The 144,179-nt window shown below is 43.8% G+C and overlaps 1 protein-coding gene across 1 annotated transcript; it reads left to right on the top strand.

Annotated features, from left to right (window-relative positions):
• Positions 1-10,926: 10,926 nt before the first annotated feature.
• Positions 10,927-116,937, top strand: LOC126235612 (splicing factor 3A subunit 2-like). Its single transcript, XM_049944324.1, has 3 exons — positions 10,927-10,980; positions 97,523-98,179; positions 116,716-116,937. Exons 1-3 carry the CDS (start codon positions 10,927-10,929, stop codon positions 116,935-116,937), a joined length of 933 nt encoding a protein of 310 aa, XP_049800281.1.
• Positions 116,938-144,179: the final 27,242 nt, after the last annotated feature.

The following is a 144,179-nucleotide window of genomic DNA, read 5'->3' on the forward strand; positions in this document are numbered from 1 at the left end:
TCGGTGTAAATAAAGGTGTGACCGGCAAGTCGAGCACGAAGTTCGACAAACCGTGAGCAATACACTGCAGCCGGAGTACCCTCCTTCGGGAGTGAGCTGAGGTCGAGATAAATATTAACCGGAGCCTGGAGCCAAGGTGGTGTCGGGCTCTCACCCTCTCTGAAGGTGGTAGGGAGGGCAAAATCCAATGGTCGAAGCAGGCGACGGAAGCGGACTCCGGGGGGCAGCAGGGCAGACACATACAACCCGTACTGACGGTCGAGAGAATCGGCGAAGAAGGACTTTTAAGAGGGGTAGTCGGGCATAGACAACAGCCAGCAGGCATACCGACACAGCAGTATGTCGCGCCGGTAGGTCAATGGTAACTCGGCAGCTTCAGCATAAAGAATCTTGACAGGACTAGTGTAGAAGGCTCCGGTCGCAAGACGTATCCCCCGATGGAGGATGGAGTTGAGCCGGCGTAAGAGGGATGGCCGAGCGAACGAGTAGACGAAGCTCCCATAATACAGCTTCGATCGGACTATGGACCGATACAAGCGAAGCAGGACAGTGCGATCCGCTCCCCAAGATGAACTGCTAAGAACTCTGAGGACATTAAGGGAATGTGTACAACGGGCTGCCAAATAAGAGACATGTGGAGACCAACACAGTTTCCTGTCCAACGTGAGCCCTAGAAACTTAGTTGTGTCCACGAATGGGAGAACAACGGGACCGAGATGTAAGGATGGCGGAAGGAACGCTTTATATCGCCAAAAGTTGATACAAACCGTCTTCTCTTCAGAGAACCGGAAGCCATTTGCCACGCTCCATGAGTAGAGGCTGTCTAGACAACGCTGAAGGCAGCGCTCCAGGAGGCATGGTCTCTGGGCACTGCAGTAGATCGCGAAGTCATCGACAAAGAGAGAGCCTGAAACATTAGGTGGAATGCAATCCATAATTGGATTGATCGCGATGGCAAAAAGGGCTACGCTCAAGACAGAGCCCTGAGGCACTCCGTTCTCCTGGAGGAAGACGTCGGACAATACGGAACCCACACGTACCCTAAACTTTCGATCCGTTAAAAAGGAATCAATAAAAAGGGGCAGGCGACCGCGTAGGCCCCACCTGTGCATAGTGCGGAGGATAGCTCCTCTCCAACAGGTAATATAAGCCTTCTCCAAGTCGAAGAACACGGCTACCGTTTGGCGCCTTCGCAAAAAGTTGTTCGTGATGAATGTCGACAAGGTCACAAGGTGGTCAACAGAGGAGCAGCGGCGACGAAAGCCGCATTGGACATTAGTAAGTAGCCGACGAAATTCAAGAATCCAGACTAACCGAGCATTAACCATGCGCTCCATCACCTTACAGACACAGCTCGTAAGAGAAATGGGGCGGTAACTAGAAGGAAGGTGTCTATTCTTCCCGGGTTTGGGTATAGGAACAACAACGGCGTCACGCCAACGCATGGGGACTTGACCTTCGGTCCAGACGTGATTGTAGGTATGAAGAAGGAAGCTTTTGCCTGCCGGAGAAAGGTGTGCCAGCATCTGAACGTGAATGGCATCTGGCCCCGGAGCAGAGGACCGGGACAGTACAAGCGCACGTTCGAGTTCCTGCATAGTAAAGGGGGCATTATAAGTTTCCAGATTCAGCGAGGGGAAGGAAGGTCGCCGAGCCTCTTCTGCCTCTTTCCTGGGAAGGAAGGCAGGATGGTAATGGGCGGAGCTGGAAACCTCCGCGTTAAAAGCGGCCAAAGGCGTTGGAGACAGCCACAGGATCAACAAGGACCTCATTACCTGAGGTCAGGCCAGGTACCGAGGAGTGGGCCTTAATGCCTGACAGCCGGCGCAGGCCACCCCAAACGACGGAAGAGGGAGTAAAACTGTTAAAGGAGCTGGTGAAAGAGGCCCAACAAGCTTTTTTGCTGTCTTGGATGACTCTACGGCATTGGGCTCGGAATCGTTTGTATCCAATACAATTCGCCAACGTAGGATGGCGGCGAAAGGTGCGTAAAGCACGTCGTCGAGCACAGATAGCGTCCCTACAAGCCTCGTTCCACCAGGGGACGGAAACGCGACGTGAAGAAGAAGTAGTACGAGGAATGGAACGTTCGGCAGCATTGATGATAACAGCCGTGAGGTATTCGACCTGACTGTCACAACTGGGAAAATCGTGGTCCGGAAAGGTCGCCAGGGAGGAGTAAAGTCCCCAGTCAGCTTTCAGTATGTTCCAGCTCAAATAATGAGCTGCTTTATTCTGGAGACAGGTGTTGACTTTCTTAGAAACAATAGCTGGTTACATGATAACAACTCAGTATATCTCATTCGACTGCCTGTTTTGGTAGTAAATTCTGATAATCATTATTAAATTCTGAAGTTTGCATGTATCACTTTCAGGGCCACTGCTTTGTGTGACCATGCGGATAAGTTTTCAATAGTATTTGTGAAAGTAAAGTAACATAACTGTTTAACTGCAACAATCTTAACAGTAATTGGTCGTGTTGCTTCTCCATGTCAAAGAAAGCCAGACAAATATTGGTTTTAGTAAAACATTAACAAATAACAGTCCTAAAGAAATGAAATTTAGTCGTGTTAAGTAATGGTTTTGGTCATATGAATGATAGCTATAAGTTTATATTTTTTTTATTTTTTTGTTGAAACATGTGTGTCTTCTTTAAATAATTACTGAAGTATAGTGATAAATTCCATAAGTAAGAGAAAGTGGGATTAATAATACTTACTGCCAAGTGACAGCAGTAAGTGAAAGTAGTTATTTATTCAGTGTCAAAAATTGACTTCATCTTTTGTGTAGACACTGTGCCCAATTTGGACTGCCGGCCATTTTACTAAGCAAAACAGTTCATTGTTATAACAGGCTTTGTGTGATAAAAGGTTTCCAGAAGTAATTATTCTCACTGCTTTTCCCCAAACTGTATGATTCGGAGAAAAATAGTTGATGGTTTGGAGTATTAGTGCTGCGTGATTTTTTGGTGGTGTTCCTGCCACTACTTACTGCACAGTTCTGACATTCCAAATCGGGGATCTTCCATATTTAAAGTGGTAGAACTTAAACGTTCTGGTACCGTACCGACGAGAACGTGAAAGTAACGTTGCAAAACCAACACAGTTGCTCTCTCAGCAGCATAATACGTAATACACATTTTAAGTTTATGCAGCTATGTGTAGGGACAATAACACTTTGTCTCAAAACATTAACAGCATCATGTAAGGCTGATGTTAACAGGGACATTATGCAACTAATGCAGAAGTCCACATCTTTCCAGTGTTGAAGATGATGCTGGGAGGATGGTTAAATGAACTTACATTGCAAACTCTGAGAATCATAATAACCCGGTAGGGAAGTATGAGGAGGCCACCCCACATATGATTAGCGAACCAGAGGTTCAATCAGCTATCTATTACTTTACTCAAGTGTCTTGCACCTGTATGTGATACTCTAGTGACAAATGGTCTACTGAATCTACAATGAAGGACCTGTCCCCACAGATTGTGGATCCTGCATTAACTCAATGGAATAACAGTGCTTGTTCGACACGGATGACTGGATAATTCTAATGTAATTTGAGTCTCATGTGAGGAATCCTTAGAGGAGCAAAGCATCTGCTTTCTGGATGAAAAGCCAATATTGGCTGAAGCTGGCAAAATTCCTTGGAAATCAGTGAAAGAACTATGCTAGAACAGTTTAGCCTGTTCAAAGAGAGTAAACCTCAAATTATGGCCTAATCAATGTAATTTTAGTTTCAGATTCACATAGTAAATGATAAGTAAAAAATGGCATTTGTCAGAAGAAAACTATCAGGTTTTGAAAATATAATGCAACTGAATAGATGAAAGATCTACTCACTAACACTCATATAGAGGGTATTACAGTTTGCAAGCTTTGGGAGCCAGTGGCTCCTCTCTCGGCAGAGGGGTTGAAGGGGAAGGAAGAAAGGTGATGGAGAAGGCCTGTTGAGGTGTACAAAAAGTGGTACAATTTGCAAAGTCGTCCAAAACAAGGGGGACCATTTGCGGCATTAAGAGTTCCAGCTTCTCCAAACTCCATCCCTTTTTTCTAAACCTCACCAGTTCTTTTCCTTGGCCTCACTTTCTTTCCCTTCAACCTTTCTTCCACAAGGAAGGCCCATTGGCTACCTAAGCTTGCCAACTTAAAGACTTTCTATATAGTAGATCTTTTTATGTATCCAATTGTATTATAAATTATTAGAAGAGTAAGTCAAATGAGGACAGAAAATCAAGATGGACATTCAACACAGTGAAGATGGGACATTCAATGCATTCTGAGCATCATACAACCAAGAAATACCTTGGCCCAATTGAATTATGGCTCCTCCTCTTGAACACCCTCCCCATTCTGTTGTTACCTTCTTATGAGACTATACAACCACGACCTTAATTTATCCTGTTTCTTCTCTGTTTAAGTCAGCTCAACTCATCACCATTCCCTTACTCCAAAACGTCCTGCTCTTTCACCAAAGTTCTACTCCAATTGCTCTCCTTACCTCGTTATGCAGAATTTAACATATTGGAATGCAGTTGCTCATAATTCATTTCAGACACTGATACCTTACTCCCAGAACAGTCTGGATTCCTCAACGAGTGTTTCACAGTCTACCAGCCCCTGCGATCAGCAGAGTGGATCTGCACAGCAAAACATCAGTGATAGAGCATCAGCAGAGTGTTCCTCAATACAGAGAGAGCATCCAACTGTATTTCTTGTGGGACCTTAAATATTTAACTTATTTGTCATATGCCAGTGAGGGTATTTGCTCATAATGACATTAGTTTCTCAAGATGAGGTGACTCTTTGGATGCCAAACATTGCAGCAGCATAAATCTGATTTACAGTTGTAATGGTGTAGGTTTCAGTTCAGGAACAAACTCACTGTAATATCTACAAAAAAAATCCCCAAATATGTGGGAAGGGATATTGCCTAGAGATACATGCCACAAAACTGGAAATAAATGCAATAAATGCTGTTCTTCAGAATGTACAAAATAAACTGCAACCCTTATGACAAGTTTTATAAGACACCAAAAGAGAAAAAAAAATCATGACACTGTTTATGGAGCACTGCTACAACTGGAGAGACAGTGCATAAAGATGCACTGGCAAGTCAAGAATCTTAAGCTGGGTCATCTGAGAGGAAGCACAGAAGTGTTTTCTAGAGCCCCAATAGGACATACCCTATACATACAGGAGCACCTAGAAATGTTTACCCACAAAAACACAGCTCCACAAACCAAGTCGAATGAAAATAATGAATTTAGCCCTAATGGGTTTTCCAACACACAGTCTGTGGCATGCTCTGCTGCTGTTCACTGGGCCACACCTCACCCCACACCTGCTGGAGGTCACACAGCCAATGACATACCTGGGAAAGCAAGTTGTTGCCTCTTCTGCACAATCGAGGGACTTCAAAAATATTTGAATTTAATACTAGAGTTGTTCTGGTTTTTTATAACATATTCTTACATGTCTGTATCTTTTAGTGTATTCTTTGCCGAAGTTTTAGTTCATGAGGCACAGTGGTTTTTTTCTACATGCCAAATTGTAGAGGCAAAAACTACTTTTACAATCAAACTTCCCATTAAAGTGAAAGGTATTTAATACCTAAGTTTCATGTGGGTACCATACAGGTATTATGGAATAGGCTAATAATATCTACAAAGCAATCTGCTAACAAGTTCTTGTTAAGTTTGGGTATACTGTACATCAAATAAATAAACCATCCAAGGAGTTGCTGCAATTAGTACGCAATTTTATTCATTTTAATTGTGCTTTATAACACAACTAAACATTTTTAATTTGAATTGTGTGTGTCTTTTTATAATTAGAAATAACAGGGGGAAAATATAACATTAATAATGACAAGTAAAATCTAAAGACAGTGTTCCCCACTGCAGTTCCAAGTGTCAACTAAACCTACATTTTTGTGTAATTCTTAAATCTGTTTTCAGTTAACACCTCAATAAGATGTAAATTTTAACATGGACATTGAACCTCACTTCACAAGTACAAATTTTTTGCTGAGTGATCCTCTCAAATTAGGTACTTTTTTTTTAAATTTTGGGAACTCTATTTATTAATAGAATGTATTATTTTCTTTGAAATTTTCATTGGAGTAGAAGCTCGATTGTTGTACCTTCATTTCTACTAAAATGTACTCTTTGTGGAATTTTCCATTACAAATGAGAAAATATGAAAATCCAATGCAAAAGAGAACAGTGTCAATATGAGCAATTTACTTACAATGCATTTAAATCTTGCAGTCCAAACACAGATTTCTGACCAGGAACAGAAAAATACGAGTACGCAGATCATGGGGTGAAACCAGATTGTGAATCATATGGAATTAAATCGTATATGAAGTCCATAGAAACCCAGGCATCACTACTGTAGTGGACTGACAAGGCAGCCAGTCCACAGAGACGGGTAGCCGAAAGGGCACACGTACACACACGCCGACTGGCGTGAAGTCTGGAACAGGATACGTGATGAATGTGATAAAGAAAAGAATGTAGCTACTAGAACACTTAACTTTTATATCGTCCTTTGGTATACAGCATTCTTGATGATACAACTGAGACTATCTTGAGATACATGCAATGGTACAAATGGCGCCTTGCTAGGTCGTAGCCATTAACTTAGCTGAAGGCTATTCTAACTGTCTCTCGGCAAATGAGAGAAAGGCTTCGTCAGTGTAGTTGCTAGCAAAGACGTCGTACAACTGGTGCGAGTGCTAGTACGTCTCTCGAGACCTGCCTTGTGGTGGCGCTCTGTCTGCGATCCTGACAGTGGCGACACGCGGGTCCGACATGTACTAATGGACCGCGGCCGATTTAAGCTACCACCTAGCAAGTGTGGTGTCTGGCGGTGACACCACAACTACACCTCCACCACCACTATCGTTCATTTGAGTAGTGCACTGTTCACCTGCTCTGGTTCCCAGACAGAGGCCACTGATCTCGAGCCTGCACCTCTATTGCCTGCAGCCAAAAGACAGCTCCCTCTGTTGGGCAAATGCTTCTCATACAGCCACCTACCTTGTACTTATGCTGACACATCCTTACTCAATAACTAGAATGTATCTAACAGCTGCGCCTTTTATTGTGTTCGGAGTTAGACAACACGTGGAAACAAGTAGAAATTTCAACCACAAAGTTTCTGTGACTGTTTCTTCTTGTATGTTACCTATGAATGTGGTACCTCTACCACTTGTCTGGCAGCAGCAATTTACTATAACCACCTCAGAAAAACTAGTGGCTACATTGATGGTTCTGGCTCCACCATCAAACGTGCACGAACCATGGTTTATGTCAGTCATACGATGACCCTGCTGAAGAAGCGAAATTTGTGAAAAATGGCTACACCAACACCTCATTGAATTCAGGATAATGGACAAAGAGTCTTAAGGGTTTGTTATTGTTGTGGATTCCTGCCATGTGTGCAACAATGGCTGTGCTTTAAATAAACTGGCCTCACACTTTTGATGAAATGGGTAGTTTGTCGTCATCTCATAGTCATGAGCGCATCCACTTCAGTGTTGCCTGTGTAGAGTTTTACCAGTAATGCAGGCAGTCACATCAGTCTTATCAGGATTAGATAGCAGAGCTGAAGGGTTTGAGGGCTGTAAATGTCACTTTGTTACTAAATGCTCCAAAGAATCTTATGCAGACTTTATAGTTCACAACGTGAATGTCTCGCTAATGCCTGATAAGGAAATTCATCAGAAAACCCTGCAATGTGAGGATTTGTCCTCAGAGAAAGTTTTACCATTGGTCACTCTCCTTAAGTAACGTCCAAAATCGAAGCGCCAGGCGACATCACCATCATATATAGTGAACTGCTTCAGCACATGGCACCAATTCACCAGATGATGTGGAAGTCACTGCCCCGCAAACCGAAAGCCTAGCTGAGATGGATAAACCTGTTGACGATGAGAAGGAGACCCTGTGCCACTATGGACAAATCCCTCTCACTTCGTGCAGCTTGAGGCGGCTCCATGCCCCAAATGGCGAGTTGTGGCATAACAAAATCCACATGGCTTCTATTTGTCACACACAGCCTTCCTTGATATAAATGGACATCGACATTCATTCTATTTCATTATTGTCTGCAGGTTAGAATGAATTTTTTTATTGAAGTTTTTGTGCTGCAGAAACCATTATCTCCAAAACTGAACACCAGATCAACCGTTTCGCTCCTCTGCTCTCAGACCCACACACAGATCGTCTCCCACCATCAGCAACCATCAAATGCCATGTGGTAAGCTACAAACAAATAGCATATTCCAATTCTCACTCAGTTTTTGTCCACCACAGCTTACGTGGTTGAACAGACTGCAGATGTGTATTTGGTTATTAATAATACTGACACAGAAAATTTGTTTGGGTTCCATGCTTTTGTTACTTTTGAATTTTCTATTAATGAAAATATGTATCTTTTGTCAGATCTGGTTCCTTATCAAGACCTAGATTAATTGTGTTCTGAATTTTTGGATTTGTTTTCTGTGGGATTACGGTGTGAACAACTTCACAGCACATATCAATCTAACAATTTGGCTTGGCTGCATATTTTCATGTCCTTACATGAATGAGCACAACTGAATCTGTTGAGTCACCAGGCATAATTCGACTGCTTTAGACAAATGAGGTGGCTATTCCATTAATGATCATCAAAAACACAGGTGTGTCACCTCCTGTTGTTGACACATACCTTCTGCTATGAGCTGATGAGTTACTTGCAAAAATTGCACTAATCCTATTCCCAAACTAACTGGGGTACGGTCTCCCTTGCAGGTTCCATTAAAAGACACAGTGAAACAATTTCACAAAGTAAGCACACAGTTTGGTCTTAGTTGATATGAACATTAAATGTTTAGAGTACCTAGCCCACAGCAAACTTTCAATGCTCACCAGAGCAACATATGGTCAATGTTGCTCACTGCATCATCTGTTCCCACAATATTGCAGTAACAGGCACTTCAACTAAAGAACAGTTACGTAAGCTTCATTCTCTCTAACATTTTTAAGAGCATCTGAAGTGTTATCCAACTGACCCACATTTTCCCCTTCCTCTGCTGTAAATCTTGGACACAAAATTTCCATAAACAGTGTCCAAGCCCCAAACAGCATGACACTGCTCTACAGTTCTGGCCAATTTGCGAGAACTACAGGCATTCCTCAGAAGGAAAGCATTCTATCACCAGTTCATTTCAGGTGCAGCCACTCTGGGACACCCTCTGCACCAGTTCCTTTATAAAGTTTTTCCTTTTAAGCAGTCTCTCACTTGTGAGCACACCTTTGTGGAACTTTGTAACATATTATGCTCTAATCATAACATGTAAGCTTTCACGACCAGCGTCTTCATTAATTAAAACTTCTGGGCTGAATTGCCGTGGTCGACATATAAAACTGCTTCTTCTTCCCGACATTTCGTTGCTTACTGCGGGCAACATCTTGTGAGATGAGTCACCTCAGAAGATGTTGCCCACAGTAGGCAATGAAACATTAGGAAGGAGAAGCAGTTTTATATATGGACCACAGAAATTCAGCCCGGAAGTTTTATTTAATGACAATATGCTCTGTTCCTCACCTTGCGACTTTCCATCCTGCTAAATCTATAGTCTTACTATGAGGTGGTGGCTGTTCTGCCCTATTGCCATGCAAACGGCTCTGAGCAACCCATCATTTAAGCATCCAAAACACTTAACATAGCACAGCATCACTATTCGCAACTCAAAAAAGATGCCCTTATAGTAGTTTATGCACAAAAAAAATTCACATATTCTAATATGGCAATGAAGTTCCACTTAGCCACATGTCAATCTTTCAGTTTCCTTGTTTAACCCATCATCTGCTTTATCTGACACATCCACTCATCGCCTTTCACTATCAGGGATTGCTTTTGTCAATAAGAAATTTCCACCTCACATCACAGGATGCAAATGCTGATACATTGCCTTGAGTGCCCATTAGGGCTCCATACATCCTTTGATTGGCAAGATTTGTTGGGTTTCCAGCTATAGACAGATGCATGATAGTTCCCGTGTACGAGCTCCAGGACTGCACCTGCAGTAGCTGCGGAGCCAGGGCTTAAACAAGTTGTGTGCACGTATGACAAGGGCAGATTGACTGTCTGCCAGGACACCTGTCTGGCCGTTTTTGGATCTTGTACAATTTCAATCATCATCTTTCTCTGTTAGATGGTGTCATTCTCTTCTTAATGGAAGAGGGTACTACCCTCGACATGATTCTTACAACGTTACTTAGGGAGGATCTCAACCTGTTACTTAGAGGTCATCAGAAAGGCCACCAAACTAAACACTTGGCACATCTGCACAAGTCCTGGACAGGTATCAATCATGAAGTAGAGTGCCCAGTCATGGCATGACAAAAGTGTTCAAATTGACAGGGGGCACCGTGAACTGGAGCCTCTCTGGATGCTGACTTACAATTAAGAATGTGTGTCAATGTCACAATGCCTGTCACAACAGATCAGGCCATTGGACAAATTACATCAAATGGTTGTAACATCAGCAGCTGCTGCCAAAAAAATACATTCCCTGTTTTTTTTTCTGATCACACTTCATATCACCTGAGGATTGGGTGGATAATGTAGAGGATCAAAGTTGGAGGGAGCACAGAATTGCTGTAAACAAGGTTCTCTACAGTGTCTTCCATGGCTGGTGTCAGTGAGATGCCTAGCAAAAAACTGTTTCCACTGCAAAGAATAAGTGAAGGAAAGAAGGTCTTTCAAAGGTCCAGCATGGTTAACATTAGTTTTGGAGCAAGATGAGGTCTTCAGAAAGTACTGAGACTTCTACAGAGATCAGAGCTGCAGCAGAAAGATTGACAAGAATGTTACAGACTGAGTGTTCAGGAGTAATGTGTTTCATGGAGGGTGAAGGAACTTTTTGTCGATATGGAAGATGGAGTAAGACAGCAAGGCACTGTTGAGGAGCTACAAGAAGTTGATGTGAGTCTCAGATCACATTTTAAAGCTTTTTATTGGCTTTAGGAAGTCACACAGAGGCCTAAGACAAATGGGGAATACTTTTCCAACAGTTTGAGTGAAAGAGTTTCTATTACACCGATGCCATTCTAGAAGTTGGGGTCACTGAGTAAAATGATGTTTTGAAAATAGTAGAGGGCTGTCAAGTATAGTTCAAGCTGTGCATCATTGCAAAGGACCTGACTGCTGAGGGTGAGGGACTGATGGAATTGGAAAAGGTGAAGGCTCTTACAGTAGGATGGGTAAAATCTTTAGGTATCAACTTTCATGGTTAGCCCATTAAGTGGGATACTATGTGCCAACACAATTTTAGAAAGCAAATGTGTGAATTGTAATTTCCAGGAATTTTCACTTCTAACCTGATGACACCTTCCTTTCCTAAATTGGTCTCAGCGAGTCCAACATCATTCCTCTGCAGCACACAGCAGTTCATAACTTGAAAACCAATCTGAACCTTATCATACTTCCCACAGACTAAGGATCAGAAATCTCAGTGACCCTAGCTCAGGGTCTCTGTCAGCTTTTTGAAATCTCAGTACACAAACCCAACAATCATGATCCTAGTCTAGAAGTCCTGCAAGACCTCCAGCAGGTTTTTGAGGCTTTAGTTTCATCCCAAAACCTGACACCTGAATCCACCTCCCTCCTTACACCAGTGACTCCACGAACACCACAAACACCACAAAAACAATCCCATAGATCTCCTTACTTGGCACCCATTGTGGCTGAGTGCAGTGCTACTATAGAATCAACTTGTTTCTCTGTTGGCTAACACCTCCACATTATATAAGCAACCTACTATCCTACATTCAAGACAATGATCACATCCTTCACTGCCACTCCACAGTTCCTGTCCCTTTATAACCAGACCCTTTGCTGGTCACTGTTGATGTAACTTTCTTTTACACTGACATCTCCCTGCCAATGGCCATTCAACCATGGAACACTATCATTCCCAATGTCTTCCTGACACAAAGCCTACTACTCTTTCCTATTCCTTTTAGACAACCACATCCTTACCCACAATTATTTCACTTTCAAAGGCCAAATCAACAAACAAATCCATACTACTGCCATAGGTACTCTGCATGGCACCATCATATGTTATCTTATCTCTGGGCATTCTGGAGGAATCTTTCTCATCCAGTCAACAGATAAAACCTCTTGTCTGGTTCAGATTCAGTAATGGCATTTTCATGATCGACTCACATCAGAGGACAATCTTTCCTCTTTCCTCCATGAACTTAACACCTATTCCCAGGCCAAAACAAAACAAATTCTAAAATACCTTCAGCCATCTATATTTCAGATTTTATTTTATTTATGTGACCAATTTCGCCATTTCAGTACACCAATTTCAAGCCTCCTGATCAACATGTAAGAAGAATCCAACCTCTGGTCCAATCAAAATAGGAGACACCATTCAGCAACTGGTATCCCCAGACTACCTTTTTAACATTTTGATTGTCTATCAATGTGTAATTGAGTATTGTGCATGAATCTGTGATTGACCAATGAAGGGATCACATTGTTAAAAAAGTAGTCTACAGATACTAATTACTGAATGCTGGCCTCTCTTTCGATTGCACATGAGGTCAGATTCTTCACACACGTCAGCCAGGCGGCATGTAGATGGTATAGTGAAATGCCGGAACTGATTGCATAATTAAAATATAATCTGAAATATAGACAGATGAAGGTGTTTTCAGTCCGACACTTTATACTGAAGAGGTACGGGGAGGTGGATTCTGGTGTCTGAATTTGGAATCTAAGGCCTTGAGGAGCTGCAGGAGTTCCTCAGCAATCCTGTATAAAGATGGACTTGAGACAGTTTGAAAGTTTGCTTCACACGGTCCACCTCAAATAACAGCCCCACTGTCCGAGATGTGGATCTCGACTTCTCACTCTGCTCCACAATTAAGTCCATCAGTATCGAGTGCACCAACCACTAACACTGCCTCCAATTTGACAGTTGCCAACCATTCAATGTCAAAAACCTCTTTTGTACAGCCCCACCATCTGTGGATGCCACATCAGTAATGGGACAGGGCCATGTGTGAAAGCAGCCACATACATGGGCACAACAGGTCTACTCACAACTGTCTACTTAGATAGATGGCTGTGGCTACCACCAAACTGTGGAATACTGCAAATTGATCATCCAGCTGCCAAATGTTCACATTGCGACACAAATGGCTTCAACAACTGCTTCATTATATGGGCTATTTGGATACTCCCTTACGGCACACATTTCTATGAACTATTCAGTTGTAGTCCAGTGAATGGGTGCTCAAAAGAAGGAGTGTAGAGTGTACAGAATATACAACAATTCTTGACTTATTGACTGTTAGGGACAGTTAGGAGGTAAGCATACAAGTTCCCACCCTTGGGAGGTGAGCTAGAAGTGAGAATTTTTTTCTTTTTTGTCTTGCAAACAGTGAATTGTAAAAAAAAGTGTTCAAACATGAAAGCTAATTAAATTTACTATGAGATATATGTGTTTGTCAGATTCCCAATGGTTTCTGACATGTGTTACTGCAAATCTATTTTCAAAAGAAATCATTTTTACCTCTTTCTTTTTGTCAATCATTTGTTTGTAGTGCCTCCCAAGATGGTTTCTCAGAAAGATTGTCATGGACAAAGTATTAGAGCATAAAATTTTATTCAATTTCATGTAAACATTTGCAATTTTGTCTTCAACAAAGCCAAATTACTGAAATTCCATGCTGTATGCTCAAGTTCGATGCCCCTCTGCAAGCGAGCATGTAGCATTTTAACTGCTCTAACTTGTGATCATGATGAATAATACCACTTTTAAAATGGACAAAATGTTATTCCACTTTAAACAACTTCTTTTAAATTTATAACTTTTACTATATCATTAGGAATCATATACTGAAAGTGACTTTTCATAGAATGACTATTTAAATGGACCAATAGTAATTCACAAATGGAAGAAAATATGTATTCAAGACGACATATTGGTTTTTTGAGGTGCAAGATTCGAGGCACATTGCTTTTCATCAACAATGGAGATGCTGTCAAAGTTGCCCATACCTCAAGCACGGGAATGCATTAACAATGGGGAGGCCCTTCAAGGAACAACAAATGCCAATCACATGGCTTCTTCTGAGAGACTGTGTGAAGCGGAGTGGGGTTCTCACTCACTCCATTTATCTTCAGTTCACTTCAAACATTCATTGTTGAGAGTTGAGAATTTTTGTTTTGTTTAATTGTCATACATCTGTTGTTCTATAAATATTTTAATTCACGCAAATGTTGACAGTGTAGAGCGTGTTACATTTACTAGGTTCTTTTTGTGTAATGAAACAATTTATGGAGCAGGTAATGGTGTTTCCACAGTGACAAAGAAGGAATATTATCACTCATTGAAGCTAGTAGAGTAAGAAGAGATGGAAATGCCCTTCTCATTCATACTCAATGTAAACAAATAAAAAAATTAAAAAGACCTCACACCAGATCATCAATGCCAATTTGAACAGACAGGATCTTTCAATGTCCTCTGAATCATCTTAGCCTGCAAGTTTGAGAGCCAAACAATTAAAATTCAGTTCCAAAACAATGTGTCTTTTGCGCAAAGGTGCTAATGGTGAGCAAAAGAATCTCAAAGAGAGGCATAAGAGATATTTTCGGTTACTAACATCACAAAAGGACACAACAAAGCCAACATTCAAGTAATGAATATGGATGCTGCTGAAGCTAGACACAGTCAATGGGGAGACAAAATGATGGATTGTCTTTTCTCCCTAAATTATTTAGTTGCAGAATGAGGCTGCATGTCATGATGAATGCTAGTCAGACTTTCTGAAGCCATTATACCAGAGACTTTTTTTTTTTTTTTTTTTTTTTTTTTTTTTTTTGTGGTTTTAGGGCATACAACTTCAACGGTCATTAGCGCCCAGACTACATTAGGAATGCACCGCGAGTCAAGTTTAAAACAGCAACGAAACGGAAAACATGATAAAAGACAGACTGACAGGCATATGATTAAAAAAGAAAACAGCATAATCAAATGTCCTTTGAGAGGGTTGTCAAATTGATAAAATGAAGAACGCGAGTAGCTGCTCATGGGTCATCTGCTAAAATGGCTTCTACAGTACAGGGCAGGCCAAGATTAAGACGCAGGGTGCTAAAATCTGGACAGGACGTTAAAATGTGGCGGACCGTCAGCAATTGCCCACATGGGCAGAACGGCGCCGGCGCAGCCGTCAGCAGATGGCGATGGCTGAACCGGCAGTGTCCAATTCGTAACCGGGCCAAAACTACCTCCTCCCGCCGAGAAGGGCGTGAGGAGGACGTCCAAGCCACGGCAAGAGGTTTTAAGGCCCGAAGCTTGTTGTCTGTAAGTGCAGCCCAATCGGCATGCCACAATGATAAAATGCGCCGACAAATGACCCTGCTACAATCTGACGAAGGGACACAACAAGCTGTCCGAGGCTGGAGGACCGCAGCCTTGGCCGCGGCATCTGCAGCTTCGTTCCCGGGGATACCGACATGGCCAGGAACCCACATACAGCTAACCAGAGAACCGACGTCCACCAGCTGCTGAAGAGAGCGTTGGATCCGGTGCACGAAAGGGTGAACCGGGTACGGATCACTGAGGCTCTGGATAGCACTCAGGGAATCGGAGCAGATGATATATCCAGAATGTCGGTGGCGGCAGATGTAAAGAACAGCCTGGTAGAGGGCAAAGAGCTCAGCTGTGAAGACCGAACAATGGCCATGGAGCCGGTATTTGAAACTTTGTGCCCCGACAATAAAAGAACAACCGACCCCGTCATTGGTCTTAGAGCCATCTGTATAAATGAAGGTCATATTAATGAACTTCGAACGAAGTTCGACAAAACAGGAGTGGTAGACCGAACCGGGGGTAACCTCCTTCGGGAGCGAGCAGAGGTCAAGGTGGATGCGAACCTGAGCCTGGAGCCAAGGTGGCGTGTGGCTCTCGCCCACTCGAAAGGTTGCAGGGAGTGAAAAATTAAGGTGTTGAAGGAGGCGACGAAAGCAAACTCCAGGGGGTAGCAGGGCAGAGACATACAACCCGTATTGACTGTCGAGAGAGTCATCAAAAAAGGAACGATAAGACGGGTGGTCGGGCATTGCCAGTAGCCGACAGGCATACCGACAAAGCAGTATATCGCGCCGGTAGATGAGTGGCAATTCGCCAGCGTCAGCATGAAGACTCTCGACGGGACTAGTATAAAACGCTCCGATCGCAAGTCGTAAACCCGGATGTTGTATGGAGTTGAGGTGGCGTAAGATGGATGGCCGTGCAGAGGAGTATACGAAGCTCCCATAATCCAGCTTGGAGCGGACGATCGACCGATATAGGCGAAGTAGGACGGTTCGATCCGCTCCCCACGACATACCACTGAGAACACGGAGGACATTTAGAGAACAGGTACAACGGGCAGCCAAATATGACACATGTGGAGACCAACTAAGTTTCCTGTCAAATGTAAGACCTAAAAATTTTGTTGTCTCCACGAATGAGAGAGCAACGGGACCGAGTCTTAAGGACGGTGGGAGAGACTCTTTGTAGCGCCAGAAGTTAATACAGACCGTCTTCTCGGCAGAAAAACGGAAGCCATTGGCGACACTCCAGGAGTAAAGACGGTCAAGAGAACGCTGAAGACAGCGCTCCAGGAGACACGTACGCTGCGCGCTGCAATAGATGGTAAAATCGTCCACGAAAAGGGAGCCTGATACATCAGCTGGGAGGCAATCCATTATTGGATTGATCACTATGTCGAAGAGAGCGACGCTCAAAACTGAGCCCTGTGGCACCCCATTCTCCTGGCGAAAGGTGTCTGACAGGACAGAACCCACACGTACCCTGAACTGTTGATCCATTAAAAAGGAACTAATAAAAAGAGGGAGGCGACCGCGAAGGCCCCATGTATGCATGGTGCGGAGAATGCCCGCCCTCCAACAGGTGTCGTAAGCCTTCTCCAAATCAAAGAACACAGCCGCGGTCGGGTGCTTCCGCAAGAAGTTATTCATAATGCAGGTCGACAAGGTAACCAGATGGTCAACAGCAGAGCGGCGCCTACGAAATCCACATTGTACATTGGTAAGAAGGCGTCGAGACTCGAGCAGCCAAACCAATCGAGAGTTAACCATTCGCTCCATCACTTTACAGACACAGCTGGTAAGCGAGATGGGTCGATAACTGGAAGGCAAGTGCTTGTCCTTCCCCGGCTTAGGAATCGGGACAACAATAGACTCGCGCCAGCATGCGGGAACATGTCCCTCAATCCAGATGCGATTGTAAGTACGAAGAGGAAAACCTTTACTCGCAGGAGAAAGGTTCTTCAGCATCTGAATATGAATAGAATCAGGCCCCGGAGCGGAGGACCGTGATAGGCCAAGTGCGTTTTCGAGTTCCCGCATGGTGAATGGGGCATTATAACTTTCACGATTTGAGGAGCGGAAGTTGGGTGGCCTAGCCTCCTCTGCCTGTTTGTGGGGGAGGAAGGCAGGGTGGTAATGAGCGGAGCTCGAAACCTCTGCGAAAAAGCGGCCAAAGGCATTGGAGACAGCCTCAGGGGCCACAAGGACGTCATTCGCGACCGTCAAGCCAGAAACTGGTGAGTGGACCTTAGTGCCAGATAGCCGGCGCAGGCTACCCCAGACAACAGAAGAAGGAGTAGTAAAACTGTTGAAGGTGCTTGTGAAAGCAGCCCAGCTGGCTTTCTTGCTTTCTTTAATAATACGACGACACTGTGCACGTAATCGCTTATAATTGATACAATTCGCCACTGTAGGCTGGCGTTTAAAGGTGCGTAAAGCACGACGACGAGCACGTAAAGCATCTCTACATGTCGCGGTCCACCAGGGGACCGGTACGCGACGTGGAGAAGAAGTAGGGTGAGGGATGGAATATTCAGCAGCAGTGAGAATGACTTCCGTGAGGTGTGCGACCTGACTATCGCAGCTTGTGAATGTTTGATCCTGAAAGGTCGCCCTGGAAGAGAAGAGCCCCCAGTCTGCTTTGGAGATGTTCCAACTAGATGAGCACAGAGAGGGGATATGCTGCAGGAGATGGATAACACACGGGAAGTGGTCCCTCGAATATGTATCAGAAAGTGCATACCACTCGAACCGGCATGCAAGTTGGGGAGTACATATAGAGAGGTCTAAATGGGAATAGGTGTGAGATGTGTCCGAAAGAAAAATAGGGGCGCCAGTATTGAGGCAGACAAGATTGAGCTGGTTGAAAAGGTCTGCTAACAGGGAGCCCCTCGGGCAGGATGCTGGAGAGCCCCAAAGGGGATGGTGGGCATTGAAGTCTCCAGTTAACAAAAATGGTGCAGGTAGCTGAGCATTAAGTTGCATCATGTGTGCCCTGGTAACGGCAGACGACGATGGAGTGTAAATGGTACAAATGGAAAATGTAAAAGTGGGGAGAGTAATGCGGATGGCAACTGCCTGCAGCCCGGTGTGCAACGTGATGGGATCATAGTAAATATCATCCCGGACCAGCAACATAACCCCTCCATGAGCCGGGATACCTACCACAGGGGGTAGGTCAAAACGCACAGAGGTGTAGTGTGCCAAGGCAATTTGATCGCAAGGGCGTAGCTTCGTTTCCTGGAGGGCGACAACGAGCGGACGGTGCAAGCGGAGCAGCAACTTCAAGTCCTCTTGGTTGGAGCGAATGCTGCGAATATTCCAGTGAATAAGTGCCATCGTAAGAAAAGAAAAAGGAAGATGAAAGAAGGGGTCACCTCGAAGGCCGCTGAGGGCCTGGCTTCGAGCGAGCACTGCCGCCGCTATCAGTAGGCGGACAGTCATCGTCCATTGGGTCTGTAGGTTCATCGGCCATCTTGGAAAGATGGCCGGGAGGGGGAGCTTCCTCCGCCAGTGAACGGCCAGATGTTCGGCTACCAGCGGTGCGGCCAGGCGAAATGGATGACGGCCTCGGGCGGCAACCGCTGGGTGGTGCAGGAGAAGAAATGCGCCGTGGTGGAGAAGGAGAACTGTGCTTCCTATTTGCCTTCTTGGAAGGCCGTTTTGTGGAAGTGCCGGTCGAAGGCTGGGAGGTCGAGGTACGTAGGAAGTCTGCACGGGACGGTTCCTTCTTGAAGGCCCGTGCATCTGACTTCTGGGTCTTCGTCTTAGCAGAAGCTGATGAAGGGGCTGGTGCCTGTGGGGTGATGGGAGGAAGAGGAGACGTCGACCGCGCGATCTTAGCACCGGCCGAACGGACGACCGTGGTGCTGAAGGTCAGATCGCATGTCTGGGTTGCCACCTCCCTGGTAGTCTGAGGAGAGGCGAGGACAGTACTGTATTTCCCCGCTGGGAGCAGCGTGGGCTTCCTACTAGCCAATAGCTTGCGAGCAGCCGAGGTAGACACTTTCTCTTTGACCCGAATTTCTTGGATACAGCATTCTTCCTTATAGACAGGACAGTCTCGGGAGGATGCGGCATGGTCACCCTGACAGTTCACACAAAGAGGAGACGGAGGTGGACAGTCACCCTCATGGGCATCCCTGCCACAAGTGACACATTTAGCCGCATTGGAACAAGACTGTCGAGTGTGATTGAAACACTGACACTGGTAGCAGCGCGTAGGTGTCGGGACATAGGGGCGAACATAAATAACCTCGTAGCCCGCCTTGATGCGCGATGGCAGCTTAACACTATCAAAGGTCAAGAAAAGTGTCCAGGTCGGTACAAGGTCATTGTTGATCTTTTTCATGACCCTATGGACAGCCGTCACGCCCTGCTCAGCGAGGAAAGATTGAATCTCCTCGTCAGTCAAGCCATCGAGGAATCTAGTAGAGACCACACCACGAGACGAATTCAAAGTTCGGTGAGCCTCCACCCGTACAGGGAACGTGTACAGGAGTGTGGCCCGAAGCAGTTTTTGTGCCTGAAAGGCGCTCTCAGTTTCTAGTAATAAGCTACCGTTACGCAACCTGGTACAAGATTTAACAGATCCGGCTATGGCATCTACGCCCTTCTGGATAACGAAAGGGTTGACAGAGGAAAAATGCTTTCCGACCTCAGATCAAGAAACGACGAGGAACTGTGGGGCAGGTGGTAGTACTTTTGTCACTGGTATCTGGTCACGTTTCCGTTTTTGGGCAGAAGTCGAGAGAGATGGAGTGGAATCCATTGCGGAGGAATCCCCCATGATTGCCAGCGTCTCCGATGGCGCGCACCTTCCTTGTAGGGACCCTCTCAGAGGGCACTCCCACCTTAGGTGAATGTTTACACCTCAGGTCACACCTCCCGAGAAACAGACGGAGGGACCAATCGGCATGGTCAGAAGGTATCAGCTCAGGCAATCACCCCTCCCCAGGCCTGGCCTTTACCAGGGAGTACGCGCGTGCCTTACATGTCTACCCAGGGCAGGGAATTACGCGTTACCCCGTCACCGGCTACGCGTGCGAACGCGTGGGTCGGCCTTCAGGCGCGCACAGGGAGGAAGGAAGTAGAGGAAAAAGGAGGAAAAAGGAGAGGGAGAGAGAGAGGGAGAGAGAGAGAGAGAGAGAGAGAGAGAGAGAGAGAGAGAGAGGACAGACTGTCTCAAACGCCGAGGCGGAGACCAGAGAAGGCAAGGAGAAGAAGGCAATGAGAAGGCAAGGAGAAGAAGGCAATGAGAAGGCAAGGAGAAGAAGGCAATGAGAGGGCAAGGAGATTTTGCAGGGGAAAGTATAAGGAAGACAGTGAGGTGGAGAAGAGCAAAGAAAGGAACCAACCAAAGGAAGGAAGAAACGAGAAGTGAAAAAGCAAAATGACCGCAAAGAGAGGTCGTGGAACCGTCCGTCTCCGGACGCAGGCGCTAACTACCCCCTTGAGGGGGAGGGACTCCTGTTAGTCGCCTCTTACGACAGGCAGGAATACCTCGGGCCTATTCTAATCCCCGGACCCGCAGGGGGGACCAGAGGCTGTAAACATCCACAAATGAAGATTCTGTTTCAAATGCAATAGAAATGGTTGGTTAGTTACTGGAGGGGAATACTGACACTCAGTTTATAGTAAACAAAATTATGTGCACCATTACTGATGTGAGTGGAGAAATATCATAACTGAACTGTTGAGGAGATATGAGGATCACACTCACTATCACAGGGTTCAACAGATTCAAGGTAGCAATGATTTGATGTAGAAACACTGGGTACATATTGTTAACCAACATTTTATATGATAATGAAAATGATGAAGCAGAGCATGTCAAGATCAACTGAAAAGCTTCCAAGACAATAAGGCAGGGTATTCAGAATGAGGAGTCGAATTACAACACTTAGCCACCAAGAGAACTTCTTGAAGGATGTAGATTCTCTCCCCCAATCCCTCCAAAACTTTCTCAAGGCGATTACATTGGGGCAGGGGGTGGGGACTTAGTGATCAAGGAAGAAGTCTTGTTTTGTGTATATACTTGGGTAAGAAGAAAAATTTCCTGGATTTCCAAGGTGAAAATACACTACTTCCAGTGTGAAAATACACTTTCTGTGTTAAATGACAGTACATTTTCCCCAGAGATGTAAAACTCGCCAATCCTTTCAATGATGGACAATTTATACACTGTCAAAGAACTTCCTGGCACTTTAGGAAATGAAACAGAGAAAAAACGAGTTTTAGGAAAATCTTTGATGCACAGCATCATGTACATTGTGTATTTTCTTATTGGCTCTGAGCACTATGGGACTTCTGAGGTAATCAGTCCCCTGATTTTCTTTTTATGAAAGGATAAATACACATTCTGCCACATACAGCACATTAGTTTGCGAATCACTGAAATTGAGATTGCAATGTGCTTTCATCAGCCAATCATAGCTCATGTTATGTGATCCCACCAGCCTATGTCAGCAGATATGAAGAGCATAGGTTATGTGATGTAGTTAGCCAGTAGCAACATCATTGTTAGGTAACACTAACACACAAAAAGTTAAAACTAATTGTTTAAATTAATACACATACAGCATAGCTGAAAGCATAGCTAAGCTTTTCCATAGAATATGGGCCCTTTTTCATGTGTGTTACCCTTTAAAATGTATCGAACATAAATGTGCCAGTAAAATATTAAATAATGACAGAAATGGTTGGCACTCTGGGCCTCAAATTTTCCTAAGTGATAGGTCCTCAAAGTGAATAAGATGCAAATGAGATTTAAGAAATTCATCCCACATTCTCACATGTAACATGGTTCATCTTGCATAAAAGGAAATTTACTTTGAAAGTAATGCTCCTCAAATCACAATTAGCAATATTTTGCCACAACCTGTTAGAAATAGGTCCATCTGAACAGTTGCCAGAGTGTACTAGAAGACAAGCATTACTATGCATGCGCAGTCATTGTCATGTATGGAGGCCTGCTTGGTGTGCACCTTTCATCGCATTTCGTCATATGATTTGGCCATACTGTTATCTATCACTTCCAATCAAGTATGCATTCACACAGCACAGTAAAAAGCTAATTAGAAGGAATTCAAATTTCTTTGGGGGGTGGCGGTGGGTAGGGGCATGGGGGGTAGGGACAGTTTATATTCTACTCCAGGAGTAAAAATAAAGCCTTGTGGGAAATTACAATGATAAAACATGATGGTGTGCTGCCAGTCTATAAGCCTAGAGGTGGTACTAGACAAGTGTTGAAACATTTGTGGTCTAAAAACAGTGTGCTCACAGAAGGCTCATTTCTAAAATTCTGCTAAAGCTGTCAATATATTTAAAACCTAAAATTTTATTCAATACTACTGACCAATTCCACCTGCTTAGTGATCTTCACATGAACATTCATGTATGTTTGTATGTAACAGATCTTACAGTATTTCATAACGGAATAAGGACATCAGAAAACTCCAAAAGCATCAGAATTTTGTAAACCATACTGAAGTGCATAATTTGGCTTAAAGTGCAAATTTGTATGTCCAGTTTCATCTGAAGTAGGCCCCAACCTTGCATTTACGTTCTCAGTGCAGTTGTAGGGATGCGTATTTTTGGAGTACCAGTACTGTATTTCCTAAGGGTTGGACCTTTATGAAGGCATTATGCCATACTTGCCAGTAAATGGAAACATGCACATGAAATTCAACAAACAGTTCAAACTAGGCTATAGTGATGGATGAAACACTACATTACAAATAAATTGATTGCCTCTGCAGAAAGGTTCATGAAAGCTACATTTCTTTATCAAATAAACAAAAAGGTTCGTTGTCCTGCAAGATAATGGTCAACCCAAAAAAAAAAATCAGGAAACTGAAAATAACAACATATTTTAGTCTTCCATGACTACATGAATGTGTTTTAATTTACATGCTATCTACAAGCCAATGTGAGAGCTGCAAACAAAAAGCAAACAGCAAAAATGATGAAAAATAAACAGAAGTCATGTTGAGACTATGTAGCCCCCCCCCCCTCCCTCCACAAACACCAGCCCTTCACCCACCCATAACAACTCTGACTGTGTTGTAACCGAGACCATTCCAGTTGCCGTGTTGCTATGAATGGAAGCATGGTGGGACTGAATGGGAGTGGCCCACAAACAAACAAGATGGACAAATGGGAAAGTGATGTGTGCACATCATCCTAGCGGTTATTGATCCAATCTGTCATAAAGTTTGCCTATATAACATGTGCCTCAGGTGAGGAACGAAGAGAGAGTTAACGTGGAGGTGCTAGGAGGCATGAGTCTTGCATCCACTGTGTCTGGAAGCACACTGGGTGGCAGTATAAGCTGGCAACGCATAGAACTGAGACTGTTGGTACTGGTGTTGGTGATTCTGACATTCATTGGTGGATGGGACTGAGTGGACAGCCTTGTTTCTGCTCATGATGGTGTTGGAACCATGGTTTTTTTTTTTTTTTTTTTTTTTTAATTTGGAAACAATGTGATTTATGTAATGCTTCCTCTTGTTGTCTTGTTGCCTCATTTGAAATTCTCGTCAGCTACTTCACTCCCTCCTACGGATAGTTGCCAACTGCCAGTCCTGAATGATTTCCTTAGTACTGAAATGCCATGTTTTGATGGTTTATCAAGTGTGATTAATTTTTTTTTATTTTATTTACTGTACCAATTGGTTGCTTGAAGTTTTCCAGGCCATTCTCATTATTGTCTGGCCTGTATTCCCTGAAGCACATACGGACATGTTTTTGAGGCTTGTTGAATTAACACCATCTGTTTGTGTGTTTTATAAGTTTGTCTGTTTTCTCTCCCATGTATACAATGACCTGCCTCATGAGACGGGAGAGGTGGGCCTGTTGATTGTTGTAGAGTAAAAGGGCTCATACCTAGATTGGCAGTCATGTGTAATGAAGGGAAAGATGTGTAACCCTGCTTCGAGTGCACGCCTCCAATTATAATCACTATCTCTTGATGCTTTTGTGGTTGCACGAGTGGTGGCTTAATTTTAAAACCTGCAATTTGCTTAATGTTATTTAATGAACCTGTGTTTAACTATTCCAGAAGTTAACTCTTACGTCATTTACTTGTCATCTTTAATTTCTTTTAGAGATTTCTGTATTTAACTACAGTAACGTTTTTATGAGAATCACTTAAACTTTTTCTGCTCTGTGTTTTATTTTTCTTTTCAATTGTGAGCTCATTGATAGATGCTGCATTGGAGTAAGACCAAAATTTATATTCTGGCCCAGTTATTTTTCTAGTTGAAGTATCAGGCTTATTGGAGTCTGATTGCTTTGGTAGTGGTTGTTTAAATATTTAAGCTTGGTAAAATATATTTTAGTCTTATTATTTTAATGGCTTACCTAAAATTTGGGAATGTACTGAAGTGCATAAGGGCTCACTTGTGCAAACTAAAACAGACATTGGGATCCCAGAAGCCTAGTGACAGTAAGACCCTTGGAGGAAGCAATTGATAGATTGCAGAGGTATTATGGGTGTGCAATTAGGCAAAATACAAGAAGCATTGAGAATATGAGGAGAGCAGTATAGGCATAATTTTTCATACTGCATCAACAAATGAGCACCCACAACATGCACTGTGCTTCACAGGTGATGGCTCATGGTGTAAGTACCAATCAGAAAAGGAATATGCCCACAAAAACTGTTTGCCAAATGCTGTAATTGATTTAATTAAGCCCATATTTAGAGATTTATCACAACCAAGTTTATTGTAAGTGTGTTTACATGGGAAAACACAAAATCCAAATGAAAGTGTAAATAATTTAATTTGGATTACGATTCCCAAAGAATGTTTGCACAAATACAAACATTGCATTTTGGAGTGTATGATGCAGTGGCAACATACAATGAAGCAAACATTATCAAACGTGATGTGCTGAAACTTTTAGGTTTCCAACCACGACACAACACCATTTCCACAAAGCACCTATTTGATGAAGAAAGACTAAGAGGTGCAAGAAGAAGAGACAAAAGCCTACAACATGCAGCCAAAGGGAAGAAAAGACCAGTGAAAAGAAAACACTGGAAAAGGAAGAGGATGCTGATAATCCATCATATAAGACAGGAATTAATTAAAAAACTTTGGAAGCCATTTCCCATAAATTTAAAATTTTCATCTTTGAGGAACATTTCCTCAGAAACTGCTAACAGTATATCAATGAAATTTATACACAATATTGTTTACTTCTTTTCCTTCATTTTTATAACAAATTGTAAAAAAATTGTATAATTGAAAAGTTAAGGAAGACAAAGTGCAAAATCTTAGTGAAAAAAAATCAGCATCTGTTTAAAAAACTGTAAAACGAAAACCAATAAATATGTCGTAACATGGCATTATAACTTTCTAGATAAATATTCACTGAAGATGTAGTCCAAATTTAAGAGCAATATGTTTAATGTTTTCAGAAAAAAATGTACCTTATATTTGCTAAAATTAACATGGAGGAGATGGATCCTTCTGGCTCCCCTTAAGAAGTTAAAATTAAGTGATTATTGGTCCAGAGATACACTTTTGAACACACCAGTTTTCAGCAAATTATGTCCCAGGACTGTTTTTGTCTACTTCTGAGAATGTTACACTTCAGCGATAACTCTGAGTACTAGAGGTGACAGTCTATATAAAATTAAAACGACTGTTGACAAAGTTCGTAAGACGTTTCATAATTCATTTCACCCACATCACAAACTTTGTAGAGATGAAGGTCTGATAAAGAAATTTGTACTGTATGACTGTCAGATACAGTATATTTCAGATTTTATTGTATATGCAGGCACGACAACAGAAATTGGGTTCCACAATTTGGGAAAAACTGGCGACGTAGTGGCAACTCTTATGGGACCATGTTTGGAACAGGGTCATACCCTATATGTCAATAACTCGTTCTGCAGCCCAGACTTGTTCCTCTGACTTCACAACCATGGAATAGCCACATGTGGCACTGTTCGCAAGAATAGGGTCAACATGCCAAAACTGAAGAAGAGATTAAAACGAGGAGAAACCGAGTTTAGGTCCACTGAAAGATTCTTTCAACCAAGTGGTGTGATAAGAGAGAGGTGTACATGTTGACCACAAGTCACACAACACAAATGGTTGAAACAGAGAAGACTGGCAAAGAAATAAAGAAACCGATATGTATTGTGGATTACAATTCGAGTAGGTGCAGTTGACCGTTGTGACATGTTACTGAGCTCAGTGGGATTTGTGGATTTGTATCAGAAATATTTTTTTTCACATTCTGGATTTGTGCATCCTAAATGCTCATGCTCTCCACCAGTCAATAACAGAGCAAAAATGGCACTCTCAGAGTTTCACCTATCTCTCGTAAGGGAGACTGTAGAAAAATATAATACAGAACGGACAAAAGATGGTAGGCAAAGGCACTACAATGACAAGAATCCTCTGTGATTCACAGGGAGACATTTTCTGGCTGTTATTGTGAGTAAACATTCACAGAATAGTACGCTAATGCACAGATGCACAGTTTGCACGAAACAGAAAGCGCGCCGGGAAACTAGATACCGATGTAAAACTTGCAATGTTCCATTATGTGTTGCACCCTGCTTTGAGACCTATCATACAAATAAGCATTGCTAATCACTAGGAACTAAATCTGAGAAAATTTATTGACCCTTCTGAATGAATTACTAAAAAAAGGCAAATATGTAAAAAATAGTATATAAATCTATTTTTAACTTCACCAGTGTCTTTCCAATGCCCAGATCAAAGAGGTGGATGGGAAATAGATGCAACAGATGTAAAATTATATGAACAAAGCCTGACTTCTTCATATGTAGCAGTTTACTGGCAAATGAATGGATTGGTGATTGAGATGGCACAATATCTGTACAGTGTGGCAAAAGTAATTACGCTAAGCACATTGCTCCAGTATAACGAAACCCATACATTAATCTGCATATGATACATTTAAATTATTAACACATAACATGGACAGTTATATTCTTTTATCCTTAGTAGCACAATTGTAGACCACACTATCTAATTGTATGAAACATGTTTTCCATAACTGATTTAAACGCCTTTGATCAATGAGAAACAACATGCCAAAGTTAAAACTCTCTTCTCCTTGTGACTTTTCTTGCTACTTTGCCTCTGTTGTTAGCCAATATTGAAAATTGAACTCATTGTTGTGGTGAGGGTGGAAGGGGGGGCTGAAAATCTGTTGTTCGAATGAGACTGGCTTTGAAGCATTAATAGAAAACGTTATTTGAAAAAGAAGTATTGAATACACCATGGTTTCATCTTTTCTTAAAAATCAACATATTTTGAACCAATTTGTAGATTATTGAAAAATAGTAGGGGCATAAAAATTTTTATTCCTTATAGTTATGCAGTCAATCTAATGCACTCTAAATTTTAATTTGCATCATGCGTACACACTATTACACGTGCTAACCCAAAGTTTACATTGTTTTCAGGCCTGATTTCTGTGCCCAACTTCCATTCCAGTTGTACAGCTTGGTACGTTCCATGAATCATAGTTTTTTAGCAAAATGTGAACAAAAATACTGCGTTTTTATGTTTTTACAAAATCTTCAATTTTGTGCTTAATCCATTCAATACTGGAAAGTGCTATGGAAAGAAACATTATATTTAAGAATCTTGTGTTGTTAGGTTACTACACGCCAATTTTTACATTTGTCATAGCATTAATTCAGGAGATGGAACAAGCCGAAGTTCAAAAATGTTTTTGGGCGCCTATTTTTTGGCTGATTTACCTACAATTTTCTGGATCAATATGGCCCGTAAAATTATTTTCACATTATTATTCTTAAGGAAACACATAAAGTTGTACAATTTTATTTCTTTACGAAAGCTATTGCCCAAGATATTACAGCTCAAAGCTGCCAAAAGTTTATGCTTGCTCTGCGCGAGTCGTATTCAGCCAAGAAATATTCAGCACAGGGTGGGTTGAGCAACGTGGGCCAATCCAGTCCCAGTGGTGGCTCCAAGAGACAGGCATGCAGCGCAGGTTGATGGAATATGCCGCAGTCCATGGCGACTCAGCGAGATAAGCAGTCAAAAGATTAAATATGCGGACAAGCCACTCTGCCGCGCCAGACGAGGAAGGGTGGAAAGGCGGGCTACAGATATGTTTGATACCGTTGACCCAACAGAAGTTGTGGAAGGAGGATGCCTTGAATTGAGGGCGATTATCAGAGACCAATGTGTGAAGTAGGCCCTCAATTGTGAGAAACTGTGCCAGATCCGTGAGTGTAGCCTCCATGGTGGTGGACACCATGTGGATGACATATGAGTGTTTGGAATAGGCATCAACAATAAGTAGCCACATCGACCCCAAAAACAGGCCTGCAAAATTGAGATGGATGCAATCCCAGGGCCGCGAGGCATGAGCCAAGGTGCAAACAACTGAGGGGATCTTGCCTGGTGACACACTCACATGTTGCACCCACAGACCAGGCAGTCAAAATCGCAATTCGTGCTGGGCAATACACATGCCAATCAGCCAAAACCTTCATGTTGGGCATACCCCAGTGCCCGTAATGTAACAAACTGAGCACTTGATGCCTCAAATACAGAGGGATGACCACCTGATGGGCATCTGACTCCATGGCCAACAGGAGGGCGCCATCGACCACAGAGAGCCTGTGGGACAGGTGGTGCCAGGGGCTGAAGTCAGTCCACATCCACCAAGTAATATAAGAGGCAGACCCGTGGACCCTGTAGCGGAGAACCTGCTGCAAGACAGGTTCTCGGTGGGAGGCCACGACAATGTGAGCAGCCATAAGAAACAGACCATCCAGCACATCCCAGCGGGCAGAGTCAATGTGAGAACGGAGGCCCTCCTGCTGGTCAAATGCAGGATCAGAGCCTGCTGGGAGATGTGACAGAGTGTCCGTGTCAGCATGGTGGTTGGTGAGCTAATACCGGATGGTGTAAGCTTATTCCGTAAGAATAATGCCCGTGCTGGAGACATTGAACCGTCTGCTCTGGAAGGTGAGAGTCGGGTCCAAAAAGTGTAACTAAGAATTTATGGTCTGTCAGAAGGGTGAACATTGCCCCAAAGAGATAGGTGTGAAATTACAGCACAACAAGTGCAGAGGCCTCTAGTGGTAATCGAGGTCCATGCCATCTGGTGTGGATTCGAAACCCGTGGTGCTTGGTACCAGAGACTGCTCTGTGCATACACAAATCTGGCAGCCTGAACACACTACAGAATTTTTTTCAGATATCATCTGACTGCTTGCTGCTACTGCTTATAAATTAACAGCCACACTTAAAACTAATGTTAACAATTGTGACGTCACACTCATCAGAAGCAATTTGTTGTTATTAAGTTACATTGGAGAGCCAGGGATATTGGTGCAGCTGCCACAAATACATCACTCTCTGAGCTGCCTAATTGTGTTACATGTCTCAGCAGATTTCATCTGCTATTGTCAATTCTGGGTTGTGTGGGGTACCTAATGATTTGAGCTGATTTGAATGATGCTCTATGTGCTATATATGCTCCATTATCAGTGGACAATTTCTGAAAGGGCACATCTTTCGCAGAGCAGTGTGGGGTTATTTTCTTCTTGAAAATATCTTCTCAAACACGCTATTAGACAATGCGAAACTCTGAGGAAGAGCAAATATGCATCACAAACTTCACATCACATATTCTCTCCGTGCTTCACTCACTAAATTCTTTGAACAAAAACAAACTACTTGAATAAGTTGCTTCCAAATTTGGAAAAGTTATGTACATGTTCAGGAACATGGACCTACTGCAATGTTATGAATCCAATACTTCAGAATGGTGAATTTGATAAAGGAGTACATCCATGCAGAGTTCCTTGCTCATCTGAACTACTGTAAGTGAATGATAACCTATTTTCATGCTGCTGGAGGTTTCCTGTGTATCAAGTCTTCACATTTGTATGTACAGGACACAGAAAGACTTTGTGCTCTACTTACAACCGAGGAGTATGAGAAGTTTGTGAACAAATGCTACTTCGCTATGAGAAATAATGACCAGCTCTGGTCAGGCATGTGGCCAGACATGACATTGAGACAATTTTGGTCTGGCCATTCTCAAGCCATGGTGGCATGACCCATGGTAGTGGTATGACAGATAGTGCTCCCAGTAAATGGATAATTTGGGTGTCTGCAATTCATGACTTATGTGCTTCACATTAAGAATATTGTAGTGTATTGTTTTCATGAAGTGGGCAGCACAATAATTTTTGAGAATCTCACCAAAGTTAAGATGAAAAGGACATTGGCAAGCTTACACATTACTTTCATAATCACCCTCATTTTCTGAGTACCAAGAAAATTGTGATAATAGTGACAGGAATAATGAGAGATTATACAATCTTATGCCATGATGCACTTACAATTGTCAAAACAAGCAATGACAAAAATGGAAAACCAGCCATTCACAAGTATCAAACTGTCACAGAAGACTCTCACACTTCAGCTCTCCCAAGCAAATTCAACAATAGAGATTGACAATGAAACTTATCATCAATTCTTGCTGTTTCAGCAAATCTCCATTATCAAGAAATCAGATGAGTATTTGAAGAATTACATGCAATATGAACTGGCTCCCTAGCCCCAGCTTTCTTCAACGAAACTGGAATGAGGAAGTTCAAAAACTCAGCACTACACGCATGGGTTAAGCAAACTGATGAGGATATTCCATTGACTTTATTGTTTATTAAGCATTACTAGTCCACAAAGAGAGAACTGTATCAACCTTTTGTGATGCTTATATTAGGTTTTTGAAGACTTGTTATTAAGGGAGAGGTGAGAGGTTGTACAGCAGTTTTTGATGGGTACACTGGCAGTTCAGTAAGCACAAAGGCACCAGAACAATGTTAACATTGGTCCCAGAGAGGAGATGGAGGTTGTCCCGCATGATGCACGAGGGAGTGAAACTGTTGAAAGAGGGAAATCCTGTTAGCTCTTTTGCTATCCTGAAGAATGCAACAAAACTGTGCATGCACTCTTTACAAAGAATGCAGTTCGCCATCATAGAATGGAGGTTAAAAACGTGAAAAGCACATCTCGATGCAAGACTCGTGTCGTGGCATGCCTCAGCCCATTACAGGACTGGAATATGTTGCAATAAAGAAGTAGTGAAAGACATTGATATTCTGTGGCAGAAGGATAACATTCATAAGGAACTCTACCCAGTCACCACAGCTGGAAAAAATAATGTTCACTGGAGGTCACCAGGGAGGAGTGAAGCCTCCCGTCAGCCTTAGGAAGTCCTCACCTGCATTTACACGTAGGTGGGTAGGAGTCAGCAAACTGATAGTGCATGGGATATGGTCTCCTGAGTACATGTCAGAGAGAACAGAAAACTTGAGACTAAGAGCAAACTGGGCAGTGCAGAATGAGAGGTCCAAATGGAATCACGCACATGTAGAGTCTGAAAGGAACATGGGTGCTCCAGCATTACGACGATGAGACTGAGAACTAAAACCACACAGAGTGTGACAGTGGTTGGCCGACCATAGAAATAAAAAAAGGAAAAGCCAACCACTTAGAAACACGTTAAAAAAACCAGTTTAAAAACATAGGCCAAAGGCCAGAATCAACAAAACAATAACATAAAACAGAAACACTCAAATTAAATAATAAATGCCCCTTGCCCGAATAAAACATAAAACTAAGTCAACCATAGCCGAGTCATCTGTTAAAAGGGCAGGGAGCGTGTCAGGGAGTGCGAACGACTGCCTGAGCACAGCTAAAAGTGGACAGTCCAATAAAATGTGGACCGCCGTCAAAATGGAGCCGCAGTGACATAAAGGGGGGTCCTCTCGTCGCAATAAGTGGCCGTGCGTCAGCCACGTGTGCCCAATGCGCAGCCGGCAGAGGACCACAGACTCCTTGCAAGAGACCCGCAAGGAGGAGCGCCACACACCGGTAGCCCCCTTGATGGCCCGAAGTTTGTTGCGTGAAGGCAGGGCGCGCCATTCAGTGTCCCAAAGGTCCAGAATTTTGCGGCGTAGGAACGCTCGCAAATCTGTCTCCGGGAGGCCAACGTCCAGAGATGGTGCACTAATCGCCTCTTTCGCCAGCCGGTCAACATTTTCGTTGCCGGGGATCCCAACATGGCCTGGGGTCCACACGAAGACCGCGGAGCGGCCGCAACGCGCAAGAGTATGCAGGGACTCATGGATAGCCATCACCAGACGGGAACGAGGAAAACACTGGTTGAGAGCTCGTAAACTGCTCAGGGAATCGCTACAGATAACGAAGGACTCACCTGAGCAGGAGCGGATATACTCTAGGGCTCGAAAAATGGCGACCAGCTCAGCAGTGTAAATGCTGCAGCCAGCCGGCAAGGAACGTTGTTCGGAATGTTCCCCTAGAGTGAGCGCATAACCGACTCGACCAGCAACCATCGAGCCGTCGGTGTAAACAATGCCGGAGCCCTGATACGTGGCCAGGATGGAAGAAAAGCGGCGGCGGAAGGCCTCTGGAGGGACTGAGTCCTTCGAGCCCTGTACCAAGTCTAGCCGAAGGCAAGGGCGAGGAACGCACCACGGGGGTGTACGCAGAGGTGCCCGGAAAGGAGGTGGAACAGGGACAAGCCCAAGCCCGGAAAGAAGCTCCTTGACGCGTACGGCGACCGGACAACCCGACCGGGGCCGACGTTCTGGCAGATGGACGACTGACTGCGGGAACAGGACACGGTAATTCGGATGCCCGGGCGAGCTAAAAACATGGGCAGCATAAGCAGCCAGTAATTGTTGGCGTCGGAACCGCAGTGGAGGGACACCTGCCTCCACTAGGACGCTGTCCACAGGGCTGGTGCGGAAAGCACCAGTGGCAAGGCGTATCCCGCTGTGGAGAATGGGGTCCAGCACCCACAACGCAGATGGGGATGCTGAGCCATAAGCCAGGCTCCCATAATCCAGACGGGACTGGATTAACGCCTGGTAGAGCCGCAACAGGGTAGAGCGGTCGGCGCCCCAGCGGGTGTGGCTCAAACATCGCAGAGCATTGAGATGCCGCCAACACGCCTGTTTGAGCTGCCGGATATGAGGCAGCCAAGTCAACCGGGCATCGAAAACCACCCCCAAAAACCTGTGGGTCCCAACCACAGCAAGCAGTTCGTCGGCAAGATAAAGCCGCGGCTCAGGATGGACTGTTCGGCGCCGGCAGAAATGCATTACGCAGGCCTTGGCTGCCGAAAACTGAAACCCATGCGCTACAGCCCAAGACTGCGCCTTACGGATAGCGCCCTGTAGCTGACGTTCAACAGCTGCAATGCCAGTAGAGCTGTAGTAAAGGTAAAAGTCGTCAGCATACAGGGAAGCGGAGACAGAATATCCCACGGCCGCAGCAAGCCCGTTAATGGCTATTAAAAACAGACAGACACTTAAAACAGAACCCTGTGGCACACCGTTCTCCTGGACGTGGGAGGAACTATACGAGGCCGCGATTTGCACGCGGAAGGTACGACACGACAGAAAATTGCGGATAAAAATCGGCAGAGGACCCCGAAGACCCCATCCATGAAGCGTAGAAAGGATGTGATGACGCCATGTCGTATCGTACGCCTTCCGCATATCGAAAAAGACAGCGACCAGGTGCTGACGGCGGGCAAAGGCAGTACGGATGGCCGACTCCAGGCTCACCGGACTGTCGGTGGCGGAGCGGCCTTTATGGAACCCACCCTGAGACGGAGCCAGAAGGCCCCGAGACTCCAGTACCCAATTCAAGCGCTGGCTCACCATCCGTTCAAGCAACTTGCAAAGAACGTTGGTGAGGCTAATGGGACGGTAGCTGTCCACCTCCAGAGGGTTCTTTCCAGGTTTCAAAACGGGGATGACAATGCCTTCCCGCCATTGCGACGGAAACTCCCCCTCGACCCAAAGACGGTTGTAAAGATCGAGAAGGCGCCGCTGGCAGTCCACTGAAAGGTGTTTCAGCATCTGACAGTGGATGCCATCTGGCCCAGGAGCGGTATCAGGGCAAGCAGCTAGGGCACTGCGAAATTCCCACTCACTAAATGGAGCATTGTAAGATTCTAGGTGGTTGGTGCGAAACGAAAGGCTCCGACGTTCCATCCGCTCTTTAATGGAGCGGAAGGCCTGGGGGTAATTCGCAGAAGCGGAACTCATAGCAAAATGCTCTGCTAAGCGATTTGCAATGACGTCGGAGTCAGTACAAACTGCTCCATTCAGTGAGAGCGCAGGGACGCTGACAGGTGGCCGATAGCCATAGACGCGTCGAATCTTGGCCCAGACCTGCGATGGAGTGACATGGAGGCCAATGGTGGACACATACCGCTCCCAGCACTCCTTCTTGCCTTGGCGGATAAGGAGGCGGGCCCGCGCACGCAGCCGTTTGAAGGCGATAAGGTGGTCTATGGAGGGATGTCGCTTGTGACGCTGGAGCGCCCGCCGGCGATCTTTAATCGCTTCAGCGATCTCAGGCGACCACCAAGGCACAGTCTGCCGCCGAGGGGACCCAGAAGAACGGGGAATGGCAGATTCGGCGGCAGTAACGATGCCGGTGGTGACCGATTGAACCACCGCATCAATGTCATCAGTAGAGAGAGGCTCAAAAGCGGCAGTGGAGGAGAACAAGTCCCATTCAGCCTTATTCATAGCCCATCTGCTAGGGCGCCCAGAAGAGTGGCGCTGTGGTAGTGACAAAAAGATTGGAAAGTGGTCACTACCACACAGGTCGTCATGCACACTCCATTGGACAGACGGTAAGAGGCTATGGCTACAGATTGAAAGGTCAATGGCGGAGTAGGTGCCATGCGCCACACTGAAGTGTGTGAAGGCACCATCATTTAACAGCGAGAGATCGAGCTGCGACAAGAAACACTCAACGATGGCGCCTCGACCTGTTGCCACTGACCCACCCCACAGAGGGTTATGGGCGTTGAAGTCGCCCAATAGCAAGAAAGGTGGCGGCAATTGGGCGACCAGTGCAGCCAGGACATGCTGCGAGACATCACCATCCAGTGGAATGTAAACACTGCAGACGGTAACAGCCTGTGGCGTCCACACGCGTACAGCGACAGCCTCTAAAGGCGTCTGGAGAGGGACAGACTCGCTGTGCAGAGTGTGAAGGACATATATGCAGACGCCACGAGACACCCTTTCATAAGCTGCTCGGTTCTTATAACAACCCCGATAGCCACGGAGGGCGGGGGTTCGCATTGCTGGAAACCAAGTTTCCTGGAGAGCAATGCAGAAGAAAGGGTGAAGGCTGATAAGTTGGCGGAGCTCAGCTAGATGGTGAAAGAAACCGCTGCAGTTCCACTGGAGGATGGTATTGGCCATTGCGGAGAAAGGCGTGACGGGACTGGGAAGGCAGATTACGCCGCTGGGTCACCTGTCACATCCGATGGAGCACCCATGCAAGTGCTATCCATTGCTTCTGAGGGATCGGCGAGATCGAGGTCCTCAGCGGACGCAAGGATCTCCATCTCATCCTCAGATGCAGAGCTTTTATGTAGCGGTGGAGTAGGTGCCACCGTAGGTGTCTTGGACTTACGGGTCTTCAGAGTCGTTTTCTCTCACTGTTCCTTTGGTTGCCGTTGGTGAGAGGGTTTATTGGAGTCAGTCTCTGGGACCGAAGAGGGACGCGAAGCCCGTCGACCAGCGACCTGTGGCTGCTTCAGCCACTGGCTGGTGTCTGCTGTGCCGCTGGTAGGAACCTGGGAAGGGAGTGACCCAAGGGATCCCTTCCGAGCGAGAGAAGCCGAAGAAGACTTACACTTCTCTGGCTGAGAAGGGGGGACTGGTGTCCCCGATGGTTTAGTGGGTGCTGCTCCCGAGGTAGATGGTGTGGGAGCAACAGCAATTGAAGGGGCCCCCATTGTCAAGGGGGCAGGTGAGGTCCTCTGATTCTGAGAGCTGACTGTATATCTTGCAGCTGAAGGAGCTGGAGCAGGAGTGACAGTGGAGGCATAAGATGACATCATGCGCACGGGATGTAGCCATTCAAATTTCCGCTTAGTCTCAGTGTAAGTCAGTCAGTCCAGGGTCTTATATTCCATGATTTTACGTTCTTTCTGTAAGACACTACAGTCCGGCGAGCAAGGGGAATGAGGCTCTCCACAGTTGACACAGACGGGAGGCGGAGCACATGGAGTATCGGGATGAGATGGGCGTCCACAATCTCGACATGTGAGGCTAGATGTACAGCGAGAGGACATGTGACCGAACTTCCAGCACTTAAAGCACCGCATCGGGGGAGGGATATAGGGTTTGACGTCACACCGGTAGACCATCACCTTGACCTTCTCTGGTAAGATATCACCTTCGAAGGCCAAGATGAAGGCACCGGTAGCTACCTGATTCTCCCTCGGACCCCGATGAACACGCCGGACGAAATGTACACCTCGTCACTCTAAGTTGGCGCGCAGCTCGTCATCGGACTGTAAAAGGAGATCCCTGTGGAAGATAATGCCCTGGACCATGTTCAGACTTTTATGGGGCATGATAGTGACGGAGACATCCCCCAGCTTAGTACAAGCGAGCAAGGCCCGCGACTGGGCGGAGGATGCCGTTTTTATCAACACCGATCCGGACCGCATCTTTGACAAGCCCTCCACCTCCCCAAACTTGTCCTCTAAATGCTCGACAAAGAACTGAGGCTTCACGGATATAAAAGATTCCCCATCAGCTCTGGTACAGACAAGATATCTGGGCGAATACATTTCACTTTCATTCAACGCCTTTCGTTCCTCCCATGGTGTGGCCAGGGATGGGAACGATTTGGGGTCATAAACATTACCCTTAAAATGAGCCCTCGAACGCTTAGAGACTGCTGACGGCTGGCCGCCAGCGAGAGATGATGTACCACGCTTCATTGCGGGTCATCCGCCCTGATGCCACCTACTCCGACCAAGGGCCCTCCCCACGGGCGCCACCCAGCCACAGCAATAGCCACCTGGCAGGATGGCCATTGCCGGGAGTCCCGATGCCCCAGGGAGATGGGCATCTACTCCTTGGCATACGTGGGGAGGTTACGGCGCAGGCATCAGTAGAGCGATCCCTGTGTTGTCAGGGGGCTACAACCAAGAGGGTACATGGCGGCCCCACCACAACGGACTGGCTACCGTGCTGGATCTTAGGTGCAAAACTGTCCTAGGTCGTCGTCGCAGAGAAAAGAAACACTGCAGAGTGCGGCGTGGTAATCGCCCAAGGGATCTAAAACGAGCGGGACACCATTGCAACGACGAGAAAGCCGGCTAAAGGTCTAATTGCACGACGGATACAGTGCACCATGTAAGGCGCCCTTCCCCAATTGGCTCGCTCTTCGGAATAATTTAGAAAGATGGAGGTCAAACCCGAGAGGGGACCATCATATAAGGCCGAAACATTTGAGACTCCTTTTAGTCGCCTCTTACGACAGGCAGGAATACCGCGGGCCTATTCTAACCCCCGAACCCGCAGGGGAGGGGGGGGGGGGGGGGGGTGAGGTGAGGGAGCTAGCCAACCAACTGGAGTAAGTCTGCCCTGGTGACAACATTGATGCTGGGGTGTAGAAATTACAAAGAGAAAAGGTGAAAATAGGAAAGAAAATGGGGACTACAACAGCTTGCAGCCTATGTGCAACACGAGTCTTCTGGGGCAAGGTCAAAGTGGACTGAAAGGAAACACAAGAGCTCAAAGTGGGCTGGAGGATGCAATTTCATTTGCCGGAGGCGGAGAACAACTGTATGCTGCGATTCCAAGTGCCAGACGATTAAACGCCAGGCCTTTGACTAGCAAACAACTTGCGAGGAACAGAGTAGGGTACTTTCTCCTTCACATGGTGCCCTGGTCAGCCTGCTCATCATGATACATTGGGCACTCACAGGGTGAGGTGGCAAGGTCACCATTACAGATGGTACAGTGGGGAGAGGGAGGTAGGCAGGCAATCAGCCTGATGAGCATCCCTGCAAGTAACACATTTGGTGGTGTTTTGACAGAACATGATATCATTGTTATAACGTTGACACTGGTAGAAATGCATTGAGTCTAGAATGTACAGCTGGGCTGTGATGATTTCATAGCCTGCCTTTATCTGCAATGGAAGCACTATTCGAACAAATGTGAGGAAAAGAGTGCTTGTAGGCATGAGAGTTTGCCTCAATCTTTTTCATTACCTGATGGATAACAGTGATGGCCTGATCGGAGATAATTTTGGCTTTGTCCCTTGGTAAGACCATCAAGCAGGTGAATGTAAGTATCATTATGCAACATACTCAGCAAACTGTGTGGCAATTATTGAACTATATGAAATAAAATGATCATGATTTCTGAACAATTTGTGGTAGTACGTTCAAACTGCACAGTTGGCTGAAGTGCATGATGTGAATTATTATGAGCAGGGTTTGGTTTGGTTTTGAAGACCACTTTCACTTTGATGAGTTAGTCGCTCAGTGAAATTGAAGCATTTGGGAGACTTGATAATGGGCATTTCGCAAATGAGAAATCCCTTCACCCTCAACAGATGACTGGGGAGTGCAATGCCTAGTCACAAAATAATCTGTGTGATATTCCTTGATGGCACAGTGGCTATTGAATGATACATGAAGGTTTTGGAAGATCATTTCATCCCCATTATCCAAAATGACCTCGATTTTGAAAAGATGTGGTTCATTAAAGGCAAAGCTTGACCCCATCAAAGCAGATGAGTGCTTGATGTCCTTGAGGGGCACTTTAGGGGCAGCATTCTAGCTCTGGGAACCCAGAGGCCACAGGCATGGGCCTTAATTGGCTGCCATATTCTCCAGATCGGAACACATGCTACTCCTTTTTGTGGGACTACAATAAAGACAAGGTGTGCACGAATAAACCTGTCTGTTCACACACAGACAAACTACTACACAACCACCAACACTGAACATGCAACACTATATACACACACAATATGTTTCCGAGAGTAAGTCCGATATCTCAGTGTCTGGATGGACCAGAATCTTGCATGGGTTTACCACATCGAATATGTTGCCAACAGTGTGCACGTGAGGCTCAAACAACTTTACCCAATGCTCAAAAGGGACAGTACACTGAATAGGAGGGTGTTGAGGTCCATATATATATGACACTGGTTAGACCTCTGATGTTCGCAGCGCCTGTCTGGGGAAAAGTAGCTTCTACACACCTGCGCCGCCTGCAGATCATACAGAACAAAGTGCTACACATCATTAGCAACACTCCACACTACACACACACTGTGGATCTTTGCAATGAATACTGCTTTGAAACCCTCAAGGATGTATTCAAGAAACACATCACACAGCTATACAGTAACTGAAGACACACTAACAATCATTTCATCTTTATTCTGGGAAACTGTGATCACAACTGTAGGTGGAAGCACATACAGCCAAAGAAACTACTATGTAGGGCATATCCACCTAGGGCAAGCTAACGTACACCCACAAGTGGCAAATGTCAGCAAGACCCTGCATATAAGCAAGGTTGACTGGATATGACAGCTGCTATTAAAGCCAACCAACAAGCTACAGCATGGAGACCAACAAGCTCACTCACTGATTTGCAAACAAATCACCAACATTATCTTACACTCTGAATCTGATATATGACCTATCAGACACAAAATGATGATGAACCCAACTGTTAAAGGTATGCTGACGCTGACTAAGAAATCTACACTGACATCCAGCAGCAGCCTCCGAGTAACAGCACCACACAATGTCAAAGGTATAGATCTGAATGGTACCCACTAATAACAAAAGCCACCCTTGTATGACCTGCCTCAGTCTGGAAGGAAACTGCTACTGCTCTTACAACCCAACTCAACCCAACTATCACAGCAGTTTTTTCCCCTTGGCTCTTGCCTTGGCACATTTTTCCCCTCTGCCCTTCGAACCACTACCCTTCATTCAACTTTTGACTCAAACTATCTCCAGATTAGTGCCTATTAATGGTTAACATTAAACAGACATATGCAAACATTACAGCACCCACATCCTGTGAGACCTGACTCATGGCAATAGACCTTTTGTGTTGGCTATCAGGTTGGTGTGGGCATTCATGGGCTCCACCTATTGTGTAAAAATCATATTGCTCAGCTGAAGGCAGCAATTCAGGAGGTCATTGACAGCATCAATGTTCTGACACTTCAGCAGGTCATGCAGAATTTTGCTATTCATCTGTGCCAAGGATGGCAGGTGTATCAAACATGTCATAACCTAAATCCAAATATCCATAATGACGTTTAAGTGTTGAATAAAGTGTGAGAATACTGTAGCTCATAACTAATTAACATGTTTTTCATCTAGTTCAATAATGGTCACCCTATACGGAAGCCTCGACACAAACAGGATAGCCATGGAGGAACAAAGCCGTAAGCAGTTGTCAGGCTTGAAAATCACAACTGGTCTTGAGAAGACATTTCCCATTATGTAAGTAAGAGTAGAACTTCACAGGGCACAAAAAATCATTCACACCTTTCTGAATAATAAACAGATCAAATGAAGCAAAAGACTGACATCCTTTGGTATGCAAGACCACGAGGACCTGAGGTGTACCTTTGAGAGTCACAGAATCTTTAGCTGTACATCATTTACATTTAGTAGACCTAGACTGGTGTGAATATGATTGACTCATCAAAAAAACATCCACCACGATAGCCAGTGTCACCTAAGGTCACATCTCCCAAACTCCAGACAGAGGGACCAATTGGCTATTGGGAAGGTAACAGCTAAGCAAATCACCCCTCCCTGGGCCTGGCCTGTACCAAGGATATGTTTGAAACCTACCTGCTGACACGGAGCTCGGAGTTCAAAAATTTGTGGTTTCCAGTCTCCAGACATGTAGCCAATGCATGGGCTAACCTTCAGGAGCACACAGAGAGGAAGAAGGAACAACAAGAAATCTCTAACACAAGCAGAGAGAGGAGAAGAGATGGAGAAAGAAAGGAAGGCAAAGGACTGTACAGATGCCAGACTACTGCAACTTAAGAATGCATTCCCGAATATATGCAAAACATGTTCCTCCAGGAAGGGGAAAAATAATAGCAGGAGGATAGACATTCAGCACAGAAAGGGAAGAGGTACTCCCAAGACTGGGGCCCTGTGGTGGGCAAGCACGTATTCAGGAAAGAGATGTGAGCCCCACGGGAGGAGCTTTGAAGGTGGTGCAGTGATTGCCAATTTGCCTAAGTGTTCAAAAAGGTAACATTGTGCACTTCACAAAGTGATAAAACACAGTACACTATGAATATAGTACTAGTGAGACAGAGCTTGAATCTGTGAACTCATACAAATACGTGAGTGTGCTCAAGAAAGTTTACTGATAAAGTTTCAAGAAACAGCTTTATATCATTGCTATATGAATATACAACAAATCCCCACAAATCAATCCAATAGGGTTCCTGTCGATAAGATTAGAGCAATTACAGAACACACAGAGCCATTTAAACAATTATTTTTCCCACACTCCATATAGGAACAGAACAGATAAAAGCGCTAATAATAGGTACAGTTACATAACTGGTGCACTTCACAGTGGTTTCCAGAATGAAAATGCAGACTGTGCTGTGTCAAAAGCATGGGTTTTGTTCACCATAACAAATAATGTCCATCCAATCCAGTAAATGGCCAATAACACCTGGTGAATACAATAATCACATGTCTACAATGTATTAGAAGGTGATAAAATATGTTCTAGATGACCTGAGCATGCCACAGAGACAACAGGTGGTGAACGCGCACAATTTCAGCAATAAAACAACTCAGCATTGCTGATTCCAGAGATGCTGCATTAGTGACTTGATGCAGCCGGCCGCTATCCATGTTACTCGATGGCCAAAAGGAATAATAATTTCAGTGTCAAAATTTGGTGTGGTGTTACCTGTTTGTTCACGTAAATGCTTCCCATTGTATGACATCAAAAAATAGTGAGTTTCCCAGTAGACCTCTTACCGATAAAGTCGGAGAAAGGAAACAAATAATAATAATAATAATAATAATAATAATAATAATAATAATAGCAATAATAATAAATAGTAATAGTTACCGATTCACTGCTGCCACTGCTGTGTCGAAATCTTCCAGCTCTGTGGCATTCCAGCCCACAGATGTTCCAGTATGTCTGGTGGTACATCTGAAAATTAAGAAAAATAAAAAGATGTATTAAATATCTCCTCAAGGACTGCCAACTAACTGTGGCAAGGAAATCTGTGCACTCTGCTATGATGCAGATAGCTATATTGGAGGGAGTGCAAGCTACTGGCAGGGCCACCCTAGCGGGACAGGTCTTATGGTTATGAATCAGATGAAGACCGGTCCACAATGTAGGAGTGGTGGGAAGGGGGAGACAGGTTGTCTTAGGCATAGAGAAACAGACCCTCCTGGAGGGGTCAACCTTGATTAATAACAGGGAAGGAGTCCCTCCAAGACCTGGAGAGATGAATCCATAGCTGTAGTGAAGGCAGCCATCTAAGGAGAGAGAACCCTAGAGAAAAAGCAGGTGTACTAGGACACACAAATGTGGCAGCCCTGCCACCAGGCGACAGGTCTGTATCTTTTAATGGGGAATTACAACACTACTGACAAAAATCAAGTAGCAAAAAACACTTATGACAATGACGAGTGAGGAAAAAATAATATAGGGAGTGAAAAAAAAAAAATAAGGAAAATAACAATATGGAATGTTAGAGGAATAAGCAGAAACGAACAACATATAACGAGGGAATTAAACATTCCAAAAACTGATATAGTTGTAATATCAGAAACAAAGAAGGAACTACAAATCTCTAAAGAAATTAGTTGTTATATTATGAAATATACCAGAGTAAGTAGAACTGAACAGGCAAGAGCTGGAGTTGCAGTTACAATCAAATTGGTTAAATTCATATGTTTCCATAAATTAAGGATTGATATACTTAAGGTTTAAGACACTGGGATAAGTTGGTGAATATTATAGGTGAGAATACAGCCTACAAATGCATGTACGACAATGATTGATAGAATACCTAAAGCATATTTTTTAATAATTGCTGGAGATTACAATGCAAAGTAGATAAATCTGCCATTAAAGGCATAGTGGGGCCACATGGAGAACAAACTAAAAACAATAATGTATATCAGCTGAGAGATTTTTTCTGCCTTCAACCACTTAAGAATGACAATTAATACAACCCCTCTCCCCTTAAATAGAGATATTCATAAAATTACATGGAGTACTAGGGGTACTAGATCTATAACAGAGTATGTTATTGCACATGAGAAAGCCATCCCACTTATAGAAGACACCATAGTCTAAAGAGGATGTAATGTTAGAACTGATCATTGTTTTGTAATATAGAGGGGCATTCTTAGCTATGACAGTAATCAAAACACAATAAAAAGACAGACACAAGGAGAAATCTATACAATACATTTGCTACAAGATCAAAGCATTACATGGTTATAGAAAAAATGTTTCAATGAAGTACTGAAACATCTGCAAACAGCATTATCACATTATTAAATCGAAGGAGATCACAGAAAATGTGACAATTATTGAGATATTAGTCTTCTTAACTCTGGATACAAGATATACGCACAAACAGTAACAAACAGTAACAAACAGTAACAAACAGTAACAAACAGTAACAAACAGTAACAAACAGTAACAAACAGTAACAAACAGTAACAAACAGTAACAAACAGTAACAAACAGTAACAAACAGTAACAAACAGTAACAAACAGTAACAAACAGTAACAAACAGTAACAAACAGTAACAAACAGTAACAAACAGTAACAAACAGTAACAAACAGTAACAAACAGTAACAAACAGTAACAAACAGTAACAAACAGTAACAAACAGTAACAAACAGTAACAAACAGTAACAAACAGTAACAAACAGTAACAAACAGTAACAAACAGTAACAAACAGTAACAAACAGTAACAAACAGTAACAAACAGTAACAAACAGTAACAAACAGTAACAAACAGTAACAAACAGTAACAAACAGTAACAAACAGTAACAAACAGTAACAAACAGTAACAAACAGTAACAAACAGTAACAAACAGTAACAAACAGTAACAAACAGTAACAAACAGTAACAAACAGTAACAAAAAGTAACAAAAAGTAACAAAAAGTAACAAACAGTAACAAAAAGTAACAAACAGTAACAAAAAGTAACAAAAAGTAACAAACAGTAACAAACAGTAACAAACAGTAACAAACAGTACAAACAGTAACAAACAGTACAAACAGTAACAAACAGTAACAAACAGTAACAAACAGTAACAAACAGTAACAAACAGTAACAAACAGTAACAAACAGTAACAAACAGTAACAAACAGTAACAAACAGTAACAAACAGTAACAAACAGTAACAAACAGTAACAAACAGTAACAAACAGACTGAGGTACTGTTGGAAATACTTCTTACTGAAGAACAGAAGGGTATTAAAATGGGACAGTATTTTTCCCGTCTGCCAAATTACTGAGAAACACAAGAGAATATGTGGTGAAATAACATCTCTGACTGTGTAAATGAGGGTTGCTTCATATGAGGCAGCAGGAGTTGGTATGCTTTGTACACTCCTAACACTTACGCATGTTACATATATGTACTACTAATAAATAGGATGGAAATCTGGTCTACAACACCAGACCACTATTCTGCTATCATATTGCCGGCACCCCATCTCCCATAGATGTGACCCCAAACTCCCACAATGGGCCACTGTTTTGCTGTTAAGTTGTAAATATGCTGTGCTATTTATGCGATTGGGAATGCTACCATAACAAATGGTACAACTTCACTGTTCCTACAGTGAAGTCAACAACATCTCCAACAAGAGCTCATATATTCCATGAACATCCCGTGTACAAAATCGGTAACATCCACCAGGGCTTGGACGATAGTAGAGTGGCCAATGACATAGCAACATCGCCACCATTGTTTGACATGTCTTCAGACAAACTTCACATCACTGCCAATGCCAAACACAAACTGTGCCACAACAAGTATCGAATTTATCTAGTGACTCCATAATAAACATTCCAGATTTGATACAGAGTGAATCCATCCCTTGTATTTCATACAATACTGCAGCAGCGAGTCACAACAAACAATAGCCAGTTTCACCATAATGTATGTTAATCTAAGTGGCTTCAAATATCATGCAGGGCAAAACATCTATTGCTGCAGTACTAGTGATTACGAGCATTATGACACTCACATTGTTAACCTGAACCAGACTTCTCCCACAGTGCCATTACAAACAATGGCCCACGCCATACCACTACTTCATTCTGTTTCATCACCTATCTGCCAACAGACTGCAGGATCCAGGTTTACATCACATTTCAGTACCTAGGCATTCCAATTTTCCAAATCCTATGCCAATCATTGTGACTAAACATGAGTTCCACGAGAGATACTATAAAGTCACTCATATCCCAGCCACACTGGGCCTCACAAACATCTCACTTCTGGTCCAGCAGTGTGCTTTCCATTTGAACCACCCATAGCCAGCACTGAAAGCAATTACATCCTCCGAAAATACGTTTCTCGTGACCTTGTCTCGGCAAGGTCAGATAGCTCTGGCTCCCTGTTCGGGTTATGTCACACCCACAGCAGCCACACCATGAACGACTGCACACCAGCACAAATGCAAAAACTCCATGAGACACACACAGTGCTGCTGGATACTAAATGGGCTACACCAGGTTATCATGCACACTCTGACACACATTTCCCACCATCTCAGACACCAGACATTAGGAAAATCTTATCTACCAACTTAGCCCCAGAATTTCACTGACACGTGCAAATACTCTTCTAACAACCATGTGAGTTCCACAAACATTGCTTTGTGATGCTGACACTATCTGCACTGACACATGATCCACCTCATCATGCACAGTCCTATGTAAAGCCACATTTCTTGCCTGCCGCACACACCGACAATCCTCCAAACGCAGCATCGCGCCGTGCCCATCTCACTGTGGTGCCTTACACTGTAACCACTGACAACCATCATATCGTCCACCGCCATCCTAAATTATCGTTGTTCTCCTGCAAGGTGTATTGCCCCCCATGAGCATTTGATGTCAGCCAGTGTCATCATTGCAGATGATGAGAAGTTCACGACATGCCTTAACCACTTGGAACAATGTGCAGATCTTACTAGCGACTTGCTTTGGGACATTCTTGCCCCTCACACATACAAATCTGCTAAGACACTAGTTATATACAGACTAACACACACCCAAGTGCAGCTGCTACATTTCCTGATCAAAGAGACAACTTAGTCAATAGCACACTGTCTTTGTCCTCGCACCACATGCAAATTCGAAATAACCCAACACTCCTACCTGTTCATGTCTTATGGACACTTAGGCTCCTAAAACTCCCACAGAACATCCAAGCAGCAGTGGTAGTAGTGCATGATGAGGCACCACTGGAGCTTCAACTTCGACTGGCTGACAAAATGAGGGCACTATCACAACACTGCATTCTAATTTTTTTCTTCTTTTTTTTATTTGTTTTGGTTTTAGGGCGCAAAACTGTTATGATCATTAGCGCCCAGTCCGTGACTTAGGAAACAGTAGAAAACCGAAATTGAAAACCAGCAGCAATGGGAACAAAGTCATAAAATTGGAGAAACTAAAAGCAGAAGGAAGGCTTAAAAATCCACTACAGAAAGGGGATGGTTGTCCCCCAAAAAAAGTTTCAAATGACTGACGTCATTTCACTGGCACTAATAAACTTCAGAACGCGGACGGCTGAGTGCGTGTCATCTGCTAAAATCGACGATGTATCAGGCGATAGCTGTAGATGGGAGCGTAACGGATTAAAATAGGGGTACTCAATTAAAAGGTGTCTTACCGTCCACAGCTGAGAGCAATGGGGACAGAGTGGGGAAGGATCGCCACTTAAAAGATGTCGATGGCTAAAAAGACAGTGTCCTATCCGGAGTCGAGTTAAAATTACCTCCTCCCGACGACGCATTCGGGAGGAAGAGGTCCAAGCACAAGGAAGTGCTTTCACGTCCCGCAATTTATTATGGGGAAGTGTCGACCAATTCGCGTGCCATAAATGAACAACACGACGACATAAAACGCTCCGTAGATCGGCGAAGGGAATTGATTGAATAGCTGGCCGAAGAAGAGAGACTGCAGCCTTGGCTGCAATATTGGCCGCCTCATTTCCACAGATACCAACGTGTCCTGGGAGCCAGAGAAACGCAACCGAGACGCCCCCAGGTGGAGAAAGTGCAGACAGTCCTGAATCCGGTGGACCAGAGGGTGCACAGGATAAAGAGCTTGGAGACTGAGGAGAGTGCTGAGAGAATCTGAGCAGATAACGTACTGTATCCGCTGATGGCGGCGGATGTAGTGGACAGCCTGCAGAACAGCCTAAAGCTCCACAGTATACACCGAACACTGGTCGGGAAGCCGAAAGTGATTTGGGGTGTCACCAACAATATAGGCACTCCCTACACCTAACGATGTTTTCGAGCCGTCGGTGTAAATAAATGTGGCGTCTGAAATTTGTGCACATAGAGCAGCAAATGCCCGACAATAAACAAGTGAAGGGGTGACATCCTTGGGAAATCGACAAAGGTCACGGAGCAGGCAAATTCGGGGACGGAGCCAAGGCGGTGCTGTACCCCAAGTTGTCAAGAAGGTTTTAGGAAAGCGGAAGGTAAGAGAATGGAGCAGTTGACGGAAGCGGACTCCCAGTGGTAGTAGGGAGGAGGGGCGGCCTGCATACCCTACATCAAAGGAGGCGTCGAAAAAAATGTCATGAGCTGGATTGGCAGGCATGGAAGACAGATGGCCAGCATAACAACTCAGAAGGACTGCTCGCCGATTGGACAGCGGAGGCTCAGCAGTCTCAGCATAAAGGCTTTCCACACGGCTGGTGTAAAAAGCTCCAGACACCAAACGTAATCCACGGTGGTGGATAGAGTCGAGACGCCAAAGAATAGACGGCCGAGCAGAGGAGTAGACTATGCTTCCATAGTCCAATTTCAAGCGCACTAAGGCGTGATAGAGGCGGAGACGGACCACTCGGTCCGCTCCCCAGGAGGTACCATTCAGGACACGGAGGGTGTTAAGGGATCGCAGACAGTGAGCCGAAAGATAGGAAACGTGGGAGGACCAGCACAGTTTTCTGTCAAACATAAGACCCAAGAATTTAGTGACGTCTGAAAACGGAAGGTTGACAGGACCTAGATGTAAGGAGGGCGGAAAATCGTCCACAAAGAGGGAGCCCGAGACATCAGGAAGGAGACAATCCATAATTGGATTGATGGCAACGGCAAACAGTGCAACACTAAGCACGGAGCCCTGGGGTACCCCGTTTTCTTGGGAGGAAGTACAGGAGAGAGTAGTGTACACCCGCACCCCAAATGTGCGCTCTGCCATAAATTCGCGAAGAGAAAGGGGTAGCCGACCTCGAAAGCCCCGAGAGAACAGTGTGCGGAGGATGCCTGTCCTCCAACAGGTATCGTATGCTCTCTCCAGATCAAAAAATATTGCTACTGTTTGTCATTTCCGGAGAAAATTCTTCATGCTGTAAGTGGAGAGAGCAACAAGATGGTCAACTGCAGATCGATGCCTTCGGAATCCGCATTGGGCAGGTGTTAAAAAGACTGCGGGATTCCAGCCACCAAGCTAATCGGTAATTCACCATACGCTCCAAAACCTTACAGACACTACTCGTGAGAGAAATGGGGCGATAGCTAGAGTTGATAAATGCAGCAACATTTGGACATGGATACCATCCGGTCCTGGGGTGGAGGAGCGAGAAGAAGAGAGTGCATGGTGGAGTTCCCGCATGGAGAAAACAGTATTGTAGGTTTCGCGATTTTGAGAGGAGAAAGCAAGATGTCGCACTTCCGCTGCACGTTTCTTCGTGAGAAACGCTGGCGGGTAATTTGAAGAGCTCGAAATCTCAGCAAAGTGCTGACCCAATGAGTTAGAAATTGCGACGGGGTCCACTAATGTATCATGCGCGACAGTGAGCCCAGAGACCGGGGAGAAACTAGATGCGCCTGAGAACCGTCGAAGCCAACTCCAAACTTCCGAGGAGGGAGTGAAGGTGTTAAATGATCTAATAAAGAATTTCCAGCTTGCCTTTTTGCTATCGCGGATGACACGACGGCATTGCGCACGGAACTGCTTATAGCAGATACAGTTGGCCAAAGTAGGTTGGTGGCGGAAAACGCGAAGAGCACGTCGCCGCTCACGTATTGCGTCACGGCATGCTTCATTCCACCAAGGAACTGGGGGGCGCCGGGGCAATTCGGAGGTGCGTGGTATTGAACTGTCCACAGTTGTAAGAATAACGTCGGTAATATGTGTGACCTCATCATCGACGTTGGGAAAGTGACTGTCATCGAATGTCGCTAGAGACGAAAAAAGTGTCCAATCAGCTTGGGCAAACTTCCAGCCTCGCGGGCGCATGTATGGCAGTTGAGGCTGCAGTCTAAGGACACATGGAAGGTAGTCACTCGAGTGTGTATCATTAAGGGCGAACCATTCAAAGCGCCGAGCTAGCGGAACAGTACCGACCGCAAGGTCCAAATGAGATAAATTTGTCGTGGAGGCAGGCAAAAATGTAGGGACCCCAGTGTTGAGGCAAACTAGATCTGCTTGGTGAAAGACGTCTAGCAATAGTGAGCCATGTGGACAAGGATGTGCAGATCCCCAAAGCCGGTGGTGGGCATTGAAGTCCCCAACCAGCAAATAGGGGGGTGGAAGCTGACCAAGAAGATGAAGGAGATCAGCTCGTGCCACTGGTGTGGACGATGGAATGTATACAGTAGAAAGAGAGAACGTGTATCCGGAAAGGGAAAGATGGACGGCGACAGCTTGGAAGGAAGTGTTTAAATGGATTGGGTGATAATGGAGAGTTTCATGGAGAAGAATCATGAGTCCTCCATGTGCTGGAGTGCCTTCAACAGAGGGGAGATCATATCGGACGGACTGAAAATGAGGGAGAACAAAGCAGTCATGGGGACCCAGATTTGTTTCCTGAAGACAGAAGATGACCGGCGAGTAGGATCGCAAGAGGATCGACAATTCATCCCGATTGGCTCGAATACTATGGATATTCCAGTGGATAATGGACATTGGGTGAACAGAAAATGGAGGAATGTGACCAAGGTCACTGTCAACTCAACGACAGCTCAGAGCTTGCGACCGACAGCATGGAATGGCATTCAGCCGAAGGCAGAAGATCCTGATCCATAGGTTGTTCAGGACACAGAAGACGGCCGAGGGCGAGTCCCTTAGGTGGTGCTGTAGATGGGACACACCTTGGCAGAGAAGGAGAGGAACTGGGTTTCTTTGTAGCCTTCTTGGAAGTATGATGTTTAGATTAAGGAGGAACTGATGGTTGGGAGGTTGCGGTACATAAAATCTCTTCACGAGTATGCTCTTTTTTCGAAGTCTTGATGTCTGACTTTTGGGCTCGAGATTTAGCAGAACCCGACTAAGGGTGAGCCAGAGAGTGGGCAGGCAAAAGTGCTGAGGTGGAATCGGGCGATCTATGCACTGGCCGATCTGACGACCGTGGCACTGAAGGTGAGGTCGCAAGTCTGCGTGGGTGCCTCCTTTGTTTGCCGAGGAGAAGCAAGGACAGTGCTGTATTTTCCTGTCTGAGGCATGGTGGGCTGTCGACTGGTGAATAATTTTTGAGCAGCAAAGCTCGACACCTTTTCCTTTACTCTAATTTCCTGGATGAGCTTTTCGTCCTTAAAAACGGGGCAATCTCGAGAGAAAGCAGCGTGGTCACCCATACAGTTGATGCAGCAAGGGGATGGAGGTGGACAAGCACCCTCATGGGCATCCATGCCACACGTAACACATTTGGCCGGATTGGAACAGGACTGGCTGGTGTGATTGAACCGCTGACACCGATAGCAACGCGTAGGGTTTGGAACATAAGGGCGAACGGAAATTATCTCATAGCCTGCTGTGATTTTCGATGGGATTTGAACTTTGTCAAATGTCAAGAAGACAGTGCAGGTTGGAATGATGTTCGTGTAAACCCTTTTCATAACCCTATGAACAGCCGTTATGTCCTGGTCAGACAGGTAATGCTGAATTTTTTCGTCAGACAATCCATAGAGGGAGCGTGTATAAACGACTCCACACGAGGAATTTAAAGTACGGTGCGGTTCCACCCGGACAGGGAAGGTGTGTAGTAGTGAGGTACGCAGCAATTTTTGTGCCTGGAGGGCACTGACTGTTCCTAACAACAGGGTGCCATTCCGTAACCTGGAACAAGACTTTACAGGACCTGCAATTGCGTCGACACCTTTCTGAATAATGAAAGGGTTGACCGTGGAAGAGTCGTGACCTTCATCAGACCGAGAAACAACAAGGAACTGTGGCAACGATGGAAGAACTGTCTGTGGCTGAGACTCAGTGTACTTACGTTTGTGAGCAGACATAGTGGAAGGTGAGGAAATCATTGCGGAAGAATCCCCCATGATTACCGGCGTCTCCGATGGCGCACTCCTCCCTTGTGGGGGCCCTCTCTGAGGGCACTCCCGCCTTAGGTGATTGTTCACACCTCAGGTCACACCTCAGGTCACACCTCAGGTCACACCTCAGGTCACACCTCCCGACAAACGGACTGAGGGACCAATAAGCACTTTCGGAAGGTATCAGCTCGGGTAATCACCCCTCCCTGGGCCTGTCCATTACCAGGGGGGTATGTACGTGTCCTACCTGTCTACCCGGGGTGGGGAATTACGCGTTACCCATCACCGGCTACGCATGGAAGTGCATGGGTTGGCCTTCAGACATGCACAGGTACGAAAAAAAGAGAAAGGGAAAGGATAGAAGAGGAGTCTCAAACGCCGCAGCGGAGAAAAGTGCAAAGAGAAGAGGGAAGGAAAAGAGAAGGACACAGGAAGGACGAAGACTTGCAAGTATAGAAAGCAAGGAATTTGTAACAGTTTCGAGCAAAGGCACAAACCATACTCCCAGAGGGGGAGAAAGGGAAGGAAAGAGCCAGTGGTGAGGTGCTGTCCATTTCAGATATAGAATTTTATTATCTCATAACATACCGTAAATGTGAAACCATTGATTTACTATACAGGAGACCCTTCAAGCTTGTAAGTGTAATATGTTGTACATGGAATACAACATTTTCTAGAACTATAAAAATCTGAATACATATACTTTTAATTTTTATTCTGCTCGAATCGTCAGAGCATCACAAAAAAATTCATTAGTCGAGAAATAGCATTTTTATTTCAGAGCACTATATGATTTTCTTTGTACTAATCAGTTTCAGTCTTTTGAAAATTTGTCTTTTTAACCAATTGTGTATTTTCATCTTTAAATGTTTGTGGAGTCTGTGCAAAAAATTTGAGTCTATGTCCAGGAAGCATGAAACTAACTTTGTTTCTAGTTTCATATCCATACTGGAGCAAACAATTTCAGATTATTATTTGTGAAAATAAATATTTCATATAAATACAGTGATTGAACACTTAGCATGTTTAGGTCTCTTAACAATGGCTGACAAGATTCTCTTGACTTTGCACTGCCTATGTTCCATATAATCTTTTCCTTTAAAATTAATATCAAATTGCTAGCATCTCCCCAAAACAAAATGCCGTATCTCACCATTGCCTCAAAGCAGCTAAGGTACACTACATTTTTTGTGTCTACGACAGTGACACTGGCTAAGACTGACATAGCAAATGCCAGGCAGTTCAGTCTGTTTTTTTAAATAGTTTATCTGTAACCAACAATGACATATCTGTCCAACTGCATTCCTATGAATTTACCACACACTGCATCACTTAGCTCCAGACTTCCTTGCGTAATGTGAATTTATTTTCAACTGTTTTGTCTTAAACCACATAAGCTGTGTTTCTCAAAGATTCTGATTTGCCCATTTAGATGGAACCAAACATCAGGAATTTCTGGAGTTTTTCTGATATTTTCAGGAATTTCTCCTGTATTATCATTTTCTATCAGTACTGATGTGTCATGAGTGAATAAAACTGGATGATTATTTCTATTGAAAGGTAAGTCAACTATGTAAAAATGCAAAGTGTAGGACCTAGAATTGATCCTTGTGGTACACCCTGTGAGGTAGTTCTCTCTCTCTCTCTCTCTCTCTCTCTCTCTCTCTCTCTCTCTCGAGGTGTATTTTCCTTTCTCTGATGTTGTGACCTCCCTTTGCTGTTTTTCTGTGAAATATGACTCACACCACTATAAGGCACTGTCCGTAATTCCATATTTTTGCATTTTATGTGTAATAATAATAGTTCACACAGTCCAACACTATGCCTCAGTACCAAAAGATTCCTGGAGCTTTTTGAGATTTATTTAAGGTGGAGCTACCTTTATTTATGAATTTGTTAATTGCATAAATTATACTTTTGCCATTTTGGAAGCCAAATTAATTTTTTGAGATTAAATTAATCTTATGACAAAATTTTTGAATATTTAGTTAAACAATCAGTTCAAATAACTTAGAACACACAGGAAGAAGGGGAAATTGGATGGTAATTTCCCATATCTTCTGTACAACCTTTTTTAAATAATTGTTTCACTTCCACCCTCTTCAGGGCATCTGAAAAGTAATCGCCTTAATGTTATGTATTAATTATTTCAGACAGTGGGTGTGCTATTATATTTGAGGCTGCTTTGATAACTATGGCACAAATTTCATCTCATCCCACACAGTTTTTATTTTTTAGGTTTAATATAGTGTTTTCTACATATTTTATTGTTACTTTGTCAAATTTAATTAGACTGATTGTCACTCTAAGTTTATGCAAATAAATGTAGATTCTCTTGATACAAGTCTACAACTACAACATAAGACCTGCTACAGTTATAAAAATTTGTTACAATTTTCTAATATTTGAGTAGGATTTACAATCTTACATTGGTCGCCTTTTGTTACAAGAAGTAAATAAGATCTGTTTGTGCATATTAATAACTGTGGCGTCTCCTCTCATCAACCAGTGCCATGACATGCACGGGTGTTTGGAAGTACAGTGGTGCGAAACTTTCCCGGTGGGCCTCAGAGATGCTATACACAAGCAAAATTTGCTCTGTGTTTTATTCTTTTGTTGTTTATTTCTGTTTCCACATTCTACTCTGTGGTGGAAGCATGAATCCAAGTGTGTCAGATATAGAATAATTTACCGTACCGTACCGTACGGTACTCACGCATTTGCACGAGTTATAGGTTGCAGTGTGATATAGTCTGTTATGACCACAGGGTTTTGTAAAAAAAAATTATTCTATCAAGCTGAGATGAGTCTACTCTTATTCAGCCTACAAGCACACGCATATGTTAATCCGTCATTTGCGGTAATTCAGACCGGTACCGACAGGGTGGTGACCACGATGTGATCTCCTGCATGCATGCAGAATTTGCGACATGTCTTTGCAAGAAATTCAGATGGTGAATCCAACAGAGCTGACAAATACTTCCGTTTCACGTCTAGCGGTTCAACTACCACCCTTCTGGCTGCACAATCCATCCATGTGGTTTGCTGAACTCTAAGGGAATTTTCCCTATGCGTGTATCACGGTTGACGCCACAAAATTCACGCTGGTGGTCAGCCAACTAGATCACCAGTAAGCTGCTGAGGTTCAAGACATTATAATTAGCCCACTAGTAACAAACAGTACTACTGATTGAAGGCAGAACTAATTCGGTGTGTTTCCGCTTCACAAGAAAGACTAATCTGGCAGGTGCTTACCCAAGAGGACATCGGCAAAAAGAAACCTTCACAGTATCTAGGTCATCTGCAGAGTAAAGTAGATGCAGGTACAGTCCCAGATAGCTTGCTGCACATGATCTGGAGCAGCTGGTAACCACCACCAGTGAAGGCAATCATGGTGTCACAGACTGATTCATCTTTAGATGCAGTGGCCAATTTAGCTGATACGATCCAAGAGACAATGATGCCGTCATAGTTAGCTAGGCCACTGCAGAGTGCGCCTGCATGGCGACAACTGTCTTGCACACTGACTATGATGTTCTTGTTAAAGTGGACTTATTATCACGGCAAATCAGCAAGTTGTTACACTGCCACGAGATGGACAGCAGGAGCCGACATCAATTCTGTCATCGTTCACGCAGCCGTTCATCGGCAGCTTCATCTACGACAGGGACAGAAGAAAACAGCCTGTTGGTACCATCGCAACTTTGTCGAGCAAGCACATAAGTGTACCATGCCCTGCACCTACCCAAACGGCAGCGGCGATCGGAAGTGAGCACCTCCTCCAGTTGCTGTCAGACTTCCAGGTGCCTGTTCGTAAGAGGCTGACGTTCAACCTGCAAGTACTTAGTAGACACTGGTTCTGATTTGTCAATATTTCCTCGCACCATGCTACAACAAAAGGGACCGTCTATGCCCATATGCCTCACAGCTGCTAATAAATCCCGGATTATGGTATATGACATGATGTGCTTGGAACTCTACCTCTGGTTGCGGCGTGCTTTCGCATGGTACCTTACCGTCGCGGACGTTGCCGAACAAATCATCGGAACCGACTTCCTTGCCAACTACAACCTGCTGCCCGACATAAGGAACTCTTGTCTGGTAGACAATACCACCGGCCTAACAACTTCCGAATTCCATTGAGGTGTCACTGTCCACACCGCCAAGGTAATTCAGGTAGCGGATGGCGAGTACATGGAGCTGCTGCAAGGATTTCTAGCCCTGATGTGACCTACGGAGGTACAACATGATACTGTCCATTATATTGAGACTGCTGATGGACCCTCTACCTCTTGTAGGCTGCAACGTTTAGCCCCAGATCACCTCAAAATAGCAAAGGCAGAATTTAACTGCATGTTGCATGAAGGTGTAATCCGGCCTTCCAACAGCCCTTGGACATCACCATTACATCCAGTTCCATAGATGGAGGGTGCATGGAGACTGTGTGGCGATTATGGAGCCCTGAACACCCGGACAATACCAGATCGTTATCCCGCACCCTTGTTGCGCGATTACAATTACGCATTGAGTGGCTCAGTAGTGTTCATTGTGTTAGACTGTGCAAAGGCCTACACACAGATACCTATAGCCAAACGTGACATTCCAAAGACAGCCATTGTCACTCCTTTTGGTTTCTTCAAGAGCATGTTCATGACTTTAGACTGAGGAGTGCCGCACAGATATGGCAGTGCTTCATGGATTCTGCGCTACAGGGCTTACCTTTTGCTTTTACATACCTGGACGACATTTTGGTTTTTTCGTCATCACCTGAGGAACATCGCCACCATCTAAGTGAAGTATTGAAGCAATTGGAACACTACAGAATTGTGCTCAATACGTGAAAATGTGTGGTCAACCTGAAGTAGACTTTCCCAGACATAGAATTTCTGTGGCAGGATCGGTACCACTACCTGAGTAGATGAAAGCCATTTCGGCATTCCGAGAACCGCTAGAGCCAAAGAACTACAGCGTTTCCTCAGGATGTTAAATCTTTACCGCCGCCATTTGCCACACTCTTCTGAGCTACAGGAATCTTTAGTTGCAGCGCTAACCGGTCGAAAGCCAAGGGTAACGCGCCATAACTTGGACTCACGAAATGACTGTCGCATTTGAAGTGGCTAAGAAAAGCATCGCCAAAGCAGCCCTGCTGGCACATCCACATCCTACCACCACATTAACACTGGTAGTCGATGCTAGCCAGACTGCCGTCGGCGTTGTGTTGCAACAACAATGTAGTCACATGTGGCAACCACTCGCATTTTTTTTCACGCAAGTTGACAACCTCACAAAGACTTTCGAGTGCGTAAGACTGAGAACTTCTGGCCATTTACAAATCTGTCAAGTACTTCATACCGCAACTAGAAGCATGTGACTTCATTATCTTTACGGATCACAAGCCACTACAGGGACAAGAAAAAAAATTCCCAGATTATTCCCAGATTATTCCCGGATTTCTCCCGGATATTCCGTTTAAAAAATATGCTTTTTCCTATGTGAAAATACTCTTTTTCCATGCTAAATGACAGTAGGTTTTCCATAGATTTTCCTTCGGAACTGTAAAACTTATCAATCCTTTGAACGGTTAACATTTTATACAATCGCGTAGAACTTCCCCGAAATAGAAGAAATGATGGGTCAGAGAAGGTTTTGGAGAGACTTTTAATTTAAAAAAAATAAGGAGAGAAGTTTTGGAAAGACCTTTGATTTGCAGCAACATATACACTGCATACTTTCATATTACGAAAGTATAAATTCGAATTGTACCAAACACAGCATGTTAGTTTCCGGAGCGTTGAAACTGGGGTTGTGATGTCCTTTTGTAAGCGAGTCATATCTCAAGCCACGAGATCTCGCCAGCCAATGACAGCAGCTATTCAGAGCATAGTACATGTGCTATAGTCGGCCAATAGCAAGGTCACTTGTTACGTAGTGCGAACACACAAGAGGAAAATTTAACAGTTTACATTAATGTACACAGTACTGTGTATATACAAGAAAAGCTAAGCTTTCACGTATTATACTGGTCTGCAAGATTAACATTCTACAACAGAAGCTAAGCTTTCATATGTAATATTTATCTTATTTTGTGTGTGTTGTGCTTTAAGATAAATCACACAAATGTGCCAGTAAATTTAAAATTATGACAAATGTCTCAGCTCTAAATTCTATTAAGTGGCTGGTTCTCAAACTGTCCAGTTTCGAATGTGATTTAGATATCCATCCCACTTTCTCACACATAACATATTTCATCTTACATAAAAAGAAATTTACTTTTAAAGTAACACTTTTCTAACCAGCATTCGCAGTACTATTCGGAGACTGTTATAAATAGGTTCTATTTACCAGTTGCCAGAGAGCACCAGAAAACAGGCATTATTGTGCGTGTGCAACTGCAGTGGTGTATGAAGCCCGAATGTTCATTTGTATAAAGCACTAAGAGAGGTTACATTACCACCATAAAAGAAACAGGGCATCAGAGGATACTCCTAAGAGCATTGGAATTTCGTAAACCATACTAAAATGCATAATTCGGCTTGAAGTGCAAATTGGCTTTTCCAGATTCACAATGAAGTAGGTCCCATCTGATATTAAGCTTTTCAGTGTGGTTTTTGGGATGTAGATTTTCTTGGACTACCAGTACTCTATGATCTCATTTTTGGTTCTTTATTATGGCATAATGCCATACATGGCAGAAGATGATAACGTGCACTTGAAATTGCACTTTAAATTCAGCGAACAGTTGGAACTAGCCATTACTGTAGAATGAAACACTTCATTTCAAATAAAATGATTGCCTCAGCGGAAAGATTAATAAAGCCAAATTTATTTAGCAAACTTGCAACAATAACTTTATTGTTCTGCAAGGCAATTAGTGCTTGACTGCTACTAACTTGGAAATAAAATAAAATCAGAAAACTCAAATTAATAATATATTTTTGCCCTCTGTAATTATGTCAGTGTATTTTAATTCACTTGGTAGCTTCCGGCCACAGAAATATGTTTTGTTTTCATTTGACGTGGGAGCTGTACATGAAGAGAAGCAGTGAAATCGCTTAACATACACATGGGTCATGTGGAGACTAACCCCCTCCCCACTACAACTCAGACAGCTCTGTACAAGCACGAATCTGGCAGCTAGGGTGCACCAGTTTGCATCTGGCTGCTAACTGCCAAACTTCAAGTAGCGGGAAGCAAGAGAAGGTACTCCTTATACGTGAGTCAAATGCGCATGTGCAAAAGACCACTGGCAACTGGTCAAATGAACCAAATGTGAACAGTTGTGACGTCATGCTCATAGCAAGCAGTTTACTGTTACGAAGAGTTACAGTCTGTGCCCTATGGCCTTTGACACATTATTGATATTTGCAGACGCTTGTGTGTGCATGGTGTTTTATTGTTGCAAATTGCACATTTCCTTTGCCATTAAAGTTTTATTTTTTTCCCTCTCATTTGCATTTTATTGCTGCAGCATCATTCTCCAGTAGAAAGATACAACAACATTCTTTGCTAGAGAATCACTTCTGCAGTCAAAATTACAAAACGTTAACTGCACCCTGCACTAACATATGCATTCTGTCAGACAAAACAACCAGCTCATGCTTATTTCTCAGTTTACCACTGATATACGTCATGTGTCTGGGATCGACAATGTAGTGGCTGATTGATTGTCCAGAGTCAGCAGCATTGCAAATATGATCAATTACGCCAACCTCACTGCAGCACAGCAAGCTGATGTGGAATTACAAGCAGTTCTGCCAAATGGTGAATCAGTGACATAAAGGAATATTGTGATATGTATAAATCGAAGCTGAGACCCTTCCTACCTCTGGAATTTTGGAAGGACACTTTCCATTCGCTGCACAACTTATGTCATCCAGGCATATGAGCTACAACGCACTTAGTTAAAATGCGTTACATGTGGCCTGGAATGCAAATGGACTGCCGTGAATGGACGAGATGCTGCTTGAAATGCCAGCGTAGCAAAATAAATTGCCACGTCCACTCACCAGTAGGAAGTTTTCCAATCATGACAGCACGATTCACGCATGTCCACCTCGACATTGTTGGCCCACTTTCATCATCTGATGGTCACCGTTATGTACTTACAATGATTGAACGGTACACTCTATGGCCAGAAGCTGCACCAGTGGACAATGTTACAGCAGAAACTATCGCATTCACCTTCATCACACACAGTGTCGCGTTTTGGTTGCCCGCTGCAGACTACGACGGACAGGGGATGTCAATTCGAGTCCGATTTGTTTTGAGGGTTGGCAACATTTTGTGGCACACTTCACCACTGGATGGCCAGCTATCCACCCCGCCAGCTATCCACCCCGCCAGCTATCCACCCCACCAGCTATCCACCCCGCCAGCTATCACCCTCCAAAGCACATTCAAGCCAGACCTGGATGCTTCTTCAAGCGAATTGGTTTATAGTGAAGCATTGTGCCTGCCGGGAGAATTCGTAGCTACCGACATTCTGCCGAACCCTACGGGTGACCAGCTGGCATTTCTCTGCCAACTTGTGGCTCGCCTCCATCCGCAGCAACCTCACGAACATCGGACTCTTGCCATGTTTGTCCATCATGATCTGTCCTCCTGCACACATGTCAAGTTATGATGGGAAAGTATTAAACCCTCGCTGCAACCACCATATTCCGGCCCAGACCGTGTTTTAACTAGAGGAAGCAAGACTTTAGACATCTAGATCAATGGGAAACGGACTACAGTCTCCTTTGACCGCGTGAAACCAGCGTGCGTCTTTCAGGAAGCAACGAGGCCTTACCGACCACAACTTCCACCTCACTCAGCAATCACTCCATCAATGTCGTCGCCGATGCAGCCAGAGTTCATTGCAGACCAACCAACACGCACCTCAAGATACGGACGACATGTCAAATTTCCAGCACGCTATTTGGGATGATGCTCCACTTCCACCATGAAATCAGATGTGGCGTCTGCTGTCATCATCCAGTGCCATGACATGCATGGGTGTTTGGAAGTACAGTGCTGCAGAACTTTCCCGCTGGATGTCAGACATTATACACAAGCAATATTTGTTGTGTGTTTTATTCTTTGGTTGTTGATTTCTGTTTCCACGTTCTACTCCATGGTGAAAGTGTGAATTCAAGTGTGTCATATTGGATAATTTACCGTACTGAACTTTTCTCACACATTCACATGAGTTATCGGTTGCAGTATAATATTGTCTGTTCCGACTGCAGGGTTTCGTAAATAAATTATTCCATCAAGCTGAGATGAGCCTACTTCTCTTATTCATCCTACAATCACACAGAGATGTTAAACCATCGATCACAGTAATTCAAACCGGTACCGACAATAACCATTGATGAGAAGGGAATCTAACCCAGATACTATGTATACAGACCTACTGTTGACACATCAGACCACCAAACACCACACAGCCTGGCAATAATCATGTGGTAATGGAGTTACACCGTAATGGATGAGAGTTCTGACTCCCTGACTCATTGCAGTGGATTTATGGTTCATTTCCTTGTTTGATCAAATCACAGTTACCCAGCTGGCATAGCGATCCCATATGTAAATTTGACTATTTTGTAATAACTGAAATAATGTTACATAATGACCAGCTACACAAACTGCTGACATTGTAGAATGCAGAAACTTTTGCACAAATTATGCCTTCCACTTTATCTACTCTGCTGAACTATCTGCATCTGCTAAATGTTGGACACTACAGAAGTCTAGTTGTGTTACTACCCAATTTTTTCTGTGATTTAGTAAACCAAATCTCATCTGTCTCCAAACAGTATCAATCTATTGGAAGTTCAGATAAAATTTACTTAATTTTCTAACCTACCAGTAATAATAAAACTATGGAAAACATTTCTGAGAAAAAACTTATTGCACCTGTCCTGATGAGAATAATTTCTACGCCACTGGACACTCACTGGATTCAGCCCAGATGATCAAGCTGCATCATGCCTTGCAGCTATAATCTGGAGTGGACATTTCTGCACTCACATGGACAAGCATCATATTATTTAATATTTTCAGCATGGATCACCAAAAAATATCAAAAAGGATGTAATAGGATAATTCTCTGTCACTTCAGGGTTGACAGGCACATTCTACAGTGTTGCCATCTAACAATCAACATGCTGCTGGAGGAAATAAGTTTCCACAACCACTGCATTTCTTGAATAGCCTAACAATCTAGAAATGCAGATTTTATTTTGAAAATGCAGTGTAATAGTTGCCAAATTGACAGAAGCCTTAAATATAACAGGTGTAAGAAAATGTGAATAGGCCACCCTAAAACCACAAATTGAAAGCAGGGAAATTAACTGGATGGTCCTCCTCCTCTCATAGCTATCATTGTTTTACTTTTGTTTCAGTTTCTACATTATTAGCATATTCATATGAGACATATCAAGGAGTAGTTGCTAGAATCAACTGTTAGGCATAAATAAGAAAATAACTAATTGTTCTAATGCAGGGCTCAAAGACCTCAAGTTCCTATTTAAAAAGGAATTCAACCCCCTTACCATGAAATTGCAAGTTACCTCGTTTTTATAATTTTATCAGAAACTTCAACTGCTAGGTATACTTGGGAACTGAAGAAACTCACTCACTCACTATTCTTTGCCCCCTCCCCCCCAAAAAAAAACTAACCCCCCCCCCCCACACACACACATATACAGTTATTGTTGTTAATAGTAATAATAATAATAATAATAATATTAGTGATCTTCCTAATTTTGTAACTAATTATTTTGAGTATTTTGAGCTTTAAAAGCTATATAAATATGTGTGTCATGTCCTTTGTTATAGGAGGTTTTCACTAATAAAAATGTATACTGGAACGTAATTCAAAAATCAATGTGTTGTCAGCCACATTGCAATTAGAATTTAATTTCTGTCATTGAAAGAATTGCTCAACAGTGTGTGAACAGCATCAACATTGTACCCACCACACACAAAACAACTCCATCCCATTCTAATTAACCACAACAACACACCTAATGCTTCCATCTCTTTGCAGCCACTATGTGAATATGTTCATAGCAGACAGTCAACTCATTTTGGAAGTGATGAACAAGGGTACCCAACTATCACACCATCATACACCTAACACAGCAGCAGTACCCCATCCTTCCCCATCCTCCATAGTGGATTTCTCAAACTATAATACCACACACAGAAACATATGTGAATTCTTGTGGTCTATCCACTCTAAATAAGATCAAAATCTCTGTTTGAAGCTCCTTCATCCCTCTGAGTCCTAAGGCCTCTTTTCTATTCCCAGTGAGGTATAACCATCAACTCCTAGATTCCATAAGTTTAAAACAGCTCCTACATTTGTTTAGGATCTATGCATTATTGCCAATCAATCAATCCAGTGGGTATAATGTTATTGTCATCTTGTATCACCCAGAGACCTTTGCCCCTAGAAGCACTTCTCTGCAAACCTCAAATAACCTCCTCATTGTGGATATTAGAACAGTTCACTTGATATCATGGGAAACCCTCACATTAACTTCAGGACAGGTGACAAGTGTAGTGTTTTATGATTAACTGCTCTATACAAATGTAGGCAGGCAGCTTGTGTACCCTCTGCTCAAAGCTTGCTTAATTCATTGAAGCTCTCACAGCCTGTTCCACTGTTAAGAGCAGTCACTTATAATCTATGAACAATAAATTGATTAGGAAGCATTCCTTTTCCACCCACTCATTACTGTAGGCATGTAGACAAAATCTTAGGCAGTATCTTGATATTTAAACTTCTTGGCAGATTAAATATGAGTATTAGACTGAGATTTGAACTTAGGACATATGCCTGCCCTGGCAAAAATAAAGCTCGTGAGTCATGCTTGGCTAGCTCTGTCAGTAGAGCATTTGCTATGAAAGGCAAGTTCAAGCCTTTGTCCGGCACACAGTTTACATGTTCCAGGAAGTTTCATACCAGCACACACACTGATTTATTTTTTTGTTTGCTTTGGTTTTTTAGGGTGCAAAACTGCTATGGTCATTAGTGCCCAGCCCGTGACTTAGGAAACAGTAAAAAACCGAAATTGAAAACCAGCAACAATGGGAACAAAGTCATAAAATTGGAAAAACTAAAAGCAGAAGGAAGGCTTAAAAATCCACTACAGAAAGGGGTTGGTTGTCCCCAAAAAAAGCTTCAAATGACTGACGTCATTTCACTGGCACTAATAAACTGGAGAAAGCGGTCGGCTGAGCGCGTGTCATCTGCTAAAATCGACGATAGATCAGGCGATAGCTGTAGACGGGAGCGTAACGGATTAAAATAGGGGCACTCAATTAAAAGGTGTCTTACCGTCCACAGCTGAGAGCAGTGGCGACAGAGTGGGGGAGGATCGCCGCTTAAAAGATGTCGATGGCTAAAAAGACAGTGCCCTATGTGGAGTCTAGTTAAAATTACCTCCTCCCGACGACGCGTTCGGGAGGAAGAGGTCCAAGCGCAAGGAAGAGCTTTCACTTCCCGCAATTTATTATGGGGAAGAGTTGACTAATGCGCGTGCCATAAATGAGCAACACGACAACATAAAACGCTCCATAGATCACCGCAAGGAATCGATGGAATAGCTGGCCGAAGAAGAGAGACTGCAGCCTTGGCTGCAATATCGGCCACCTCATTTCCACAGATACCAACGTGTCCTGGGAGCCAGAGGAACGCCACCGAGATGCCTCCCAGGTGGAGCAAGCGCAGGCTGTCCTGAATCTGGTGGACCAGAGGGTGCACAGGATAAAGAGCTTGGAGACTGAGGAGAGAGTTGAGAGAATCTGAGCAGATAACATACTGTATCCGCTGATGGTGGCGGATGTAGTGGACAGACTGGAGAACAGCGTAAAGCTCCGCAGTATAAACCAAACACTGGTCGGGAAGCCGAAAGTGATTTGGGGTGTCGCCAACAATATAGGCACTCCCTACACCTAACAATGTTTTCGAGCTGTCGGTGTAAATAAATGTGGCAAACGTCATTTGTGCACATAGAGCAGCAAATGCCCGACGATAAACAAGGGAAGGGGTACCATCCTTGGGAAATCGACAAAGGTCACGGAGCAGGCAAATCCGGGGACGGAGCCAAGGCGGTGATGTACCCCAAGTTGTCAAGAAGGTTTTAGGAAAGCGGAAGGTAAGAGAATGGAGCAGTTGACGGAAGCGGACTCCCAGTGGTAGTAGGGAGGAGGGGCGGCCTGCATACCCTACATCAAAGGAGGCGTCGAAAAAAATGTCATGAGCTGGATTGGCAGGCATGGAAGACAGATGGCTAGCATAACAACTCAGAAGGACTGCTCGCCCATTGGACAGCGGAGGCTCAGCAGTCTCAGCATAAAGGCTTTCCACACGGCTGGTGTAAAAAGCTCCAGACACCAAACGTAATCCACGGTGGTGGATAGAGTCGAGACGCCAAAGAATAGACGGCCGAGCAGAGGAGTAGACTATGCTTCCATAATCCAATTTCGAGCGCACTAAGGCGCGATAGAAGCGGAGAAGGACCACTCGGTCCGCTCCCCAGGAGGTACCATTCAGGACACGGAGGGTGTTAAGGGATCGCAGACAGCGCGCCAAAAGATAGGAAACGTGGGAGGACCAGCACAGTTTTCTGTCAAACATAAGACCCAAGAATATAGCGACGTCTGAAAACGGAAGGTTGACAGGACCTAGATGTAAGGAGGGCGGATGAAACTCCTTACGTCGCCAAAAATTAACACAAACGGTCTTACTGGGAGAGAAACGGAAGCCGGTTTCGATGCTACAAGTGTGGAGGCGATCGAGACATCCTTGAAGACGTCGTTCAAGAAGGCTGGTCCATTGAGAGCTGTAGTAGATTGCAAAATCGTCCACAAAGAGGGAGCCCGAGACATCAGGAAGGAGACAATCCATAATTGGATTGATGGCAATGGCAAACAGTACAACACTCAGCACGGAGCCCTGGGGTACCCCGTTTTCTTGGGAGAAAGTACGGGAGAGAGTAGTGCTCACCCGCACCCTAAATGTGCGCTCTGCCATAAATTCGTAGAGAAAAAGGGGTAGCCGACCTCGAAACCCCAAGAGAACAGTGTGCGGAGGATGCCTGTCCTCCAACAGGTATTGTATGCTCTCTCCAGATCAAAAAATTTTGCTACCGTTTGGCGTTTCCGGAGAAAATTGTTCATGATATAAGTGGAGAGAGCAACAAGATGGTCAACTGCAGAACGATGCCTTCGGAATCCGCATTGGGCAGGTGTTAAAAGACTGCGGGATTCCAGCCACCAAGCTAATCGGTAATTCACCATACACTCCAAAACCTTACAGACACTACTCATGAGAGAAATGGGGCGATAGCTAGAGGGGAGATGTTTGTCCTTTCCAAGTTTCGGGACAGGAATGACGATAGATTACCGCCATCGTCTGGGAAAAGTACTGTCGGTCCAAATTCGATTATAAAGGCGATGGAGGTAATGCAGACTATGGGTTGATAAATGCAGTAACATTTGGACGTGGATACCATCCGGTTCTGGGGGCGGAGGAGCGCGAAGAAGACAGTGCATGTTGGAGTTCCCGCATGGAGAAAACAGTATTATAGCTTTCGCGATTTTGAGAGGAGAAAGCAAGAGGTCGCACTTCCGCTGCACGTTTCTTCGGGAGAAACGCTGGCGGGTAATTGGAAGAGCTCGAAATCTCAGCAAAGTGCTGACCCAACGAGTTAGAAATTGCGACGGGGTCCACAAATGTATCATGCGCGATAGTGAGCCCAGAGACAGGGGAGAAACTAGGCGCGCCTGAGAACCGTCGAAGCTGACTCCAAACTTCCGAGGAGGGAGTGAAGGTGTAAGATGAGCTAATAAAGAATTTCCAGCTTGCCTTCTTGCTATCGCGGATGACACGACGGCATCCCGCACGGAACTGCTTATAGCAGATACAGTTGGCCAATGTAGGATGGTGGCAGAAAACGCGGAGAGCACGGCGCCGCTCACGTATTGCATCACGGCATGCCTCGTTCCACCAAGGAACTGGGGGACGCCGGGGAAATTCGGAGGTGCGTGGTATTGAATGTTCCGCAGCTGTAAGAATAACGTCGGTAATATGTGTGACCCCATCGTCGACTCTGGGAAAGTGACGGTCATCGAATGTCGCTAGAGATGAAAAAAGTGTCCAATCAGCTTGGGAAAGCATCCAGCGTCGCAGGCGCATGTATGGCAGTTGAGGCTGCAGTCAAAGGACACATGGAAAGTGGTCACTCGAGTGTGTATCATCAAGGGCGAACCATTCGAAGCGCCGAGCTAGCGGAACAGTACCAACCGCAAGGTCCAAATGAGATAAATTTGTCGTGGAGACAGACAAAAATGTAGGGACCCCAGTGTTGAGGCAAACTAGATCCGCTTGGTGGAAGACGTCTAGCAATAGAGAGCCACGTGGACAAGGATGTGGAGATCCCCAAAGCAGGTGGTGGGCATTGAAGTCCCCAACCAGCAAATAGGGAGGGGGGGGGGGGGGGTGGAAGCTGACCAAGAAGATGGAGAACAGCTCGTGCCATTGGTGTGGACGATGGAATGTATAATACAGTACAAAGAGAGAATGTGTATCCTGACGGCGACAGCTTGGAAGCAAGTGTTTAAATGGATTGGGTAATAACGGAGAGTTTCATGGAGAAGAATCATGAGTCCTCCATGTGCTGGAGTGCCTTCAACAGAGGGGAGATCATATCGGACGGACTGAAAATGAGGGAGAACAAAGCAGTCATGGGGACGCAGCTTTGTTTCCTGAAGACAGAAGATGACCGGTGAGTAGGATCGTAAGAGGATCGACAATTCATCCCTATTGGCTCGAATGCCGCAGATATTCCAATGGATAATGGACATATGGTGAACAGAAAATGTAGGAATGTGACCAAAGTTGCTGTCAACTCAACGACTGCTCAGAGCTTGCGACCGACAGCATGGAATGGCATTCAGCCGAAGGCAGAAGATCCTGATCCATAGGTTGGTCAGGAGCAGTTCCTGCCACCAGCAACCGGCCGGTTGACCGGCCACTAGCTGTGTGCCTCGGCGACACAGTAGACTGCCGAGGGCGATTTCCGCCAGGTGGTGCTGTAGATGGGACACGCCTTGGCGGAGAAGGAGAGGAACTGGGTTTCTTTGTAGCATTCTTGGAAGTATGATGTTTAGATGAAGGAGGAACCGATGGTTGTGAAGTTGAAGTACGTAAAAACTCTTCACGAGTATGCTCTTTTTTTGGAAGTCTTGGTGTCTGACTTTTGGGCTCGAGATCAGAACCCGACGAAGGGTGAGCCATAGAGTGGGCAGGCGAAAGTGGTGAGGTTGAACGGGCGATCTTTGCGCTGGCCGATCTGACGACCATGGCACTAAAGGTGAGGTTGCAAGTCTGCGTGGGCGCCTCCTTTGTCGGCCGAGGAGAACCAGGGACAGTGCTGTATTTTCCTGTCTGAGACACGGTGAGCTGTCGACTGGCTAATAATTTTCGAGCAGCAAAGGTCAACACCTTTTCCTTCACTCTTATTTCTTGGATGAGCTTTTCGTCCTTAAAAACGGGGCAATCTCGAGAGGAAGCAGCGTGGTCACCCATACAGTTGATGCAGCGAGGGGATGGAGGTGGAAAAGCACCCTCATGGGCATCCTTGCCACACGTAACACATTTGCCCGGATTGGAACAGGACTGGCTGGTGTGATTGTACCACTGACATCGATAGCAACGCGTAGGGTTTGGAACATAAGGGCGAACGGAAATTATCTCATAGCCTGCTTTGATTTTCGATGGGAGTTGAACTTCGTCAAACGTCAAGAAGACAGTGCAGGTTGGAATGATGTTCGTGTCAACCCTTTTCATAGCCCTATGAACAGCCGTTACGCCCTGGTCAGACAGGTAGTGCTGAATTTCTTCGTCAGACAATCCATCGAGGGAGCGTGTATAAACAACTCCACCTGAGGAATTTAAGGTATGGTGCGGTTCCACCCGGACAGGGAAGGTGTGGAGCAGAGAAGTACGCAGCAATTTTTGTGCCTGGAGGTCACTGTTTGTTTCTAACAAGAGGGTGCCATTCCGTAATCTGGAACAAGACTTTACACGACCTGAATTTGCGTCGACATCTTTCTGAATAATGAAAGGGTTGATCGTGGAGAAGTCGTGACCTTCGTCAGACCGAGAAACAACAAGGAACTGTGGCAACGATGGAACTACTGTCTGTGGCTGAGACTCAGTGAACTTACGTTTGTGAGCAGACATAGTGGAAGGTGAGGAAAGCATTGCGGAAGAATCCCCCATGATTACCGGCGTCTCCGATGGCGCGCTCCTCCCTTGTGGGGGCCCTCTCTGAGGGCACTCCCGCCTTAGGTGATTGTTCACACCTCAGGTCACACCTCCCGACAAACGGACGGAGGGACCAATCGGCACTTTCGGAAGGTATCAGCTCAGGTTATCACCCCTCCCTGGGCCTGGCCGTTACCAGGGGGTGCGTACGTGTCCTACCTGTCTACCCGGGGTGGGGAATTACGCGTTACCCCGTCACCGGCTACACATGGAAGTGCGTGGGTCGGCCTTCAGACACGCACAGGGAGGAAAAAAGAGAAAGGGAAAGGAGAGAAGAGGGGTCTCAAACGCCGCAGCGGAGAAAAGGGCAAAGAGAAGAGGGAAGGAAAAGAGAAGGACAGAGGAATGACGAAGACTTGCAAGTGTAGAAAGCAAGGAATTTGTAACAGTTTCGAGCGTCCGTCTCCGGACGTAGGCACAAACCATACTCCCAGAGGGGGAGAAAGGGAAGGAAAGAGCCAGTGGAGAGGAGGGGGGGGGGGGCGAAGATGGAGGACGAGGAAGGATGCGGAAAGGGAAGGTAAGGTATGCAGCCCGGAAAGGAAGGAGGGCCACATTAGCCCGGGGTCCCGTGCTCGCTACGCACGTGTCCACTAAAGAGTTGTGGACCCCCTGGGGGGCCACACACATTGGTGTGGAGTGCAAATTTCGTTCTGGTAGCTCAATATTCCCAACAGAATCAACTACAGCTACTTACACAATACCCTACATCATGCTTTCCATGGGACTTGTGAACTGTTGTTAGTTTTATAGGTTACACAAGTAACTGTTAGTTGTAACACTGTAGTTTTGGCCCAAAAACAGTGCACACTCAATATTTCAACATTTTTTGACTCCATTCCAAATCCTTCAGAATTCCAGTGTCATGAAACTGTTCTGCCATTTACAGTTAATTCAGTGGGTATAAGATATGAAACAACAGAAAACCATTCTAGGCTACTTGGGACTGCACATTCATGGCTTCCTAGTAGCAGTTGCACATTTACTCATTCTATAGTTTTTTTACCTATTCTAGCATGTACTGCTTTATCATTAAAGTGATAAATCACCAGAAATGGTTGCAGATTTGTACTTAATGTTATCAGCTGTTCTAACATGTTCTCCTCCTCCTCTGAAAATTACATGAACAGCACATGACAAGAAATGCTTCCAGCCTACCAACTCACTGTTAAAGAAGGTGAAAATAATTGACAAAGAAGTCTCTGAGAACAAACAAACAACAATAACACCACTATTGTCATAGAAGTAACTACAGAATTTTGGTGCATTGCACCATTCACCTGTTCAGTATCAAAAGTTGCCTTGTTGGTCTCTACAAAACAGTCCAAACTGTCATATTTTCTTAAGATTGTGTTACCTAATTTCATTCTCGATCTTTTGATTTGCGCTAGCAAAGAGGAAAACAATTGGCATTACATATACCACTTTTGCAGATGTATGTGGCCTTATGGCAACAGTTGAATTCAAATTAACAAGCATGATATCACAGAGCTACTGAGGCATTAATGCTTGAAACATTTTCTCACTGTCATAGAAGCAGTTATGGTAGAAGAATAACAATTTGCTAATAAACTGAAAGATGAGGGAAATTCTTATAATTTAGGAGTAAAATGATATCCTTTCATGTGAAATAATAAATTTTCTCACTGTCACTTATTATGCAAAAATTGCTCAGAACATGTCACCAAGCTTACAAATGTAGCTAATTAATTTGGAAGAATGATTCACCTCCAGTCTCAAAAAGGAAGTCAACAATAACTGACTTGCCGAACAACTTAGAGGTGTTTCCAAAGTCTCAGCTCTTCCAATGGCAGGAATGTATTATTGTATGATTGTATGGTTAGGTGGTCAGTTGGTTGCTTAAAGGGACCAGCCTACTTGGTCATCAGGCCCATTTCCTCAAACAGGCACGACTTCAAGGCCAATGAACTCTAGGTAAGGAACAAAAAAGAAGAAAGGGAGGATAGAGCAAGAAAGGCAGGTGGGTTGCCCTATCCAGGGAGCAGCTGGAAGCTCCCCAAAACAGAATGCAAAGAAGGGACATACATCCAGGCAGGGCAAGAGAAGCATATACAGGGGGGGTCCATTGATAGTGATCAGGCCAAATATCTCACAAAATAAGCGTCAAATGAAAAAACTAGCTTGTCTAGCTTGATGGGGTAAACCAGATGGTGCTATGGTTGGCCCACTACATGGCACTGCCATAGGTCAAATCTATATCAACTGCATTTTTTAAAATAAGAACCCCCATTTTTATTACATATTCATGTAGTACATAAAGAAATATGAATGTCTTAGTTGAACCACTTTTTTTGCTTTGTGATAGATGGCGCTGTAATAGTCACAAATATATATGTACCTGATATTAAATAACATTCCACCAGTGCGGACAGTATTTGCTTTGTGATACACTACTTATGTTAAAATAGACCATTTACCAATTGCGGATAAGGTTGATATCGTGTTGATGTATGACTATTGTGCTTCAAATGCCCAACGGGCATGTGCTAAGTATGCTGCTCGGTATCCTGGATGACATCCTAGTGTCCGGACCGTTCGCCAGATAGCTACATTTTTTAAGGAAACAGGAAGTGTTCAGCCACATGTGAAATGTCAACCATGACCTGTAACAAATATTGATGCCCAATAAGGTGTTTTAGCTGCTGTCATGGCTAATCTGCACATCAGTGGCACACAAATTGCACGAGAATCAGCAATCTCAAAAACATTGGTGTTAAGAATGATACATCTACGTCAACTGTACCCATACCATATTTCTATCCACCAGGAATTGCATGGCAAGAACTTTGAATATCGTGTACAGTTCTGCCACTGGGCACAAGAGAAATTACAGGATGATGACAGATTTTTTTTTTTTTTTTGCACGTATTCTATTTAGTGACGAAGCGTCATTCACCAACAGTGGTAATGTAACCCAGCATAATATGCACTATTTGGCAACAGATAATCCACGATGGCTGTGACAAGTGGAACATCAGGGACCTTGGCGGGTTAATGTATGGTGCGGCATTATGGGAGGAAGGATAATTGGCCTCCATTTTATCGATGGCAACCTAAATGGTGCAATGTATGCTGATTTCCAATGTAATGTTCTACCAATGTTACTACAAGTAGTTTCACTGCATGACAGAATGGCAATGTACTTCCAACATGATGGATGTCTGGCACATAGCTCATGTGCGTTTGAAGCAGTATTGAATAGCATATATGGTGACAGGTGGATTGGTCATCGAAGCACCATAACATGGCCTGCACGTTCACTGGATCAGACCTCCCCAGATATCTTTATGTGGGGAGAGTTGAAGGATATTTGCTATTGTGATCTACCGAAAACTTCTGAGAATATGCGTCAGCGCATTGTCAATTCGTGTGCGAACATTAGAGAAGGTGAACTACTCGCTGTTGAGAGTAATGTCGTTGCACGTATTGCCAAATGCAATGAGGTTGATGGACATCATTTTGAGCATTTATTGCATTAATGTGCTATTTACAGGTAATCATGCTGGAACAGCATGCATTCTCAGAAATGATAAGTTCATAAAGGTACATGTATCACAGTGGAACAACCGAAATAAAATGTTCAAACTTACCTATTTTCTGTATTTTAATTTAAAAAACCTACCTGTTACTAACTGTTCATCTAAAATTGTGAGCCATATCTCAGAAATGATAAGTTCATAAAGGTACATGTATCACAGTGGAACAACCGAAATAAAATGTTCAAACTTACCTATTTTCTGTATTTTAATTTAAAAAACCTACCTGTTACTAACTGTTCATCTAAAATTGTGAGCCATATGTTTGTGACTATTACAGCACCATCTACCAGAAAGTGAAAAAAGTGGTCCAAATGAAACATTCATATTTCTTTATGTACTACACAAATATGTAATAAAAATGGAGGTTCCTATTTAAAAAACGCAGTTGATATCCGTTTGACCTATGTCCGTGCCATCTAGTGGGCAAACCATTGTGCCATACGGTTTCCCCCTTCAAGCTAGACAATTTCTGTTGTCTGTAGCTTTTTTATTTGACACTTATTTCATGAGATATTTGGCTCAGTCACGATCAATGGACCACCCTGCATATATGTAAGATAAACAAGGTGAATGGACCACCAGACAAATTTGGCTGGGTGTCAACAAGACATTCTAGTGTGGTTGAAACAATGACACTGGTAGCAGTGCATTGGGTTTGGAATTAATGGATGGGCGGTGATAATTTTATAGCCTGCTTTGAGCTTGGATGGAAGCACCACTCTATCAAATGTGGGAAAGAGTGCAGTTGGGCACTAAGGATAAATCTATCTTTTTCATTACACAATGGTCAGCCGTAACACCCTGATCACAGAGGTAAGGTTGGATTTTGGCCTCAGACTGTCTAGCAGCCTGGTGTTAATTACTCCACAGGAAGGGTTGATAGTTCTATGGGTCTCAATACGAGCAGGGTAACTGTGGAGAAGTGAGGCAGCAAGCAGTAGTTATGCTTGAGAATCAGCAGTGATCTCCAAAAGCAAAGTGCCATTCTGTAAATGAGAGGAGGGGTTCAGTGGGCCAGCAATTGCATCTACACCTTTCTGAATAATAAACAGATTTAGCATGGTGAAGTACTAAACGTCTTCAGTATGTGAGACCATGAGGAACTATGGTGCAGCAGGAAGGGTCTTTGAATCATTAGCCTTATTGCATTTACATTTCATAAACTTTGACTGGGAAGATGATTGACTCATCACGAGGAAATCCCCAAGATTGTCTGCCTCTCTGATGGCGCGCTCTTTCCATCTGTGGTCCCTCTTCACAACGGGATGCACGTGCATTAGGTGATTGTTCACACCTCAGGTCACACCTCCTTAACATCAGACAGAGGAACCAGTTGGCAATTTAGGAAGGTTACAGCTCAGGTAATCACCCCTCCCTGGGCCTGGCCTGTATCAGGTTATGTGCGAACCCTGTCATCCCGGGGCTGGGAATAACATGTTACCCAGTCATGTCCTACAAGTAAGACACAAAGGCCAGCCTTAAAGGAGCACGGAGTGAGGGAGGGAGGGAGGGAGGGAGGGAGGGAGGGAGGAGAAGGAGAAGATCCTCCAACACCGAATCGAAGGAAGGATAGTAGAAGGGGAATGAGGAAACAAACAAATGGAATGAAAAACAATTGAGAGACTGTTGTGTTATCTGCCGCCAAATATGCAGACATGAAACTTCCTGGCAGACAAAGTGTGTGCCGGACTGAGACTCAAACTCAGGACCTTTGTCTTTCGCAAGCAAGTGCTCTACCAACCGAGCTACCCAAGCACGATTCGCGACCCGTTCTCACAGCTTCAATTCTGCCAGTACTTCATCTCCTGCCTTCCAAACTTCATAGAAGCTCTTCTGCAAAGCTGTGAGGATGGGTCGTGAGTCGTGCTTGGGTAGCTCAGTTGGTAGAGCACTTGCCCAAGAAAGGCAAATGTCCTGAGTTCGAGTCTCAATCCAGCACATAGTTTTAAACTGCCAGGAAGTTTCATACCAGCACACACACTGCTGCACAGTGAAAATCTCATTCTGTAAACATCCCAGGCATGTTCCCCAAGGCAGGGGAAGAAGTATGGCGAGAGGATATACATGCAGCATATAAGGGAAAAGATGTTGCAAAGGCTGGGGCCCTATGGCAGCAAAGCATGAACTCACCGAAGAGCTGCAATCCCCCTGGGGTATCTCTAGGAAGTGACAGTAGTACCCATTACAGTTCCATTGAATAAGCACAACATGGGTATCCAAATGGGAGTGAATTATGTGGAGCCAATTACACCAGTGGGTCGCCATCCACCACCAAAGGCATCGGGGTGAGATCCATAAATAAGAGGCCCAATTCACAATGTGAGTGGGAAGATGACACCCTCAGGGGCACTAGGGACGTTTGTCCTGGGACTCCTCCTCCTCCTCCTCCTCCTCCTCCTCCTCCTCCTCCTCCTCCTCCTCCTCCTCCTCAAGATGAGGATGGTGGGGCATTGAGGTAGAGCAGGATTCTACAAGATCCACAATTGAAAGACACTGGTAGGATTTTGGGGCATACAGATTTGTGTCACATGGTTGTGTTGTGGCAGCAAGCCTCTTGCCTGAGACGCACTACAGGGGAGGGTTTCTGGGAGTGAGCCTCATTACCAGCAGTTGCCAAAGAAGGGGCCACTACTTCAGCTGGGGTTAGGAAGAGGAGAGAGTAAAGGGCGACAATTGGTGGGGCAAGGAAGAGGGAGGTGAGGAAAGGATGTAACTGTGTCAAAAGTAGATGTCATTGACACTGAATGATGGTGGTCAAATTTCTGATGAGCCTCAGTGTAAGGAACAGTCCACCAACTTATCTCCTTTTCTTTCTTGTACGCCGGGGAATCGGGTGGGTGTGAAGACTGATGGTCCTAACAACACACACAGCTGGTGGAATTCAGGCTCCCCTCATGAGGTGGGTGCCCTCTGTGACCACATGGACAATCTGCTATACATCAAGAAGACGTGTGCCCAGAAAGCAAGCACACAAAGGACTTCAGGGGTGGGGAATGTATGGCTTCACATCACACCAGTAACACATAACTTTGACCTGCTCTGGGAGGGTATCTCCCTCAAATGCCAGAAGAAAGGAGGTGATTGGTGTGATTGTCCTTATGACCTTCGTGCACAAAATGAATGCCCTGACATTCAAGATTGCCCCAGAGTTCCTTACCAGTCGGAAAGATAATGTCCATATGAGAAACAACTTTCTGAACCATATTCAGAGACTGCAGATGTGTAACGGACACTGTGATGTTGCCAAGATAATAACAAGCATGAAGAACTGCAGACTGAGCAGCAGCAGTAGTAGTAGTATTGATCGACTGTGAACTTAACTGTGCTGTACTGAGAAATTCCAGTTCGCCAATCTTGTCTCCAATATTACCTCAAATGATAATGGCTTTGTGGTGGTGGGTGCATCCTTGTCCTTCCTAATGCAGATCAGCCAGGGAAGTGAAGGCTGCAGAGTGTTATGAAGTAGTGGTCAATGATTTTTTACCTCTACAAGAGACAGCCACAGGAGAATGGCCAGATTTTTGGAGCTTGATATGTTTCATATGGATATCATCTGCCCTGATACCACCCTATGATCAGGGGCCCTCCCCATTGGCACCAACCAGGCACACAGTGGCCTTTGCTGGAAGTTCTGATGCACCAGAATGACAAGCAACCACTCCTATGCACACACAGAGAGGCAAAAGCTCTGATATCACAAGTGTAATCCCTGTGTACTCAGGTGAGTACATAACAGCCCTACCACACAGGCTGGCTGCCCATACTTGTGACCTAGGGAGTGGAGGGGTGCTGTGGCAAGGAAGGAAGAGGTGAAGGAAGGGTGGAGAGGAATCCAGACTATAGACTCAAGGGAGGGAGTTGTTCCAAATGGTTCACACTACAGACAGAAAATTTAGAAGTCAAGGTCAAACTCCCAAAGAGGGACCAAAAAGGGAGGATGAAAATGAAGGGGCAAGGGAAATAAAACAAGAAATACAAGAATCAATTGAACACCCAGATCAACATAACGAACAGCTCAGATGATAGGCAAAGGCACTGGTGAAGGAGCAAGGATAGGGGAGAGGGGGGCACTGTGAAGGAAATGCAGCCCAGGGCCCAATGGTCACCACCACCACAAACTCACAGAAGAACGTGAGACCCCCTGGAGAAAAGGGAGAATAACTTTTCCTATGATCCCAACATAAAGCATTTATTTAGGAGCAAGTCTGCTTCAGAAATTTATGATGTGATGTTTTCCCATCAGCTTTGCAGATGAAGGTGCTAGGTTAATATGCAGTGATCCCCTTTTGGCTATGACATAATGGTTGTCTATAATTCGTTTTCATCTTGACCGGAACTTCATGTCTAATATGATTAACATGTTATTTCTAGCATATGTTCATGGTCATATGCTACCAGTCACTGAGTTAGTATGTATCTCATTTTCTTTGACTAAAGTGGAAAATGTTCAGGGATCATCATCTTAACAATAAAATGTCATTTGACGAATCCATGGAGTAACCGATTTTGTTACCGAAATTAACTCGGCAATGGTGCAGTCAGTCATTTGTAATGTCTACATATTGGCCTACGCACTGAATTTGATAATTTTATTGAATCTGAATTTTGAAAATATAACTGCAAAGGTCGACAATTAACTTCAAAATTACACTTACATTTTATTGAAAGTGATTGGTTACACACTGCCTGAAAAACTTTTGCCTCATGACTAACGGAGCAGGAACATACACTGCAAAGTAGTTAACTTTCACTAACATTTTCCACATGCAGGGATTTTACTTTTAATGCTGTGTTCTCAAGACAGCCACTAAAAGTTTTAGCATTTCCCCATCTTGGAAAGTTTATTTTTGAAACTGAACAGAGTGTCACAGCAGCAGTTCTGTTACTACAGTAAAATTATTATCACAGGAATATTTGATACTACTAACAGTAGCACAATATATTTAAAAAATTCTAAAAATTGGGAAGTAGCTATCTGAATTTTCAGAACTGCCGAGGTTAAATTTTACAGAATTTTATGACTGTAATAGCGATGAGTGGCAGGTGTAATAGGTCAACCAATAGGAATACATGTGTGCAAAAGTTCTTAGCGGGAGGAATGAAAATCATGTAAAGTCATGAGTAAAGCAGGCAGTGAACTTCTGTTTATTTATGGAATACTGGGGAAATAAAATCCATCTACAATTTGTATGAGAGACATACCAAATAGGACTAACAGGGAACATCAAATACATACAGAACATGTTGACACAAATTGTCGCAAGTTTGACTCAAGGGAGAGAGCCAAAAAGATACTGAAGAAAGTCAACTGGCAGACACTAAGACACAGACTATCACCAGAAGGTCCACTAACAAAGTTTCTGTAAGTTTCTTTAAATCATGGCTCCAGAAGTGTTCTACAACCCTCTTCGTATTGCTGCTGTAGGAATTACAAGGAATGAGCATTGTTCTCGTACTCCATACATGAATGGAATGGGAAAAAAACACTAGTAACTGGTACAGTTGGATGTACCTACTGCCGTGCACATCACAAAGCTTTGCAGATTATGGATGTAGACATATTTATACATTCCAAAAAGTGAAATGAATGTACACTAACACAAACTTGGAAACAAAAGTGAATAGTTTTTCCTTTTGCTCTTTTTGGAAGAATGCAAATTAACAAGCTCGCAAATTTAAAAATATGGCAAATGGTGGTAATGTTAAAAAAAGGCAACTAAAAGTGAGAGGAGTGGCAAATTTCCCTTTTATGCCAGTACACCACTGCAAGATGAAGTTCCTGAAGAACAGAATAATGACTTGGGTGCTAACTGTGGACACAATATTGTTATTGATGCTGTCAGTGTCAACAGAGTAGGCACATTACACTGGCTTCAATGTCAACATTTCTGTGCATTGTGATTGCTGCTGTGATGGACATTAGACACAGACACTTGTCTTAGCCCACACCTAATATCTGTATAACTAAAAATCAAAGGAGACTGTGTTTTTTTGAGCATTTTTATATAATACATCATCTTGTATTATCTTTCGTGGATGCATTCTTTCAGGTAAACACACAGTTTACATACGACCCGTTAGATTTTTTTAAAATTTTGACACTAGCTAGTAAAATTTTTTGCTCAGTTTCACTTTAAAATTGATGAACTATGAAAATGTGATCAGTGGAGTTCAAGAACAAATGGTATTAATGCTGAGAGGGAGCAATTCCCTCAAAGTAAGTTTTTTATGAACCACGTGCATAAAAAATTTATCCCACTCGTCATGGAATGACAGGTGTCTAGCTCTATCTCTCAGCACACACAGATTAGCCTGTGTGGTAACAGCAATGTGAGCAGTGACAACTTTCCTGGCACTACGTCCCCCAGCTCTGGCACCATCTTGATACTGAGCCAAGTCCAGGCTCCTTACTGGCCAGCTGACAGATTTAACATTACTGGAGTAAAACCAATGTATAGTCATCCTAGTTACCCTATCAACAAGTTCTGCTGTTTAGTGGGCTGGGGAAATCTGATTCAGTCCATCTACCTCGTGTTGTCTGAGAGATCCGAATGAAGAACCATTAGTGTTATTTCAGCCAACCCTTTCCATTTTCAGGATGACAATATATTTAAAAGAATGGTTTGTGTGTGTTGCTGCTGCTGCTGCTGCTGCTGCAGACTTCAGTGCAAAGGCCAGTTCAATGCTGCTCCCCACACTATACTGTCCCTTGACAGTCCCCTTCATCTCTCTGACTCTCCTTACAGTAGTCTAGCATCTCACACCCTCTGTTTTTTTATCAGCCACACTTTCTTCCACTAATAAATTTACAATTCCTCTATGTCTCAGGGTGTATACAATCTATCTATTCCTCTTTTACATCACTACTCTGCAGTTCACAGTTAACTGATTGAAAGAGGGTACGCAGAACTATTTTTGGACTGTTTCCCAATCATTACACTATCAAACAGAATGGAAGAATAATGAACACTTAAATCTTTCTGGGCATCTTCACATTTATCTTATTTTATTATTATGATCTTTTGTCCCTACGTATGTGGGGGTTGGTTGGTAACCCAGTTTGTGTATCTTATCCATGAGACACAATTCTCAACAAGCTGTCCTTTTTACTTTTTCATTGGCCTCTGTCATTTCTGTCCTATAAAGATTCCCTATTACAAAGCAATATTCCAGTAGAGAATTGACAAGTGTGGTGTAGGTAGTATTTATAGTCAACCTGTTGCATCTTCTCAATGTTCTGCCAGTGAAACCCAGACTGCTTCACCTTCCCGCAACATTTCATGTTTAACATTTCCAATTTAATTTTGTTAGTAATTGTAATCCCTAAGTACCTTTTCTAAACTTTTTCTTGTTTTCATGCTCCACATCAACACACTGATTCAGTTACAAGTTATCAGAATATACAGTTTGACTGTGATAACTTCATAACCTGTTTTGATCTTTGATGGAAGCACCACTCTTCTCAAGGTGAGAAAATTACTGCATGTGGGCACTAAACAGGCATCTACTTTTCTCATCACCCAATGGACTGCAATGGCACCCTTATCAGAGGGGTGCATTTCGATTTCTGTCTCAGTCAGACCATTGAGCAACCAAGTGAAAATAATAACATGGGAGGAATTCATTGTTCAATGGACCTCGACATGAACAGCATAGCTATCGAGCAAAGCTGCAAGCAGTTCATGTGCTCGAGTATCAGAAGTAGTTTCCAAAGGCAAAGTGCCACTGAATAAATGAGAGCAGGATTTCACAGGGCCAGCAACTGCATCAACACCTTTCTGAATAACAAACATTTACTGTAGTGGGTGGCTGACAGTCTTCAGAACATGAGTCCACGAGGAACTGCAGTGTAGGTTGGAGGGTCTTGGAATTGTTAGCATCCTTCTATTTATGTTTCGTAGCCATTGACTGTGAAGATGATTGGCTCACTGCCAGAAAATCCACTGTGATTGCCAGCATCTCTGATGGTGTACTCTTCCTACTGGGAGCCCCCCTTGAGAAGGGGGTTCATACCTCAGGTCACACCTCCCGAACATCACACGGAGGGACCAATCTGCAATTTGGGAAGGTAGCAGCTCAGGCAGTCACCCTCCAAGGGCCTGGCCTGTTCTAGGGTTACGTGCAAACCCTACCTGGGGCTGTGAATTACGCATTACCCCATCATCTGTTATGCATCAGACGCATGGGACAACCTTCAGGAGCAACCAGGGAGGAGGAGGAGCAGGAGGAGGAGGAGGAGGAGGAGGAGGAGGAGGAGGAAGAAGAAGAAGAAGAAGAAGAAGTAGAAGAAGAAGAAGTAGAAGAAGAAGAAGTAGAAGAAGAAGTAGAATAATATCCTCAAACGCAGAAGCAGGGAAAAGATAGGAGGAGGTCAACAAAGAAAAGCAAAAGAACAAAAAACAGTGCAGAGTATTCTTATTATGACTGCTGAAAATGCATAATACATTTCCAAAACAGCCCAGACATGTTCCCCAAGAGACATAAATCAGAACTGCTAGAGGATAGGCATGATGCATGGAAGGGAAAAGATTCTGCAAAAGCTGGGGCCCTGTGGCAGTCAAGCACGAACCCACCTGTTATGGCTTTGCCGTATTGCTAAGATGGATAAACGTAAAATGCAGTCAACAGCTCATGAGTCAATTGCTAAAATGGCTGATAACTGAGATGGGAAATGTACATTAGAATTGAAGTGGTTAAAAGAAAGGGGATTCAGTCCAAAAATGGTGAACTGTCAATGGTTAATGACAATGAACACAATGTGGTGGGGGTTCTCCAGTTAACAAAAGGTGATGGCTAAATTGACAGTACCCTACATGCAACCTAGCTAAAATTATCTCTCAGAAAGGGCCAAGAGGTGGTCAGCCAAGAGGTGGTCAGCCAAGCTACCGGGAGAGGTGTTTTTCCCCAGAGCTTGTTGCCATAAAGGGAAGATGAGAGATGGTTCCAAAGTGACACCACGTGCTAATATATGCCGGCATGGAGACGATCAGTTTGGAAGAACTAGTGGGTCATGGTAGGCAGACTGCAGCCTTGGCAGCAGCATCAGCAGCCTTGTTTCCAGTCAGACTGACTTGACCAAGGACCCAGTTAATTGTCACAGTGCCTCCCTCAAGACTGAGCAACTGGACTCTTTCTTGGACCTGTTGAACTGTGTACAACATATGTAGGTTTGGAAGGGCACAGAGAGAATACGAACAGATGACAATTGAAAAGCCTGTGTTGCCGGATGTACAGCATGGCCTGATACAGGACCACGAGCACGGTTTCAAACACTAAGCATTGCTTTGGAAACCAATACCAAAAATCTTCAGTGCCAATGATGAAGGCACACCTGAACCACAGTCAGAGTCATCATGTACACATACGTACTTTCATTAAGTTCCCAGGGATGTTCAAGAGACTTACATCAATATATATAGAATTTGGATTAGTTTCTTTAGAAAGCCAATGAAGTCCAAGGTGAACTTGGACCACCACATGAAGTGAAGGTGGTGAATGGTTCACACCCATCAGAAAATTGGAGGACAGCATGAAGCTAAGCTGCCAGAGTGAAAGTGAACTGCAGAAGGTAACAGAAGAGAGATGCTCACCAAACTGGCCGTCAAAGGAGTCATTGAAGGAGGCATAGAAAGAGTGGCAGAGCATGGAAAACAAATGGCATGTGTGTCTGCTGACTAGAGCATCATGCCAGTATGACAGCAGTAGTTTGGCAGCTTCTTCATAGGTACTTTCAACCAGGCTAGTTTAAAATGCACCAATGACTGAATGGATTCCATGATGGTGGATTGTATTTAGATGACATAAGGTCACTAGTCTGCGAGGAATGGTAAGAATAGCACTGTAAGGGCCGTAAGGTAAAACACAGGGCTTTCAACTAGCCAACAACCTGTTAGCAACACGGTAAGGTACATTTTCCTTCATGTGGATTTCCTGGAGAGCCTGCTCATCAAGAGGCACAGGACATTCTTGTGACAAGGCGGCATCGTCTCCATTACAATTGATACAGTGGGGAGGAGGAGGTGGGCAATCATCCTCCTGAGCATCCCTGCAACAAGTAAAGCATTTTACAGGAGATTAGAGTGTGGTTTTAATGTTGACATTAGTAGCAAATCATCACGTTTCAAATGTATGATCAGACTGTGATAACTTCAAAACCTGCTTTGATCTTTGATGGAAGCACAACTTTATCAAAAGTGCATAGAAGTAATGTAGCATTAACCATTTATGTTACCTGATGCACTGCAGTGATGCCCTGATCAGAGGGGTAAGTATGGATTTCTCCCTTGGTCAGACCAAGTATTCGAGCGCAAAGAACAACTCAAGAAGAATTGTGTGTTTGGTGGTGCTCAACATGAACAGTATAACGATGGAGGAGAGAAGCTTTATGCAGTTGTTGGGCTTTAAAATCACTATTGGTTTCAAGAAACAAAATATCATTACGTAGACAAAAATCAAGTTTTCACAGGGTCAGCAATTACACCAAAACCTTTTTGAATAATGAATGGATTAACTGCAGCAAAAAAATGACCATATTCAGTACATGGTATCATGAGAAGCCAAATTGCAACTCAGAGTGCCTTATTCTTCAGCCTCATACCATTCATGTTACATAGAATGAAACTGAGATGAAGGTAAGTGGCCCATTGTGAAAAAATTGCCAATGGCTGCCAGCATCTCTGATGGCGAGCTCCTTCCAACCAAGCAGAACAACATTTTTGGTTCTGTGCTTGATGTCCACTTTTATGGAAGTTGCAACTAATGAATTTCGTCATTCAGATCTATTTTGAAGCTAGACAAATTTTCTCATAAATTCTGACCTTAGAATGGAGGGCAGTATAGGTAAATTAAGACAAGGCAGTATATGACTCAAATTTAGTCATAAATGACTCAATCCCTGCATCCAGTTTTTAAAAAATGTTGAATGAGCTGTCAGCATAAGGCAGCTAACACTTATGAATTTCGATAGTTACCATAGGTTCTGATTTTACCTACTGATGTTCCTACTTTCTTTACACATTATTAAACAGCCTTTAATATTTTCTGAGCCCAGACTCTCTCACCATTTTATTTTCCACACACCAAACAGTGTGAAACATCTGTGGAAAAACAGATGTGATTGTAATATTATTGAAATCAATAAGGCAGGACTGAATGTTTTTAAATAAATTATGTAAAGCTCTTACACACTAGTACAACTCGAGTCAGCATGCACTATATGTAAGCCCCATATCCCAAAGTCCTTAAACGCAGGACCCTCTGGATTACCCTAGACTGTGAGCTCCACGGACACCTAACACCTTTTCTTTTCCATTTTAGCTTAGACTAGCATGCATCTACCTCAAATCCAATATTCTTTTAGTGCAATTTTTTTCCAAAAACACTGAAGTAAGACAGCTGCTCTGGATCTCACCCAACACTAATCCAAAAATGGAAACAAAACTGTACAAATAGATCAAACTCAGTCACTACCATGTCACAGGTGCCAACATTATCTTACAGTTGTTTAGTTAAAAATGCCTTAGTCTGAACATGATACTGTAATTTATTTTTGACTTAAAGATGCATTTTGGAAGCAACATTACTGTCTGGGAACACACTTGGTAAGAGAGAAACGAGCTGCCAATGTTCCCAGAAGATGGGTGGTTCACAACAGCTAGACACAAATGTATCTCTGCCTCCATCACAGCACCCTCTGCAAGTAATGTAGCATCATTGACCATTGGCCAGAAGTTCCTGCAGTAGGTGCTCAATGTCACTACTTCAGGGTAGTATCTAAATAGTTGCTAGGACACACCGCAACTGTACGATACACTCCCTGCATGCACAACAGTAGGTGAATTAGAAATACTACTTTTCTTTACTGAAATTAGTAATGTCACACTACCAGCAATTCTTTCTTTCCATTTCTTATGAGCCACTTCCAACCCACCCACTTATTTACATATCTCCTTGACAGGGTCCAAAGACAGGCAATAAAATTTTCCGTATGTACGTGTAATTGAAAGTGGTTTATGATGACTTACAGCAGCATTGGAAGTGTTAGCCAGTCAGTACAGAAATGATGCAAGGAGTTCTCACGTAGTCCCATAGTCCTCACTCACGCTGTGGCCACCTGAATTTCACTGTTGCTGGAATGGGCTTTAGCTCAATGTTAACTAAACCAACAACCATATGCCAAAGACCAGTAACTGCTTGTCATTGTTCTAATTACACTATTTTATTCCTACCACTGAAGAGCTATAATCACTTATTCATACACAATGCTATCAGAATTATTGCTTTTGGCATGTACAGCAGTAATTTTTTAATATATATCCAAAACAATGTACTGTGTGCATTCCTAGCACACCCTGAAATTGCTGGTTCAAAAGAAATTGATATGAATAGCCCACAAATTCCCCAAAAACGAAGCGTTTGTGTGATTAAATTATATTAGCCCCATAATGTCATGTGAATACAAACAGCACCATATATTCCTGAATGTAAACATCAAATATTCATCACACCTCCTCGTCAGTCAAATCATGCTGCAAAAGCACAAGCACTAATTAGTGTAACTGAGGCCACACTGCAGCGACAGGCATGCAATCCTTTCCATATCGACAACAAACCTCCGCACAGCTTGTCTGCATTCAGCCAGCCCAGATTCCCCAAGTTAGCAACTGCTGTGGACTGCATGGGTGGGAGAAGTTTGGCATTCCCCAAGTCCTGAGGGATGGTGGTTGCGAAGCACCAATGTGAGTGCGAACAGCGAGAGCAGCACTGCATTGAGCCAAGCAGGAGGGCAAGCGAATGCCTCTGCTCCAAGAAGCAAATCAAATACTGTGCCTTTTCCAGGGTTTTTAGGTAAAATGCAATCATTACTTGAGTTTCCCCAAGTTTCCCCACAACAACAAAAATTCTGGAGTCTTCCCTTTTTTCCAGGATGCTGGACACCCTGTTATCACACAATGAAAGTGCCTCTTCGTGTGCTACCACTTGCAAAAACGTCATTTCAATATCTTGAACTATTTATTAAGTATGACCTCTGCTACTACCTAACAATTCACAATGCACACAAGAGAAACAGGTGTACTGCCCCCGACTGTCCGCCAGATATGAAAAATGGATGAGTTATCATTCTGTTCTCAATTTCATGTGAAATGTGATATCTACATTTCATACACACAGATTTAATCAGTCCTCTATTGAGCAAAGTTAGACTAACAGCCCAAAATCAAATTTTTTCACTGAACAGCTTTCTTAAAATTGGATGATAAGTAATTGGTAGCAGCAGGAGTGGCATGTCAGTAGAGGTTTTTTTTTTTTTTTTTTGTGGTTTTCGGGCGCACAACTTCAATGGTCATTAGCGCCCTGACTACTCTAAGAATGCACCGCGAGGCACAAGTTGACAACAACAACTAAAAGGGAAAACACAATAAAAGACAGACTGACAGGCATAGGATTAAAAAACATCATCAAATGTCCTTAGCGAGGTTTGTCAAATTGATAAAACAAAGAACACGAGCAGCTGCTCGTGAGTCATCCACTAAAATGGCATCTAAAGTAGTAGGCAGGTTAAGATCGAGGCGCAGTGTTTTAAGATCGGGACAGGACATTAAAATGTGACTAACCGTCAGCAAGTGCCCACATGGGCAGAACGGCGCCGGCGCAGCCGTCAGCAGATGGCGATGGCTGAACCGGCAGTGTCCAATTCTTAACCTTGCTAAAACGACCTCCTCCCGCCGAGAAGGGCGTGAGGAGGACGTCCAAGCCACGGGAAGAGGTTTTAAGGCCCGAAGCTTGTTGTCGGTAAGTGCAGCCCAATCGGCATGCCACAGCGACACAACGCGCCGACAAATGACCCTGCTAAAATCGGACGAAGGGACACAACAAGAAGCTGTCCGAGGCTGGAGGACCGCAGCCTTGGCCGCGGCATCTGCAGCTTCGTTCCCAGGGATACCGACATGGCCAGGAACCCACATAAAGCTAACCGGCGTACCGACGTCCACCAGCTGCTGAAGAGAGCGTTGGATCCGGTGTACGAAAGGGTGAACCGGGTACGGATCACTGAGGCTCTGGATGGCGCTCAGGGAATCTGAGCAGATGACATAAGCAGAATGTCGGTGGCGGCAGATGTACAGAACAGCCTGGTAGAGGGCAAAGAGCTCAGCTGTGAAGACCGAACAATGGCCATGGAGCCGGTATTGGAAACTTTGTGCCCCGACAATAAAGGAACACCCGACCCCGTCATTGGTCTTAGAGCCATCTGTATAAATGAAAGTCATGTTGTTGAACTGCGAACGAAGTTCCAAAAAACGGGAGTGGTAGACCGAACCGGGGGTGACCTCTTTTGGGAGCGAGCTGAGGTCGAGGTGAACGCGGACCTGAGCCTGGAGCCAAGGTGGCGTGCGGCTCTCGCCCACTCGAAAGGTTGCAGGGAGTGAAAAATGAAGGTGTTGAAGGAGGCGACGAAAGCGAACTCCAGGGGGTAGCAAGGCAGAGACATACAATCCGTATTGAAAGTCAAGAGAGTCGTCAAAAAAGGAACGATAGGAAGGATGGTCGGGCATTGACAGTAGCCGACAGGCATACCGACAAAGCAGTATATCGCGCCGGTAGGTGAGTGGCAATTCGCCAGCGTCAGCATGAAGACTCTCTACGGGACTGGTATAAAATGCTCCGATCGCAAGTCGTAAACCCCGATGTTGTATGGAGTTGAGGCGGCGTAAGATGGATGGCCGTGCAGAGGAGTATACGAAGCTCCCATAATCCAGCTTGGAGCGGACGATCGACCGATATAGACGAAGTAGGACGGTTCGATCCGCTCCCCACGACATACCACTGAGAACACGGAGGACATTTAAAGAACGGGTACAACGGGCGGCCAAATATGACACATGTGGAGACCAGCTAAGTTTCCTGTCAAAGGTAAGGCCTAAAAATTTGATTGTCTCCACGAGTGGGAGAGCAACGGGACCGAGTCGTAAGGACGGTGGGAGAAACTCTTTGTAGCGCCAGAAGTTAATACAGACCGTCTTCTCGGCAGAAAAACGGAAGCCATTGGCGACACTCCAAGAGTAAAGACGGTCAAGAGAACGCTGAAGACAGCGCTCCAGGACACGTGGACACTGCGCGCTGCAATAGATGGTAAAATCGTCCACGAAAAGGGAGCCTGATACATCAGCTGGGAGGCAATCCATTATTGGATTGATCGCGATGGCGAAGAGAGCGACGCTCAAAACTGAGCCCTGTGGCACCCCATTCTCCTGGCGAAAGGTGTCGGACAGGACAGAACCCACACGTACCCGAAACTGTCGATCCATTAAAAAGGAACGAATAAAAAGAGGGAGGCGACCGCGAAAGCCCCATGTATGCATGGTGCGGAGAATGCCCGCCCTCCAACAGGTGTCGTAAGCCTTCTCCAAATCAAAGAACACAGCCGCGGTCGGGCGCTTCCGCAAGAAGTTATTCATGATGAAGGTCGACAAGGTAACCAGATGGTCGACAGCAGAGCGGCGCCTTCGAAATCCACATTGTACATTGGTAAGTAGGCGTCGAGACTCGAGCAGCCAAACCAATCGAGAGTTAACCATTCACTCCATCACTTTACAGACACAGCTGGTAAGCGAGATAGGTCGATAACTGGAAGGCAAGTGCTTGTCCTTCCCCGGCTTAGGAATCGGGACAACAATAGACTCGCGCCAGCATGCGGGAACATGTCCCTCAATCCAGATGCGATTGTAAGTACGAAGAAGAAAACCTTTACCCGCAGGAGAAAGGTTCTTCAGCATCTGGATATGAATAGAATCAGGCCCTGGAGCGGAGGACCGTGATCGGCCAAGTGCGTTTTCCAGTTCCCGCATGGTGAATGGGGCATTATAACCTTCACGATTCGAGGAGCGGAAGTTAGGTGGCCTCGCCTCCTCTGCCTGTTTGCGGGGGAGGAAGGCAGGGTGGTAATGAGCGGAGCTCGAAACCTCGGCGAAAAAGCGGCCGAAGGCATTGGAGACAGCCTCAGGGGCCACAAGGACTTCATTCGCGACCTTCAAGCCAGAAACTGGGGAGTGGACCTTAGTGCCAGATAGCCGGCGCAGGCTACCCCAGACAACAGAAGAAGGAGTAGAACTGTTGAAGGTGCTGGTGAAAGCAGCCCAGCTGGCTTTCTTGCTTTCTTTAATAATACGACGACACTGAGCACGTAATCGTTTATAATTAATGCAATTCGCCACTGTAGGGTGGCGTTTAAAGGTGCGTAAAGCACGTCGACGAGCACGTAAAGCGTCCCTACATGCTGCGGTCCACCAGGGGACCGGTACGCGACGTGGAGAAGAAGTAGGGTGAGGGATGGAATATTCAGCAGCAGCGAGAATGACTTCCGTGAGGTGTGCGACCTGACGATCGCAGCTTGTGAAGGTTTGATCCTGAAAGGTCGCCCTGGAAGAGAAGAGCCCCCAGTCTGCCTTGGAGATGGTCCAACGAGAGGAGCACGGAGAGGGAGTATGCTGCAGGAGATGGATAACACACGGGAAGTGGTCGCTCGAATATGCATCAGCAAGTGCATACCACTCAAACCGGCGTGCAAGTTGGGGAGTACATATAGAGAGGTCTAAATGGGAATAGGTATGAGATGTGTCCGAAAGAAAAGTAGGGGCGCCAGTATTGAGGCAGACAAGATTGAGCTGGTTGAAAAGGTCTGCTAACAAGGAGCCCCTCGGGCAGGATGCTGGAGAGCCCCAAAGAGGATGGTGGGCATTGAAGTCTCCAGTTAACAAAAATGGTGCAGGTAGCTGAGCAACAAGTTGCGTCATGTCTGCCCTGGTAACGGCAGATGACGATGGAGCGTAAACGGTACAAAAGGAAAACGTAAAAGTGGGGAGAGTAATGCGGATGGCAACTGCCTGCAGGCCGGTGTGCAACGTGATGGGATCGTAGTAAATATCATCCCGGACCAGCAACATAACCCCTCCATGAGCTGGGATACCTACCACAGGGGGTAGGTCAAAACGCACAGAGGTGTAGTGTGCCAAGGCAATTTGATCGCATGGGCGTAGCTTCGTTTCCTGGAGGGCTACGACGAGCGGACGATGCGAGCGGAGCAGCAACTTCAAGTCCTCTCGGTTGGAGCGAATGCTGCGAATATTCCAGTTAATAAGTGCCATCGTAAGAAAAGGAAGATGAGAGAAGGGGTCACCTCGAAGGCCGCTTAGGGCCTGGCTTCGAGCGAGCACTGCCGCCGCTAGCAGGAGGCAGACAGTCATCGTCCATGGGGTCGATAGGGTCATCGGCCATCTCAGGAGGATGGCCGGGAGGGGGAGCTTCCTCCGCCGGTGAACGGCCAGATGTTCGGCGACCAGCGGTGCGGCCAGGCGAAACGGATGACGGCCTGGGGCGGCAACCGCTGGGTGGCGCAGGAGAAGAAAGGCGCCGCGGCGGAGAAGGAGAACTGTGCTTCCTATGCGCCTTTTTAGAAGGACGTTTGGTGGAAGTACCGGTCGAAGGCTGGGAGGTCGAGGAACGGACGAAGTCTGCACGGGATGGTTCCTTCTTGAAGGCCCGTGCATCTGACTTCGGGGTCTTCGACTGAGCAGAAGCTGAGGAAGTGGCTGGTGTCTGTGGGGTGATGGGAGGAAGAGGAGACGTCGACCGCGCGATCTTAGCACTGGCCGAACGGACGACCGTGGTGCTGAAGGTCAGATCGCATGTCTGGGTTGCTACCTCCCGGGTAGTCCGAGGAGAGGCGAGGACAGTGCTGTATTTCCCCGCTGGGAGCAGCGTGGGCTTCCTACTAGCCAATAGCTTGCGAGCAGCCGAGGTGGACACTTTCTCTTTGACTCGAATTTCCTGGATACAGCGTTCTTCCTTATAGACAGGACAGTCGCGGGAGGATGCGGCATGGTCACCCTGACAGTTCACACAACGAGGAGACGGAGGTGGACAGTCACCCTCATGGGCATCCCTGCCACAAGTGACACATTTAGCCGCATTGGAACAAGACTGTCGAGTGTGATTGAAACGCTGACACTGGTAGCAGCGCGTAGGTGTCGGGATATAGGGGCGAACTGAAATGACCTCGTAGCCCGCCTTGATGCGCGATGGCAGCTTAACACTATCGAAGGTTAAGAAAAGTGTCCGGGTCGGTACAAGGTCATTGTTGACCTTTTTCATGACCCTATGGACAGCCGTCACGCCCTGCTCAGCGAGGAAAGATTGAATCTCCTCGTCAGTCAAGCCGTCGAGGGATCTAGTATAGACCACACCACGAGACGAATTCAAAGTTCGGTGAGCCTCCACCCGGACAGGGAATGTGTAAAGGAGTGTGGCCCGAAGCAGTTTTTGTGCCTGAAAGGCGCTCTCAGTTTCGAGTAATAGGGTACCGTTACGCAATCTGGTACAAGATTTGACAGATCCAGCTATGGCATCGACGCCCTTCTGGATAACGAAAGGGTTGACAGAGGAAAAATCCTTTCCTTCCTCAGATCGAGAAACGACGAGGAACTGTGGGGCAGGCGGTAGTATTTTTGTCACTGTTGGCTGGTCACGTTTCCGTTTGTGGGTCGAAGTCGAAAGCGATGGAGTAGAATCCATTGCGGAGGAATCCCCCATGATTGCCAGCGTCTCCGATGGCGCGCTCCTTCCTTGTGGGGACCCTCTCAGAGGGCACTCCCGCCTTAGGTGAATGTTTACACCTCAGGTCACACCTCCCGAGAAACAGACGGAGGGACCAATCGGCATGGTCAGAAGGTATCAGCTCAGGCAATCACCCCTCCCCGGGCCTGGCCTTTACCAGGGGGTACGCGCGTGCCTTACATGTCTACCCAGGGCGGGGACTTACGCGTTACCCCGTCACCGGCTACGCGTGCGAACGCGTGGGTCGGCCTTCAGACACGCACAGGGAGGAAGGAAGAAGAGGAAAAAGAAGAGAGAGGGAGAAAGAGGACAGACTGTCTCAAACGCCGAGGCGGAGACCAGAGAAGGCAAGGAGAAGAAGGCAATGAGAAAGCAAGGAGAAGGAGGCAAGGAGAAGGCAAGGAGAAGAAGGCAATGAGAAGGCAAGGAGAAAAAGGCAATGAGAAGGCAAGGAGAAAAAGGCAATGAGAAGGCAAGGAGAAAAAGGCAATGAGAAGGCAAGGAGAAGTCAAGGGAAAGAGTAAGGAAGACAGTGAAGTGGAGAAGAGCAAAGAAAGGAACCAACAAAAGGAATGAAGAAACGAGAAGTGAAAAACCAAAAAGACCACGATTATAGGTCGGGAAACCGTCCGTCTCCGGACGCAGGCGCTAACTACCCCCGTGAGGGGGATGGTCTCCTTTTAGTCGCCTCTTACGACAGGCAGGAATACCTCGGGCCTATTCTAATCCCCGGACCCGCAGGGGGGTCAGTAGAGGTGGCAGCATTACGTGATCAGTACAGTTGTGGCCGAGTGCTGACACAGACCGGACGACCAGCCCCATAATGTCACAACTGCCGAGCCAACCCACTACAGACTGTGTGCCGACTGCTGACTAGTATATTCCACAGTGCTGTGCTTCCACCTGCCCTGCTCACACCAGCTGCCCCATCGATGAAGCTCCTGAGGTCCTATTTTGTGGACAATAGATATTCAACATTGTTTAACTGTTTCACTTATCTACCACCTGAGTTGCCGAATACATCTACCTGAGGTGACATGTCCGTCTACATTCTGAGCTCCACACTGTTCAACGTTGCAACTCCTGCTACACCTAGCAGTGGTGCTAATGGTTGGTGACTGCATCTTTGGTAGGATTTCATTTTGTGTGCTGTGGTCACAAATATAAGGAGATTCAATCAGACAAATTTGGAAGGAACTTCTGTAAAACCACAGGAGCCTTCTCACCTGTCCCATTTTGAGAGCAAACCTGAGGAATGAAACTTACAGGCTGTAAGATGCCACTATTTTACAATGTATCTGGGCACATGCTGCCTGTACAAAGGCAGTGTCACTTACATGTAGGGTTAGCCATGAAACAAAGCAATGTACCTAATCTAGGTGGGCCATTATAAGGCGCAAAGTTTAGTTTACCTAATGCCTACAGCTGTGTACTTGCAGCACTATGCCTTCCTAATTTTTGTATATGTCAGATGGAGGCTACATAAATGGCAGAAACAATTGCAGCAATGAGGCATGAAGCAGTTTAGGTATTTAAGTGGCAATTAGCCACATTGTTGGAAGTTATGTCGCATTACAGAGATGGATACCTTACAAACCAGTGGTAGTTGAGCACAATCCAAGTTGAAGGAGGCAAAAACACACTTGAATGTACCTATCACTTCTGTAAACCCAGTATAAGATAGTCTCTTGACTTTTTCCAGAGGAAGCAACGGAGGATGTGTATGTATTTACTAATGAACAGCTCAACTCCATCTGCTGCACTCTGATAGACTGTGGACCTCCAGAGACTTTGTTTTCATTTAATCAAATTATGTTTTATGTTGTTTTCAGACTGCAACACCGTCCAAGCATTTCGTGCAAATTAACACCATGTAAGTACAGTCTTTTCAGAACGTACTTTTTATCGAAAGGCATTTCTGGTAGCTTGAGTCTGAAGATTTGTTGATCATGCTTTTTCCATATGAACTTTCATTATGTATCAGCTATTTCTTTATATCTAACCCAGAACTCTAATACCAATTTTCATAAACTTAGCCTTAATTATTTTCATCCCCTATTTCACACCCTTAGGAGTGGAATTTCAGCCAATCTTCTCTTAAGCAATGCCTACAGTGAAAGATCCACACCACCTTCAAATTTAAAGTTTCCATCCTTAGTGGTCTGGGCTGGACAATGATTCAGTCCGCTCACTCTGCTCAGTCCAGTCAGTCCGCTCAGTCCATTGCCTTTGATACATAGATATTTGAAGGCTGCTGCTAAATTTGGTCATTGCAAATGCAAAATGTGCTTGCACATCGCTCAGTGATGGTAGATGGGTTGCAGAGCAGCTTGCCTTGAAGGACTAAATCAGGGGTGGGCAGTTAACAGGTGTTCTGCGTGCACACAGGGGCGAGCTGACCACCGGCTTACCTCCCGTCCCCACAATACCTTCAGTCCGCTCCTTCCTCTGCAATGCGTTTTGTTTCCTAGCTTGCTTTATTGATGAAGGAATAAGATTAGTAGGAGTGCTTAAAAGATGTCGTGTTTTGAAAGAGTACCTATTACCTACGACACTTTTTATTTAATTATCACAGGCGGAGTGGTACAAGATTTCTACATACAGACAAACAAACACAAACAGTTACTTAAATTTTCATCACTGATGTTTGCTCTTAACCGACACTTACTAATTCGGCAAATGGTTTTCGAGCTCTCGCTATATTACGCGCAATCTTGTAACTTGCATGTACCGCGGGGCTATTATTGTTGTCGTCCTCAAAAATTGAAAACAGTGCTCCATAAAATGTTATACCAGTTAGACGAGAGACATGACGAAAGGAAGTCGCAGATCTCTCGTGACCACAGCAACTACGACAGATTCATCTAGTATCGTCAGATCGCTCTTCTTAAGTTCAATTTCACCATCCGCTCAGAATCCGACAATAATTTGTACTTGTCGTGAAATTTATTATAATGGCCTTCAATACTAAACTTCCGCTGACCAGCGAGAATACTGCCACATATTAAACATTTCGAATTTTCACGTTTTTGCACAAAGAAAAAAATTATTCTCCCATTACTTTTTAAAAGATAGCAAATCTCCACTTCTCCGTTTCCTTGTTTCACTCAGCATTTTCCGGTTCTTGAAATACAACGTTCACTACGTAGTGGTCGCTTCGCATCAACGTCCACAGCTTAGCTTGGCACTACACTGCAGCAACCTGTCGGCTGTCGCCAACTGCCCCATTCGACGATTGTACGCGAGCAGCACACGTGCAGCACACGTGCAGTGCTGTGCGCTCATGAGCCACGTGCAACGTTTGCCCGCCCCTGGACTAAATAAAGCTCAAAAATTTGAACGTCTAGTTTTACCAGTGGCACCCTAACACGAAAGATGGTTGGTCAAAAAAGCACATTGAGTCAGTAGAATCACTTTCAGGGAGGATCATAGAAGTAATGTGCAAAACTATTAACCGATTCGGAGTGAGGAAACAGTTTTTCTGCAGGACGCGGAGAAGAGGAAGTTAGATGTGTGTTGATGGGACTTCCAGCTGACAATGAGAAGGATAAGAATGGGGAACTCTAGAAATGCCACCAACCTTCATATTACAAATGTGTAAGTATGATATAAGGCATGTGATCATCTGAATAGGAGTGTGTGTGGTATGAGTGTTCATTGAATAATTGTTGTTAAGGTCTTTCACAGAAACAAAGACAATATGGGAAACAATCCAAAGAAATTAATTTACTCTAACAAGTGACTGAAGACTGCGGGTCCTTTGTACCAGGATAGACAGCATCCTAAACAATGTCTATATGTTTGTAAGAGTTCTGGTTCACCCTGTACGTTTTCACCATCTATGAACATTGTGGACAATCTTTTTCACTTCAATTTTATTAGATCATTTGATATCATGATTCTCAACATATATTAAATTCACTGCTAAATAAAAATACACATGGCAAAACTTAAGCCCAATAACCGACAACTTCATCACTTAGTGATTAGATCAGATTCAGTTTTCCTTCCATAGCCCCAAAAATGGGGTAATTCTCATGGGTGTGGAACAAGACAAAGTATGACAAACACAAAACATTTGAATGTTTGATACACCAATCATTTGTCAGGAGATTGTCAAAATATGACAGTACTTTACACTAAATTTGAACTGCTTGTATTTACAAAATTAATGCACTGTCAGCATGAAACATTTCTGCAATTTTGATAGATTTATCATAGACAAAATACCTAACAGTGACTGTTGTGATGAAGTGTTAACAACACTGAAATCTGACATTTTTACTTAAGCCCATTTGAAAGTCCCTGTTACGATATTCATCTATAGAGCAGAAAGAGCTGCCTATTCAGGTGCAATCGAATAATCTGTTTAAACTGCTCTTTACTCAGAAACCGAGCTTTCAATGGGAGGATGCAGCAAGACCTCCACCACCCCCTCAGGTAATCAATGAGAGCAAAAAGCCCTACACGAGGGGGACGAATAGATACCACCATCATGGGCAGAACATTAACACCAGGCCAGCCACTTTGGTGCTGTCTACTAGCACTAGAGGTAGTGTGTTAGGGAGATTACGATACCACCTCAAAGCAGCCAAATTTGTGCAGTCTGTGAGTAAGTGGCCACAAAAGGTGGGTTCTACATTGGCAATGAGGGGGATCCTCACATCAGAATGTGGCCATGAATCAGCTTCCAGCAATCTATGACATATAAATGACTAAAGGTGCAGTTCTACAACTCAAATTGGCCAATTGGTCAGTTTGTTTATTTCCAAAAATCCCAAAATGACTGGGTGTCCAAGTGAAAACAACTGGCCATCCACCTTGATGTAGCTCCAAGACGAGATTCTGGATAGCCATAATTAGCAGGTGAGGAGATTAGTACTATTCTATAGCCTTAAGGCTGCACAGGGAGTTGCTGCAGATTATGATACTTTTGCCAGTGCAAGAATGAATACGGCTAAGGGCTAGTTTAGCAGCCGTTAATGCAGCAGTGAACACACAACAGCAATTTGGAAGAGAATATAGTTCATTACACTGTGCATGTGTATTTGCAAAGCCGCTTTGTCAACTGTTGAGCCATCAGTGAATACCACATCCAAGCTGTGATATGTCTTAAGGCCAGTCAAGAACAGGCAGCCAAAAATCATGGGCCAAAAAGAATCTTTTGGACAAAAGGAGACAGACAAATCCGAGTTCTGGGTACAAGCCATGGGGGCAGATGCTATGTCTCCCTGATCAGATGAAACAGTGGAGGCAGTTGCAGTTATGGGAGTTTGAATAATATAATGTAATTCAGTAGCTTTTTTGGTGTCTGACAGGTAATGGAGGGAGTCCAGCCTTGGCCAGTAGGCTGTTCACTGGGCTATTTTGAAAGGCTCCTGATGAGGGTCCCCTATCTGCAATGCTGAGAGTGTTACTGAACCACATGCAAGGCTTCCATAATTAAGATGGACAGAAACGGCTTTGTACATATGTGAAACCATAGAGCTCTCTGCTACCAAACTAATGTTACTGAGCCAGTGGAATGGATTGAAGTGTTGCCAGCACTTTTGCTTAAGTTGGAGAATGTGGGAAGCCACATCAATCACAAATCACAGACCAATACCAAAAAGTGGTGCACCTCAACTACAAGTAGAAATTGATGGTCTGGGTTAAGCTCTGGGTGTGGCTGGGAAGTATGAAAGCGAAAGAAGTGCATGACAAGTTTGGAAACTGAAAACTGAAAGCCATTGGTGAGGGCCAATTATTGCACCTTTCATATAGCACCCTGTAGGCAAAGTAAGCAACATCCATACCACAAGAGCAACAATAAACGCAAAAATTGTTGGCATATAAGGAGGGCAACACCAAAGACCCCACATCCACTACTAGACCATTGTTGGCCACGAGACAGTACAGGACAGAACCCTGTGGAGCCCCATTTTCTGGGTGTATTGTGCGGTACTGAGTAAAGCACCCACTTGAACCAAGAGTGTGCAGTGCAACAGATAGATCTTGACAAAAACTGAGAGTTGACACCAGAGACTTCCCTTGTGTAACATAGTAAGGGATGTAGTGACGCCATGTCAATCTTTCTACAGGTCAAAAGGACAGCCATCAGGTGCTGAAGACATGCACAGGTCATCCAGATGATTCAATCCCTGTGAACCAAATTAACAGCAATGAGTAGTCTTTGTCAAAACAGCCCGACGCGCATCCAAAACAGCCCGACGCGCATCCAAAACAGCCCGACGCGCATCCAAAACAGCCCGACGCGCATCCAAAACAGCCCGACGCGCATCCAAAACAGCCCGACGCGCATCCAAAACAGCCCGACGCGCATCCAAAACAGCCCGACGCGCATCCAAAACAGCCCGACGCGCATCCAAAACAGCCCGACGCGCATCCAAAACAGCCCGACGCGCATCCAAAACAGCCCGACGCGCATCCAAAACAGCCCGACGCGCATCCAAAACAGCCCGACGCGCATCCAAAACAGCCCGACGCGCATCCAAAACAGCCCGACGCGCATCCAAAACAGCCCGACGCGCATCCAAAACAGCCCGACGCGCATCCAAAACAGCCCGACGCGCATCCAAAACAGCCCGACGCGCATCCAAAACAGCCCGACGCGCATCCAAAACAGCCCGACGCGCATCCAAAACAGCCCGACGCGCATCCAAAACAGCCCGACGCGCATCCAAAACAGCCCGACGCGCATCCAAAACAGCCCGACGCGCATCCAAAACAGCCCGACGCGCATCCAAAACAGCCCGACGCGCATCCAAAACAGCCCGACGCGCATCCAAAACAGCCCGACGCGCATCCAAAACAGCCCGACGCGCATCCAAAACAGCCCGACGCGCATCCAAAACAGCCCGACGCGCATCCAAAACACCCTGAGACTGAAGGATGCAACACAATTGCTTGCTCACCATGCATCTGAACAACTTATAGGTAACTTTGGTAAGAGTGACTGGACATTAACTGTCCATGTCTATGGGGTTGTTACCCAGTTTCAGTACCAGAACTATTGTGGTTTCTTACCACTGAGATGGGAACTCCGCCTTAGTTCAAATCCAATTAAAGAGGGCAAGGCTGTGTTGCAGCCTATCCACTGAGAGATGTTTAAGCATTTGGTTGTGGATGCAGTCTGGACACTGGGCTCTGTCAAGGCTATGGGGTAGTGCACAGGAGACTTTCCATTCACTAATTAGAACATTATATGGCTCAAGGTGGCATGTAGTCCCTACAGCCACTATTTTATGAGCTGAAATGTGGGGCAGTAATTCTTGGGCACAGATGAGCAAGCATAATGCTCAGCAAATTGTTCAGCAACAGTGTCTCGATTAGTATAAATGGCACCATCTAAGGAAATAGTTTGTACACCTGCAGGGGACTGGAAGCTGTAGAAGCATCTGTCTTTGCCTAAACCTGTCATGGAGAGGTATGTGATCCAATGACAGAAACTTAAAATTTCCAGGACTCTTGCTTTCACCATTTAAATAGGTAGTGGATGTGGGCAGGGATCCATTTACAGGCAAAGGGAAACTCCAGTGGAGGGTGCCACTTATGGTGCTTGAGAGCCCACCCACGATCTCTACAAATCACAGTGATCTCAAGTCCACCAGGGTACTATCTTCCAAAGGGAAAGGGGTGGCTTGCTTTCATGCAGTTCTGTGGTGTACAGCTGTATCAATACATCCCCGTGATGGGGACCTTAAAATTACAGCAGATGTGTACCCTCCCCAGTCAACACTACATAGAACTGATCTGGCAGTGTGTCCAGGGGAGCAATGCTAAGGGACGGACAGAAAGATCAGGAAGTTTTCACTACCACACAGGTCACTGTGGACCCCCCCGTGGATAGATGATAGAAGATGAAGCCTGTGAAATGATAATTCAATGGTCAAGTAAGTTGCCATGCTGAAGTGTATGGAGGGACCAGAGCTCAAGAGGCAAAGATTGAGCCATGCCAGTAAAGTTTAAACGTCTTTAACATGGCTGGTGATCATTGTTCCACCCCACAGAGGATTATGGGCATTGGAGTCTATCAAGACTAGGAAAGAAACAGACACAAAGTCACTATGTATAGACACCAACAAACTCCAACTGATACCCTCTCACAGTCAGTATTCAGTATGAATCTTAAAATAATCTCAGTAGCCACAACAGGCAGGGGGCCAAATTGCTGGACACCACATTTCCTGGATGGCAATGCAAAATGCAGGGTAAGCTTAAGACAGCCACCGGAACAACCACAAATAGAACACGAAGTGACACACGTGTTAGATATAGAAGAAAAATTTCAGCTGACATACATAAAATACAAAGACACAAATACAGACATTAGACCATTCTTGCATAGATCTCCAAATAACCCACAAGTCGAAACAACAACAACAACTATCAACACAATCATACACAACAAAATAAATTAAAAACAACTATGGAAGAGTTACAACTACTGGTTTATGTAAGAGCACTTACTACACTAAATATACACACTAGGCAGAGATCAGAACCAACCAACACACAGAAGAAATCCACAAAGTGAGCATGGCAACACAGGCTACAGATCAGAATAGAAAAAGTGAGAAGAGACATCGGACAGCTAACACAATTTATAAGAAATGAAATATCAGACAAAAATAGAAAAAGGTTAGGTAAAATCTCACAACAAGAAGCGATAGAGCAGATAGATGAAAAGAAGCAGAAATTACAAGCATTGGCCAAACAACCTAGAAGATGCAAAAAACTGAAAATAGAAGGAAACAAAACCAAACATTCAACACAAACCAAAAGAAATTTTACCAGACAGTAGATAACACACATATTAAAATAGACAACCCACCAAATATAACAGACATGGAACACTTCTGGAGCAACATATGGTCAAACCCAGTACAACATAACAGACATGCATGGTGGATACAAGCAGAAGCAGACACATACAAGATGATACCACAAATGCCTGAAGTGATAATTTTGCAACATGAAGTCACCCAAGCAATTAATTCTACTCACAATTGGAAAGCCTCTGGAAAAGATAAAATAGCAAATTTCTGGCTAAAGAAGTTCACCTCAATACATTCACATCTAACTAAACTATTTAACAGTTACATTGCAGACCCATACACATTCCCTGATACACTTACACAAGGAATAACTTATCTGAAACTTAAAGATCAAGCACACACAGCCAACCCAGCTAAATATCACGCCATAACATGCCTACCAACAATATACAAAATATTAACTTCAGTCATTACACAGAAATTTATGACACATACAACACAGAACAAAATTATAAATGAAAACGAAATGGCTGTTGCAAAGGAGCACAAGGATGTAAAGAGCAACTGATAATAGATGCAGAGGTGATGTATCAAGCTAAAACTAAAAGGTCACTACACTACGCATACATTAATTACCCAAAAGCTTTTGATAGTGTACCCACTCATGGTTACTACAAACATTGGAAGTATACAAAGTAGATCCTACGTTGATACAGTTCCTAAACACAGTAATGTAAAATTTGAAAACCACACTTAATATTCAAATAATATCACATCACAGCCAATACAGATTAAGCGTGGAATATACCAAGGAGATTCAGTAAGTCCTTTCTGGTTCTGCCTTGCTCTGAACCCACTATCCAACATGCTAAATAATACAAATTATGGATACAATATTACTGGAACATACCCACACAAAATCACACATTTGCTATACATGGATGATCTAAAACTACTGGCAGCAACAAATCAACAACTCAACCAATTACTAAAGATAAGAGAAGTATTCAGCAATGATATAAATATGGCTTTTGGAACAGACAAATGTAAGAAAATAGCATAGTCAAGGGAAAAAACACACTAAACAAGAAGATTACGTGTTGGATAACCACAGCGACTGCATAGAAGTGATGGAAAAAACAGATGCCTATAAATATCTAGGATACAGGCAAAAACTAGGAATAGATAATACAAATATTAAAGAAGAACTAAAAGAAAAATATAGACAAAGACTAACAAAAATACTGAAAACAGAATTGACAGCAAGAAACAAGACAAAAGCTATAAATACTTATGGCATACCAATATTGACCTACTCATTTGGAGTAGTGAAATGGAGTAACACAGACCTAGAAGCACTCAATACACCTACACGATCACAATGCCACAAATATAGAGTACATCACATACATTCAGCAACAGAAAGATTCACATTAAGCAGAAAGGAACGAGGAAGGGGATTTATAGACATAAAAAACCTACATTATGGACAGGTAGACAATTTAAGAAAATTCTTTCTAGAACGAGCAGAAACTAACAAAATACACAAAGCAATCACTCATATAAATACATCTGCTACACCACTGTAATTTCATAACCACTTCTACAACCCTTTAGATCACATAACATCAACAGACACAAAGAAAGTAAATTGGAAAAAGAAAACACTACATGGCAAGCACACGTATCATCTAACACAGCCACACATCGATCAAGATGCATCCAACACATGGCTAAGAAAAGGCAATATATACAGTGAGACGGAAGGACTCACGATTGCAATACAGGATCAAACAATAAACACCAGGTATTACAGCAAGCATATTACTAAAGATCCCAATACCACAATAGATAAATTCTGACTTTGCAAACAACAAATAGAAACAGTAAATCACATCACAAGCGGATGTACAATACTAGCAAATACAGAAGACATGACAATGTAGCGAAAATAATACATCAACAACTTGCCATACAACAAACTAATAAAACAACACGTTCCAACATACAAGTATGCACCACAAAATGTACTGGAGAATCATTAATACAAATTATACTGGAACAGAACCATTATAACAAATAAAACAACAACACATGACAAATGTGACATCATACTCACGAATAAAAAGAAGAAATTAACACAACTAATCGAAATATCCCTTCCCAATACAACAAATATACACAAGAAAACAGCAGAAAAAATTGAAAAATACATCCAACTGGCTGAGGAAGTCAAGGACATGTGGCATCAGGATAAAGTTGACATTGTACCAATTATACTATCAACTACACAAGTCATACCACACAATATCCACCAGTACATCAACACAATACAGCTACAGCCAAACGTGTATGTACAACTACAGAAATCTGAAATTATTGATACATGTTCAATTACCCAAAAGTTCCTAAATGCAATGTAACATATGGAAATGGAAATGAAGTCCCTTGCTTCTTTACAGAGCATAGGGGAACGATGCGGGAGACCCGCACCGCCTTACTAGGCAAGCTCCTAATGGAGGTGGTGTGCCGTTGCCTTCCTCCAACTGTAATGGGGATGAATGATGATGATGAAAGCGACAACAACAACACCCAGTCATCTCGAGGCAGGAAAAATCCCTGACCCCGCCGGGAATCGAACCCGGGACCCCGTGCTCGGGAAGCGAGAACGCTACCGCGAGACCACGAGGGGCGGACATATACCATTCAGTTAAAAGGAAGTCATGCTTGATCACGGTCCGTGTCACTTTCAATTTTTAACCAGACATAACGTCTGAGAAAAGAAAGAAATATAAAAATAATAATAACAACAATAATAATAACAATAATAATAGCATTCGTGGTGGTGGTGGTGGTGGTGGTTGGTGGTGGGTGGTGGTAGTAGTAGTAGTAGTAGTTACCAATGCACTGCCGCCACTGCTGTGCCACCATCTTCCACCTCCGTGGCATTCCGTCCAGGAAATGGTATAATATGTCTCGTGGCATATCTGAAAATAAAGAAAAATAAAAATATGTATTAAATATCTCCTCAGGGACAGCCACCTAACTATGGCAAGGAAGTTTGTGTGCTCTGCTATGATGCAGATAGCTATATTGGAGGGAGTGCAAGCTACTGGCAGGGCCACCCTAGCGGGACAGGTCTTATGGTTATGAATCAGATGAAGACCGGTCCACAATGTAGGAGTGGTGGGCAGGGGGAGACAGGTTGTCTTAAGCATAGAGAAACAGACCCTCCTGCAGGGGTCAACCTTGATTAATAACAGGGAAGGAGTCCCTCCAAGACCTGGAGAGATGAATCCATAGCTGTAGTGAAGGCAGCCATCTAAGGAGAGAGAACCCCAGAGAAAAAGCAGGTGTACTAGGACACACAAATGTGGCAGCCCTGATACCAGGCTACAGGTCTGTATCTTTTAATGGGGAATTACAACACTACTGACAAAAATCAAGTAGCAAAAAACACTTATGACAATGACGAGTGAGGAAAAAATAATATAGGGAGTGAAAAAAAAAAAAAAATAAGGAAAATAACAATATGGAATGTTAGAGGAATAAGCAGAAACGAACAACATATAATGAGGGAATTAAACATTCCAAAAACTGATATAGTTGTAATATCAGAAACAAAGAAGGAACTACAAATCTCTAAAGAAATTAGTTGTTATATTATGAAATATACCAGAGTAAGTAGAACTGAACAGGCAAGAACTGGAGTTGCAGTTACAATCAAATTGGTTAAATTCATATGTTTCCATAAATTAAGGATTGATATACTTAAGGTTTAAGACACTGGGATAAGTTGGTGAATATTATAGGTGAGAATACAGCCTACAAATGCATGTACGACAATGATTGATAGAATACCTAAAGCATATTATTTAATAATTGCTGGAGATTACAATGCAAAGTAGATAAATCTGCCATTAAAGGCATAGTGGGGCCACATGGAGAACATACTAAAAACAATAATGTATATCAGCCGAGAGATTTTTTCTGCCTTCAACCACTTAAGAATGACAATTAATACAACCCCTCTCCCCTTAAATAGAGATATTCATAAAATTACATGGAGTACTAGGGGTACTAGATCTATAACAGAGTATGTTATTGCACATGAGAAAGCCATCCCACTTATAGAAGACACCATAGTCTAAAGAGGATATAATGTTAGAACTGATCATTGTTTTGTAATATAGAGGGGCATTCTTAGCTATGACAGTAATCAAAACACAATAAAAAGACAGACACAAGGAGAAATCTATACAATACATTTGCTACAAGATCGAAGCATTACATGGTTATAGAAAAAATGTTTCAATGAAGTACTGAAACATCTGCAAACAGCATTATCTCATTATTAAATCGAAGGAGATCACAGAAAATGTGACAATTATTGAGATATTAGTCTTCTTAACTCTGGATACAAGATATACGCACAAACAGTAACGAACAGTAACGAACAGTAACAAACAGTAACAAACAGTAACAAACAGTAACAAACAGTAACAAACAGTAACAAACAGTAACAAACAGTAACAAACAGTAACAAACAGTAACAAACAGTAACAAACAGTAACAAACAGTAACAAACAGTAACAAACAGTAACAAACAGTAACAAACAGTAACAAACAGTAACAAACAGTAACAAACAGTAACAAACAGTAACAAACAGTAACAAACAGTAACAAACAGTAACAAACAGTAACAAACAGTAACAAACAGTAACAAACAGTAACAAACAGTAACAAACAGTAACAAACAGTAACAAACAGTAACAAACAGTAACAAACAGTAACAAACAGTAACAAACAGTAACAAACAGTAACAAACAGTAACAAACAGTAACAAACAGTAACAAACAGTAACAAACAGTAACAAACAGTAACAAACAGTAACAAACAGACTGAGGTACTGTTGGAAATATTTCTTACTGAAGAACAGAAGGGTATTAAAATGGGACAGTATTTTTCCCGTCTGCCAAATTACTGAGAAACACAAGAGAATATGTGGTGAAATAACATCTCTGACTGTGTAAATGAGGGTTGCTTCATATGAGGCAGCAGGAGTTGGTATGCTTTGTACACTCCTAACACTTACGCATGTTACATATATGTACTACTAATAAATAGGATGGAAATCTGGTCTACAACACCAGACCACTATTCTGCTATCATATTGCCGGCACCCCATCTCCCATCGATGTGACCCCAAACTCCCACAATGGGCCACTGTTTTGCTGTTAAGTTGTAAATATGCTGTGCTATTTATGCGATTGGGAATGCTACCATAACAAATGGTACAACTTCACTGTTCCTACAGTGAAGTCAACAACATCTCCAACAAGAGCTCATATATTCCATGAACATCCCGTGTACAAAATCGATAACATCCACCAGGGCTTGGACGATAGTAGAGTGGCCAATGACATAGCAACATCGCCACCATTGTTTGACACGTCTTCAGACAAACTTCACATCACTGCCAATGCCAAACACAAACTGTGCCACAACAAGTATCGAATTTATCTAGTGACTCCATAATAAACATTCCAGATTTGATACAGAGTGAATCCATCCCTTGTATTTCATACAATACTGCAGCAGCGAGTCACAACAAACAATAGCCAGTTTCACCATAATGTATGTTAATCTAAGTGGCTTCAAATATCATGCAGGGCAAAACATCTATTGCTGCAGTACTAGTGATTACGAGCATTATGACACTCACATTGATAATTTGAACCAGACTTCTCCCACAGTGCCATTACAAACAATGGCCCACGCCATACCACTACTTCATTCTGTTTCATCACCTATCTGCCAACAGACTGCAGGATCCAGATTTACATCACATTTCAGTACATGGGCATTCCAATTTTCCAAATCCTGTGCCACCCGTTGTGACTAATCATGAGTTCCGCGAGAGATACTATAATGTCACTCATATCCCAGCCACACTGGGCCTCACAAGCATCTCACTTCTGATCCAGCAGTGTGCTTTCCATTTGAACCACCCACAGCCAGCACTGAAAGCAACTACATCCTCCGAAAATATGTTTCTCGTGACCTTGTCTCGGGAAGGTCAGATAGCTGGCTCCCTGTTCGGGTTATGTCACACCCACGGCAGCCACACCATCAATGACTGCACATCTGCACAAACTCCAAGAGACACACACAGTGCTGCTGGATACTAAATGGGCTACACGAGGATATCAAGTGCACCCTGTCACACATTTCCCACCGTCTCAGACACCGGACATTAGGAAAGTCTTATCTACCAACTTGGCCCCAGAATTTCACTGACTCATACAAATACTCTTCAAACAACCATGTGAGTTCCACACACATTGCTTTGTGATGCTGGCACTATCTGCACTGACACATGATCCACCTCATCATGCACAGCCCTATGTAAAGGCACATTTACTGCCTGCCGCACACACTGACACTCCTCCAAATCCAGCATTGCGCCGTGCCCATCTCACAGCGGTGCCTTACACTGTAACCACTGACAACCATCATATCATCCACCACCATCCTAAACTACCGTTTTTCTCCTGCAAGGTGTTTGGCCCTCCGTAAGCATTTGATGTCAGCGAGTGGCACCATTGCAGATGACAAGAAGTTCACCACTTGTCTTAACCACCTGGGAAAGAGTGCAGACCTTATTAGCGACTTGCTTTTGGACATCTGGCCTCTCACACATGCAAGTCTGCTGAGACACCAGTGCTACACAGACTAACATGGACCCAAGAGCAGCAGCTACATTTCCTGATCAAAGTGACTTCTTTAGCCAATAGCATACTGTCTTTGTCCTGGCACCACATGCAAATTCCAATTAACCCAACACTCCTACCTGATCATGTCTCATGGACACTTAGGCTCCAAATATTTCCAGAGAACGTACAAGCAGCAATAGTAGTGCATGAGGAGGCAACACTGGAGCTTAAACTTCGACTGGCTGACAAAATGCAGCACTATCACAACACTGCATTCTAATTGACAACAGACAGTGGAACATAGCAGTAAACGTGCAGTACACCTGCCCTGAAACCAATTACGCATGATCCTGGATGAGCTGCTATGACACTGTGCACAGCCACAGAGCCTGATGGCGGCTGGACTCACCCAAACTCTGCCACATCCCCCACATCTACCACCCTGAGCACCTTTCACAGATCCAGCAGACAAATCACCAAACATGACGGCTGAGTGTCACCCTCCCAAATGGCCACTGTCATGACTGCATATAAAATAAGCTGCACTGAGCAAGTGCACCATCTGTTTCCACACCCAAAACAAAACTATGCTACTGCCAGTTTCCCCACAAGATTTGGGCAGCATTCATTGTGCTGCAGACAACCCTATGCCTACCAAAACTTCTACGGTGACCTGACATCAGGCTGATCTTCATTAATGAGCCACCTCTACACAGCACAACGAAACAGTAATGACAGAACATTTTGACGGGCAGTTGGTCTCCAACTATTTGTCCAAAACAGGTGCCTACATGTGTATTTCCTCACTGACAGCATGGTAAGTAAGTACTCTACCACCTGCTCTCACACCTGCTACACTGTTGCCATCACTGCTACAAATGCGTGTGACCAATGACTGATCACCATCACACACTACACGGCACAGATACAGAAACTCGTCTGACATTCCTAGTGCCAGAGAAAGTTAAACCAGCCATTCGAGTTGACTTCCTACAGCACTAACTTCTACTGCCAGATTTAAATGGTGCACTCCTTATGATGATGGTGGTGGTGGTTATTTGAGGTGAGGGCTGCTCAACATCACATTTGTCAACACCCTGATGGAAAGTCAGCATGCCAATCTCATGGGTGGGGACAAAGGCCATCTCCACATATGGAGCATTTTATAATGTTTTAAAGTGTCCCTCCCTTCCACACCAATTGAGGGATGAGCTCTGTCAGCTCACAAAACTTCACCACTCTTAACACTGGAACCAGTATCGGCGAGGATGGTGGGCAGATCTCCATAGAGATTCACGGCTGCCCTACAATCAGTATATATGACACACATTGTCAAACTACACTGAACTGAAAGTGGCACACCACAAACTTCACACAGTGTTGGATCCTCTCACCAGAGAAGGAAGCCATGGGTTGAACGGCTATGCCCATCGCACAACCTGGTAAGCAGAACCTCATTCCAGCAGAAAGGCTAACATCAAACATTCAGTGTCCCACTGACACGATGCATCCATCAGAAAACGAGATGATGGCATTCAACGGGATGGGACATTGACAGGCAGCACCATTCTGACATACTTCCTTGACGGCTTTGTCAGCCATGTCATTTTACTGTATCCCAGTGTGACCAGGCACACAGCAAACGATCACGTCCTTGCCACAGTGCTGGACCTGCTGTAAGAAGTCACAGATGAGCTGAATTAACTGATCAGCTAGTTCCATTTGGGGAAGTGCTTGTAGTGCACTATGAAACGCTGAACAGACAAGAAACCTTTTAATTGATGTCTGTGAATCCTCTCCAGTGCCATTATAATGCCATATAACTCTGCATCATATTTGTAACTTGTTCCAGAAGATGCACTTTGTAAACCCTATCAGGGAAGACACTGGAACAACCAAAATTATTCTCTTGCTGGGATCCATTTGCATAAACAATGATGAAACTGTGGTTCATACATATAATGGAAGAAGTTCTAAAAGCATAATCTGGTGTACTAGTTTCCTTGTACCTTGTCAATCTTAAAATCACTTTGGGCCTTTGAAGACACTAAGCCAGCAATGCATTCCATCCCAGGCTGTGTATATGAAGGTCCGATAGATCCAGATCCTTCATTAGAGTGGTGGTTCACCAGCCTCTGCACACAGACTCTGAAATGGGCTGGTCCGAAATGCTCCAGTTGATATCCAAATGTCCTCATGGCAGACAGCATCAAACATCTTGAGGTAGTTAATACAGGCTGACCCATTCACCACTCAACTGGCAAGGGCTACACTGTAAGAACTGTTAGGGGCACTACTACTCCTTGCCTGCTTTTCAGAATGGAATTGTCTCCTTCCAAGTTGTGGGATATCAACCATCAAATCAGATCTGACTGAAACAAGAGAGGAGCTGTCCTTTCACTTCAGGGCACACATGAAGCATGGCATAATGGATCTCATCAGTTCCTGGAGCAGTGCCTCCAGCTCCAGACAAAGCTAATTCCAGTTCCCACATGGCAAATGGAAGGATGTAGACTTCCCCATTATGCAACAACAACTTGAGCTTCGTCATCTCCACAGTCCTATAGAACACCTGAAAAGCAGGAGCTTGTCTGGATGATTTTTTTTTGTTTTTTGTTTTGGTTTTAGGGCGCAAAACTGCTATGGTTATTAGCACCCAGCCCGTGACTTAGGAAACAGTAAAAAACCGAAATTGAAAACCAGCAGCAATGGGAACAAAGTCATAAAATTGGAGAAACTAAAAGCAGAAGGAAGGCTTAAAAATCCACTACAGAAAGGGGTTGGTTGTCCCCAAAAAAAAGTTTCAAATGACTGACGTCATTTCACTGGCACTAATAAACTGGAGAACGCGGTCGGCTGAGCGCGTGTTATCTGCTAAAATCGACGATAGATCAGGCGATAGCTGTAGACGGGAGCGTAACGGATTAAAATAGGGGCACTCAATTAAAAGGTGTCTTACTGTCCACAGCTGAGAGCAGTGGGGACAGAGTGGGGGAGGATCGCCGCTTAAAAGATGTCGATGGCTAAAAAGACAGTGCCCTATGTGGAGTCTAGTTAAAATTACCTCCTCCCGACGACGCATTCGGGAGGAAGAGGTCCAAGCACAAGGAAGAGCTTTCACTTCCCGCAATTTATTATGGGGAGGTGTTGACCAATGCGCGTGCCATAAATGAACAACACGACGACATAAAACGCTCCGTAGATCGGCGAAAGGAATCGATTGAATAGCTGGCCGAAGAAGAGAGACTACAGCCTTGGCTGCAATATCGGCCACCTCATTTCCACAGATACCAATGTGTCCCGGGAGCCAGAGGAACGCCACCGAGATGCCTCCCAGGTGGAGAAAGCGCAGGCTGTCCTGAATCCGGTGGACCAGAGGGTGCACAGGATAAAGAGCTTGGAGACTGAGGAGAGAGCTGAGAGAATCTGAGCAGATAACGTATTGTATCCGCTGATGGCGGCGGATGTAGTGGACAGCCTGGAGAACAGCGTAAAGCTCCGCAGTATAAACCGAACACTGGTCGGGAAGCCTAAAGTGATTTGGGGTGTCGCCAACAATATAGGCACTCCCTACACCTAACAATGTTTTCGAGCTGTTGGTGTAAATAAATGTGGCGTCTGTCATTTGTGCACATAGAGCAGCAAATGCCCGACGATAAACAACTGTAGGGGTACCATCCTTGGGAAATCGACAAAGGTCACGGAGCAGGCAGATCTGGGGATGGAGGCAAGGCGGTGATGTACCCCAAGTTGTCAAGAAGGTTTTAGGAAAGCGGAAGGAAAGAGAATGGAGCAGTTGACGGAAGCGGACTTCCGGGGGTAGTAGGGAGGAGGAGCAGCCTGCATACCCTACATCAAAGGAGGCGTCAAAAAACAGGTCATGGGCTGGATTAGCAGGCATGGAAGACAGATGGCTAGCATAATGACTCAGAAGGACTGCTCGCCGATTGGACAGCGGAGGTTCAGCAGTCTCAGCATAAAGGCTTTCCACAGGGCTAGTGTAAAAAGCTCCAGACACTAAACGTAATCCACGGTGGTGGATAGAGTCGAGACGCCGAAGAATAGACGGCCGAGCAGAGGAGTAGACTATGCTTCCATAATCCAATTTCGAGCACACTAAGGCGCGATAGAGGCGGAGAAGGACCACTCGGTCCCCAGGAGGTACCATTCAGGACACGGAGGGTGTTAAGGGATCGCAGACAGCGCGCCGAAAGATAGGAAATGTGGGAGGACCAGCACAGTTTTCTGTCAAACATAACACCCAAGAATATAGCGACGTCTGAAAACGGAAGGTTGACAGGACCTAGATGTAAGGAGGGCGGAAGAAACTCCTTACGTCGCCAAAAATTAACACAAACGGTCTTACTGGGAGAGAAACGGAAGCCGGTTTCGATGCTCCAAGAGTGGAGGCGATCGAGACATCCTTGAAGACGTCGTTCAAGAAGGCTGGTCCGTTGAGAGCTGTAGTAGATCGCAAAATCGTCCACAATGAGGGAGCCCGAGACATCAGGAAGGAGACAATCCATAATTGGATTGATGGCAATGGCAAACAGGACAACACTCAGCACGGAGCCCTGGGGTACCCCGTTTTCTTGGGAGAAAGTACGGGAGAGAGTAGTGTTCACCCGCACCCTAAATGTGCGCTCTGCCATAAATTCGCGAAGAAAAAGGGGCAGCCGACCTCGAAAGCCCCAAGAGAACAGTGTGCGGAGGATGCCTGTTCTCCAACAGGTATCGTATGCTCTCTCCAGATTGCTACTGTTTGGCGTTTCCGGAGAAAATTGTTCATGATATAAGTGGAGAGAGCAACAAGATGGTCAACTGCAGAACGATGCTTTCGGAATCCGCATTGGGCAGGTGTTAAAAGACTGCGGGATTCCAGCCACCACGCTAAACGGTAATTCACCATACGCTCCAAAACCTTACAGACACTACTCCTGAGGGAAATGGGGCGATAGCTAGAGGGGAGATGTTTGTCCTTTCCAGGTTTCGGAACGGGAACGACGATAGCTTCCCGCCATCATCTGGGAAAAGTACTGTCGGTCCAAATTCGATTATAAAGGCGAAGGAGGTAACGCAGACTATTGGTTGATAAATGCAGCAACATTTGGACGTGGATACCATCCGGTCCTGGGGCGGTGGAGCGAGAAGAAGAGAGTGCATGTTGGAGTTCCCGCATGGAGAAAACAGTATTATAGCTTTCGCCATTTTGAGAGGAGAAAGCAAGAGGTCGCACTTCCGCTGCACGTTTCTTCGGGAGAAACGCTGGCGGGTAATTGGAAGAGCTCGAAATCTCAGCATAGTGCTGACCAAACGAGTTAGAAATTGCGACGGGGTCCACGAATGTATCATGCGCGACAGTGAGCCCAGAGACCGGGGAGAAACTATGTGCGCCTGAGAACCGTCGAAGCCGACTCCAAACTTCCGAGGAGGGAGTGAAGGTGTTAAATGAGCTAATAAAGAATTTCCAGCTTGCCTTCTTGCTATCGCGGATGACACGACGGCATCGCGCTCGGAGCTGCTTATAGCGGATACAGTTGGCCAAAGTAGGATGGTGGCGGAAAACGCGGAGAGCACGTCGCCGCTCACGTATTGCATCACGGCATGCCTCGTTCCACCAAGGAACTGGGGGGCGCCGGGGCAATTCGGAGGTGCGTGGTATTGAACGTTCCGCAGCTGTAAGAATAACGTCGGTAATATGAACAGCCGTTACGCCCTGGTCAGACAGGTAGTGCTGAATTTCTTCGTCAGACAATCCATCGAGGGAGCGTGTATAAACGACTCCACGTGAGGAATTTAAGGTACGGTGCGGTTCCACCCGGACAGGGAAGGTGTGGAGCAGAGAAGTGCGCAGCAATTTTTGTGCCTGGAGGGCACTGACTGTTTCTAACAACATGGTGCCATTCTGTAATCTGGAACAAGACTTTACAGGACCTGCAATTGCGTCGACACCTTTCTGAATAATGAAAGGGTTGATCGTGGGGAAGTCATGACCTTCGTCAGACCGAGAAACAACAAGGAACTGTGGCAATGATGGAACTACTGTCTGTGGCTGAGACTCAGTGAACTTACGTTTGTGAGCAGACATAGTGGAAGGTGAGGAAACCATTGCGGAAGAATCCCCCATGATTACCGGCGTCTCCGATGGCGCGCTCCTCCCTTGTGGGGGCCCTCACTGAGGGCACTCGCGCCTTAGGTGATTGTTCACACCTCAGGTCACGCCTCCGGACAAACGGACGGAGGGACCAATCGGCACTCTCTGAAGGTATCAGCTCGGGTAATCACCCCTCCCTGGGCCTGGCCGTTACCAGGGGGTACGTACGTGTCCTACCTGTCTACCCGGGGTGGGGAATTACGCGTTACCCCGTTACCGGCTACACATGGAAGTGCGTGGGTCGGCCTTCAGACACGCACAGGGAGGAAAAAAGAGAAAGGGAAAGGAGAGAAGAGGGGTCTCAAACGCCGCAGCGGAGAAAAGGGCAAAGAGAAGAGGGAAGGAAAAGAGAAGGACAGAGGAATGACGAAGACTTGCAAGTGTAGAAAGCAAGGAATTTGTAACAGTTTCGAGCGTCCGTCTCCGGACGTAGGCACAAACCATACTCCCAGAGGGGGAGAAAGGGAAGGAAAGAGCCAGAGGTGACGGGGGGGGGGGGGGGGGGCGAAGATGGGGGACGAGGAAGGATGCGGAAAGGGAAGGGAAGGTATGCAGCCCTGAAAGGAAGGAGGGCCACATTAGCTCGGGGTCCCGTGCTCGCTACGCACGTGTCCACAAAAGAGTTGTGGACCCCCTGGGGGGTGTCTGGATGATGTAGTGACAGTAGAAAAGTGTTCAGCTAAAACCTGATCATGCCTTCTGACATGTCCTCCAAGGCCCCATTATTTGACAAATCTGAAGGTACGAGTACTGCCCTTGATTGAAATCTGCCTTAGTGAGTCCCAAACTTCCACAGTGGAAGTGGACCAATAAATGGAAATCAAGGAAGTTGCAAATTCCTTTCAGGAAGCCCTCTTCTCTTCTTTTATCACTCGCCTCACATGTTCTCTCACAAATCTGAAAGTTTGAATGGTTTCTATAGTTGGACAGTGTTAAGTTCTGTAGCTCTGTTTGTCTGGTCATGATTGCCAATCAACACTCATCATTCCAGCAGACAGATACATACTGGGAAGTCAACACTACAATGTAAATCCATACCTGCTTGCCACTGAACAGAGTCTGCACTAGCTGGGCAACAAAAACAAAGTCAGTGGCTGATGAAGACTCTGTAGTTGTGGAAAAGTGCCATCTGACCTACCTTCAGAATGCAGATGTCTCAAGTGGTAGTCGAGATGCACAGTACATTGTGTGCACTATAGTCCCCCACTAGGAGGATTGGGCGTGAGAGTGCCTGGAAGACTTCTATCGGTGCATCTGCATCGAGAGCATCATTAGGTGGAAGATACAAAGAACACAGTCATATTAAAGGGTGCTAGAACACACACACTTACTGCTTGTATGGCGGTGGTAAGAGGGACAGGAGAGTGGCATCTGTCAATTACAGCAGCCACTCCACCTTTAGCACTGTCTCCAGTAATATCATCCTTATTGTAGGGGTGGTAACCCCATAATGCAGGTATGCTGGTGGCTTCTCCTGGACCAGGAGCTGTCATTCTTCCAAATGTGGTAGGAATCTATTTAAATTCCACTGCACCACAGAAATCCTTGTGGGAGCCACTGTTCAGTGACGGTTGTCCTATTCTTTCTACCCTGGAGATGGTGATTTATCTGGGATGTCAGGGGGAATGTTAGCCAGTTCAGTTCACAGCCTTCTGGTTCCTCCAATTGGAAGTCCATACCCTCAAAAGCATAGTCCCCATAAGAGAGGGAGTGAGCTCGCCAATCTAAAGGTTTAACCACCACATTCTTTGAGTTGGAACTAATTTTTGAAGGACTTTTGGTTTACTTATGGGAGGAGGTGATTGCTTGGGTTGAGGGGCCTGCTTAGTAGGATTCTGATGGTTGGCAGTGATATGTGGCTTAGGTGATAAGCCCACTGCCAATGGCTTCTTAATGACTCCTGTTTGAAATGTAGCATTTCCCACACAGGTATACAGACAAGTGCACGTGCTCCTACTTGAACCGGTGGTCCTAGTTTGAGTGCAGGCATCACACTTGGTGATTGGCGTCTTAAGGGCTGATGCCACAGAAGTAGCACAAACTGGAGGTTGCAAAGATTTGAAAGGTTTTAAAGGTTTTTGAGCTTTACCATAGGGTATGTGTCTCTTTAGTTTCAACTCATGGATTTTCCTTTCCTCATTGTAAACCTCACACTTTCTGCTCCACATTGGGTGATCCCCAGAGCAGTTTACACATTTTGGAGGAAATGTGAAATGTATTATCTGATTTATGAGGTCAACCTCCACAATTGACACATGTAACACTCCCACTACATCCCATATTGGTATAGCCAAATCTCTGACATTTGAAGCATCACACTGCATTAGGAATGAATGGGCAAACCCAAGATGGATATTGTTATGTCACCGCCAGACACCACAATTGCTAGGTGGTAGCCTTTAAATCGGCCGCGGACCGTTGGTATATGTCGGACACGCATGTCGCCACTATAAGTGATTGCAGACCGAGCGCCGCCACACGGCAGGCCTAGTCTAGAGAGACTCCCTAGCACTCGCCCCAGTTATAAAGCTGACTTTGCTAGCGATGGTTCACTGACTACATACGCTCTCATTTGCAGAGGCGACAATTTAGCATAGCCTTCAGCTACGTCATTTGCTATGACCTAGCAAGGCGTCATATTCAGTTACTATGTCTTCTGAACAGATATTATTGTGACTCATATACAATCAAGAGCGACATTCATCATTAATGGATTAAAGTTAAGTACCAAACTAATTACATCCGCTTTCTGAATTCTAATTCCTTGTCATGTTCCAGACCTCACGTCAGTATAATTCTTCCCTCCTCACGCCAGCCTGCGTGAGCTAAAATAAGTGCATTTTGGCCTCCTCTAGTGACACGGTGTTGGCTCTTCTGCCAACACAACAGATATAGCCTGCAAGAATATGTTCAGGTAACTCTGCATTACTAAAGGTTAGAAAGAAAGTTGCAGATTTTTCCAATTTTCCATTGACTCTTCTCATATAATTCTGCACTTCTGTGATGTCCATATTTTTCCATACTTCATGGAACTCCGTGGGGTCCACCTCCAATCATATCTGAGTAGGTAACCATGCCTTCCTAAAGGGTGGTATGCAACTCAGCCTCAACTGGGTAGTCACTATGGCTTACATACCAGAAGGTCAGATACTTGGTTTGAATTAACAGTTTCATCTGGAAGTGTTCCATTACAAAGTCATTTAATATTTTTTGGGACCCAGCAATACCTTCCAACACCATGCGAATGTAGAAAGTGGAGACCTTTTCAAATATTGCCCCTGTTCTCTTGATTACAATGAATGTGTTATGACACACTAGTGCCCTATTTCTATAATTCTGAGGCTTCTTTTTGGGTGGATTGACCAATCGAGCTCTTATAGATGAGTGGGTTTAAGTACTACATGACTATACACCCATCACATTGGTAGTTGCAAGTTGATGAAAATGTTTCAGAGGAATCCCACGAGATGTTAGGAACACAATTATCAACCCAGGCAGAGCCCTGCGTGCCTGAACAATCCTTATACCCCTGGCGGGGGTGGCATGTGCCCAAGAGGTTGCCCACTTGAAACTGTTTGACCTGAACACTCATTCACCTCGTCAGCTCATAGCACACCTCGAGGTTGAGGGGTTTGTTGTAGGGGTCCAGGTGGTGGTGCCTGAAGTGTGCCCAGAGCTTACAATAACAGAGGACTGATGGTGCTTACTAGTTCACAGATCAGGAACCTGGGGCTGCCAATACTGTACCCAGCAACCAAATGCCAAGCCCTCAGGGGCCTTAACACTCCTATTATCATGGGGAAGCCAGAAGGCCACCTGTGGTGTGGTCAGTAATACACTAACTGCTGGCACTACAAAGCCCTCAGTTATGCTGCCGCTGCTCAACACACAACTGAACCTGAAGTTTCAAAGCAAAGCACTTTTCAACCAGCTTCTCTTAAGGGCAGCCAAGTACTCATCATTACCATCATGACAATGGGGTTACGTGACTCACGAACAAACAACTATGGAGATGAATTTTGGATGCCACCTCATCACCGCATGCAGCCCAACGGCATCTCTAAAGCCTTTGTCATCTCGACACTGACCAATGCCATGGCACCACTACTATGGACACTTCTCAAGTTACTGAAGTGCCACAAATCCCTGCTCAATTGCACACCTGATACAGAGCCATGTGACGTTAACAGCAATGATAAATCACATCATGCCCCACTTCCTGGACTTACACACTCACCCATTAAACCACATACAATTCTTGCCATATGGACAGTGCTGTCCACCACATTATAATCACACCAGGTCCCCCTATCTGCTGCTGGCACCACTGGCTAGTTCCCTACAAACAAAGTGGCTAAGGATGTGGCAGAAGAATGTTTGTGAGCTGGTAAAGTCAGGTCATCAAACAGTGCTCAGCCCTCCCCAATTGAACTAGTTTCTACAAAGAATGGTACTTTGTGCCTACACAGTGACTACCACTATGTCAATGCCCATAGAATCATTGACAGTGATCCCATTCCCAATTTGTACATTTTTGTTAAGTTTTGGCTGGGGAAAAAATTGCCATTATTGTCAGTTGCAAAATAGCATATCAACAAATTCAGGTGTCAGACAAAGACATACCAAAAAATGCTATAATCACACCATTTACTCAGAGTTACTCTACATGCCCTGTAGACTAAAATTTATTGATAGTGTACAGTGGGGTCCATTACTGAATGGATTTATTTGCATAAAAATCTGATTTTATTTTCCACTTTATGTTCGTCAGTGCCTTCTGCCTTGTGGCTAGTTGCAGTGTCTCAGTCACGTTGCCCAGAACCAGATAGAACCACTCTGTATTTCACATGTTCAACCATCAGCAGCTAAGTTCACATGTTGCTGACAAGGTAACGCTATCGAACTGCCCGTCTTATGATCTGGCCTACCAATAGGGAGGTTGGAAGTGGTCAAGTGGGAGTGTTACTGTGGCCAGCTGCTGGGAGCAGACATACTGTTTGCTCTCTTCTGCTGGCAGCTTCTGAACCGATCAGATGCCCCCTCTCTTGCTGTCTTGGGCGATAAATCATTCAGTTCCAGCAGCTTCTCTAGGCCTGCCTGTTTACGACATTGAACATTCATGCCTACAGCTTTCCGCTCCTGGCCATTCCTGATGCTTTAACAACTGGTGTCAGAAGTGGGATAGATCACTGCTAGGCCCGCCTCATTTGAAGTTTAACCAGCCATACCTAATGAAGCTGCCAGCAATACTTCACACTTGATGTGCCAGATGCACCATGTGATAACAAGTACATGGATTCGTTGTTCACCACACAGCGTTCTGCCATATCGGCACCTTTTCCCAAGCAGCTGCTGCAGAGAATGCCAGGCCGCATGGCTGGGTGCCTCACTACACATCTCCACCAGTTGCCACGCTGCAGCTGCCCCAAGCAGTCTGAGGCTACGCTATGCAGCAGGAAGCCGACTTCCACGTCACGCCACAGTATAGTCACATGTTCCACCTTGCTAACAGACACAGCACCCGGCTGCCGACACAGCTGACGTCACCTTCACTGTCAATTCCTACTGCCATCACCCAGTGCACCACTTCACAACTTCTGAAAGTTTGTCGCTTCATTTTTCCACGCAACCACCTCCATGCTGTCAGCTACACTGTCGTCCCATCCAATATAGGAACTTTCTTTTCGCGCTCCAATTGTAAAGTTCCCAGTGAGCTCTAGGTGCCCTAACATTGTAACTATGCCTCAAACCCATTGTACCTCCACTGGCAAAGACAACTACCCACCTATGGGAGAACCAGACTCAGTAGCTGCCCTCCAAGCAGAAATTGATAAGTTACTATTACGGAAGATAAAATTAATGGAAGAGTGCCAAAAATTGGCTCAAACCCAGTCTGCCAATTTAAGTGTGCTAGAAACACACCCTGCTGCACTGCAAATGACAGCTGCAAGCACCTCCAGTAGCATAGTACCCCAGCCATACATTGGAACCTTGGCTAACAGTTTCCCTTCAGTCAACTTTATCCTGATATTTTCCGGGAAACCCAATGAACAAATACACTCCTTTCTGCAAACTGTCCAAGATACAGGCCATGCTTGCACTTGGCCAGAAGATTTCCCATGGTATGTATTCCACCCTAAATTGTCTGATTATGCCACACCGATACTAAATCAGTGCACACCGATAGAGACACCACCTCTTTCAACAAGTTAGAAGCTGGGTTGAAAGAAAGGTATTCGGACAGACGTGACACTTGCTATTACAGGGACATGTCATCCACCCTCTGCCAGAAGCAAGGGGAGGACGTAGAAGCATTTTCTGAGTGAATCTGCACTGTGGCTTGCTGCACTTACACACTGCTTTTAGATCCCGCACATAACGAGGTATTAATTGAGCAAGTGCAAGCCCGGTCAACTGACATATTTATACATGGAATCGACCTCTATATGGGAGGTGTGGTATAAATAGCATCACCCGCCTCATTGTATGATGCCACATGACTTGCGATGATGCAGGAGGAGGTAGTGCATTTTATTGCCAGTTCGACATGCCTGGACAAACAGCTGCATCCAATTTTGAAATATGAGCAGGCATTTCAATGCTGCCAAAAGTCATGCCATGCTGCCGTGCAGTGCCATGCACCTTATTGCTCTCAGTGTGGAATAACAGGGCACATGAGTTCAAACTGCCCACAGAAGCTGGGCAATCAGCTGCCCCACCTCCAAACCAGCTAGTACGGAGTTTGTGACTGATTTTACCAAATGGCTCACAAGCTGCCAGAGAAGTTTCTCCTGTGCCCATCTATCTTGCTTTAAGGACATTGACCAGTTGTTCCAGAGCTGTATTGCATTATCATTTTTGACCTCCTCCACAACCTTGCACATCTGGGAGTGTGCTCTACCGTGTGGCTCATCACATAATGGTTTGTCTGGTCTGACATTAAAAAGGATTGTGCTACAGGCAAAAACTGGCTGTCATGCTCAGCCCCCTTTGGTATATTCTCGATTCCAAAGGGCAGTTGCAGCACATTGACATTGTAGAGCTACTTCCGAATCACATGGTTGCCATTACATTCCCTCAATGATAGATCACATAACACATTGGATGGGGTGTGTGCCCATTTATGACATATCACTAGAGACAGTAGAAAAAGCTTTTTCCAGTAGTTGCAGTGCCAGGTTCAGCTGTCTGGCCTCTAACATTGGACCAGGGTGAGCAGTTTGAATTCAAACTCTTCAATAACTTGTGCGACATATGTGGATACCAACAATTTGAAACAACTGCGTACTACACCCAATCCAATGACCTCATGGAATTGTGTCATTGGACAATGAAAGCTGCTCTCTTGTGCCACTCAGTATCATGCGTGAAGGCCTTTTCATGGGTTCTCCTATGCATTCACACATCACATAAATATGATCTTGACGCATCACTTGCAGAAGTACTTTACCACAAATTCCTCCTTCTATCCACTGAATTTGCAGAACACAGAACAGTCCCCATCGATCAGGTTAGGTCACACATGTGTGTGCACATAAGAAAAACATGCATGTGCCACTGCCCATCCCATCACATGACATAATTAACTTTTTATTCATATGGACCTGGTCACATGTTCTCATATTACACTACATACCGACTAAGTGAAACCGGTCTTACAATCAATGTTTACAGGAATATACTGAAACAAGATTCAAACAGTTTTGATATCACAATTGTTGGAAAATAAACAACAGTGTTGGTGAACTGCCTTAAACCGGCATGGACTTTAGTGTTCCTATCTCAAAAGATACACTCTGACCTGCCACCTCCTATGCAACCATTAACAAATTTCCGGAAGTGTGCAATTCTGCACAATTTTCTGCCTATTAACATATGTAACATATCATGATAATGACCTCACAATTACTGCTACCTACAAATATAGGTGGTTGGTTGTGAGCACACTCACACAGTTTTGGGCACAACACTCTTGTCCCACCAGAAGTCGACACGGCAGGACTCACCTCCCATTTTTCAGCAGATGGTACAATCATCACCACCAACCTGGCTGGCCCTGCAGTGCCTCCTGTGGACGCAACAATGCAAGGCAATACCTCCAACATGCTTCCCTCTTCAAATGCTGCCACTGAGCAGTAAATAATTAATGACATATATGCTAATGCCATCGGAAGCAACCCATTTGTTGCACCACCAATATTGGCTGGCTGCATCCCCTGGTGCACTTTGCTGATATTACATTTCTTTCACTGAATTCAACATCATACAGCTATCTACATCACTTCAGTCAGACAATGTCCTGCTGCAACATCTTTTCACAAGCTCCGCACTAAGGTGGGAGGGCAGGGGAGGCAGAGCCTCTGTGGCAGCATAACATCTCTGACACTGTATACGGTGCATAAGGATTACTTCCCTGTGAGGCAGCAGGAGTTAGTATGCCTTGCATGCTCATAACCCTTACACTTTTTATGCATATGTGCTTACTAATAAAAGATGTGGAAAACACATCTCCATGCTGTGTAACTGATATGCTGTCATACTGTCTGTAACCCATTTCTCACAACTACAATCACCCGACAAACATAACATTTATTGAATATGCAAAAGCTTTTGATAAAATGAAGAAAAGTAAATTGTGAGGAATTATGGGAAATTTTAGAAACGAATGGTATATCCCAGAATCTAATAAGTGTAATTCAGTGCATGTATATACATAACAAAACCAAAGATTTTAGGCTATAATGTCTAGGGGAAACACAAGAAGGGCTTCAGTCTCAAAGGGTGCAGGTCAAACACATGAACATAGATCCAGAAACCATCAGTACAACAGTTGCAAATTCTTCTAGCTGTGTTGGCAAAATACCAGAGCTCTAAGCACTAATAGTGCTGCTGCTCATATCATTATAGGCACTGAAAGCTTGCAAAAATTGGACATTAGTTCAACCATAATTTTTGCAAAGAACCCAATGGTGTTCAGAAAGGATAGGCTAAACACAGTTGGCATTATATTAACTGCGACTGGGACAGTCGCAGGGTTGAAATGATGGAAAGCGTGGTGGGACCCACAGAAAGGCCCACGAACAACAACACAACAGGAGAGGACAGACATGAACAATGAAGGACAGAATAAACAACAACAAGATCAAACAATGGAGTCACAAGGAAACCTAACAAACACGTCCGCTCATACACAGAACATAGTAAGTAAGCCGTCTAACGTGAGGCGATGTGTCCACAGACATACGGCTGGCTCAGCAAGAGGCAGGCACTTAAGTACTCTATTGGGGACGCCGCTATTGGCTGCTGGAACCATGTGTTCCACTGTGGTGTCCTCACACCAAAAGCAGGTCAGGAAGTGAAGACTGCCACAGCTTACGGCCCGATCGTGCAGAGACCTCTAGGGGTCTTCAAAGTGCATGACGTCTGGCAAGGATTCAAATTCCATGGTGCGCAGTACCAGAGGCAGTGGGGGTGTTTTGTTTTTTTTTTTTTTTTTTTTTTTTTTTGCTGTTGGAAGTAGTTTATCTTGTACCAAAATTGAATGAGAGTGCTCCTGTGAGTGGAAAGAGGTCATTGTTGGCAACTGGAATAAAATAATAATTGGATCCTTTTGCTGACCGCCAAACTCAGATGATACAATTACTAAAAGGTTAAAAAAACTTGTATTTAATTTCAAACACTTACACAACTTGTACGGTTATTGTTAGTGGTGACTTTAATTTATCCGCAATACGTTGGCAAAACTACATGCTTAAATCCAGAGGTAAACGTAAATCATCATCTGAAATGGTGCTAAATGCATTCTCTGAAAATTATTTCTAGCAGTTAGTTCATGCACCCACACGAATAGTAAACATTTGTGAAAACACATTTGACCTCTTAACAATAAATAATCCTCAGCAAATAACGAGCATCGAAATAGATATAGGGATTAGTGAACAGTGTTGTCATAGCAAGATTGAACAATGTAACCCCAAATCCTCCAAAAATGAATTAAAAATACACCTATTCAAAAAAGCAGATAAAAATTCACATTATACATTCCTGAGAGACCATCTTCACTCTTCCGAATTAATAATGTATGTGTAGATCAGATGTGGCTAGAATTGAACGAAATATCATTGACAGCAGTGGAGAGATTTACAATAAATACATTAATAAACAATGGAGCTGATCCCCCTTGGTACACTACACAGGTCAGAACACTGTTGCAGACACAATGAAAAAACATGCGAAAATCTCCCAGATTGGCAACCTTTTACAGAAGTCCAAATTTTAGTATGACTTCAATGCTAGAGTTTCCAGAACAAAACTGCCTGAAAACCTGGCAGAACACCAAAAGAGATTTTGGCTATATGTAAAGTACATTAAGATCAACATACAATCAATGCTAATCTGTGCAATAACAATAGAAATACTACTGATGACAGCACTGCCAGCAGGCTTTCCAAAATACCTTCAGCAAAGAAGACTAGGTAAATATCCCAGAATTTGAATTGTGAACAGCTGCCAACAGGAGTGACTTATAAGAAGTTATCCTTTGAGTAGTGAAGCAACGTAAATCAATTAATAAAAGTGAGTCTTCCAGTCGAGACTGCATACCAAGTAGCTTTCTTTCAGAGCAACTGCTCACTTGATGAAAGATCCATATCCAAACACTGGAAAGCTGCACAGTTCACATCAATATTCAAGAAAGGTAGTAAGAGTAATCCCCTAAGTTTCAGGCCCGTATCACTAATGTCAATATGCAGCAGTGTTTTGGAACTTATATTGTGTTTGAACATTATAAATTACCTTGAAGAGAATGGTCTATGGATGCACAGTCAACAAATATTTAGAAAGCATCATTCTTGTGAAACACACAAAGTGATCAGTGCTACTGACAAGGGATTTCAAATTGATTTTATATTTTTAAATTATGAGAAGGCTTTTGACACAGTACCACACAAATGGCTTGTAATGAAAATACACGCATATGGAACAATTAGTTACGAAATTGGATTCTTGGGTTCCTGTCAGAGAGGCCACAGTTCTTAATAATTGATGGAGAGTCATTGAGTTAAACAGAAGTGATTACCCAAGGTCCTGTTATAGGTTATCTGCTGTTTTGTATCAATATAAATGATTTAGGACTTAATCTGAGCAGTCGCCTTAGGTTTCTTGTAGATGATGGTGTAATGTATAATTTAGTTAAGTCATCAGCTGATCAAAACAAATTGCCAAATGTTCAATGAAATTTTTCTGAGGTTTAGACTGCATTGTCAATATATATAAAACTATTAACATTTCACTCTCTGTTGCGAGTGACCTTCAGTTCCCCAAAGGAGGTCATTTGCAATAGGGACTGAAACATTGATAGTTTTATATATATTGACAATGAAAAACAAACCCAGAAAAATTTTATTGAATGTGACAATGGCCACAGAAGCCTATGTTCATTAATTGGAAAATGATTTAGAAGAGATGTCTATATCAGGCGAAAATTGGCAACTGACCCTATATAATGTGAAGTGCGAGGTCATCCACATAAGTGCTTAAAAGGAATCCGTTAAACTTTGGTTACATGACAAATTGGTCAAATCTAAAGACTGTATATTCAACTGAATACCTAGGAAATACAATTTTGAACAACTATAATTGTCAAAAAAACATAGAAAATGTTGTGGGGAAAGAAAACCAAATACTGTGTTTTATTGGCAGAATACTTAGAAAATGTAACAGATCTACTAAAGAGAAGCCTACACAACACTTGTCCATCCTCTTTTGGAGTACCTCAGTGCAGTCTGTGATCTGTACCAGATATGATTAACAGAGTGCACTGAGAATGTTCAAAGAACAGCAGCTCATTTGGTATTATCACAAAATAGAGGAGAGTGTGTCACTGACATACACAAATTCGCATTTTTTTGTTGCAGTGAAATCATTCAAGAAATTTCAATCACCAACTTTCTCCTCCAAATATGCAATTATTTCATGATGCCAACCTACATAGAGAGAAACAATTATCATAATAAAATAAGGGAGATAAGAGCTGACATGGAACGATATAGGGTTTGACTTCTTTTTTTTAGTGAAATGTTAGTGATTAAAATAACAGAATTATTGTGAGGTTGGTTCTCTCAACCTTCTCCCATGCACTTACACGTGATTTTCAGAGTACCAAGGTAGACTTAGATGTAGATGTAGAAAGTACAAAAAGGAAGTCCATCTTTGAGAAAAGTCTGTCAAAGAATGAGTCAAGAGTGTCCGTTATCTCCAACATTATTTAATATATACACAGACGACATCAAAGTCATTACAAGATAAAGAAGTGTAACATTATAAGCTTAATAATAAAGACATAAATATACACTCCTGTTTGCAGATGATCAAATAATTATAGCTGTCTCTGAAGATAAATTACAGAGGGCATTTTCTTCCTCGCCCAAGGTGGCAAACGATGATATAAGAATATATGAAGGTAAAAATAAAATCATTACATTTAACAGTAAGGAACACTTAAAAGCACGCACGCACGCACGCACGCACACACACACACACACACACACACACACACACACACACACACACACACACACACACACACACACACACACACACTATTTATGATGATGATGTGACATCTCATGTATTTCAGACACACTGATCAAGAATATACGAACTGCAAAAATTCCAGTAACTAGTCAGAACAAAAAAGAGAAAAAACAGCACTCCCCTCAAAAATGTTAGAAAAGACACAGCATTAAAATCTTATATTATGATGCCAGAACCAGTTCTTATGTATGGGTCAAATTCTAATTGCCAGGCAGCAGAGATGAGACTATTAAGACCTCTCAAGCTGGTTACTAACATACAAATAATATACAAATATACACCTTAAGTGTAAAGTGAATAGTGGGTGTCTTAAGAAGAGATCAAAAGTTCAGCTGCAATCTGCTTGAAATCTGAATGGGAAAGGATGCATATACCCAAAACTGGATATTATTAGGATCTATTAAATTTATGCTACAACTGTATCAATTGACTGTACACAGATTTTGCTTTACAGCAAACAGAGACAAAAAGAAATAAAGGACAGGACAAAAATGATACAGAAATAGAGTTCCCTCCATTTAGCAAAAGAAAGGAATGATTTGGAGGAAAGACTGTGCTTGAATCAAGTCAACCAGAGCTCAATGTAAAGAGGCACCACAGCGCTGCCTATTTGTCTCATTCAACAGTTGTGAAAGTTTGTTAATTGTGTTAGAAGTGTGAAAAATCTGTACGGAATAAATGAATGAGTAATCAGTTAATTGGCATAAAATGTTTTCATTTAAAAAAGTTACCGTCCATTAAGTGCAAAAGCAATCCAGAATTTTCCAGTAGTGAGGAAACCAGTGACTCTTCAGCAAAGAAAATGGCTCAGTAACTGAGCTACATGAGATCTACAACCTGAATGTTTTGGACTATAAGCTTTTTAGGTTTGCTTCGAGAACAACAGTGTCACAATGGTAATAAGAGAAATAACTATCAAATACCAAAATGGATAATTACTAAGTCAAATGTTCTCAGTTGATTGATGGCCAAGGAAGAACAAGGGTGGGTGAATCACTGACACATATTACAGTCTCTATTCCAGACAGTGGCTATTAGCACAAACAACACAAATCTATAAATACTTTTCCAAGATTTCCTAACTGTCAGGAGTCGAGGTCTCTGTCACATCTGACAGAATACTGTATGTTTCTTTACAGTAGTTGCATGTATCTGCTCCAAAACCTACAACTATGACAAGAATTTTTTGGCAATGTACTGGACAATGCTTTCAAAGCACCAGAATTTAATGGCAATTGTGAACTCCAATATGTCCATTACAAGCTACCACAACAGACACACAATTGTGAAGTTGTAAAATAGCTTTTCTTTTATTACTACCACAAAGCTGTATTTAAACCAAAACAGTCACTGGTATGACAGCCTATGCGTTGTGTTAATGCACATAGATGAGATGTACCATACTGACACGGATGGAACTACAGTCACAATACTGCCTGACAGCATTAAACCAGTTTTCAGGAAGAACGAAGATCCTGGCATCAGAAAAGAGTAATTTTCAACAAAGCATGAGGGTGGACAATATGTGGCAACCAGTGATTACTACTCATCTGCCAACAACCAACAAAACAGTATTCACACATGCCAAATGAGGAGTGCAGACCAATCCTTGGTATCACTGGCACAAACAGGACAGTAATGATTATAACTTTTATGTTATTTTCTATTTTATAACACTGACACTTTTATATTTACTATTTGCTCTTTTGTCCCTATTTTGTTTACTCTTTGGTTTGAATATTGTCTACATTCTACTATCAATGTTATGTTTCCAGCAGTGGGAGACAAAAAGCAGTGGGTGTTTCAGAGGAATAATTTCAAGTATTAATTGGAATCCGTGAAAGCTATGAAACTGTATAATTGTGCTCAAACATGTCCTAATAACCTGAACTGCAGTCCACATAGTTTAACTGTTGTACAGTTCCGTAATCTCTTTTCGGTACAGTCATTTGACTATGAAAACTGGTTACCACAACTGACCACTAAGGGACACTGCTATGTATAATATTAACTCCTGACGTACATTAATACTATAATACTACAAATATCAGCTTAACACCTTATTAGGTATGAGGCAGTCCTTAACGCTTATAGTCTATCAATTATTGTAATCAGTGACATTTCCAAAATATATCATTCTCATTAGTATTTAAGACAAGTAATGGCCATAATTCAGACACACAAACTGTTCCATAACCCTTTCCCAACACTGAATCTTTTTCAATTAAATATTTCTGAAGAATATCTGGAATCTTGACATTCAGCAGTGAAGTAGTTCTCATTCCTCCAAGATTTTCCGACCATCTATTAACTGTTGCTTCCTTGAAGCCCTCACCATCAACAATGTATCACTAGTAACTCCACAGTATTCATGATGGTACGTGCATCTACGTGCAGCTCACATATCACCCTTGTCTTCTCACATAAAGTGACAGTAAAACATGTGACAAGCTAGCTGCAAATTTGGTTGAACTTTAATATGCATGGCCAACCATTTTATTCTGCATATGAATTGAAACCCATTATCTGTAGGCAATGCAAACTAAGGAAAGCTTGTGTGGCTGACCGAAACTAACACAGGTTGGTTCAAATGGCTCTGAGCACTATGGGACTCAACATCTTAGGTCATAAGTCCCCTAGAACTTAGAACTACTTAAACCTAGCGAACCTAAGGACATCACACACACCCATGTCCGAGGCAGGATTCGAACCTGCGACCGTAGCAGTCCCGCGGTTCCGAACTGCAGCGCCAGAACCGCTAGACCACCGCGGCCGGCAACTAACACAGGACCAATCGTCATTGCTGACTAGGCATAAAGAAATGTGATACACCTCATTTTACTACAATCAGTTAGTGAATCTGCACATGAAATTACATGATGAAAATCTTTATACTGGACTGGGACTCTTGTCCAAAAACCCTTGTTCCTATTAACCAACCAGATGAGGTATTAAATTTTGTTTCATTCACAAGTAACAAAATTGAAATGACATGACAAAGTTCTCCATTCAAACTCAGCACCTAATTAGTTTGTTAACTAATTAGATTCAAAAGTTACATGTTTAATTTTTTCAGTAGCAGTGAGATGTATGAACATGAAATGAGATGGTTAAATTTTTTCTGGGTTCCCAGGATTTGAACCCAGCACCAATCAATCACCATTGTTTTCTTGTGAAAATGGATGTTAAACACCGAATTCTTGCAGCGAGATGTGAGATTATTTGAAGAGACATTAATTATGAAAAAATTTTCCACCAGTAACTAGGGAGATATGCGAAAACTTGAAACGCTGTTATGAATAGTTTTGTACCTTACTGGAAGTCAGAATCTTCTGACATCATTGTTGTTCACAACAAATGAATGTATGTTAGAAATCAAAATCATTTTCTAGTAGCAGTTAGGTGTGTTAACACAAGAGCTCGAAAAAGTATAATGAAAATTTTTATGCTGCTCCAGGATTTAAACCCTGGCATGTTATGCAGACACTTTTGTCAAAATTCCAAAACTACAATGAATTAATAAATCTGGCCAATCTCAATCTGAAGTTAGAAATGAGAGTACAAATATAATTAAAGAAAAAGTCAGTGATTGCCATATCTAAATATTATGTTTCTACATTAAATTATTCTTTTACAGATTTGTTTGCATACAGTTAGCAATCTTATTGAGTACATGTTTAGCAGAGGCAAGTCAAATAGGGGGAAGTCACTGACCATTCTAGGAGGCTGCTGTCCATTTCAGGTATAGAATTTTATCATCTCATAACATACCGTAAATGTCAAACCATTGATTTACTATACAGGAGACCCTTCAAGCTTGTAAGTGTAATATGTTGTACATGGAATACAACATTTACTAGAACTATAACAATCTGAATACATATACTTTTAATTTTTATTCTGCTCGAATCGTCAGAGCATCACAAAAAAATTCATTAGTTGAGAAATACCATTTTTATTTCAGAGCACTATATGATTTTCTTTGTACTAATCAGTTTCAGTCTTTTGAAAATTTGTCTTTTTAACCAATTGTGTATTTTCATCTTTAAATGTTGTGGAGTCTGTGCAAAAAATTTGAGCCTATGTCCAGGAAGCATGAAACTAACTTTGTTTCTAGTTTCATATCCATACTGGAGCAAACAATTTCAGATTATTATTTGTGAAAATAAATATTTCATATAAATACAGTGATTGAACACTTAGCATGTTTAGGTGTCTTAACAATGGCTGACAAGATTCTCTTGACTTTGCACTGCCTATGTTCCATATAATCTTTTCCTTTAAAATTAATATCAAATTGCTAGCATTTCCCCGTAATACAATGCCGATCTCACCATTGCCTCAAAGTAGCTAAGGCACACTACTTTTTTGTGTCTATGACAGTGACACTGGCTAAGACTGACATAGCAAATGCCAGGCAGTTCAGTCTGTTTCTTTAAATAGTTTATCTGTAACCAACAATGACAGATTTTGGTCCAACTGCATTCCTATGCATTTACCACACACTGCATCACTTAGCTCCAGACTTCCTTGCGTAATGTGAATTTATTTTCAACTGTTTTGTCTTAAACCACATAAGCTGTGTTTCTGAAAGATTCTGATTTGCCCATTTAGATGGAACCAAACATCTGGAATTTCTGGAGTTTTTCTGATATTTTCAGGAATTTCTCCTGTATTATCATTTTCTATCAGTACTGATGTGTCACGAGTGAATAAAACTGGATGATTATTTCTATTGAAAGGTAAGTCAACTATGTAAAAATGCTAAGTGTAGGACCTAGAATTGATCCTTGTGGTACACCCTGTGAGGTAGTTCTCTCTCTCTCTCTCTCTCTCTCTCTCTCTCTCTCTCTCTTGAGGTGTATTTTCCTTTCTCTGATGTTGTGACCTCCCTTTGCTGTTTATCTGTGAAATATGACTCACACCACTATAAGGCACTGCCCGTAATTCTGTATTTTTGCATTTTACGTGTAATAGTAATAGTGGTTCACACAATCAAATATTTTGCCTCAGTACCAGAAGACTCCTTGAGCTTTTTGAGATTTATTTAAGGTGGAGCTACCTTTATTTATGAATTTGTCAATTGCATAAATTATACTTTTGCCATTTTGGAAGCCAAATTAATTTTTTGAGATTAAATTAATCTTATGACAAAATTTTTGAATATTTAGTTAAACAATCAGTTCAAATAACTTAGAACACACAGGAAGAAGGGGAAATTGGATGGTAATTTCCCATATCTTCTGTACAACCTTTTTTAAGTAATCGTTCAACTTCCACCCCTTTCAGGACGTCTGAAAAGTAATCGCCTTAATGTTATTTATTAATTACTTCAGACAGTGGGTGTGCTATTATATTTGAGGCTGCTTTGATAACTATGGCACAAATTTCATCCCATCCCACACAGTTTTTATTTTTTAGGTTTAATATAGTGTTTTCTACATATTTTATTGTTACTTTGTCAAATTTAATTAGACTGATTGTCGCTCTAAGTTCACGGAAATAAATGTAGATTCTCTTGATAGTCTTCAACTAAAACAACATCGGATTTGCTACTGTTGTAAAAATTTGTTGAAATTTTCTAATATTTGAGCAGGATTTACAATCTTACATTGGTCACCTTTTGTTACAAGAGGTGAGTAGGATCTGTTTGTGCCTATTAATAACCATTGCCTGAGGTGGTTGGTTGGTTGGTTTTTGCATTTGATGGGGGCTGAACATTGAGGTCTTCAGTGTACTGTTCCAGACAGACATACCTGTAAAAGGCCTATACAGTAAAAGCGTAACCTCTGCACCCAGAGGGAGGGAACACCAAGGGGTACAGAGCTAAAATGAACACTGCAGTAACACAAAATAGAGGACACTTAAAAGGAGCAGAGAAAATAGTTAACTAGAGTAAAAGAAACTACCGTGGTTGATTTATCAGGTGAAAGGTCAACCACTCAACTACTGACTAAGAACCTCCAGCTGGAAAGCGGTGATAGAGGTACCAAAATAACTTGTTCCCATAAAAGACACTATATTGGTATCCACGTCACAATTAAAAGTCGCTGGAATGGGTGTAGCCTGAGAAATCATGTGAGAGCTCCCACACTAGAGTGAGTGATAAAACCCAGCTGCATGGATAAAATGTAAAACTGAGTCAGCTATAGAGGCATCGTCACCGAGAATTAAAGGAAGTGCAGCTGGTAAATTAAAGGACTGTCACAAAGGGGCTAAAAGGGGGCAGTCCATCAGAAGATGGACCACTGTCAGCCCTGCATCACAGGGACACTTGGGCGGGTTCTCATGATGAAGGAGATAGCTGTGGGTCAACTGTATATGTCCAATTCAGAGACGGCAGAGAACAACTGAGTCCCTATGCGTGCCCCTCAAGGATGAGTTCCATACGGCCATGGACGACTTGACCATGCGGAGCTTATTTGGCGCGTTCAAGACAGACCATTCAGAGCTACAGACATTGTGGACCTTGCAATTTAGGGCTGACTGGAGGTCTCTTTCCATGAGACCAAGCTCCAGGGGTGGTGAAATGGTGGCCTGCTTGGCCAACTGATCGACACGTTTGTTTCCTGGAATGGCAATGTGGCCCAGGGTCCACACAAATGTCACTGAACGACCACACTTGGCGAGAGCAGAAACAGCATCTTTAATACTGCGCACCAAAGGGTCCTGATAGAAACACTGGTCAAATGCTTGCAATCCACTCAGGGAGTCACTGCATATGACAAATGACTCCCCAGGGCAAGAGGAAAGGTGAGCGAGTGCATGATAAAGAGCAACCAGCTCCGCAGTAAAAACACTACTCCCACAAGGCAGGGAATGCTGCTGAACGTAGTTGGCATGGATGAAAGCAAACCCAGTGCATCCATCGACCACAGAACCATTGGTGTAGACTACATCTGTATCATGAAACGAGGCAAGAAGAGCCAGGAATTGTTGATGAAGACTAGACGGTGGAACGGAGGACTGAGTTGCAGGACAAATCCAAGCAAACCTGCAAGTGAGGGAGGAACCAAGGAGGGGTAGAAGAAGAGGGCTGGAAGGATGGGGGAAGGGGAAAGGACTCAACTGACAAGAGAAAGTAATGAACGCGGAGACCCAACCTAGGCTGCCATCGTGGGAGGGGGAGTGCAGAAGTTGGGAAAAGGAGCCTGCAGTTTGCGTGGTCGGGCGACGCATGGATGCGGGTGATGTATGACATAAGCAACTGTTTTTGGCAGAATCATAGGGGAGGGATTCCAGCTTCTACAAGAAGGCTAGTCACTGGACTAGTGCGGAAGTTCCAGCAGTCTGACACCACAATGGAGAATCGGGTCGAGGATCCGCAATGTTGAAGGTGCTGCAGAGTCATAGACCACACTCCCATAGTTAAGATGGGACTGGACTAAGGCCTTGTAGAGCTGTGCAGCCCCCCAAACGGAATGGCTGAGGCACTGAAGGATGTTGTGGTGCCGCCAGCACCATTGTTTATGTTCGCAAAAATGAGGTGTCCAAGTGAGCTGAGCATCAAACAGCATGCCAAGGAAGCAAGGAGTTCATTGGCAAGGTACAGCTTTGGATGGAGGTGGACCGTTCGACGACAGCAATCCTCAGGTCTTAGAAGTTGAGAACTGAAAACCATGGTTGGATGCCCAAAAATGTGCGTGACTGATAGCTTCCAGCAGCCACCGTTCAGCAACATTTATGCTTTGGGAGCTGTAATAAAGACAAAGTCATCGGCATATAGAGAGGAACAGACCGATGAGCCCACCACAGCCGCAATACCATTAATCACCACCAAAAAGAGGGGAACACTGAGAACCATGCCCTGTGGGACACCGTTCTCCTGAATATGAGCAGAGCTAAAATAAGTACCAACTCTAACCTGAAAGGAGCGGTTGGAGAGAACATTCCGTAGAAAAATCAGAAGTGGACCCTGTAAGCAATGTAGCAAGGATATTATGGTGCCAGGTGGTATCGTACGCCTTCCGAAGTTCAAAGAAAACAGCAACTAGATGTTCTCGACGAGTAAAAGCTGTATGAATAGCCGACTCTAGCGAGTCTAAATTGTCGATCGCTGAGCGGCTTTAGCCCAGACCCCTGTTGCTGGTCTAGGAGGCCCCAAGCTTCGAGGATCCACATGAGCCACCGACTCACCATCTGTTCCAGCAGTTTGCACATAATGTTGGTTAAGGCTGATAGAGCGATAGCTATCAACCACCAGCGGATCTGCACCAGGTTTCAGCACTGTCAACAAGTTGGGAAGACGCCCTCTTTCCAGATGTGGTTTAACAGGGCGAGTAATTCACCCTGACAGTGCGCCAAGAGATGGTGAAGAAACTGGTTATGAATTCGGTCTGGACCTGGAGAGGTATCAGGGCAAGCTGTAAGGGCACTTTGGAACTCCCATTCAAAACGGTGCATGCAGAACAACTGCATATGCTCAGCCTGTTCTTTAATGGCGCGGAATTCTGAGCTGTAGCCTGCTGTCGTGGAAATACGAGCGAAGTACTCTGCCAGATGTTAGGCGATGGCGGTTGGGTCAGTACAAAAGTGTACTCCAAAGAGAAAGGCAAGGGACGGCGAAAGCCAAAAATGCGCTGAACCCGCGACAACACCTGAGATGGGTAGGTGCAAGAACCTATGGTGACAACATATTGTTCCCAGCAGTCCTGTTTGCTCCGCTGGATGAACCGTCAAGCCTGGGTCTGCAGCCACTTAAAGGCAAGCAGATTCTCTAGGGAAGGATGACACCAGTGTCATTGCAGGGCTCGCTGGTGGTCCTGGATAGCTTCTGCAATCTCTGGTGTCCACCAAGGGACTGACTTACGCCTTAGGGTACTGGTAGAGCAAGGGACAGTGGCCTTGGCAGCAGAAACAATGACAATAGTGCCCTTGTCCACCACCAAATCAATGTCACCCAGAAGCGGAGTGATGGCCACGGTAGCTGAGGTGTAGGCTGCCCTGTCAGCTCCATGAAGAGACCATCGTGGCAGCTGGTCAGGGGGTTGGGATTGAAGAAGAGAAACCAAGATAGGAAAGTGGTCGCTACCACAGAGGTCATTGTGGACCTTCCAACTGAGGTATGGAAGGAGACCTGGGCTACTAAGAGAGGTCAATGGCCGAGTATGTGACATGAGTCAAGTTAAAATATGTGGGAGCACCAGTGTTAAGAAGGCAAATGTCCCCAAATGGAGGAATGGCAGAGGGAGCTGGGACAACAGGGCAGCGAGGTCGGCAAGAAAGACAACCTTATCCGGGGGAAGGTAGAGGGAACAGATGGTAAGCTCCAGTCCTGTCCAGACTAACAGCCACAGCCTCGAGTTCTGTGCGAAGTGGCACTGGGGCACTAGGAACAGTGGCAAGAACATAAACACAGACACCGCCAGACACCCTGTCGTATTCTACATTGTTCTTATAGTAACCATGGTAGCCACAGAGGGAGGGGGTCTGCCAAACAAGTGGCAGGGAAGCGGCACAAAAGCTGTTTCAACCCAGCAAAGTAGTGGAAAAAACTATGTCAGTTCCATTGCAGGATAATGGTATCCGACTGAAGACATGGAAGAACCTCGGGGGGGGGGGGGGGGGGGGGGGGGGGGATAGGTCACACTTCAGAAGCACTCGCCGCCACTGACTGCGACTTAGGCTGATCAACTTCCATAGGAGCTGCGGGTCGAGCAACATCTAGCTCCTGAGTGGACACTAGATGCTCCACATCATCTTCAGGTGCAGGGGTGAACTTTTTTGTCTCTATGTCCTCCTCTTTTTGCTTCTTCTTTTCGGTAGGGTCCCATTTGTCCTTCGGTTTATCAGGCTGGGTGGGCTTTTCCGACCCAGTCTCATGGACCAAGGAAGACCTGGAAGCCCTACGGCCCTCAGGTGGTGCCTTTTTCAGCCACTGGCTGACATCTGGAGGGGCAGTAACTGTGGAAGGGCGGGCACCAAGCGATCCCTTCTGTGCGAGGGGAGCTGGAGGTGGCGGGCACTTCTCTGGCTCTGAGGTGGGGAATGAATTCCCCAAAGAAGGAAGGGGTTGCTACTCCCGCTGCTGATAATGGGAGCAACGGAAGAGGATGTTGCCCCAACTACCTGGGGCAGGAATAGACAGTTGGGCTGGAGGGGCCATAAAAAGCGGCTGAGCTTGGGTGCTCGTCATCAGGGATGGTGACATAGAAGTTGCTGCAGCAAACGTTGATGAAATGCGCACAGGGTGAAGTCGGTCGTACTTGCATTTAGCCTCTGTGTAAGTGAGCCTGGCTGGCTCTGAGCACTATGGGACTTAACATCTGAGGTCATCAGTCCCCTAGAATGCAGAACTACTTAAACCTAACTAACCTAAGGACATCATCACACACATCCATGCCAGAGGCAGGATTCGAACCTGCGACCGTAGCAGTCCCACGGTTCCGGACTGCAGCGCCTAGAACCGCAAGACCACCGTGGCCGGCCAAGTGAGCCTGTCCAAGGTCTTATACTCCATAATCTTCCATTCTTTTTGATAAACTGTGCAGTCAGACGAGCAAGGTGAATGTTTCTGTCAGCAGTTGACACAAACAGGGGGCGGCAAACACAGGACGTTGTGGTGGGAGGCACGTCTACAATCCCGACAGGTAGGGTTGGCGTCACATCTCTATGATGTATGTCCAAACCTCCATCACTTAAAGCAGTGCACGGGAGGAGAGACATAAGGCTTAACATCATATCAATATATCACCACCTTGACCTTCTCGGGCTGGATGTCTCCCTCAAAAGCCAAGACGAAGGCGCTGGTGGTGACCCTACTATGTTTAGGTTCCCTGAAGACCTGTCGTACAAAGTGGATACCACAGCATTCCAAAATTGCATGGAGCTCATCGTAAGACTGCAACAACAGGTCACGATGAAAAATAAGTCCCTGAACCATAATTAGGCTCTTATGAGGTGTAATGGAGACTGCAACATCACCAAGCTTGCCACAAGCAAGCAATGCCCGTGACTGTGCTGGGGATGCTGTCTGTATGAGGACTGCTACAGACCTCATTTTAGACTTCTCCAAACTTGTCCTCTAAATTTTCCACAAAAAACTGAGGCTTTGTGGTCAGAAATGAGACCCCATCTGTTCCGCTGCAAACCAGAAATTGATGAGAATACGTCTCACAAGGTAATCTATACCGCCGTTCCTCCCCTGTTGTGGACAGGGAAGGGAACGATTGGGGGTCATACTATAAAGCATTGAACTTTACTTTCTTAGAGACTCATGCCTGCACACTATTCGTATTTCATTTCATGGTGGTCCCACGAGCAGCTAGGGGAAAGAATGCCCACCCGGACAGAGCCCCGCTTGCCTGGGTAAAACTAATACAACCGACGGGGTGGCAGATTCCACAGAGGTCACCCGCTAGCAACTGTTCTACCTCAACAGCCATGCGTCTCCTCTGCATGCAGCACACCTTGACACTGAGTTTTTTTATAGAGGTTTATACCATCCTCGCAGCCCAGGCAGGGAAGCCAATATACCGGGCTCTGTACCATACAATGTTCCACCGTCACACATTACAGTGGTAGATGAAGCACGCTCAGAGCTTATGGTATGGAGGACTGGTAGCGCTTCCAAGCCCCCAGCTCATGGACCTCGGGGTTGCGAAGCCCGTACCCAGCAACTAAATATTGAGCCACTGAGGTGGCCTGAGGAGGGAATCTAACCCAGATACTATGTATACAAACCTACTGTCGACACATCAGACCACCAAACACCGCACAACCTGGTAATAATCATATGGTAATGGAGTTACACTATAATGGATGAGTAGCCTAACTCCCTGACTCCTTGCAGTGGATTTAGGGTTTATTTCCTTATTTGATCAAATCACAGTTAGCCAGCTGGCATAGCTATCAAATATGTAAAATTGACTGTATTTTGTAATAACTGAAATAATATTACATAATGCTACACAAACTGCTCACATTGTAGAATGCAGAAACTTTCACACAAATGCCTTCCACTTGATCTACTCTGCTGAACTATCTGCATCTGCTTAATGTCGACACTACAGAAGTCTAGCTGTGTTACTAAGCGAATTTTTTCTGTGATTTAGTAAACCAAATCTCATCTGTCCCCAAACAGTATCAATCTATTGCAAGCTCAAATAAAATTTACTTAATTTTCTAACCTAACAGTAATAGTAAAACCTTGGAAAACATTTCTGAGAAAGAACTCATTGCACCTGTCCTGATCATAATAATTTCTACGACACTGGACACTCACTGGATTCAGCCCAGATGATCACGCTGCATCATGCCTTGCAGCTATAATCTGGAGTGGACATTTCTGCATTCACATAGACAAGCATCATATTATTTAATATTTTCAGTGTGGATCACCAAAAAAATATCAAAAATGATGTAGCAGGATAATTCTGTGACACTTCAGGGTTGACAGGCACATTATATAGTGTTGCCACATCCCAGTCACCATGCTGCTGGAGGAAATAAGTTTCCATAACCACTGCATCTCTTGAATGGCCTAACAATCTAGAAGCACAGATTTCATTTTGAAAATGCCATGTAAGAGTTGCCAAATTGACAAAAGCCTTAAATATGACAGGCGTAAGAAAATGTGAATAAGCCACCCTAAAACCACAAATTCAAAGCATGGAAAATTAACTGGATGGTCCTCCTCCTCATAGCTATCATTGTTTTATTTTTGTTTTGCTTTCTACATTATTAGGATATTCATATGAGACATATCAAGGAGTAGTTGCTAGAATAGACTGCTAGGCATAAATAAGAAAATAATCATTTTAATGCAGGGCTCAAAGACCTCAAGTTCTTATTTAAAAAGGAATTCAAACCCCTTACCATGAAACCGCAAGTTACCTCGTTCTTATTATTTTATCAGAAACTTCAACTGCTATGTATACTTGGGCAACTGAAGAACGTAACATAGAAAAAATTAGGTCCTCCTTATATCCATTTCAGCACTGACAGTTAGGTGTTTGGCTGCTAGAGAGCACCTGGTCCTACATTTGTAACCTGGCTGTGGTGCACTCAGATTTCTTGTGACAACATTTGCTGAAGAAGAGTGAGAGTGTCTAGCAGTGGTATGAAATGAGTAATAAATACATCTACTATGCTTCTGCTAGTTTAGAAAGAAGAAAAAAGGAAAAGATGGTGGGGGGGGGGGAGGGGTGGAGAAGAAGGGGAGGGCAGAGCCCTCAAGCTTTGCAATCGTTTAGTCAAAGTCCAGTGCACGAATATACTCAGAATATTATTGTTATTATTTCTTTACTTTCTCAGACGTTAAGTCTGGTTAAAAATGGAAAGTGACTCGGAGCTTGATCAAGTGTCATTTCCTTTTAACTGTACAGTATATGTTATATTGCATTTAGGAACTTTTGGGTAATTTAACATGTATCAATAATTACGGATTTCTGTAGTTGTATATATAAGTTTGGCTGTAGCTGTATTGCATTGATGTACTGGTGGATATTGTGTGGTATGACTCCTGTAGTTGATAGTATAATTGGTATAATGTCAACTTTATCCTGATGCCACATGTCCTTGACTTCCTTGGCCAGTTGGATGTATTTTTCAATTCTTTCTCCTGTTTTCTTTTGTATATTCGTTGTATTGGGTATGGATATTTCGATTAGTTGTGTTAATTTCTTCTTTTTATTGGTGAGTATGATGTCAGGTTTGTTATGTGGTGTTGATTTATCTGTTATAATGGTTCTGTTCCAGTATAATTTGTATTCGTCATTCTCCAGTACTTTGTGGTGCATACTTGTATGTGGGAACATGTTGTTTATGTTGTAAGGCAAGCTGTTGATGTATTATTTTTGTTACAATGTCATGTCTTCTGGGGTATTCTGTATTTGCTAGTACTGTACATCCGCTTGTGATGTGATCTACTGTTTCTATTTGTTGTTTGCAAAGTCTGCATTTACCTGTTGTGGTATTGGGATCTCTAATAATATGCTTGCTGTAAGACCTGGTGTTTATTGTTTGATCCTGTATTGCAATCGTGAATCCTTCCGTCTCACTGTATATATTGCCTTTTCTTAGCCATGTGTTGGATGCGTCTTGATCGATGTGTGACTGTGTTAGATGATACGGGTGCTTGCCATGTAGTGTTTACTTTTTCCAATGTACTTTCTTCGTATCTGTTGATGTCATGTGATCTAAAGGATTGTAGAGGTGGTTATGAAATTGTAGTGGTGTAGCCGATATATTTATATGAGTGATTGCTTTGTGTATTTTGCTAGTTTCTACTCGTTCTAGAAAGAATTTTCTTAAATTGTCTACCTGTCCATAATGTATGTTTCTTTATATCAATAAATCCACTTCCTCGTTCCTTTCTGCTTAATGTGAATCTTTCTGTTGCTGAATGCATGTGATGTATTCTATATTTGTGGCATTGTGATCGTGTAAGTGTATTGAGTGCTTCTGGGTCTGTGTTACTCCATTTCACTACTCCAAATGAGTAGGTCAATATTGGTATGCCATAAGTATTTATAGCTTTTGTCTTGTTTCTTGCTGTCAATTCTGTTTTCAGTATTTTTGTTAGTCTTTGTCTATATTTTTCTTTTAGTTCTTCTTTAATATTTGTATTATCTATTCCTATTTTTTGCCTGTATCCTAGATATTTATAGGCATCTGTTTTTTCCATCGCTTCTATGCAGTCGCTGTGGTTATCCAACACGTAATCTTCTTGTTTAGTGTGTTTTTCCCTTGACTATGCTATTTTTCTTACATTTGTCTGTTCCAAAAGCCATATTTATATCATTGCTGAATACTTCTCTTATCTTTAGTAATTGGTTGAGTTGTTGATTTGTTGCTGCCAGTAGTTTTAGATCATCCATGTATAGCAAATATGTGATTTTGTGTGGGTATGTTCTAGTAATATTGTAACCATAATTTGTATTATTTAGCATGTTGGATAGTGGGTTCAGAGCAAGGCAGAACCAGAAAGGACTTACTGAATCTCCTTGGTATATTCCACGCTTAATCTGTATTGGCTGTGATGTGATATTATTTGAATATTAAGTGTGGTTTTCAAATTTTACATTACTGTGTTTAGGAACTGTATCAACGTAGGATCTACTCTGTATACTTCCAATGTTTGTAGTAACCATGAGTGGGTACACTATCAAAAGCTTTTGGGTAATTTATGTATGCGTAGTGTAGTGACCTTTTAGTTTTAGCTTGATACATCACCTCTGCATCTATTATCAGTTGCTCTTTACATCCTTGTGCTCCTTTGCAACAGCCTTTTTGTTCTTCATTTATAATTTTGTTCTGTGTTGTATGTGTCATTAATTTCTGTGTAATGACTGAAGTTAATAGTTTGTATATTGTTGGTAGGCATGTTATGGGGTGATATTCAACTGGGTTTTCTGTGTCTGCTTGATCTTTAGGTTTCAGATAAGTTATTCCATGTGCAAGTGTATCAGGGAATGTGTATGGGTCTGCAATGTAACTGTTAAATAATTTAGTTAGATGTGAATGTATTGAGGTGAACTTCTTTAGCCAGAAATTTGCTATTTTATCTTTTCCAGAGGCTTTCCAATTGTGAGTAGAATTAATAGCTTGGGTGACTTCATGTTGCAAAATTATCACTTCAGGCATTTGTGGTATCATCTTGTATGTGTGTGTTTCTGCATGTATCCACTCTGCATGCCTGTTATGTTGTACTGGGTTTGACCATATGTTGCTCCAGAAGTGTTCCATGTCTTGTGTTTGGTGGATTGTCAATTTTAATGTGTGTGTTATCTATTGTCTGGTAAAATTTCTTTTGGTTTGTGTTGAATGTTTGGTTTTGTTTCCTTCTATTTTCACTTTTTTTGTATCTTCTAAGTTGTTTGGCCAATGCTTGTAATTTCTGCTTCTTTTCATCTAATTGCTCTATCGCTTCTCGTTTTGAGATTTTACCTAACCTTTTTCGATTTTGTTTTTTTTCTGACATTTCATTTCTTATAAATTGTGTTAGCTGTCCGATGTCTTTTCTCAGTTTTTCTATTCTGATCTGTAGCCTGTGTTGCCATGCTGGTTTTGTGGGTTTCTTCTGTGTGTTGGTTGGTTCTGATCTCTGCCTAGTGTGTATATTTAGTGTAGTGAGTGCTCCTATATAAACCAGTAGTTGTAACTCTTCCATAGTTGTGTTTTCATTTATTTTGTTGTGTATGATTGTGTTGATCGTTTTTATTGTTGTTTCGACTTTTGGGTTATTTGGCAGTCTATGCAAGAATGGTCTTATGTCTGTATTTGTGTCTTTGTATTCTATGTATGTCAGCTGAAATTTTTCTTCCATATCTAACATGTGTGTCACTTCGTATTCTATTTGTACTTGTTCTGGTGGCTGTCTTAGGATTTCGTTTTCTTCTGTCTAATTGATGCGTGTTGTTATTTGTTTGTTTGCTCTGGGATGTTTGAGTCCATTACTGTATTTTCTTTCTTCTTCTGATTGCACATTATTTTGTTCCAGTATTTGTTGTACTTGTTTGATGTTTTATTATTATTATTATTATTATTATTACTATTATTATTATTATTATTACTATTATTATTATTATTATTATTGTTACTATTAGTGATCTACCAAATTTTGTAACTAATTATTTTGAGCTTTAAAAGCTATATAAATATAAGTTTATATGTCATGTCCGTTGTTATAGGAGGTTTTCACTAATAAAGATGTATATTGGAACATAATTTTTTAAAAAATTGCATGTTGTCAGTCACATTTCAATTCAAATCTAATTTCTGTAATCTAAATAATTGCTCAACAGTGTGTGAACAGCATTGTCACCATTGTACCCTCCACACACAATACAACTCCATCCCATTCTAATTAACCACAACAACAAACCTAATGCTTCCATCTCTTTGCAGCCACTTTGTGAATATGTTCATAGCAGACAGTCACCTCATTTTGGAAGTGATGAACAAGGGTACCCAACTATCACACCATCATACACCTAACACAGCACCAGTACCCCATCCTTCCCCATCCCCATCCCCCATAGTGGATTTCTCTAACTATAATACCACACACTGAAACATATGTGAAATGTTGTGGTCTATCCACTCTAAATAAGATCAACAACTGTGTTTGAAACTCAAATGTGTCTTGGAACATTAGCATACCATCACACACAATTTCCATATCCTTCATCCCTCTGGGTCCTATGAGGTCTTTTCTACTCCCAGTGAGGTATAACCATCAACTCCTAGATTCCGTAAGTTTAAAACAGCTCCTACATTTGTTTAGGATCTATGCATTACTGCCAATCAATCAATCCAGTGGGTATAATGTTATTGTCATCTTGTATCACCCAGAGACCTTTGCCCCTAGAAGCACTTCTCTGCAAACCTCAAATAACCTCCTCATTGTGGATATTAGAACAGTTCACTTGACATCATGGGAAACCCTCACATTAACTTCAGGACAGGTGACAAGTATAGTGTTTTATGATTAACTGCTCTATACAAATGTAGGCAGGCAGCTTGTGTACCCTCAGCTCAAAGCTTGCTTAATTCATTGAAGCTCTCACAGCCTGTTCCACTGTTAAGAGCAGTCACTTATAATCTATGAACAATAAACTGATTAGGAAGCATTCCTTTTCCACCCACTCATTACTGTAGGTATGTAGACAAAATCTTAGGCAGTATCTTGATATTTAAACTTCTTGGCAGATTAAATATGAGTATTAGACTGAGACTTGAACTTAGGACATATGCCTGCCCTGGCAAAAATAAAGCTCGTGAGTCATTCTTGTCTAGCTCTGTCAGTAGAGCATTTGCTATGAAAGGCAAGTTCAAGCCTTTGTCCGGCACACAGTTTACATGCTCCAGGAAGTTTCATACCAGCACACACATTGATGTGGAGTGCAAATTTCGTTCTGGTAGCTCAATATTCCCAACAGAATCAACTACAGCTACTTACACAATACCCTACATCATGCTTTCCATGGGACTTGTGAACTGTTGTTAGTTTTTTATGTTACACAAGTAACTGTTAGTTGTAACACTGTAGTTTTGGCCCAAAAACAGTGCGCACTCAATATTTCAACATTTTTTGACTCCATTCCAAATCCTTCAGAATTCCAGTGTCATGAAACTGTTCTGCCATTTACAGTTAATTCAGTGGGTATAAGATATGAAACAACAGAAAACCATTCTAGGCTACTTGGGACTGCACATTCATGGCTTCCTAGTAGTAGTTGCACATTTACTCATTCTATAGTTGTTTACCTATTCTAGCATGTACTGCTTTATCATTAAAGCGATAAATCACCAGAAATGGTTGCAGATTTGTACTTAATGTTATCAGCTGTTCTAACATGTTCTCCTCCTCCCCTGAAAATTACATGAACAGCACATGACAAAAAATGCTTCCAGCCTTCCAACTCACTGTTAAAGAAGGTGATAATAATTGACAAAGAAGTTTCTGAGAACAAACAAACAACAATAACACCACTATTGTCATAGAAGTAACTACAGAATTTTGGTGCATTCCACCATTCACCTGTTCAGTATCAAAAGTTGCCTTGTTCGTCTCTACAAAACAGTCCAAACTGTCATATTTTCTTAAGATTGTGTTACCTAATTTCATTCTGGATCTTTTGATTTGCACTAGCAAAGAGGAAAAGAATTTCATTACAT

Source organism: Schistocerca nitens, chromosome 2 (assembly GCF_023898315.1).
Source record: "Schistocerca nitens isolate TAMUIC-IGC-003100 chromosome 2, iqSchNite1.1, whole genome shotgun sequence".
NCBI classification, from domain to species: domain Eukaryota; kingdom Metazoa; phylum Arthropoda; class Insecta; order Orthoptera; family Acrididae; genus Schistocerca; species Schistocerca nitens.

Bases quoted from the DNA above. Each gene is read 5' to 3' on its own strand.
- LOC126235612 (XM_049944324.1), top strand. From the start codon at position 10,927: ATGGAAGATGGAGTAAGACAGCAAGGCACTGTTGAGGAGCTACAAGAA. The intron at 10,981-97,522 runs GTGAGTCTCAGA...CATCCAAAACAG, and splicing joins AGGAGCTACAAGAAGTTGAT to CCCGACGCGCATCCAAAACA. The intron at 98,180-116,715 runs GCGCATCCAAAA...TACTGTACCCAG, and splicing joins CGCATCCAAAACAGCCCGAC to CAACCAAATGCCAAGCCCTC.